Below are 144,179 nucleotides of genomic sequence, written 5' to 3'. Positions count from 1 at the left end.
TGAATCTTCTAATTTCAAACCTTGAAATTATGCTAATAGGTATTGGCATGATCAGGTATCTGATGGGTTTGAGCGATAAGAACTTTCCTATGTGCACAAGTTAACCCTAATGCTTGGATCTAGGTTTCTCTAATTGAACATGAAATGTATCCAAGACTTCTATTGATAGATCTAGTGTAAACATTCGATACATTACATATGAAACCAGATCTAAAGGAATACCTTGAGTTGCTTGCTTGATTCGTCTTGTCTTTGGAGCTTAGAGTCACAATTGTCACTCCTCTAATGGCTTACAAACACTAACTATCAAGAGGATGATAATAGAGAGAGAGAGGGAAGAGTGAGAAATCGGCCTAGGATTTCTTGGGATACAAGAGTGTCGATTTCCTCCACCCAAAGGGTCTATATATACTATTGGCTACTAGGGTTACACCTTAAACCCTAATTGAATAACTTAGGCCCTAAGCAATCCAATAATCCCTATAGACAAGGCCTTGGATGATTTCTCGGATTCTCCAAAACCTAAAATCGTCCACCCTTTTATCCATAAAGATTCATGGCCCAAAATACAACTATCACACATTTGACAGTTTATGCCCCTTTATTCAATTAACCTCTTTAAGTCACCAAATTAATTCCTAATTAATTTATAACTTATATTAATCAAATAACAATATTATTATTCCTTATATTATTCTCATAATATATTAATAATATTTCTTCTCTCATTACAAATCATCCTGTCAAGTTCTTATAGTGAAGGCAACCCAAAAGGACCATGCTCAACCGGGTCAAGTACTTACCAAATATATTTATAGCCTTAGACACTAATCCAACAGTCTCCCACTTGGATAAGTCTAGTAACTCTATATGCAAATATGAACCTATTCGCAATCGTAGCTCTCAAAGATGTTGTCAACTCTGATCTTATCAGTTCTGTCCTTTAGATAAGGGATAGTACAGTCCTCTGTTTAGATATCATGCAAACATAATCATAGTCTAGCGTTTAGTTTCTCGATCTCAAATTTATTCGACGTAGAACTTAATCGAACACATCAATTCAGTTCTGACCGGGCCCGACACATAAGTCAAATCAAATCATCGAGCGGCCGAGATATCGCTTTTACCCTCTTAGGATAAAAGTAACAGATAAACTTTGACTTATATGCATTTACTTGTTCGCTGATTAATTATACATAACAATACGTTTTATAACATCAATTTACTGATGCAGTTTCGCATCATCAATGTACAACTAATTAACAAATAACAAACCATATATCTAGGTTTTTAAGACCATATGATATTATCATCTTGCGATCACTTACATTATATCTTAAAGTGATTCCAGCAAACGCGGATTTGTTCAAATGCTCAAAACTAGTTCATAAGCACTCATGAACGTCGTAGCAAACCTTTGCTATGTCTAACACCATTTAGACAATCTACATACCAATTCATGACAATCTTCTTTCATATCTACTTCCAACATATGAACGATTGTGGATCATTTGAATAATTCAATTATTCTTAATAACTCAATTATTCAGGAAGTCAAAACATGCAAAGTGAAACAATATTTAAACAACTAACATAAGACAGTAACTTTACTTATAAATGGTACTCCTTTATTTAATCATCAAATGTCAATTATATTTATCTATTACAAGTTTCTAAAACTATCTAATCTAAACTAATATCGTCCTTCAGCCCATTACTCCTAGCATGCTGCAAATGCTTAACCATACTCAGTCCCTTCATAACCGGATCTGCTGGGTTATCTTCAGACAATATCCTCTTAACCACAAGGTGTCCATCCTCAACTCGATGTCTAATAAAGTGATATTTTCTATCGATATGTCAAGATCTACCATGATCCCTCGGTTTCTTGGTTAAGGCAACTGCTCCTTCATTATCACAGAAAATTTCCATAGGCTCCTTTATGGCAGGTACAACTCCAAGATCACCAGTGAAGTTCTTCAACCATATTGCCTCCTTCGACGCTTCGCTCGCTGCAATGTACTCTGATTCGCACGTTGAATCAGCTACAGTTTCCTGCTTGGAACTTTTCCAAGTTACTGCTCCTCCATTAAGGGTAAAGACCCAGCCCGACTGCGAACGGTAGTTGTCCCTATCGGTCTGGAAACTGGCATCACTATACCCTCGCACCTTTAAGTCATCACTCCCCCCGAGTACTAAAAACCATTCCTTGGTCCTCCGAAGGTACTTAAGGATATTCTTGACCGTAATCCAATGGGCTCTGCCAGGGTTCCCTTGATACCTACTGACCATGCTCAAAGCAAAGGCTACATTAGGGCGAGTACAAGTCATAGCATACATGATTGAGCCAACTACGGAAGCGTAAGGTAGTCGGCTCATCTCTGCTATCTTGGCTTCGGTACTCGGACTTTGAGTCTTACTCAACTTGGCATTACTTTGTATCGGTAATTCTCCCTTCTTCGAATTTTCCATACTAAAACATTTTAGTAATTTATCTAAGTAAGTGTTCTGACTAAGTCCTATTTGTGTCTTACTTCTTTCTCTCACTATCCTTATTCCTAACATATAGGAAGCCTCTCCGAGGTCCTTCATAGTGAAGCACTTCCCGAGCCAGGACTTAACCTCCTGTAGTGTCGGGACGTCATTTCCTATGAGTAGTATGTCATCGACATACAAAATGAGGAAGCTAACTATACTCCCACTGGCTTTGACATATACACATGATTCATCTTCGCTTCGTACAAATCCAAACTCTTTGACTTTCTCATCGAAGCAAAGATTCCATCTGCGAGACGCTTGTTTAAGCCTATAAATGGACTTCTCAAGCTCGCACACTCTATTTGGATGCTTCGTATCAACAAAACCCTCTGGCTGAGCCATGTAAACATCCTCAGCCAGCTTCCCGTTAAGGAAAGCGGTCTTGACATCCATCTTCCATATCTCATAATCATGAAATGCAGCAATGGCTAGCATCACCCTAATAGACTTTATTTTCGCAACTGGTGAGAAGGTCTCATCATAGTCAACTCCGGGAGTTTGAGTAAAGCCCTTCGCAACCAATCGTGTCTTATATGTGTGCACATTCCTATCCATATCGGTCTTCTTTTTGAAGATCCATTTGCACCCAACGGTCTTACATCCGGGCACATTATCAACCAAATTCCATACTTGGTTGTCATACATGGATTGAATGTCACTGTCCATTGCCTCTTTCCATTCTGCAGACTCCAGGCCTGCCATGGCTTCCATATAGCTATTACGTTCATCTAGATTTATTAGTGTACCATCACTAATATACGTGTCCCATTAGGTAGTAATATGAAAACCATAAAACTGGGGTTGAACTCTAACTCTTTCGGAACGTCTTAGAGGTAAGGACTCGTCAATTGGTTCAACCGGAGTTTCCTCCTCGGGTTGAGCGCCAACGGTAGAGGTTCCTTCATCACTTGATTCTTGAATCTCTTCAAGTTCAATCTACCTCCTACTGTCTCCTTGGTTTATGAGTTCTCGCTCTTGGAAAACCCCTCTCCTTGCAATGAAAACAGCATTGTCATTCGGTCTATAGAAGAGGTATCCAAAGGATTTCTACGGGAAACCGATGAAAATACATCGCTCACTTCGAGGTTCAAGCTTGTCGTGAGTATCTCGTCTTACGAAAGCCTTGCAGTCCCAAACCTTGATATGTGCCAACGAGGGAGCTTTCCCTGTCCACATCTCGTGAGGTGTTTTGGTAACCTTCTTTGTAGGGACTCAGTTAAGGATATGGGCAACAGTCTCTAAGGCATACCCCCAGAATGAGATAGGTAGTGAAGCACGACTCATCATAGAACGAACCATGTCTAACAATGTTCAATTACGCCTTTCTGCCACACCATTCAACTGCGGTGTCCTATGTGGTTTCAATTGCAAAACTATTCCGCATTCTTTGAAATAGTCGTGGAATTCAAGACTTAGGTACTCTCCTCCTCGATTGGATCGAAGCATCTTGATTTTCCTGCCCAATTGATTCTCCACTTCATGTTTGAATTCTTTGAACTTTTCAAACATTTCTGACTTGTGCTTGATTAAGTAAATATACCCATATCTACTATAATCATCGGTGAAAGTCACATAGAAGCGGTTTGCATCCTTTGTGGTGGATCTAAAGGGTCCACATACATCGGTATGTATGAGATCCAACAGTCCCTCACCACTCTCACAAGTACCAATGAAGGGTGACTTGGTTATCTTTCCAAGCAAACAAGACTCACACATTTCTTCTTCCCTAAGGTCGAATGACTCCAACACTCCATCGTTTTGAAGTTGGGCTATGCGCTTCTTGTTAACATGTCCAAGACGACAATGCCACAAACATGCTTTATCCATACTATTGGAAGAATCCATGCATAAAACATCATTTCCTAAGTTATCTACAATCATAACAGTCTCATAAATTCCATTACAAGGCATTGCTTCAAAATATAAAACACCATTTAGATAAACATAAATCGAACCATTCTCATTATTAAACGAATATCTAAATCCTTGTCTAAACAAACCATGAAATGAAATGATGTTTCTTGCCATATCTGGCAAATAGCAACAACTATTCAAATCTAAACTTAATCCATCACTAAGAACTAAAGAATACACTCCAATCTTGGTGACAGGCGATGGTCTTCTGTTTCCCATGATTAGATTTATTCTTCCATGCTCCACATCCCTATTTCTTCATAGTCCCTACAATTCAGAACAAATGTGGTAACCACACCTGGTATCAAGAACCTAAGAAATAGCATGAGATGAAACATTAGATTTAATTGTGTAAATACTTGCGAAAGATGGCTTGATCTTTCCATCCTTGATGGCTTGCAGATATTCCGGGCAGTTTCTCTTCCAATGCCCTATTTTGTGGCAATGGTGGCACTCTGCCTCCTTCGGGTTAGGGTTGGGTTTAGCAGGATCAACCTTGGTCCCACTAGAAGAGGAACCATCTTGGGACTTTCCCTTGCGGTGGCTCTTTGACGGGGTCTTCCTCTTCTTACCCCTTCCCTGCCCTATAGCCAAAACAGGAGCAGCGGGTGGATTGGGAGTCGGTGCAACAGACTTATCCTTAAGGTTACTCTCAGCAACCCTTAGGAGCCCTTAGTGCTTGCTTAGGGTGACCTCTTCCTTGTTCATGTGGTAGGTCATCCTGAATTGGTTGTAACACAGAGGCAAGGAGTGAAGGACCATGTCGATAGCCAAGTCATCCCCAAAGTCGACATTCAACTTGCAAAGACGATCGACATACCTTTGCATCTTTTGCAAGTGCACGGTTAGAGATTCTCCATTTCCCATTTTAGTAGTGATCATGTGAGTGAAGATCACGTAACGTTCCTGCCTTGCGTTTTGATGGTATCTCTCCAATAAGTCCTGATGCATTTCGTACGGATACATGTCCTCATAGGACTTTCGGAATTTGAGGTTCATTGTGGCTATCATGATGCAATGAACTTTCATTGCATCACACTCATGAGTCTCAAAGACAGTCATTTCAGCCGGAGTAGCGATTTCTGGATTGACTTTTTCAAGCTTCTCGTCAAGGACATACTCCTTATCCTCGTAGCTAGCAATCGTGCGAATGTATCTTATCCATTTGCTAAAGTTCGTGCCATCGAAAGTTACTTTTTGGCAAAGGCTCATTAACGTGAATGAGCTAGCAGCAGCGTTGTTAGCGTTTGCCATCTACAAATAGAAAAAGGACAAATTTTGATTAGAATTGAATCCCTAATTATCACCCAAATATAAAAATTAAGGCTAGGATCCAACAACACTATTTACACATTACAAAAGGGATGTCGTAATCCAACATGCAAACAATTTGAAGGTAAGTGAATGAAGATTCACTAATTCTCCACCATGAAAACATAACCCTTAAGTTTTAAACGCACTGAGAATTCCTAGGTTTCGATGAGATTCATTGAACTTTTCAATGGCATGTTTAAATCTCGATATGCGCCTCTCATTTGTGACTGGGATGCCGAGGATCACAAAGTGCGTGTAAATGACCATGGAAATCTACACGGTGCCTTCATTGTTACAATCACCTATTCGATGTGCTGTTAACCACACACGCTCCACCGAACTATGATTAACAATGAATCACCCTTTGCCACAATTGCTTAGAACCAATTAGTGTGCCGGTAATCCATACACGCTCCACTAACTTCTTAGCAAGGGTGCAAAGTGTAATTTTATGGGATTGCATCAATTCTCTTTTCCTAAAGTAACTAGGATTGGGAATTTGAAAAACATGTATTTACTTTGTATTTTAACATTATACTCTTAATGAGAAGATATAGTTGCCCTATCCTACCCGATCGGATAACAACCCTCCACCGATCAAGCAGGCGGTGGGTGTGACTGTACACCCATTAATCGTCATTTTATAGGCAGCAACCTTATACCCACCTTATAGACCGGCTTCGTGAATGAGACCTATTAACGGTAAGACTAGCATTTTAATTATAAGTATATATATATATATATATATATATATATATATATATATATATATTAGTCTTGTAATATTATATTAGCATAGGGTTGAATTTTAAACTTGTAAAATTCTAGGGTTTGAACTTTAAATTGTCCAAATTAAACTTTTAATCACAAAACAAAATTTCAAAACTTGAGGAGTAGTTTTAACTTTTCAAAACACAAGGATCAAATAACAAATAATTTAAATTAACCATTTAATATCATAATTATCCATATTTGATTTATTTAAATGTTTCTTGCAAAACAAATCACCAATTCAATTAAAACAATCAATTAATATCATATAAGAAAATTATTATTCAACAAATTGGTAAATATCTTTTGTTAGGTCAAGAATATACTCACATATATGTTAAAATTTGGATTTTATTGACCCATAAAGATTAAGGCAAGTTTCCATAAGAAAAATAGCAAGAAATCCCGAAACTAGCTCCATCTGACGCTCGAACTCGCCGAGTACCACAATGGACTCGCCGAGTTGAGGCCTACTCGCCGAGTCCACTATGGAACTCACCGAGTTCATCAAGCAGATGGACAAAAAATGAATTTTTCAATCAACAAATGCATCAATTCAATAGAAACCAATCAAGGCTTTGATACCACTGATGGGTTTGAGCCATAAGAACTTTCCTATGTGCACATGCTAACCCTAATGCTTGGATCTAGGTTTCTCTAATTGAACATGCAATGTATCCAAGACTTCTATTGATAGATCTAGTGTAACCATTCAATACATTACATATGAAATCAGATCTAAAGGAATATCTGGAGTTGCTTGCTTGATTCTTCTTGTCTTTGGATCTTAGAGTCACAATTGTCACTCCTCTAATGGATTACAAACACCAACTAGCATGAGGATGATAATGGAGAGAGAGGGAAGGGTGAGAAATCGGCCTAGGGTTTCTTGGGATACAAGAGTGTCGATTTCCTCCACCCAAAGGGTCTATATATACTATTGGCTACTAGGGTTACACCTTAAACCCTAATTGAATAACTTAGGCCCTAAGCAATCCAATAATCCCTATAGACAAGGCCTTGGACAATTTCTAGGATTCTCCAAAACACTAAAATCATCCATTCTCTTATCCATAAAGATTCATAGCCCAAAATACAACTATCACACATTTGACAGTTTATGCCCCTTTGTTCAATTAACCTCTTTAAGTCACCAAATTAATTCCTAATTAATTGATGAATTATATTAATCAAATAACAATATTATTATTCCTTATATTATTCTCATAATATATTAATAATATTTCTTCTCTCATTACAAATCATCCTGTCAAGTTGCTATGGTGAAGGCAACCCAAAAGGACCATGCTCAACCGGGTCAAGTACTTACCAAATATAGTTATAGCCTTAGACACTAATCCAACAGTATCATGACACATGTGTTGAACCCATTGACTTCTTCAAAATGAATGGTCCTATTACCGAAATATCTAAATCCTGCAAAAAATTTACTTGAAGTTAGTTGTGAGGACTTGTTACCTAGTATAGTGAAGGCGGATCAATCCAAATATGTACTCTTTGATGGTTGTAGTCGTAAACTTGCATTAGCTTTGAGAAAGATGAAAAACATGGGAGATAATGTGGAGAGTGATGACTCAAGATAACGAGAAGACATACCTTCCAAATCGAGCAGCCCAGTGAAGGGCAGTCCAATCATTAATGTCACAAAAGTTGACCACCTTTTGTGAGAATTAATTAAGAAGCTAGCCTTTTGGCCTTGATTTGTCCCTGGAAAACAATTAATTAGTTCACATCAAAGACTCGAGCTCTCATCCAAGAAAACCAATCTTGATTTCTACTTTTATTTATCTAAATATTTAAGATACCATTTTTTGAACTTCCCCGGTGGCATTAAGACAAGGATCTTTTGATGCAGCTGCTTCAAATCCACTGAAGGCCCTTTCGTAATTTTACATATATTAATTCACAGTAGCAAAATTGAAATATAAGTCTAGGTTTCACTTCATGCTTTCATCTTTCTCTTGTTACATCATGAAAGGAAGAATATCATATAAAAGTTGACTTTTTCAAGTCAAATTTACAAAGTAGATTTCCAACATACAATATTTTGGTATGCTTCTAAAGACTGATGTAATTTTTTGTGATCCCATGCCCCCGTGACAAAGAAACATGCAAACAAGCATTCCCCACGTTGCTTGTTGGAATAACAGAAAGGGTAAAATAGAAAATACACATAAATTCTTATGTCTTGATGATAAATTATGCAATAACCTTACACCATGAATTCCCATCCTTGACATCTAAAGCAATAGCTTCCTTTGCGTGTTTTATGCTTTCAGCAATAATTTCCTCTTGATTATCAGCACCTAAATATTTAAAAAAAAAAAATTAGATTCAAAAAACTATATATATATATATATATATATATATATATATATATATATATATATATATATATATATATATATATATATAAAATAAACAACAACCACATTCAAAAAACAAGAAATGTTTATTGCCTTTAGTCATTCGTCTTTGAAGCATTGATAATTGGCTAAGTATCCTTTTGTTTGGTGTAACAACCCGAAGTTTTCCATCGTCGAAAAACCCGTTCTACCCATAAAAATTTGTCGTTAATCAATTCGTTCCGTTTTCGTTTTGGGTTAAATTATTTAAATGTATATGTTTATTATAATCCAATGAGTTTCCAAACCCTTTAGGAACTCATGAAATTAGCCCAAAAATGTTTATTTCAAAAAGTTAGAAACGTCCCCGTCGGGTTACGGAAACTTAATCGGGTGCGACCTAAAGCCCCGTTTAATGCCGGTATCCGGTAGAATTCCATCATGTCCAAGTTTTAGGACCTATATAAACATGTTTAAACATTCATCTGAAGCTTTTGCTTCCTCTCTCTACTCTCTCTCTAACCTCTCTTCTAAATCCAACTTTAAGGGTCCAAATCATCAATTTAAGGCTCCAAATCTTTGAGGTACCTTCCCTAACTTGTTATGCAACCTCTCTAGCCTTTAAATTCGAGTTTAAACCATGGATTAGGACCATTATCATGAGTTTACGGCCCGAGAACAGTCCTAGGCCATAAACTCATCTAAATGGGGTTTTTGGAGCAACAAAACCCTTCCAAACCACAATTGGACCTTAGATGTGGCTAGATGACTTTATGGAATGTACCTAGAATGCCTCAAACCATAATTTAGAGCCTTGTTCATGTGTTTATGGCCCTAGAACATTGCTAGGCCGTAAACACATATAAATGGGGTTTTTATGCCCTTAAACACTTCCAAAACACCAACAAGGCTTAGATACGACTTGTAGAATTATGGATTTGGCCTTGGAACACCTTGAACATAATTTTTGAGGAGTAAAAGGGACTTTACGGCCAAGGCACATGCTTGGGCCATAAACTCATTGTTCATGGAGAGTAAACTCCTCTAAAAGTGTTAAAATGCCACTTTAACACACCTAAAGCCTTGGGATAAATTCTAGAAGTGTTTACAAACAAGTATTGGACTTTAAAACACATTAATTTCCCCATCTAAGGAGTTCACAGCCATGAGGGGTTCATGGGCTGTAAACTCCTAAATCTATGCCAAAAGCCCCCTATGTATGGGGGAGTTTACGGCCGTAAAATCCATGTTTACAGCCGTAAACTCCAATAAATGGTCCCTATGTGTGTTATAATCCATTCCAAAGTCAAAAACCCAAGTCTAGCAATTATCCCTAAGTGTTTGAAGCCATTTTGCACCATAAACCACCCCACCATGATTTTACGGTCGTAAACTCATGGGGAATGGGTGTTATGGCCCGAAAACTCTTGTATGAGTTTACGCTTAGGGAGTAAACTCAAATTCCAAGTCCCTAGTGCCATTACACGTCCATAGATGTCACCCGAGTCCTTCCAAACACTTGCAATGGGGTGTTTCTGCGACTAAAAGTGTTTGTCCCTAACAATTAAGTAATCTAAGTCCTAATTAGATACAAATGTGTATCTTTTCATTATACATAGGAATCTCGTACGTTTGCATGCCCCGATCCAACGTTTAGCATCCGAAATCGTCACATTTCTCGTCCGGTGAGTTCATACCCCTACCCTTTTCAATGGTTTTTCAATGTTTTCAGGGGGGAATACAAGCAAACTATAAATGTTTTCAATACATAACATTGATGTATTTCAAATAATATCTGGCAAACTTATAAATACCATTACCCCTTATGTATTATGTTGAGCATAAGGAATGATTTATCAAGTACAACTATATGAATTCCAGCTAAGGAAATACCCAAACTAATCAAATTATTATGGGAATAATTTGGGGTTCTTGAGTTCTTGTTTCATCACGTACTGATATGTATACAAAGTTATTAGATAAACTATGTCCAGTTCAGTTTATCTCCGTTTCATTTTGAATGAATTGCTAGATGATTTCATTGTATATAGTTGTATTCATTGTATTATGTTTCATAATCTTTTGTATGTTTGATATCATATGAGAACCCCGTGAATAGTTTAGTACTACCTTGTGAGTTCGTCACTACCCTTTATGGATGATCAGTAAAATCCTCCGCGGAAGTGTAACCAGAGTCTCCTGGAGGGAGAGCGAGGAATTTGTGAATAGATCTGTTCGGGACTGACAATCCCACACCTTAACTGCTAGCTACAGTTAGGCGGGCATGCTTGGGGTGACAAATTTTTGGATATCGTTCGACACCTGACAAACGTAAAGGAGGTTTCATTGTCGTATCAGCATGGTTACCCGACTCACAATACGTATTAATATAAGTTTATTCACAGTATCGCTTTGGGTTCGGTTTGACTATGTTTCGATTTCATATCTACCTTCTATCTATAGTTTCCATATCTAGTACGGGATAATGGTCCCATGGTTTTCAGTCTAGTGGTCTTATATCTAATGCGGGATGGTAGTCCCATGGTCTTTAACTTATATCTAGTACGGGATAAAAATCCCATGATTTCAACCTATATCTTGTACGGGATGGTAGTCCAATGGTTTTGAAGCTATATCTAATACGAGATGATAATATCATGGTTTTGAACCTATATCTAATTCGGGATGGTAGTCCCATGGTTTCCAATCTATGTTTCCATGAATATCAAACTATATTATATCTAGTACGGGATGGTAGTCCCATGGGTTTCAATCCATGTTTTCATGTATATTAAACTGTTTTGTACTTAGTATGGGATGTGAGTCCCATGGTTTTTAAACTACATTCCATCTATAGATCGCATATTTCAAACTAATTCATATCTAGTTTGAGACAGTAATCCCATGATTCTCATTATATAGTTTTATGCATTAAGCTATACTCCGTAATATACAACCGGTCTTACATTCAGGAAAGTATGGGACTTTCCTGGGGAAAACATTGAACATAATTATATTTTACAGATACATCTTTTACAGTAATAACCAACATTTAGGAAAGTATGGGACTTTCCTGGGGAAACGTTTACATAACTAGAACAGGGTAACAAACAGAATAACTTTACATCTTTCACAATTGGTAACAAACAATCAGGAAAGTATAGGACTTTCCTGGGAACTTCGTTGGTACATAACCAGAACAGTATGTCAAACCAGATAACCTAATTGTACATTTACACAAGAGAAAACATATTTTTAGTGTACAACTTTACTTTACATCTTGACAAACGATAACAAACCTTTTTAAGAAAATATGGGATTTTCTTGGATAACAAACATTTTTGGAAAACTAAAGGAAACTGGTACATTTTCAGAAAACAAACATCTTATGAACTCACCAGCTTTATGCTGATTTTCAAACCGCTTGTATTCTCAGGTCAGTGATAGACAGGTACCCAACAAACCTTTTGGAGAAGACGGAGCGTACTGAAGATCTCGTCTTTACTTTTGTTAATATGATGCATATGTATATCAATGTACAACTTTACTTTTGAAACAAATGTAAATTTCTATATGTAATGTAATGGTTGTTTACTTTACTTACTATGTGCATTGGATTTGATACTCAACGTGGAGTCCGCCCCGGAAATGTTTCCGCCTTCGGTTTTCGGGGTGTGATATTTGGACCCTGTATTACCATTAAAATGAAAAATGTTGGATGTTTATTAACTGAATACTAGTAAAAATTTATAAAAATATATATACAAGTGAAGTGATAATCAACCTTGCTTAGAGCAAGGGTAAAACAATTTCTTGTGGAAGGTAAATCTCCTTTTTTCCAAATGCAACTTCCTAAACACAGCCAAGCATCTCTAAGAGATGGATTCCGTTTAACCTATAAAGTCAAATAGTTGATAAAATCAGAGATTTTATTGAACTTATGTCTTTTTATATGATTAAAAGATATGATCAGTTGACTTACAACTTTAGAGAGATGATCTTCTATTGTTTTTTAGTATTTAGGGAGCACATCCAATATTTTCCCTCTCAAGTATTCATACGTTTCACGTTGTGTAGGCAATTTCCTTTGTTCTGCACATCACAATCATAATATAACCTCAAATAGTTTCATCATCAATCCCCATAAGCACCATTAAAGTTACATCATATGATTCTATTCATACAGATTAATCTAATCTGGCATTCTAATGCGCTTTTTCTACCACTCTAATCGATAGTTAACACTTAACCTGGCTTGTATTCGATTAACCCTCTACTACGAGAAATCATATCATGCCATTCAAATAAAATAAGCGACCATACACTAAAAGCACACACATATAGAGAGATGATTACAATCATGAAAGCTGAAAATCGTTGGGTTTCAAGGGAAGCATACCAGGAGGAACAAAATCGAGGAGATTGATAGTGATTTGAGATTGATTTTTCAATTTGGAAATTGTTTCATTAGGGTCTGAAGGGAAGTAAGTGTCTTGTATCGTGTTCAGTCACTTGCTGCTTCTATTGCTTTCTCCATTAAATATGATCCATCTTTTCCTTCTTTGCTGAATCGATTTTCCCCGCTCATCATACCAGTCATCTGTTTACTGAATTACACCGACGAATTTAAATCAGAAGGCCCATCCAAAGCCCTCTATCAAATCAATCTGAATTTTGATAGAAAGAGACTTACTAAAAGAGCGAGGAAGAAAACGAGATTGAAGGAGAACTTGTGGAGTTCTTTAAAACACACATATCAAAGCACTATGAATCCAAAACCTAACAGTGATAGAGTAGTCCTCGTGATGTTCTTGAAAAAAAAAATTGGGGTTTCAAACCTTCTATCTGCTTTCAAATAATTGGGGTTCTCAGTCAGATACACGTGTAGACATGAAGGTTTCAACAACCCTATCGATGTTCCCGATACCATAACTCTCGAATTTAAAAACCTTTTATCTACTTTATACTAGCTCGTATGATTGGAAGAATGTTGGTGGATGAAGCGTTCGTCGATAGGGCCAGTGCGTCGTTGATGTGTGAGGCCAAAAGAGACAGTGAGTGTTGGAGGCGGTGGTGGTGGGTTAGGGTAGAGATGAAGGATGTGAGATATGAGAGAATGATAGTCCTCATGACGTTCTTGAAAAAAACCCTAGTTTTAGTCCCCATTTTGTAACAGGAACGTGCGTTTAAAAAATATAAAGCGACATGGTGCACAGGAAACGCGTTTATGATGGGTGTCTTCCGTGTTTTTTTTTCTGACACAAATTTTAAGGCATGCTAAAATGCGCGTCCTAGATCCTTCGAAATTTTGAAGAGGTGACATTATTTTTACGTCACATACTTTTGTGTATCGTAAATACATGCGTGTCATTAAAGGCTTTTTTCTAGTAGTGGTTCTTAGTGAATGGGGTCACAGCTCGAGCTACTTTTTTCTTAGAATTCTCATTGAATCTGGAATAATGTTTTGATCTAATTTCATTTTTAAGGGCATTTTTGGCTTCTATCTTTGGATCGACCACATCTTTTCTATTTAATGAAGGTTTCTTCATGGAGTCAAATGATAACTTGGAAGTTTGGCTTGCAGATGGATTGTTAAACTTAGGATTGATTGGCACTAAGGTGGTTTTTGAAATCACTTGAGAATCAGAAACACAAGAATCAGACGAGTATTCTACTACAATTTCTCCTTCAACGTCACTATAAAAAGATACCCAAACAAAATCCGGTTTATCTAAGTTAGGTCTAGTTGTCTCCGTAATTATTTCCTCAATGACACAATTGTTAGGAGGACTGTGGTTTAGAACTTGAACTATAGTATGGGTGATGTTAGGGAAGGATTCCAAGGTCTGATTCAGGTCCAGGGGTACCAGAGGCGGAAGAGGCGTGGAATCAGGACACTTAACAACTATTGGTTGAAACTCAGGAATTTGGGATGAAAATCGATCCAAGGTGTCAGGAAGGGGTGACAACGGTGAGACAGGGGTATCTGTATATGTGTGGTTCGGAATGTCTCCCATAAAAGTTAAATATCATAACTCCTTCAAGGGATGAGCAACTTGTTTCATAAACTCGCTTCCGAGACTAAGTGATTAGGAACAAGGATGACAAAAATTATGAGCCATCCGTTCAATGGCTTCAAGAATATCTATATCATGATGTAAAGCATCGATTTTTTCATTTAGATGTTCATTATAAGAAGTTAAAACATTTCTTTCAGAATAAGTGATTTCACATTTTTCTTTAAGAATTATACTTTCATCTTGTGACATTACAAGTTCACGTTCTAATCACTCTATCTTAAGCTTCCTATCCTCGAAACGTAATTTAAGATGACTCAATTCACTTTCCATCTTCTCACTGACTTCTATGGTAGACTCATATTCTTTATAGATGATGTTCATATATGACTGGATCTAAGTTAGATATGGTTTACAAAGAGGTAAGTCAAAATTATTATCAGTAATCATGGATTTTACCTGTTGCACGATGCTTCAACCTGGTGGATCATTGGTAGCCATGTAGCAGTAATTTGGTTCAACGTATTCATCTTCTCCTTCTAATCCGGATGACCAGTAGCCTTCATCACATTGAATTGTTTGTCTAGTCATAAGACACATGTTTCTACCAGTACTCACATCATCTTCATCTCCAGATGATCAATATCCTTCCACATCTCTCGACACAGTGGTAACGAATGCTTTCTCACTAGCAGCCATCTCTTGGGCTTGACGTGCATAGTATTCAGAGTCCTTGATCATGGGTTATTGTGGCACTTCAGCCAAGTAGTATTTGGCTTAGTGATTTCCATGACCATACTTGTGACAAACGATCTTTGGTTTGTCTGACTTCAGATTCCTATGGGATTCCGAGGGATGGTTTGGTGTAGAGATGTTCGGTTTACAAGCAGGTGGATTTTCTGGAAGTTTAGGAAATGGTTGGGGATTACTTTGATGAGGAGCTTGGAAACGGTTGTGATGTGGTTTGTGAGAGGGATTGAAAGGATGCTTATATTTCATGGAATGTAAAGCAAACTCTTGTTGAAAGCGAAGTTCTGAGCTCATTGCTTCAGGGTCGAGGTCTCCATCAAACTGATAGTTTGAACTAGCAGGAGCAGGTAAATTAGGTGGAGAGGGTTGAGCAGGAGGGATAGGTGGTATAATGGCTTTGAAAGGGTCCAAAATAGAAGGGTTCGAGACGTGAGTAGTAAAATAACTAACAAGAGCAAGTGGACCTCCTGAGAGTTCTCTCAATGTTTGAGCAACATTTGATTCATGTCCTTGAAGTTCATCAAACAATTGGTAAAGCTCTAGATTCTTCAGAGATCCATTACTCTGAAGACACGATTTCATATTTCCCCATCCTTTAATAAGACTATTGATGAATTTGAGATTGTATTCCAGAGGAGTTCCAATAATTCCATGAGTTGTCATGTTGTTGACGATGATTCGATATCTGTTGGAGGCCAAGGCAACCGACTCACTGGGAGTTGTAGTGAATGTATCGAACTCCTTTATGACCGAGGTCAACCGCTTATCCTTCATATTTTCTTATCCCTCAAACAAGTCTTGGAGAGTGTCCCAAATCTCTTTAGTAGATTTGCACAACTTAATATGCTCAAAAAGAGGAGGAACACCAAAAACCATCTCTGAAAATGTAAATTGGTGTGCATGCAGTTTCTCTAAGCCGGCAGCAGTGAGAAGTGCCTAATGTTGTTAATCTTGGCCCAAGAGAGTTGCAGCAACATATCTTATGGCTTGTCTAACCAGAACATGTGGACCTTCTTTCAAATATCTCCAAATTTCTTCACATTTTTCCTTACCAAGTAAAAAACCTTCCATTCTGACTTTCCAGTGATCTTACTCTTCAACAACTAGCAATGGGGCACGAGAGAAGAAAACCACGCTATTTGATATTTAAATTGAATATATTTGTTGAGAATTAGGAGCATCCATTGAAGTTAAGATATTAAAGCATTATATAGAAGAACTTTTATCCTAAACATAGAAATTACTAAAATACAAAGGTAAATTCAACTCAACGATAATCTGCTCTTATGGATTCAAAGGACAACTACTCAAGCTTTGATACCAATTGTGAGAACAAGTAATCAATGTGCAAGGACAAGGTTTGAAAACTCAAACCTTGAGTTAATCTTTATGATCAATGTCTGCTCTTAATTAATGGTTCTAGTCGAATCTGGTAAAACTAGTTAGGACCTGCAGAGAAGATTCAACAAAGTACTCAATATTAAATGAAGTAAACTAGGAGTATAATCAATGTAAATACATTTAATGAACAAGAAGAATGTTTGTGAAAAATATTGATTTGAGAGAAAAGTGAAAGTAAACCAAAGAGAATTTTTGCTATCTTTGGAGTAACAATGCTTGGTATTCTTGTCATTCAAATTACTCCTTAAATAGGCTAAGGAGGATCATCATACATACTGGAAAATATTCCTAGGACTGGAGAATAATCATTCACTAACAATCCGATTATCTACAAGATACATAAAGTAAAGTACTATCAAACGTTACATCAATAATAACACAAGAAATATTAAATGCTAGTATAGACTTTGGATTTTAGAACTGCATTCCATCTTGGAATGATCTTAATCTCGTCCTCCATCTCTATCACATACTTCATTAACCTCGGGCTTAGCTGACTTCGGGTGTTCATTACTTGTGATTGCTAGAGGTTCAATTTTTAGGTTCCAATAATTGGCTTCGTGGTTCCTCCCACGACGTGGGTTTTTACACTCAGCAACATAATGACCAAACTCTTGACAATTATGTAAACTTTAGATTTATTACGAGGCTAATACGAGTAATCCTTAGCTTTTTTATGTTGAATACCACCACCTCGGCCTTTATTTGAATTTTCGTAACCAATTCTTCCTTGTCCTCGTCCTTTTCCACCTCGATTATTGTTATAATTGTTTTGAATGATATTCATTAATTTTTCTTATTTTCCCGTTTCGACTACTCTTTATGTGTTAACAAGAGTTTCTTCTCCTCGGGTTCTTTATGAATCCTAATACGAAGAGCTTTTAATCTTTCGATCACGTCTTCAAAAGTCGTCTCGTCGAGATCTCCAAATTGGTCAATTGTTGATGCAAGTTAAACAAATTTGGAAGGTACGACTCGTAACTTATTTTTTACTATCTAGGATTCTTTCACGGTTTCACCAAGAGCGTGAATATTGCTCACAATTCCTCTAATTTTTGTAGAAAAATCGTCCACAATCTCGTAATCACTCATGTTCGTCATCTTGAATTTGGCTTTGAGAGTTTGAACTTCGGCTGTTTTGACTTGATATGCTCCCAAGTATATCGTCTTGAGTGTTTCTCGAGCTTCCTTTTTCGTTTTCTTCTTTGCAATCGTCAATAGAAACTCCTCTAGAACTGCTTGGTAGATGGCAGCCATTGCCATCTTGTCTTTATTCACACACACCAGATTTTGTGGGCTTTTCGGCTTGATAGCTTCCCACACCTCTTGGGCTTGCATATAAATCTTCATCTTTGTAATGCCTGGATTCCAAGGTATATTATTTTAATTATTTATTTTTGAGGTTCATTAATCTACTCGACAAGTTGGTGCTATAACTCGCCGAGTAGATGCGCATGTGACCACGTGGGTTTAATGATCTACTCAACAAGTCTGAGATTAGACTCGTCGAGTAGGCGCTGTGAGTGGAAACGCAAAATCCCCAGGTTTGGGGCCTATTTAAAGGCATTTATAGCCTCATTTGCGGCCACACCTCACTGAGAAGAAACCCTTATCGCCCCTTGAGCTTTAGAGAGAGAATTTTCAGCCATTACTTGAGATCTTTGGTGCCTTTTTGTTAGAGGAAAGGAGGATTCCAAGTAAGGTTTGTGAAGAGGCTGTTAGATCTGCGGCTTAAACATCCAAGATATTTTGTTTAAGGTATAAAGTTCAGACGCTTCTCTTTTGTATGGATAGATCACATGATTTTAGGTTTAGGGCTTCATTTTCCATTTTCTTGTGGGAACCTTGAAGGTTTTGAGCACCTTCTTAGAGATGGACATCAGCTTTGGACCTTGTCAGGTCCCTAATGTCGAAAGTCCCCTGCTTTATTCAGCCATGTTAACCTTTTTAATGAGAAACTTCTTCTCAACCTTGTTCTTGGCATTTCTAGCCCTTTAGTGTCATGCATGAACGTAAAGCTCGAGGCTTTACGTAATATTCAAGCCTGGAGAGCTTAGTGTGAGAGAGTTTTCTACCTTGAAATCATCTGAATACAGATTGAGTCTGAATGGACTCACCGAGTTGATGAGTCGACTCGAAAAGTCGATTAGGGTTTGTCCAGATGAGCTGGATCAAGCGATAGCTCCGCGAGTTAGGGGTTAACTCGATGAGTTGGACCTTCATGAGATTACTGAGAAATGATGGGACTCGACGAGTCGCACGACTGCACTCGGTGAGTCTCGTCGAATTGGGCTGTTTACTAGAGTTGACTTCTGTTGACTTTAAGGTTGGTCAAAATGAGTTATGGAGGTCAGGAAGGGGTAAAATGGTCTTTTACACATTCCTAAGGCTAGAGTGTAAGAGAGGTCAGCGTTTGGTGTATTTGAGTGTGAGGAGAGTATTAATTAGAGATATTATCCTTGTGATAGGCGGAGGCTAGATCAAGGATTATGAGTATGAGACTTTTACTTACTAGCTTACGAGGTGAGTCTTCTCACTATACTTTACCTAGAGTGGTATTTATGTATGACCTGAGGGACATATGTGCTTACTTGAGTTATGCATTTGTCTGTGTGATATATATGCTATTTTCTGTGCAACTAGACCGGACCAGAGGGTCCAACGAGCTATGGCATTGAAGGGTCCCAACAGATCGAACCAAAGGGTCCAAAAAACTGTGGGACTAGGGGGTCCCACTGAGACACACAAACCAGAGGTTCTTATAGAGTTATAACCTCGAGTGGCTAATGTGTTGTATGTGGTATTTTGGAGAACTCGCTAAGCTTCATGCTTATTGTGTTATTGTGTTATGTGTTTCAGGTACTTCCGAGGATCGCGGGAAGGCACCGGCATGATTGTACACACCTGTTCGAGACCTTATTGAGGATTCTAGGATTTGACTTTTAATTGTGGATTTATGTTGACACTTGAGACATTTGTGATTTTATGAAATATAATATATGAGTTTTATGTGTTTTATAAATGAAAATTTTTGTTTGAAACTTTACATTGTTATAAGTTGGTATCAGAGCCTTGGTTTGATGTATTTGGATGCACCTTCGGGTATGTCTAGACTCAAACTGAGGATTTGAGAAAAAAATTCAAGAGAATTTTTCTAAGACGAGTTAGATTTTCTAATAGAAAAACAAGAAGGAGCAGTGTGTGAAATCAACCAGCACCCGAACGGTGATTTTCCCAAAATACCCTTACTTTCCGTGTTATGAGATATTTACGATATTTATGAGATATTATGATATATGTTATGCATTCTAAAGAGTAGGCTAGGTACTTCATATGTTAAAACTAGAGTGGCCTAATTTATGATGCCTTAGTCTAGGAGTTACTGCTACTGTGGTTTGCTTTGAGTGAGAGTAGGTAGCATGGAGGAGCGTATGAGAGGTCTACTAAGAGAGTAGTATGTATCTGATAAGATATAGAGTACTTGCGATATGGGATACTAGGAGGAGAACTTGGGATGAATACATATGCGATGTAGAAGGTAGTATTGGGCCCGTATTACTAGAAGCACCAAATCGGTGAGCAGTCCAAGTAAGAATCCTTAGGATGCTAAGAAAAAAGTAGGGGTGAGCGATCGAGTGTGAGTATACTCGAGCAAGTCCTTGATTATTTTGTGGTGTGTTTCAGAGACATCATGGTGGGTACGTGCCACAACCTTGAGAGCAGCAGGGTTAGCGATGATGAGATTCGTAGGATGATCCACGAGGAGGTGGTCGCAGCTATCCGAGAGGGCATCCCAGAGATGTTTGGGTCTATTAAGACCACCTTGATTGAGACATTTGATGATCGGTGTGCTGTTGGTACCGAGGCGGCTGCTGCTATAGCTGTCACTGCTGCTAGACCACAGGGGGTGACTCGTAGTTGTACTGGGAGTTCAACAACACGAAGCCACCAGAGTTTGATGGGACTCAGGATTCGATTGCCGCGATGAGATGGATCTCTGATATCGAGGGGTGTTTGTACACTTGTTCCTGTCTGGAACATTTGAGGGTACGGTTCGCGCTAAACCAGCTTGTCTTGGGGGCAATGGACTGGTGGAAGTTTGTGACAGCCAGTTTCACTCCTGCAGAGCATACTGCAGTATCATGGGAGTGGTTTACCATGATGTTCCGAGACGAGTATGTTCCCCCAGTGGAGAAGGAATGGTTAGCCTAGGAGGATCTGTCCCTCAACCAGAGGAAAAAGTCAGTGACAGTGATTACAAGGATGTTCCATGATAGGGTGATGTTCTGCCCTGAGCACGTGTCTACCGAGCAGGCACGTATGAGCTGGTATTTGGGTGAACTCGACTTGTCGGTCATTTGTTGAGCTTCAGGAAAATGCCCGAAAGAGGGAGATTGACCTGGAGACTCAGGCCAGGGAGGAGGCAGAGTCTCAGGGGAAGGATCAGCGATCGGTATAGCCTCAGCCAGCAGCAAAGCGGGAAGAGCCCACTGATTCGAGAGCTGGAGGCCAAGAGTACCTCACTTGTGGGAAGTGCGGAAAGAGTCATGAAGGGGTGTCGAGCGGGTGTTTGCTATAAGTGTGGAAAAGAGGGGAATATCACAAGGGATTTCCCTAAGAGGTTTGTAGTCTGTTTCCACTGCAACCAGACCAGCCATCAGAATGCTGAGTGCCCACAACTGCTTCAGGGATCAGCACAGGGATCTGTCCCTGCTACTATACGAGCTACAGAGAGTCGGCCAGTGAAGACCGAGGTACCAAGGGTTCGTGGGAGAGCCTTTCATCTGATAGTGGAGGAGGTCCATGCAACACCTGATGTTGTGGTTGTTATGTGTTCTTTTAATCATTCCATTACAAGCTATATTGTGCTTATCTTATGATTTGTGTAGGTACTTTTCTTGTGAGTTATGTACCTGCTTTGGTGTTATTTGACTCGGGTGCAAGTTGATCCTTCGTATCATTAGCATTTAGTCGTCACATCAGTATCTGACGATACGCGTTGAGTCGACATCTGAGCGTCTCCATAGTTGATGATCATGCGGTGATTGCGACTGATGTGATCCAGGGATGTGTGCATAAGATTTTTAGTGTTGAGTTTCCGATAGACCTGGTACTGGTCGCGTTGGGTGATGTATGTGTCATTGTGGGAATAGACTGGTTGAGTCGATTCAGAGCTATAATCGACTAAGAGCGTCATTTGGTGACCATACGATACCCTAGTGGGGGAGTGCTTACAGTTTATGGAGAGGGTACCCGATCTGGGTCAGCATTCTTCTCGGCTAACAGGGCGAGGCAGAGTCTACAGTAGGGTTGCAAGGTTTTTGTAGTGTATGTGATGGATACGCGGGTTGCTGTTGAGAGACCAAGTTCTATCGTTGAGGTTCCGATAGTGATGGAGTTTTCGGATGTTTTTCCTCAGGGGTTACTGAGTGTGACTCCTGAGAGGTAGGTGTAGTTCCGGATTGATTTGGTTCCAGGAGTGATGCATATTGCCTAGGCACCTTATCATCTTGCGCCGCCTGAAATGCAGGAGTTATCCTCACAACTCCAGGAGCTATTAGGGAAGGGCTTTATCCAACCGAGTAGCTCGCCGTGAGGAGCACCGACTGTTTTGTCGAGAAAAAGGATGGTTCATACCAGATGTGCATTAATTACTGGGAGTTAAACAAGTAGACGGTTAAGAACCGTTATACACTCCCGAGGATCGACGATCTGTTCAATCAGTTGTAGGGTGCGTCTTGGTTGTCCAAGATCGATTTGAGGTCTGGATATCATCAGATGAGAGTCCATGAGGAGGATGTTCAGAAGACGGCCTTTAGGAATCGTTATGGGAATTACGAGTTCGTGTCGATGCCTTTTGGACTCACCAACACACCGACAACGTTCATGGATCTCATGAACCGTGTGTGTAGGCCTATGTTGGATCAATCGGGGATCGTGTTCATCGATGATATCTTGGTATATGTTGGATTAGTGTCTAAGCCCATAACCATATTTCGTAAATACTTGACCCGGTTGTGCATGGTCCTTTTGGGTTACCTTCACTAAAGCAACTTGACTGGAGAAATAATAGAGAAATAGGTTATTATGGTTTATTAATATATTATAAGAATAATATATTAAAAGAGAAATTATATTTTCTTAATTAACATTGGTCAATAATTAATTAAGAATTAATTTTGTGATCAAAAGAAGTTAATTAAACTAGGGGACTGAACTGTAATTATGTGATAGTTGCAAAGTAGGGCAAAGGATGCCCTATATGATAGGGTGGACGAATTTAAGAGGATAATGCCTTAGAATTCGTCCATGATAAGGTTTCTAGGGTTATCCTTTGGGCTGCTTGGTGGATAAGCAACCAGATAAGGATAAGGACTGGAACCCTAATTCGTACACCAATAAAAAGACCACCTGGCATAAGAAATCCGGCCACTTGATACCTAGGGTTCCTAGAGCCGAATTTCATACCTCTCTTCTCTCTCTCTTGTCTCTCCATTTGCTCTTGGTGTTTGTGAGCCATTAGAGGTACTGCACTTGTGGTACTTCCTTTCAAAGACAAGAAGATTCAAGATACAAGTTGTTATTACAACGTAACAACAAGAGGTATGTATTCCATTCTTACTCATGATTTTTGAAATTACCTAGGAGCATGTGAAGTTTCCTTTGTGTACGTAATGTTGTATGACTAATAGTGAAAGCATAGATCTATATCTAGGGTTGCATGCACACATAGGATTGTTTGTATAAAACCCATTAGTGGTATCAGAGCTTTTTGGTTTTGTTTTCAATTAGATTTTATACATAAGTATGAATTTGACATATTAGGGTTTATAGCAAATAAACCCTAAGGGCTTGATTTTCGAAATTAGGGTTCCTAAACCCTAGATTTCGAAATTTTGATAGGGTTTCCCAAACCCTTTCCTTAGCCTCCAAGATTTCGAATTTTAGGGTTATCTAACCCTAGGGTTTTCAAAATTGCCTCCTCCCCAAGATAATATTCCTAAATTTTAGGGATTTGGATAATGCCACATCTTGTAATTATCCCTTTAATTGTTTAATATGGAAATTAAACATTTTGAATTATCTCATCCCAATTTTCGAATTTTAGGAGATTTAAGGGATTCTGTTAAATTAATTGTTAATTTAATAGATAATCCTTCAAGATTTAATAATTCAAATTAATTGTTTAATTTTGGGATAATTATTAAATCAAAGTTTTAATATTTAAAATTTCAAATTAAAAGATTTTAATTTTCAGAAATTTTAAATTTGATTAAAATCCTAATGATTTGAAATGTTTCAAAACTTACCCTCAAGTTTTGAAATTTAAATTTTAATTAAAAGTTCAATTTTAAAATGTTAAATTCTAAAACCCTAATTTTTGAAAAGTTTAAATTGCACCCTTATGGTTTTATTAAATTAATTAAGTGTATAATTAAAAAATAGTTAAAAAATCCATAGTGATATGGTTAGGTTTAATTAAATTCAAAAGGGTAATTTATTAAATTAGACCACATAGTATTTTAAAAGTGTAAAATACACCATTATACTATATATAAAATTAAAAAGTCTAATATTATATATGTATAACTTAAATGCTAGTCTTACCGTTAGTAGGCCTCATTCAGGAAACCGATCTATGAAGGGGGTATAAGGTTATGGCCTATAAAATGGCCGTTTAATGGGTGTCCACTCTCATCCACCGCTTCCGTGGTTGGTGGAGGGTCGTTATTCGAACGGGTAGGATAGTGTAAACCCTTTCCATTAAAAGTATAATGAATTATAAACTAACTAAATGTTTTATAAAATTCCTAAATCTTAGTTACTTTAGGAAAAAGTGAATTTGATGCAATTTTATGAAATTACACTTTTTACCCATGCTAAGACGTTACTGGAGCGTGTGTGGTTAACCGGCACACTAAATGAGTTCTAATAAAAGGTAGCGAAGGTTGACTCAATGTTTGTCATAGTTCGGTGGAGTGTGTGTGGTTAACCGACACATCGAATAAGTGACTGTAACATTGGGGGCACCATGTATATTTGCATGATTATTCACACCCTGTTTTGTGATCCTCGGCATCCCAATCACAAATCGAGAGGCATATCGAGATTTAAACATGTCATTGAAAAGTTCAATGAATCTCAAAGGATCTTGGAGTTTTCAATACATTTAAAACTTAATCACTTTTTCGTTTTTCATTGTGGAAAATTAGTGAATCGTCATTCACTTACCTTCAAATGTTCTGCAGTTTGGGTTACGACATTCCTATCCCAAGTTGTAGAGTATTGTGTTGGGTCCTAGCCTTAATATCTCATTTGGGTGTTTTATTAAGGACTCAATAAATCAACTACTTGAATTTTATTCCGTTTTGTAGATGTCAAAGTATGACAATTATGGTCTTCCCAAATCCCTTGGAACAAGCTTTCCACATGAAGATGATATTCCATGATTCGATCGAGGAACAAGAGATCATGCTTCACTTCCTCCACATCCTCCTATTGTTCTCCCTAACCCACAAGTTCAAAGGCTTGAAAAGTTCAAGCTCACTCAAGCCTTGTTGGCGATGAAACATGAAGATGGAAAACCCGTGTGTAATCACGTCCTAGGGATGAAATCACGCATCGATAGGTTGATAATGTTGGGTGCAACTTCCCCAAAGAAGTTGGATGTAGACTGGGTTCTTCAGTCACTCCATGAATCATATAAGAAGTTCATAAGAGAGTATTATATGATGGATCTTGACGCAACCCTCATTGAACTAACTTACATGCTTATTGTTGCTGAATCAGAAATGATTTGGCAAAGTAATGGAGCATATGTGTCTGGTAATTCAACCAACCATGCTTCTGTGGTCGCTCCAAAAGAAGCCACCCACCTGTTTCTGCTACCAAAAGAAGGGGCGTTGTATAAAAAGCTACCCCGATCACCTAAGGAATCTAAGAGATGAGAGAGTCAAGGAGTATGGCTCTACTTCAGGTAAAATCCACTATCTAAATCCATTAAGTTCCTATTCATTGATTCTTAATACATGATGTGATAAGATCACATTTAGATGTTTTTGCAGGCTTAGAGAAAAGAGAGGAAGCTTGATGAAAGAGCGAGATGAGTATGATCACGAAGAAAGGGATTACGATCACATGTATTTGAAGATCATACTTTGAGCTTAGGAAGTTTTGATAGATTTGTTAGGAATATTTGATTACATAGTTTTTCAGTTTATTTTGCATTGTAAGGACATGTTTTCCGTTGCTTTTATGAATAAAATAAATTTTTTGGTTTGTCTTATTTATATGTATCCTTGCAATGAAATCATTGTGAAAAAATGATGTTTGTGTATTTTTAGAAATGGATGTGACTCTTAGTTATGTTATTTATGGAAGTGTCGAATTTCTCTAAGTAAGAAAAGATTCCCATCGCCCAAATTTCATTTGGATAGAACCTTGGAATCATATGATTTAAGTCATGTGATGTATGGACATCTTAGTACATTGAAAACTTAAGACCATTTCCTTGACAAAGAGTCAAGTGAAGGACTAGAAGATTGGGTTCACAATGTTGTGAACTAGTTGAGTCCATCATAAATATCAACAAGATTATTCATCATATTTACTAAAATATTAGTGAATATGATCATGGTTATAGGATTAAGCATGGTTCTAAATCATTGAAAAATGTTAATGAATGACAGAACAAATAAGAATAATCAATGAAGGTAGAAAGATAAAGGTATCTCCAATCTAAGAAAAAGGGAGAGTACTTTTGTATCATGTTTATGATCATCTTAATGATTAAGAACCATATCACAATTCATCCTCTAAGGACACCTTAGTGTATTAGTTTGGCTAAGAAGAGGAATTGAGAATTGTTGTAGTGGTTAAGTCAATAAGATGTATCGTACTTCATTTCAAAATCAAGTCTTAGAGTCATACTCCAAGATTGTGACTTGAGTGACATAATCTTAAGTAGGAATGCTCTTAAACTTGCACATTTTGGTAAGTTGTGATGTCTTGAATAAGACAAAGACCAACTAGTACCAAATTGCATGTAGGTTTTGTCTTGATATAGACACACACTAACTCTTGGATATTTGTTTTGTCAAGAAATGTTTCTTGATAAGATAATCTAATATGTCAAGAGGTCAGTGCGAGTCTAAAGATCTTGAAAAGTTTCAAGAACAAATCAAGAAGTAAACCTATTAACACTAGCACACGACTTGAGGTTTATAACCTATCGTGTTGATAAAATTTTATTTCTATACCATTCCAGTAAAGTTACTTATGCATATGAGTTCTTCAAATTCTCAATTGACTGCATAAGGGAAAACACCTTGTTCAATGAAAGTACATTGACTAGCATAGGTGAGCTGCTAAATAACTTGGAAGCAATGGTGGGACCCTTGATGGCAAGAAATTAAGAATGAACAAGTTCTGTCCATAATAATTTGAATTTATCACAAACATTATCTTATGATTATGCTTATGACAAATTTGCATGGATAGGAACACATGCACCATAAAATCTAAGTGTCATAAGGTTCTCTCCTTCATGAAAAATGATTGTGAGGAAACGCTTTCACTAGATAGATTTTAATGAGATAGTGATTATGTAAGCTGCCTTCTCAAATTCGATTATGATTACGACATCCCTCTTCATAGTTAGAATTGTGATATTTGGCAATTAGTCTGAACATTTGGGACTTAGGGATTATGAATTAGTTTAGACATACATGTGAGCTGTCTAAGGAAAGTTGTGTGAGTTTGAGAAGCTTAGATAAAAGGCTTATCGAAGCACATCGTATTGGAAATATGAACTTTGGAAGTCAATAAGTATTGTCTTCTAGAAGTCCAATTATTTTCTGAGTATGTGTCAAACCTAGTGGGAGTATAAATGTTATGTTGGAATGGATATAATCATCATGTTAGTGGGAGCATGATTATTATTATTTTAAGTATTGCAAGTTGGAAATATTAATTAAAGAAAAACAAAAGTTTCACTTTGTAAAGTTGTAGGGGTTGAAAAGTTGTTTTTGCTATAATTAAGGGAGGGAGAGAATGTTGTACTTTGTTTCCAATCTAAAATCTTAGATCGAGAAATTTTAATTGAATTTTGTCAATGATATATTTATTATTTGCATTCTCAAAGTTCAATTATGATTACAACATTTTTCTTCATAGTTCGAACTTTGAGAACACGATAAGTAGGAACATTATGAAAATATTATAGCAGGAAGCTGATAAAGTATCACGTTTTTCATTATGAATTGTATCTTATATGCTTCGAGGATAGGATCGATTGCATATGTTGTAATATTCGACCGTTCTAAAAAATTTCCAAATGCCTAGGGTTTTATAAGGGAAAAAGGGAATAGAACCGTATTTGACTAAAATAATTAAAGAACTATCAAGGAAAATCTAAGGATTGGTCGCTTGCGGACAATTAGAAGTATAGTCATAGATAGAAAATATTGGCATTACTATGAATAGATAAGATTCTATTTAGAATAAGTTGTCATATGGGAAATATAGAAATGTTTCCTTATTGGGAGTTGGACGTTAAGAATCTATGTCTAGATTAGAAACTTCTATGCAAGAAGGATGTTCAAAGGAATGTAATTTGAATGTGAGGCTTGATGACTATGGAATTGTCTTGTAACAATCTCCAATAGAGGACTTTGTAATTTCATTAGCAAAGTCTTGGTGACTTTGGCACTGTGATATTACAAAAGGACTGTTGCATAAAATGTTAGAATCTAACGTATTCTAGTAGTGGCAAGAATTTGTATTCTTACACTAATTGATTAGGATTAGGAACTTTGAAATGAGCATAATTGGAAATGTGTTCATTTGATCTATTTTACAAAGTTAGGACCATAGGAAAACATAGTGTGGATGCTAAGAGCATGGGACAACTGTTGTTGTGATTCAAGTAAGAAGTTGATTAACAGAAACAACAAATAATGAGTAATCAATATGGTGATTAAATAAAAGGTGTTTTATTTATACTCAAAAGTTTGGGGCCATATAGGATTAGTATTATTCTTGTGTTTCACTTTGCATGTTTTGACTTCCCGAATAATAAGATTATTTAAACCCTCCACAATCGCTCATACTTTGGAAGTAAGTATGAAAGAAAATTGTCATGAATCCATCTGTAGATTGACTAAAGCGTTTGGACATAACACACGTTTGTTGCAGAGTTCATGAGTACTGCTATAAGATTAGAGTATTGGATTAAACCCACGCTCACTTGGATCGCTTCATGGATTTTATCATGAGTGATTGGTGAGACGCTAATATCTTATATTCTTGAAACCGAGACGTGTGAGTTGTATCTTGCGAGTCGGTTACACATTCATAATATGTAAACACACCAGTAACTTGGTGTTATAAAACGTATTGTTGTGTGAGTGAGTACAAGAGAGCATTGAGTCGAAATTTATCTCCTTTTACCCAAATTAGGATAGAAGCGATATATGTCGGCCTCTCGATGATTTAGTGATGACACCCTAAGCGCTTGGCCAAGCTGGGACTAAGTTGATGTGTTCAACTATAGTCTGTTGTCAGTCGTCATAAATTGGAAATCAGGAAACAGCAAGTGAACAGAGAGTATGATTAAAATCCATGTCTCGGTTCATACAATATCTACAATGGAGGAATATATGATCCCTTATCTAAAGGACAGGTTACTGATATGATCAGAGTTCGACAATGTCTTCGAGAGCTACGATTGCTAATCGGGTTGTACTTGCATTTATGGTTACTAGACTTATCCAAGTGGGATACTATTGGATTAGTGTCTAAGCCCGTAACCATATTTGGTAAATACTTGACCCGGTTGTGCATAGTCCTTTTAGGTTGCCTTCACCAAAGCAACTTGACTGGAGAAATAATAGAGAAAGAGGTTATTATGGTTTATTAATATACTATAAGGATAATATATTAAAAGAGAAATCATATTCATTTAATTAACATTGGTCAAGAATTAATTTTGTGATCAAAAGAAGTTAATTAAACTAGGGGACTGAACTGTAATTATGTGATAGTTGCAAAGTAGGGCAAAGGATGACCTATATGATAGGGTGGAAGAATTCAAGGGGATAAGGCCTTACAATTCATCCATTATAAGGTTTCTAGGATTATCCTTTGGGCTGCTTGGTGGCTAAGTAACCAGATAAGTATAAGGACTAGAACCCTAATTCCTACACCTATAAAAAGACCCCTTGGCATAAGAAATTCGGCCACTTGATACCTACGGTTCCTAGAGTCGAATTTGATACCTCCCTTCTCTCTCTCTCTCTTGTCTCTCCATTTGCTCTTAGTGTTTGTGAGCCATTAGAGGTACTACACTTGTGGTACTTGCTTTCAAAGACAAGAAGATTCAAGATACAAGTTGTTATTACAACATAACAACAAGAAGTATGTATTCCATTCTTCCTCATGATTTTCGAAATTACCTAGGAGCATGTTAAGTTTCCTTTGTGTACATAATGTTGTATGACTAATAGTGAAAACATAGATCCGTATCTAAGGTTGCATGCACCAATAGGATTGTTTGTATAAAACCCATCAGTATATTCAAGATCCAAAGAGCAGCATGAGGAGCATTTGAGATAGATTCTTTGGGTATTTAGATCGTAGACGCTTTATGCCAAATTCTTCAAGTGCAATTTCTAGTTACGAGAGGTCTAGTTTTTAGGACACCTCGTTAATCAGAATGGGATTTTGGTCGATCCGGCCAAGATTAAGGTGATTATGAGATGGGAGGTGTCGAGATCCCGTACCGAGATCAGGAGTTTTCTAGGATTGGCCGGCTACTATCGGAGATTTATCAAAGATTTCTCCAAGATTGTTGTCCCCCTCACCAGGTTGACTTGGAAGGGTGTTACTTTTACTTGGGGTCCCGAGCAGCAGACCTTATTTAAGACTCTTCGTCAGAGGTTGTGCGAAGCCCCGGTGTTAGCTATTCCCGAGGGAATGGAGGACTTTGTGGATTACTATGATGCATCTATATTCGGGTTGGGTACGGTGCTAATGCAGAGAGGGCACGTGATAGCATACGCATTGAGGCAGTTGAAGCCTCATGAGACGAGATATCCCACCCATGATCTAAAGCTGGGGGCGGTGGTGTTCTCCCTTAAGATTTGGCGCCACTATTTGTATGGGGTTCGGTGTACCAAATACACGGACCACAAGAGCCTGAAGTATCTCATGGATCAGGACAACCTGAATATGCGACAAAGGATATGGTTGGGTGTGGTGAAAGATTATGACTGTGAGATCCTATATCATCCGAGCAAGGCTAACGTGGTAGCTGACGCCCTGATCCGCAGAACAGAGAGTGCCCCGATTCGCGATGTATGTATGAGGATGACATTGATGACTCCAGTCTTGGATACCATTCGAGAGGCCTAGGCGGAGCCCATGAAATTGGAGAACCGCAAGAGGGAGCGGGTGATTGGTCAGGTGTCCGAGTTTGTGACAGATAGCCGAGGAGTTATGACTTTTCGAGGACAAATTTGGGCGCCCTATACGGGTGGATCTCGGCATATAATGATGGAGGAGGCGCATAGATCGATGTTCTCAATCCATCCCAAGGCCACTAAGATGTATTTAGACCTGAAGAGAGATTATTGGTGGCCATGTATGAAGAGGGATGTTGCTTGGGTAGTTGAGAGGTGCTTGACCTGCCGCCGCATCAAGGCAGAGCACTAGCATCCACATGGTCCATTGCATCCTCTAGAGATTCCCCAGTGGAAGTGGGAACAGATCTCGATGGACTTTATCACCAAGTTATCGAGGATTACGCGAGGAGTTGATGTGATTTGGGTAATTGTGGACCAACTGAAGATGAGTGCTCACTTCCTTGTTATTAGTGAGAGCTCTTCTGTGGAGAGATTGGCCAAGATCTACGTGAGAGAAGTGGTAGAGCAACATGGGGTGTCGGTCTCGATAGTGTCGGATCGAGACATGCATTTTACTTCTAGGTTTTGGAAGAAGTTTCATGAGGAGTTGGGCACGCGCTTGCATTTCAGCACTTTGTATCACCCACAAACATACGGGCAGAGTGAGTGGACGATTCAGACGCTTAAGGAGATGTTTCGTGCATGTGTCATGTACTTCGGAGGAAGTTAGGGCACCTACATACCACTAGTTGAGTTTTCCTACAACAACCATCATTCAAGTATTGGTATACCTCCCTTTGAGCTTCTGCATGGGAGGAGGTGTCAGACTCCCGTTGGCTGGGGAGAAGTGGGACAGAGAGTGATGGGTGGCATGGAGATATTGCTGAAAAGGACCGAGCAGATTTAGCAAGTTATGCAGAGGTTACTGACAGCTCATAGTCACCAGAATAGTTATGTGGACAGACGATGATCCGAGATAGAATTTCAGGTCGGAGATTTTGTGCTCCTGAAGGTATCCCCATGGAAAGGGGTGATCTAATTTAGGAAACGGGGTAAGTTGGGGCCCTGCTACATCGGTCATTTCAGAATGACCGCCAGAGTAGGTAGAGTAGTGTACCAGTTGGAGCTACCTGTGGAGTTGAGTCAGATTCATAACACCTTCCACGTGTCCCGGTTGAGGAAGTGTGTAGCCGATGATATGACAGTGGTACCACTGGAGGATGTTCAGGTGGATGCGAGCCAGAATTATATCGAGAGGCCGATCGCGATTTTGGATCGAAAGGTGAAGGTTCTTAGGAACAAGGAAGTGCCTCTGGTCCAGGTTCAGTGGCAACATCAGAGAGGGTCCGATTTGACTTGGGAGCCGGAGTCAGAGATGCGGGAGCAACATCCAACATTATTTGCGGAGCATGACTTCGAGGGCGAAGTGTGATTCTAGTGGGGAAGAATTGTAACACCTGGATTCCCAGGTATATTATTTTAATTATTTATTTTTTATGTTCATTGATCTACTCGATGAGTTGGTGCAATAACTCGCTGAGTAGAGGCGGGTGTGACCATGTGTGTTTAATGATCTACTCGACGAGTCCAAGAGTAGACTCGCCGAGTAGGCGCTGTGAGTGGAAACCCTAAATCCGTGGGTTTGGGGCCTATTTAAAGGCACTTATAGCCTCATTTGCGGCCACACCTCACTGAGAAGAATCTCTTATCGCCCCTTGAGCTTTAGAGAGAGAGTTTTGAGCCATTACTTGAGATCTTTGGTGCCTTTTTGTTAGAAGAAATGAGGATTCCAAGTAAGGTTTGTGAAGAGGCTGTTAGATCTGCTGCTTAAACATCCATGAGATTTTGTTTAAGGTATAAAGTTCAGACCTTTAACTTTTGTATGGATAGATCACATGATTTTAGGGTTAGGGCTTCATTTTCCATTTTCTTGTGGGGACCTTGAAGGTTTTGAGCACCTTCTTAGAGATGGACATCAGATTTGGACCTTGTCAGGTCCCTAGAGTCGAAAGTCCCCTACTTTATTCAGCCATGTTAGCCTTTTTAATGAGAAACTTCTTCTCAAGCTTGTTCTTGGCATTACTAGCCCTTTAGTACCATGCATGAACGTAAAGCTCGAGGATTTACGTGATATTCAAGCCTGGAAATCTTAGATCTAGAGAGTGAGAGAGTTTTCTACAGTGAAATCGTCTGAATACAAATTGAGTCTGAATGGACTCGCCGAGTTGATGAGCCGACTCGACGAGTCGATTAAGGTTTTCCTCGAGGAGCTGGACCTTCATGAGATTACTGAGAAACGATGGGACTCAACGAGTCGCATGAGTGCACTCGGAAAGTCTGTTCGAATTGGGTTGTTGACTAGAGTTGACTTATATTAACTTTAAGGTTGGTCAAAATGAGTAATGGAGGTCAGGGAGGGGTAAAATGGTCTTTTACCCATTCCTAAGGCTAGAGTGTAAGAGAGGTCAACGTTTGGTGTATTTGAGTGTGAGGAGAGTATTAATTAGAGATATTATCCTTATAATAGGCGGAGGCTAGATCGAGGATTCTGAGTACGAGACTTTTACTTACTAGCTTACGAGGTAAGTCTTCTCACTAAAATTTACCTAGAGTGGTATTTATGTGTGACCTGCCAGTCGTATGTGCTTACTTGAGTTATACATTTTTCTGTATGATATATATGCTATTTTTTGTGCAACCAGACTAGACTAGAGGGTCCAACGAGCTATGGGACTGGAGAGTCCTAACCAGACCGGACCAGAGGGTCCAACGAGTCGTAGGACTGGAGGGTCCCACTAATACACATAGACCGGAGGGTCTTACAAAGTTATAGCCTCGAGTGGCTAATGTATTGTATGTGGTATTTTGGGGAACTCACTAAGCTTCGTGCTAACCGTGTTATTGTGTTATGTGTTTCAGGTACTTCCGAGGATTGTGGGAAGGCACCTTCATGATTATACACACCTGTTCGAGACCTTATTGAGGATTTTGGGATTTGACTATTAATTGTGGATTTATGTTGACACTTGAGACACTTGTGGTTTTATGAAATATAATATGTGAGTTTTATGTGTTTTATAAATGAAAATTTTTGTTTGAAAATTTACGTTGTTACAATCTTAATAGACCATGTTGCGTAATTCTTCTTAGACAGTATTGGGTATTGAAAAGTAACCGATCCTTCTTTGATCGACATCGCACCAGATTCGTAGTGATACCAAATGTAGGTTAAGTCTTCTTAAACATTGAAAATTTGTTTACTTTAACCTGGTTTAATAAATTAGGAAGAAAGCAAAATATAACAGGAAGGAAAAGTAACAATAGGAAAACATGAAGGAAGAAATTTGAAGGGTAAATTATACCAATCATCCCTCGTGCATTGGCCAAAATGCACATTTAGTCCCTATTCTAAAAAAATAACTCAAACCATCCCTCGTTTGTTTTAACCTTGCACACTTTATCCTAAAGACATAAAAAGGCTATTTTACCCTTTACAATTTGTTTTTTAATTTTTTTTATTTGTTTTATCATTTTTCAGTTAATAAAAAAAGAAAAAAATATATACACCTACCCACCCCTCCCCTTTTTTCTTTCCCTACATTTCTTTCTTCTCCCTAACTATCTGTAAAGATCAAACATCACCACCATCATATTCTCAGTTTCAATATTTGTCATTTTCATCTCTGATGACCCCAAAAACGTCTTCGATGATTTTGGACAGAAAAGAAAGAACTCCATTTTTTTCTCTAAGAACTTCACCATTCTCTTTCTCTTGTAGCCCTTTCTCTTTAAGAAAAACATTTCATGGACCGAAAAGAAAGAACATGTCAACCGACCCTGTCAGAAATGGTCAGAGAAGAAGAAGAGACAGGCGAACGCAAACCTTAAATCACCGTCTCCATCTGTAGTGTCATAACACAAACCCTAAATCGATGCCTCCATTTTTTTCTCTAAGAACTTCACCATTCTCTTTCTCTTGTAGCCCTTTCTCTTTAAGAACAACATTTGATGGACCGAAAAGAAAGAACATGTCGACCGACCCTGTCAGAAATGGTCAGAGAAAAAGAAGAGACAGGCGAACGCAAACCTTAAATCACCGTCTCCATCTGTAGTGTCATAATACAAACCCTAGATCGATGTCATATCCCTTTGTCTTTTTGGATATGCATCTGAAGGTGGCGATTGGAGGTTTGGAAGATTCGCACAGGTAGTGATGGCGACTTTGCAAGGTAACCTTTATCCGGCGATGCAGTGACATCAGATGTCGCTGGAAGTGGCTTCAACATTGATGATGGTAGTCAGCGAGGTTACCATCTCCAAAGGTGGAGATGATGACGGTGGCCGTCGATTTAACCAACAATTTTGGGTGGGTATTATCGTTGGAAGTGGCTTCACCATGTTTGTGAGTTTGTTTTCGATTAGAAACAATTTAAAGGTGGGAAAAATGTAGGGCCTCTATTTAAAAAAAAATGATAAATAAAATAATAAAAACATTAAATTAATTGAAAATTAAAAACATAAGGATATTATCATCATTTCAATATGGACTAAGTTTGCAATAAAGTCGTCTTGAGGAATGAAGCATGCAAACTTAAACCAAATGAGGGACTGCCAAGTTAATTTTTGAAAAAATAGAGACTAAACACGCTATCTTGCATGTGTACGAGGAACGATTGGTGTAATCAACTCTAATAAATGAAAATTTTTTAGCTACATATCACATTCTCATTCAACTTGTCAAATGTAATTTTATTGTTATTTTGAATTAATTTTTTTTCCACATGTCATTTTATGAGTTTTCTTATTTTATTAAATTCTACATAATATTTTAATATAATAAATACAATAAATATATATCAATTTTATTAATGGACTTACCGTTTAATTTCAATATTCTCAAATTAAAGTTTATTAGTTTTTTTTTATTTATTTAATTTGTTTGTTTAAATTTAAAAGATAAAAAAAAAAAAAAAAAAAAAAAAACATTTTAATTTTGATAATTTATTAGTTTTTATTTTCTTATAAATTCATAATTCTCAAATCTTTAGACCTTCATATTTAACTTTTTTTTTTTAAATTAATTTATGTAATAATAGGACTAAGAGCTGGTTTACCCATATAATACGAAGAAATAAGGAGAAGACTCCTTATTCTCTTATTATTAAAATTCTCTCTTATTATTAAAACCGAAAAGAACTACAATTGCTTACAGGTAAACAAAAAAATAACATTCCTAGACTTATTGACCAATTAAAAAATTCCTAGTTGAACTAAACTACTAATTTTTCTTATAGACTTAACTTTCCATAATTAAATTAAAGTATCCTAGAATCCTTCTAAGCTTCCGGATTATTCCTAACAACGACTATACCAAAATCAGTATGTATTCATAATGCGAACTTTCAACCGTTTGAACTAATGTTACTGCCTCAATTTGATTACAATGCTTATATTACTAATCCAAATCATGCACCAGAAAATTTGAAAAATAAAGAACCAATCCGGTGATGACGATGGAGAAGACTTGGATGGAGATAAATAATTATAGTTTATGATGGAATTTGAATAATTAAACTTTGTATTGATTTAATATTTTACAATTATTTATGAATTGTGAAGTTTTTATTGTTTTATAAAAACTAAGCGTGAAATCCATGTATTACACGAGTTTAATTAAAATATATATATATATATATATATATATATATATATATATGAAATTTTAATAGTTTGAATAATTTGAATTTATAAGAAAAAATAATAAAATTTTTGAATTATTAAAATTAATGAGATTTTAATGTATTTAATACATTACATATATAAACCATTTCTAATAAATACTTTAATACATTACATATATAAACCATTTCTAATAAATACTTTACATATATATTACCTTACATATTAAATATTAAATTTTAATTTAATAAAATGAAAAATACAATAAAATGACAAGTGGAAAATAGAAAATTTAAAAATTTTCGAAAATATCATGTATCCAAATGAGTAAAAAGAGAATATGTGGTAAAAAACTTTCATTTATTATAATAGATATGTAGAATTTTTATCTGTTTATTTTATGAAACATTTGAGAAATATTGCAAAACTATCGTTAAATCTATGCTAAGTTTTCAGCGAAGACAATTGTTCTTGCTAAATATGTTTAACTTATGATATTATTAAATCTATGCTAAGTTTTCAGCGAAGACAATTGTCCTTGCTAAATATGTTTAACTTATGATATTATTGATATTATTGATAACTTTAGCCGCATGCTAAAGGTAATCATTTTCTTAAATATTACTTTTCACCATTATATGTTATCATGCACCAAATTATCGATTAATTTATTTCATAAATCAGTAGTACTGCATTTGTTTGTAACAACTAGGAACATAAAGTAATTACACATAGCCCATAATTAGCGTATTTATTCCAGCAAATAAAAATTGATCTACAATCTATACAATGCCTATGGAAGAATATTCATTTGCTTCAACCTCTCAACCCATACCACGATGCTAGCAAGTGTATTTTCAAACCCAAGAAACCCAAATTCTCTACTCTTGTTCATGCTACAAACATGTTGAAACTCGAACTTTAAAATTGCATTAGATGCATCGACGCAAGTTATCTCCTTCAGCTTTGTCTTGTACAATCCATTTTCTTCAACAATTCTGTCCCAAACTTCTTCTTTATCCTTCATGTAATCAACAAAATCAAACTTCTCGTTCTCATCAAATGGCACAAACTCAACATCAAACGCATCACAAAGCACTCTCCATAGCTGTTTCCATGTAAACACATCACCATTAGTGCAGTTAAAAGCTTGATTCTTAGCTTTGTCAGTCACCGCAGCCCATATTTGCTGCTCGGCTAGCACTCTAGCATCACTCCCATCCCAAAAGTGTTCCCAGCAGTACTTATTGCCAAAATACCTACAACATACATACAAACAAAAACATATAAGTTAATTTAAGATTATGATTCAAAGGAAGATCTAGATGATAATTTACATATTAGTGCATAGACTGAAAGCGTGAGAAGTTCATTAAAGAAACTTCTTGATGATGCACCGATGATTATGGATGATCGATGTATGGAGTAGGTAAAGGATTTTGGGTAGGAAGCTACAATGTCTTCCAAAGCATAGTAGAAGTTTGGAAATGGTATTCTAGGGTAATCTTCTCTAAATGGTGGATCATGAGGAACTAGTTTAGCTGAAAGGGATGGGTCAAAAACAGGACCCATATATTGTTTTGTTCCTGTTTGCAATGTCACATGCCTGAGTTTTGAGTCTTGAGAGGAAGTTAACGTGTTAAGGACATTGGAAAGCATAGTAGAGTTAAGGGAAATGTTAACTTCTTCACTTTCATTAACGCTTATAGCAACCCAAAAGAGATGAGTGACTTTGGAGGAAAGTGGAGAAAGGAGTTTTTGTGTTTCTTCTTGGTTTAGGGTGTCCAGAATGAGGTAATTGTTAAGAAGAGAGGATGGGAACCACGGTGGTAATGACCGCCGTGATACACCATAGACTGTCCACGGACCACCTAATGCCGTTGGCTTGTTTAAGGCTTCTGTTAAGGCAATACCCACCATGCCGGTGACCCCAACAATAAGAGCAACCGGCGAAGCAGGGTTTCCTTCCTCCATTAATGTTTGCGTATGCATGTGAGAGAAATAGATATAGATAATAGATGCATAAACTTTGGTTAGAGAGATCACTTATATAAGAGTAAGACCCTCTCCAAATATCACTTCATTTTTTCATAACCCCAATATTTTATTTCTTTCACTAGGTTATAACCGGTACAGTTGATAGTAAAAGAAAACTTATAGAATAAAAAAATAATTTATTTAATCATATAACTACAAACAAAATTTTATAAATAATAATTGATGTATGTCTAAATAATATTTCAATTAATTTAAATTAATGACGATAAACAATCCTTATTAACCAACCGCAATATATATATATATATATATATATATATATATATATATATATATATATATATATATATATATATATATATATATATATATATATATATATATATATATATATTAATTTTCTAAGTTATTTTGTTTATGAGGTTTCTTCAAAAACTTTCTTATTCCGATATATTTTTATTTACCGAGTTATCTTTTTTTTTTTTCAAACCGGCAAATAGAAGGTAATCCGATACAATGAATCATGAATGTATGATGAGTCACCAAGAGGGGCACCACTGACCACCAAGGAAACAAAGAATCAAGCCCATGCCAATCCAAGAAAAATCCTCCAAATGTGCTCAACCAGGATGCATCACAACCAGCTACGCTGGTAATCACTTGCATTTACTGTAACACCGTAAATTTCAAAACAAATTTTTCAAATTTTATAAAACATAATTCACTTAATATTCATAAAACAACCATTTTGAACATTCAATCCAATTAATACAAAAATCCCAAGATCTCAAAAATCATAAATCCCATGTGTGTGTACGGATCAAGCCGGCGCCTTCCCGCGATCGTCACTAGTACCTAAAACAATAATGTCAAACACTGTAAGCACAAAGCTTAGTGAGTTCCCCAAAATACCACATATAACACATATTAGCCACTCGAGGCTATAACTATGTGGGTCCGTGCACCCAAACTCTGTGAACCCTCAGGTTCTAACTCTGTAAACATGCACAACATAAATCACAAAAAATAATGCAGCGCAACACATAACATATAAATATAGCATACAAGCACTGTATCACATAACTCTATTTACCTACTCAAGGTAAAGTATAGTGAGAAGACTCACCTCGCGTGTCTCGGTAATTCGTAAATCCCTGAAATCACTAGTGCTCGATCTCCCGAGCTATAGTCCTCCTATAACACAATACATCTCTAATTAACACTTTCCCAACTAAGGTTGACTATCCCTAAACAAGTCAACATAGGTCAACACTTGTCAACGGTCAATGGTCAACTTTGACCGGACTCGGCGAGTGCACTATAACGACTCAGCGAGTCTAAGCGCATACACTGATTTCCCTGGAATCCTCACTTGACACGTCGAGTATTCTCCTAACTCGATAAGTTGCACCTGGCATGAGTTGTGGGGCCTCCACGACTCAACTCGCCGAGTCTTAAGAACAACTCGGCGAGTCCCAGCTTGACTCAGCCCACCTGTCAACCCACTCTGACTCTCCCTGACTCACTGAGTCAATCCTTCAACTCGGCAAGACCACTCGTTGAGTGGTGCTGGGCAATCTTCATGCTACTCACCGAGTCTGTTCTTCGGACCGGCGAGTCCAAGCCATGCAACGACTCAAACTCACTCCTAAGGTCAGATTAGTTCCACTAACTCATAGATCCAGTTCTTCCAAGCTTATTTATCACGTAAAGTCGTTATCTTGATGTGCATACAACCTCTATATGACCATATATGATGATTTAGCCACAAATACCACAACTCAAGGTCATAACCTCCATTGTTCTTCATAAAGCTTAATGAATGAGGCTCTCTGGACCTCTATGGATCCAGATCCAAAGCCTCATCACTAGCAAGGGACTATTTGGGCATCAAATCAACCCAACAAAGGCCACAAGAAACCCTAAATCCAATTATACTTCATAAAACAGAAGATGAGTTGAAATAATACCTCAAGTTCGATGATCTAAGCTTCAAATCCACAGTATAGCAACCTCCTTTGCTTCCTCTTGGTTAGGACCTCCTTCTTCTTTGCTAAACAACACCACAAAGGTCGAGAATGGCTTCCTTTCTCTCTCAAAACGTTCAAGCACTCTAGTGTTGCTCTTTATGGACTGGTGAGCACAAATGACGGCCATAAGGCCCTTTAAATAGGTCTCAAACCCTGGGAATTAGGGTTTCATTACACAGCGTGGACTCGCCGAGTCCAGACGCGAACCCGCGCCCAAAATCGCGATCCTACTCGGCGAGTTCAAGCTCCAACTCGCCGAGTCCACTCACAATTCTCAAAAATGCACCAATAATAAATACCTGGAAATTCCGGGCTGTTACAATTCTCCCCCACTAGAACTAGACTTCGTCCTCGAAGTCTCGCTCTGCAAATAACTCTGGATGCTGCTCGCGCATCTCACGCTCCGGTTCCCAAGTCATCTCGGACCCCTTCCGATGCTACCACTGAACCAAAACCAAAGGTACCTCCTTGTTCCTCAGAACTTTGATTTTCCGATCTCTGATTGCCACTGGTCTTTCAGCATAATTCAAGCTCGCATCCACCTGAATGTCCTCTAATGGAACCACTGTCGAATCATCGGCTATACATTTCCGCAATTGCGACACATGGAAAGTGTCGTGAATCTGCCCCAACTCTGCTGGCAAATCCAAACGATAGGCTACCCTGCCTACCCTCGCGACTACCCGAAATGGTCTGATATATCAGGGCCCCAACTTGCCCCTCTTCCTGAATCGAATAACTCCTTTCCAAGGAGAGACCTTTAGGAGCACAAAATCAACGACCTAGAACTCAAGCTCAGACCGGCGTCTGTCCGCATAACTCTTCTGTCGACTCTGTGCAGTCAGTTGCCTCTGTCTGACTTGTTGGATCTGCTCTGTCGTCTGAAGTACGATCTCAGTGTTTCCCATAACACGCTGTCCGACTTCTCCCTAGCAAATGGGGGTCCGACACCTCCTCCCGTACAACAGCTCAAAGGGTGGCATATCGATGCTCGAATGATGGTTGTTGTTATAAGAAAACTCAGCCAGAGGCAAATACGAATCCCAACTTCCCCTGAAATCCAATACACATGCTCGGAGCATGTCCTCGAGCGTCTGAATCGTCCGCTCACTCTGTCCGTCTGTCTGGGAGTGATATGCGGTACTAAAATGCAGCCTAGTACCCAGCTCCTCATGAAACTTCTTCCAGAATCAAGAAGTGAAACGTACATCCCGGTCTGAGACAATCGAGACCAGCACCCCATGCTGCAATCCTACTTCCCTCACATATATCTCTGCTAACTTCTCTGCGGAAGAACTCTCGCTGATAGCAAGGAAGTGAGCGCTCTTCGTCAACCTGTCCACAATCACCCAAATTGCATCAACTCCCTGAACACTCCTTGGAAATTTGGTGATGAAATCCATGGTGATCTGTTCCCACTTCCATTCAGGAACCTCCAATGGCTGCAACTTACCATGCGATCTCTGGTGTTCGGCCTTAACCATACGGCAGGTTAAGCACCTCTCAACAAACCACACAACATCCCTCTTCATACAAGGCCACCAATACTCCCTCCTCAAATCCAAATACATCTTAGTGGCCCTAGGATGGATCGAGAATTTCGACCGATGAGCCTCTTCCATCAAAATGGTACGCGTTCCTCCCACAAACGGTACCCAAATACGCCCCTGAAAAGTCATAAGCCCTCGTCCATCGGTAACGAACTCTGATACCAACCCAACAACTCGCTCCCTCTTCTGGTTTTCTGACCTCACTGCCTCAGCCTATGCTCCTCGAATGGTGCCCAACATCGGAGTCATCACGGTCAACCGCAAACATACATCTCGCAACGGGGAGCTCTCCGCCCTGCGACTCAGGGCGTCGACCACCACATTAGCCTTGCCCGGATGGTACAAGATCTCACAATCGTAATCCTTAACCACATCCAAACACCTCCTCTGCCGCATATTTAGGTTGGGCTGATCGATTAAATACTTTAGACTCTTATGGTCAGTGTATATCGTACACCGAACCCCATACAAATAGTGGCGCCAAATCTTGAGGGCGAACACCACTGCCCCCAACTCTAGGTCATGGGTGGGATACCTCATCTCATAAGGCTTCAATTGCCTCGATGCATATGCTATCACATTCCTTCTCTGCATCAACACCGCTCCCAACCCCAAGATCGATGCATCACAGTATACTACACAGTCTTCCATTCCCTCCGGGAGGGCTAACATCGGGGCCTCGCATAACCTTTGGCGAAGCGTCTCAAAGGAGGCCTGCTGCTCGGGGCCTCATGCAAAAGCGACACCCTTCCGGGTCAACCTAGTGAGTGGCACTGCGATCTTAGAGAAATCCCTGATAAAACTCAGGTAATAACCGGCCAACCCTAGAAAACTCCTGATCTCGGAGGGTGACCTCGGCACCTCCCAACTCATCACCACCTCAACTTTGGTCAGGTCGACCAATATCCCTTCCTGGTTAACAAGATGTCCTAGGAACTGAACCTCTCGCAACCAGAAATCGCACTTGGAGAATTTGGCATAAAGCCTCTCCGACCTCAGAACTCCGAGGATCTCCCTCAAATGCTCCTCATGCTGCTCTCTAGATCTCGAATATACCAAAATATCATCAATGAATACAATCACCGACCGATCCAACATCGGTCTGCACACCCGGTTCATGAGATCCATGAACACTGTCGGGGCATTGGTGAGTCCGAAAGGCATCACCACAAACTCATAGTGTCCATAACGCGTCCTAAACACTGTCTTCTGGACATCCTCATCTCGCACCCTCACCTGATGGTATCCAGACCTCAAATTGATCTTGGAGAACCAAGATGCTCCCTGCAACTAGTCGAACAATTCGTCGATCCTTGGTAACGGGTAACGGTTCTTGACCGTCAGCTTGTTCAACTCCCGATAATCAATGCACATCCGGTGTGAACCATCCTCCAAACAGAATAGGCGCTCCCCACGGCGAGCTGCTCAGTCGAATAAACCCTTTCCCCAGCAGCTCCTGAAGCTACGAGGATAACTCTTGCATCTCTGGAGGTGCAAGACGATAAGGCACCTTAGCGATAGGTGCGGCCCCCGGGACCAAATCGATACTGAACTCTACTTGCCTCACGGCAGGCACACCCGGCAACTCCTCTGGAAAGACATCCGTGAACTCACACACTATAGGAACCTCCTCCACCGACCTCGGCCTCTTGGACTCAACCCGCGTATCTGACACGTACACCACAAAACCCTTACAGCCCTGCTGTAGACACTGCCTCACCCTAGCGGCCGAACAAAATGCTGATCCAGAACGGGTACCCTCGCCGTACACTGTAAGACTCCCCCACTAGGGTCTCGTATGGTCACTAGCTGTCGCTCGCAGTCGATAACCGCACCGAATCTGCTCAACCAATCCATGCCCACAATGATGCAGACATCCCCCATGGCAATAGGAACCAAATCAATCGGGAACTCAACACCGAAAATCTCGAGTATGCACCCACGGATCACCTCCGTGGCATATATCACCTTCTCGTCAGCTATGGAAACTCTCAGAGGCCGACTCAGCGCCTCGCGACTAACACTGATATGCTGACTAAAAGCCAAAGATATAAAAGACCGACTCGCACCCGAGTCAAATAATACCAAGGCATGTACAGAATTCACAAGAAAAGTACCTACGCATAACATAATATAAGCATAATATCTTAACATTACAATAAATACACGAAAGAATACATACCAGCCACGACATCGGGCGCTGCGCGGACCTCCTCCGCGGTCAACTGAAACGCTCTCCCACGTGCCCTCGGCGCCTCGGCCTTCACTGGCCGACTCTCGGTAGCTCTGATGGCGGTAGGGGCAGATCCCTGAAGTCCTCCCTGAGCTGATCCTCGCAACTGCGGACACTCCACCTTCCGGTGTCCGGTCTGGTTGCAGTGGAAACACACTACAAATCCCTTGGGGCTGTCCTTGGCCATATGCCCCTCCTTGCCACATTTGTAGCATGATCCAGCTCTACATACTCCATCATGACCCTTGCCGCACTTTCCACAAGTGCGGTCCTTCTGGATCCCTGATTTGGGATCAGCAGGCTTGGCCCGCTTGGCTGCCGGCTGGAATTGTGCCGGTCGCCTATCCCTCCCCTGAGACTCAGCCTCCTCCCTAGCCTGAGTCTCCAGCTCGATCTCCCTCTTCCGGGAATTTGCCTGAAGCTCAGAAAATGTCCGGTATGAGGAGTTCGCCACGAACTCCCGAATGTCTCACCTCAAGATACTCAAATACCGGCTCATACGTGCCTGCTCAGTGGACACGTGCTCAGGGCAGAACATCGCCCTCTTGTGAAACATCCTGGTAATCACCGTAACAGACTCAGTGCCCTACTTGAGGGTCAGAAACTCTTGGGCCAAACACTCCATCTCCACCTGGGGAATGTACTCATCTCAGAACATGGCAGTGAACCTCTCCCAGGTCACTGCCGCAAGCTCAGCAGGCGAAAAGTGTGCTGTGACAAACTTCCACCAGTCCTTCACTCCCAAGCAAAGCTGGTTCAGCGCGAACCGTACTCTCAAATGCTCAGGAGATGAGCAAGTGAAGAAACACCCCTCTATGTCAGAAATCCATCTCATAGCCGCCACCGGGTCCTGGGTCCCATCAAACTCTGGTGGTTTCGTGTTGTTGAACTCCCGGAACAGCAATGCATCACCACCCTGCGGCCTCGCAGCAGCAACAACTGCGGTGGCCGCCGCAACAGCAGCCTCAGAAAGAGCAGCATAATGCTCATCGAAACTCTTAATCAGTGCGGTCTTAATAGACCCGAACATCTCTGGTATCTCTGCTCTGATGACCACAGCCAGCTCCTCATGAATGATCTGACGGATCTCCTCATCACTAGCCTCGACGCCCTCCGGCATATGACGTGTCCTCACCATGATCAACCTCTGAAATACAACATATGATAAATTAAAATCCGCTCGAGCATACTCACACTCGACAACTCATCCCTCCTTGATCCTTGGCATTCCGAAGATTCTTACTTGGACCGTATACCGCCCCGGTGCTTTCAGTAGTACGGGCCCAATACTACTGTCCACACCGTTTCAGTATACACCCCAAATCTTCCTCTTCGGATCCCAATTTCCAAGTACTCTATTACCCTCTAATAGATCTCTCATAAGTTCCTCGCTGCTACCTATTCACTCTCAAGCAACTCATAGCAGCTCACCTCTCCCTAGGCTAAGGCATCACAAATCAGGGCACTCTAGTCCTAATAGGAATACCTAGCCTGCTCTAGCAAGAGAATACATCATATCAATTTTCATAAACATATAACATAAGGGTATTTTGGGAAATCACCGTTCGGGCGTTGACTGATCGTACACATATTTCTTCTCTGAATTTCTCTAAAAATCTTTTACTTTTAGAAAAAATTTTGGTTCTCTTTTGAAAATATTTTCAAAATCCTCAGTTTGAGTTCAAATACTCCCGAAGGTGTACCCGAATGCCTCAAACCATGCCTCTGATACCAACTTGTAACACCGTAAATTTCAGAACAAATTTTTCAAATTTTATAAAACATAATTCACTTAATATTCATAAAACAACCATTTTGAACATTCAATCCAATTAATACAAAAATACCAAGATCTCAAAAATCATAAATCCCATGCGTGTGTACGGATCAAGTCGACGCCTTCGCGCGGTCATCACTAGTACCTGAAACAATAACACCAAACACTGTAAGCACAAAGCTTAGTGAGTTCCCCAAAATACCACATATAACACATATTAGCCACTCGAGGCTATAACTCTGTGGGTCCGTGCACCCAAACTCTGTGAACCCTCAGGTTCTAACTCTGTAAACATGCACAACATAAATCACAAAGAATAATGCAGTGCAACACATAACATATAAATATAGCATACAAGCACTGTATCACATAACTCAATTTACCCACTCAAGGTAAAGTATAGTGAGAAGACTCACCTCGCGTGTCTCGGTAATTTGTAAATCCCTGAAATCACTAGTGCTCGATCTCCCGAGCTATAGTCCTCCTATAACACAATACATCTCTAATTAACACTTTCCCAACTAAGGTTGACTATCCCTAAACAAGTCAACATAGGTCAACACTGGTCAACGGTCAATGGTCAACTTTGACCGGACTCGGTGAGTTCATTATAACGACTCTGCGAGTCTAAGCGCATACACTGATTTCCCTGGAATCCTCACTTGATACGTTGAGTATTCTCCTAACTCGACGAGTTCCATCTGGCATGAGTTATGGGGCCTCCACGACTCAACTCGCCGAGTCTCAAGAACAACTCGGCGAGTCCCAGCTTGACTCAGTCCACCTGTCAACCCACTCTGACTCTCCCTGACTCACTGAGTCAATCCCTCAACTCGGCAAGACCGCTCGCTGAGTGGTGGTTGGCAATCTTCATGCTACTCGCCGAGTCTGTTCTTCGGACTCGGTGAGTCCATGCCATGCAACGACTCAAACTCACTCCTATGGTCAGATATGTTCCACTAACTCATAGATCCACTCCTTCCAAGCTTATTTATCACGTAAAGTCGCTATCTTGATGTGCATACAACCTCTATATGACCATATATGATGATTTAGCCACAAATACCACAACTCAAGGTCATAACCTCCATTGTTCTTCATAAAGCTTAATGAATGAGGCTCTCTGGACCTCTATGGATCCAGATCCAAAGCCTCATCACTAGCAAGGGACTATTTGGGCATCAAATCAACCCAACAAAGGCCACAAGAAACCCTAAATCCAATTATACTTCATAAAACAGAAGATAAGCTGAAATAATACCTCAAGTTCGATGATCTAAGCTTCAAATCCATAGTATAGCAACCTCATTTGCTTCCTCTTGGTTAGGACCTCCTTCTTCTTTGCTAAACAACACCACAAAGGTCAAGAATGGCTTCCTTTTTCTCTCAAAATGTTCAAGCACTCTAGGGTTTCTCTCTATGGACTGGTGAGCACAAATGACGGCCATAAGGCCCTTTAAATAGGTCTCAAACCCTGGGAATTAGGGTTTCATTACACAGCGTGGACTCGCCGAGTCCAAACGTGAACCCGCGTCTAAAATCGCGATCCTACTCCGCGAGTTCGGGCTCCAACTCGCCGAGTCCACTCACAATTCTAAAAAATGTACCAATAATAAATACATGGAAATTCCGGGCTGTTACATTTACCGAGTTATCAAAAGTGAAGATCCGTATGCTTAGCATATTCTTAATCAAATATAATTGAACTAATTAATAATTATGGTGTGATAAAAGGATTTAATAATAAAAAAAAAAAAAAAAAAAAAAAAAAAAAAAAAAAAAAAAAAAACTAATAATCATCAATAAAACAAATATAAAAAGTTTAATTTTTTTGAAACGGCAAATCTAACCTACTCATAAACTACACCTTAAATCCACCTATGTTTGATTCTCTTTTTTTTTTTTTTTTTTTTTTTTGTAAACCAAGAACGTTAAGATAATTTTTTGACGTCTGATATTATTGATGATTATGATTGATTGATATCCCTATGTGTATACAATCACAAATACGTAAAAATATAAAATCAAAATAGATTTATATGATTGAAAACTTTTACCGTAGAACATAATCAAATGATTTTATCATTTTGTCTTAAAAATATATCTTTCACCTTAAACCCTTAACCATATAATACGATATTATAAGTTGAAGATTTAAATAATTTTAATAGCTAAAATAAAAAATAATTTCAAAAATATTGGTAAAGAAGTTTATTGATATCTTTTTTCTTTAAAACCAATTCCTACTACATACAAGATAATTTTGTTTTATAAACTTAGGGTCATTAATCAACATAATCAAATCAATTTTATATATATATATATATATACTAGCCGTCTACCCGCGCAAAGCGGCGGGGCACGTGAGTTCTTTCGGTGATATGTTTCCATTACAAAATTGTTATGTTAAAAAAAAGTACATGTTGAAGACAATATAATCAAACTATGGTGTTATTTGTTACATCATGCATCAAATAACCAATAAAAAGCAACCAGTCAAGACGACACAAAATATTAATCGTGCAATACTTCTTTATACACCACATTTGCTGTATAAACCCCATCACCTTTTGAATTTTCGTTAGGCTTTACTAATACTTTTGTATTGCAACGTGAAACCCCTCTGGACAATGCAACATAAAGTTGTCCATGCGAGAATACTGGTTCTGGAAGATAGATACCTACATATGGAATTGTTTGTCCCTGAGCTTTATTGATTGTCATTGCAAAGCACAATCGAATAGGAAACTGTTTCCTCATTAGAGGATCGATGGTTGCTACTAATTGCTTGTAACTGGTATTGGTTTCATATCGATGGATGTGGATTCGCATATGAAATCAATTGTGTTCGCATCTATGAAATCAGTTCGCACATGACATCAATTGAGTTCGCATTTGGTTTTGTGGGTCAAAACAGTTCGCATAAGAAGTTCACGATTTGTTTGAGGTTAATTGATTTTGATTTCGCAAGCTTGGAGTCGGAGATCTGGATTGTGTTCGCATCTATAGAATGCTTGGAGAATTTAATGGTGATATTCAGTTCGCATTTGGTGACACAAGTACGTGGTTGATGATTTTTGGTTGGTTCGCATTTGAAATTAGTGGGTTTCGCATTTGGCTTCGTATCTGGGTTTCTCAAACAACTGAAATGCGAATATGAGACAATTGATTAATTTCTCAGTTAATGCGATGAAATGCGAATGAACTCAAAGACGGATGGATGCAAGATGCGAAGAATTTGAATGAAAATGCGAAGTTTTTAATGTATAAATGCGAATTGGGGAAGAAAGCTTAGAGTTTCGCATTTGGCACCTGATCTTTTCAAGAAATAATATAAGTGGTCCAACTTCGCAAAATGGGGTCATTTAATCAGAAAATCGATCATTCTTCAAATATGACATTTAATCAGAAAATCGATCTAAAAATGAGACATTTGGTGTTTATCGATTTTTCAGGGTCGACGGGTTGTATGAAAAGCGAAGGCTGAGTAATTGAAAATTAGAGGATCGATGGTTGTTGCTACTAATTGCTTGTAACTGGTATTGGTTTCATATCGATGGATGTGGATTCGCATATGAAATCAATTGTGTTCGCATCTATGAAATCAGTTCGCATATGACATCAATTGAGTTCGCATTTGGTTTTGTGGGTCAAAACAGTTCGCATAAGAAGTTCTCGATTTGTTTGAGGTTAATTGATTTTGATTTCGCAAGCTTGGAGTCGGAGATCTGGATTGTGTTCGCATCTATGGAATGCGAGGAGAATTTAATGGTGATATTCAGTTCGCATTTGGTGACACAAGTACGTGGTTGATGATTTTTGGTTGGTTCGCATTTGAAATCAGTGGGTTTCGCATTTGGGTTCGTATCTGGGTTTCTCAAACAACTGAAATGCGAATATGAGACAACTGATTAATTTCTCAGTTAATGCGATGAAATGCGAATGAACTCAAAGACGGATGGATGCAAGATGCGAAGAATTTGAATGAAAATGCGAAGTTTTTAATGTATAAATGCGAATTGGGGAAGAAAGCTTAGAGTTTCGCATTTGGCACCTGATCTTTTCAAGAAATAATATAAGTGGTCCAACTTCGCAAAATGGGGTCATAAAAAGACAAAAGTGCAGAATTTTCATTTCGCATCCCTGTAGTCTTCGCAAAATGGAAAATTTTACCCAGTTTCGCATTTGGGGTAAATTTTTTTGAGAAATTGGAATATTTTCAAACTTTTTTTCTTAAAAAAAACACATTGTCTTCGTCTAAGAGAGGGAGAAAAACGATTAGGGTTTATAAGGGAAATACTTCATGGCAGTGGGATTTATAGCAGGGTTTATAAGGTGGAGAGAACAAACACACGTCTGCTATGAGATATTTTAATCAGCTGCAAATGCAACATTTAAAGGATATTTGTTGAAGCGTATTAGGATGAAAAGGTTTTAAATTTTGAATGACCATGAAATTAGGATTTTGCTGAGAAATATAAGGAATCAAAACAAATTTAAAATTTAATATTATTTTATTAATGGTTGTTTGTAATATTAGCTTAATCGTTTGTACGTCTTAAAAAAATAATATTATTATATTCAATCTATTTATAGAAATAGTTAGATTTCTTTTATAAGTAGTAAAGATATATATATATATATATATATATATATATATATATATATATATATATATATATATTATTTCTAATATTATACATGTTGATGTTTGGTATTTTTCCCGGTTTTGAGGCATGAGCACATATATCTTATTGTTATGAATTTGAAGAAACCTGCTTTTGAGGTTATTGAAAATGGTGCAGATGATGCTGATTTCGATGATAAGTATGATGCAATTTTTTAGCCTCTTGTAAGTTTCAAATGGTATTTATTCTTTAAATTTGAAATCATATATGATATATTTTATAATTATTATACTTATATTTTCCTGACTTGAAATTATATATGATTTTCAAAAAAAGTCTTTTTTGAAGTATCTAAAAGAGATTGGTCATGTTAAAGCAAATGAAATGGCTGATAAAAGTATTACTCGTTAAGATTGACAATGCCATGGAGTACAATTTATAACAAAGTGGATTGTGGAGTTTTTGCTATGAGACATATGGAGAGTTATTTTGGAGAAAAAGGTTCTAAATGGAAATGTGGTCTTCCAAAAGAAGGTGGTTCTCAAGAAAAAATTCTGGAAAAGTTGAGAATGAAATATGCAGCAGCAATCTTAACTTCTGAGATTAATACAAAGCATGATGATGTGTTGAAAGTTGCATATGAGTATCAAAAAGTTGATCAAAAGATTCGTGGTAAGCATGCATATGATGCTCAATGGAATATAGAAAGAAGGTTGTCAAAAAAAATTTGATTGAATATTTTCTTATTGATGATGTTATAAGAACAAGGTTGTTTATGTTGTGTATGTTATGGATATTGTGAAGAATGTTTGTTTTTATGATGATGGAAAACATGATGATGGAAAACAAGTTAATATGTATTTTGGTAGATTTTATTATTTAAGTTTGTTTGTGTGAATTATGCTATTGAATGTTAATCATAAGTGATTATGTTATATTTTTATATGTAACTTATGTTTTTACTATTGATTATATGTTGCTTATATGTAATCATTAGTGATTGTATCGATTATTTTTTTTATTTTTTTTTATCATAAATGATTATATTTGTTGTACAACACATTATAATTTATTATATCTTTTTCTTGATAAGTGAGCTTATCTTTACTGCATGGAATACATCACCATGCAGAATCTTATCTTTGTAAGATTTTATTTTTGTTTTCTAGTGTTTGTATTGAACAATCTTTTCTTTATAAATGAAAATTAAAGTTGGTAGCCTCATGCTATGCCTTATATTTCTTCAAAGATGAGTCCTTATATTTCCAAATGGTTAGTTTTGTTTATTAATTTCTTCAATTTTTATATATCACCATTATTTATTTATGATCTAAACAACTTCCATTTTGTTTAAGGTAAAATATGGATTCTATAAGTCTAAAAGAACTAATTTTGCTGTATCTAATAACATGTTCCCCATTTTTTCAAGATTCTTGTTCTTTTATTTGTAGCTAGATTTTCATACGGATTGTAGCTGACTCCAAGAACGCCTCTTCCACCATTGCTTAAAAAGTTTATCTTCATTGAACATATCAAATCTTTACTAGATGTTTTTGAAGTATAGGAATGTTGTTCATTTAAAGAATATTTCTTTTTAATGAACAACATTTCTCTACATCAAATATGTAGTAAAGATTTGTTAGGTTCAATGGAGATAATCCTTCTAAGTAATGGTGGAAGACTTCTTGGATTTAGCTACAATGTGTATTAAAATTTAGCTAGGAATATGAAGAACAATAATCTTTGAAAATGAGGAACTTGATATTTGAGACTTGTGAAATTGTTTGTTATTGAATATTTTATCATGTTTGATGTTATTCTATTATGATCAATATTGTTATCTTTAGATTTTTTTATTAGCAGTGTTGTATATTTGTTAGAAACAATGTTATTATATATGGTTATATGTAATTGTTAGATGTTTTTTTATGTGTAATCATATTTTTAATCACTTATGATTAAACAAAACATATGAAGTAGTATTACATAATATTTTATAATTTTATAGATGAATATTGTATATGGTTATGTGTAATGATTACATGTATTGAATAATAGTTATATATAATCTTAAATGCTTGTAGTAACATTTACTAAAAGTTTAATCATGAATGAATATATTATCAAATCAAAGAAAGAACTATCAAAGTAGATTAAATCCATAAGACAAAATCATAGTAAATTCTGTTTTATAAAAAGAGTAAAGTGTACTAAACAAAAAATATATTATTTTGAAAAAAATTATGACTTATTCATTACTGATTAAAGCAGTAAATATCTATGTAGCTTTTGATGATTGTTCTGCTGCAAGTTTGATTGGGCATGTCTGCAAGTTATGAGGAGCCCTTTCTCCACATCCTGAGCATCTTTTTGTTTGCTTGTTTGAATTTTTATACGCTATTTCTGCTTCACTTTGAATTCTACTTTTCTTTCCACATCCTTTATTGCTTTGAACATTTGGAACATTGATCTCAATGTCTTTTAAGCTTTCCTACCTCTTCAACATCTGTCCTATTTTTTTGCAATTCATTTGTAGGATCGTTTTCATATTCCTTCAGCATGCTTTCTGTTTTCTTAACAAACAAATCCATTGTTTCTTTATTTTTTCTTACGTATTCCAAACATGCTTCAAAGTTGTAGTATGCTTGATTGACAGATATGTTAATTTCACTGTCTCCTGTATCATATACATGTCTACCAAAATTATAATGCCTTGATATCACATCCTTTCTCCAACGATTCTCAATGTACTGTTCAGGTATCTCCTTAAATTCCATGTTTCATGAGTATGTTGAATGCATGTTTGCACAAAGTCCCAAAGTGGTTGAAGTGTTCACATGTAAATTTTACATCATTTGTTGGAAGTTTTATTTCTACCTGTTCAAAATAGAATTAAAGCGTTAAGTGTTTTATAATCATAAATGAATATTTTTTTATATTATGTGCTGTTTCAACAAAAATTAAAATAAGAATATATTACCTCAAATTCTGTTTTTAGATCACTGTTTTTGTTCAGTTGTTCCACTTTATATAACTCCCATTCATTTTTTGTTGCAAGATGTTCGTATTGGCAGTACCAGGAACCTTTATAGATTTCTTTATGTACTTCATAAAACAATGTACTTGTATAACCTTTTGCAGCATGTTTTTCTATTGATCGTGGTGAAATAAATTTATATACTGCCTTCTTTGTTTGATGATCAAGCTCTTGTTGTGTATTTCTCTGTTTTTGAATTGTTGTGTCATAGTTCATCATGAAATGTAAAAGTAAATTTCCAGAATGAGAGTAAGTGTTGAAGAAGGAATTCATGCTTTCCGATCTTGAAGTGGTTTTCATCAATCCAGACATTCTTGTGTCACTGAAGTATGCAGCTATCCATTTGTCACATAATTCAAACATATCATTGAACCATCTTTTATCTTCCAGATTGAATTCATTAATAATCAAATCCCACTTCTTTTCAAATTCATCAGGTTTGATATGCATGTTCCAAACAAGCTTGTTAAATCTTTTCTTGAAGTCTTTGTTTTTAAATAAATCGCCAGTAATGTGTGAAAGAACAATGTTGCTTATATAAGTATAAATTATATACCTATTTCGATATATCATATATGATTAATCATATATGATTAAGCATATATGATTATTGTAATATAGGATATACCATCTATGATTAATCATATATCATATATGATTATTTAATCATATATGATTAATCCTATATCATATATATACTATAATCATATATGTTTAATCCTATATGATTATATAATCATATATGATTAATCATTTGTCATATTTGAGTAATCATATATGATTAATCATATATGATTACTGTAATGTAGGATATATTATCTATGATTAATCATATATCATATATGTACTGTAAAAATATATGTTTTATCATATATGATTATTTAATCATATATGTACTGTAATCATATATGTTTAATCATATATGATTATTTAATCATATATGATTACTGTAATGTAGGATATATCATGTATGATTAATCATATATCATATATGTACTCTAATCATATATGTTTAATCATATATGATTAATCATATATCATATATATATATATATATATATATATATATATATATATATATATATATATATATATATATATATATATATACTGTAATCATATATGTTTAATAATATATGTTTAATCATATATGATTAATGTAATTTAGGATATATCATCTATGATTCATCATATATCATATATGTACTCTAATCATATATGTTTAATCATATATGATTAATCATATATCATATATATACTGTAATCATATATGTTTAATCATATATGATTAACGTAATTTAGGATATATCATCTATGATTCATCATATATCATATATGTACTGTAATCATATATGTTTAATAATATATGTTTAATCATATATGATTGATGTAATGTAGGATATATCATGTATGATTAATCATATATCATATATGTGTTGTAATCATATATGATTAATCATATATTATTAATCATATATGATTATATTGTATCATCATAACCATAGTATGATATATGATAACTTATATTTTTATAATCATAGATGGTTAATCATATATAATCATATATGATTATATAATCATATTATTAACATACTTAATTATATATCATTATATCAATCATATATGATTAAGTATTTTAATAATATGATTATATAACCATATATGATTATATACTGTATTATCATATTACATACTATGTAATCATATATGTTTATATAGTATGGTATCTGATAATTCATATTATTAGAATAGTTAATCATATATGATTAATTATATATGGTTATATAGTATGATATCTGATAAGTCATATATGAATCATCTATCATAATACTATATAATCATATATGATTATATAATGTATTTTTATTATACCTTTGCTTGCAGTTTTTTCATTATGTGCCACATGCATAGTCTGTGTCTTGAATTTGGTAAGATAGATTCCACTACTTGTTTTATTGCTGCATCTTTATCAGTTAGAACAATTTTTGGTGCTTTCCTTCATGAGCTCTAAGAAAAGCTTTAAGCAGCCATTTATACGACTCAATTGTCTCTCTACTTAGCAACCCAGCACCAACAGTAACTGGTTTCTTGTGGTGGTCAACTGTTGTGAATGGAACAAATACCATTTTATACCTGTATAAAGAAATGTGTTTAGTACAATCATATTTGATTAATAGTATTATGAATTTATATACATTAACTTACTCGTTTGTTCTAAAAGTTGCATCAAAAGATATAACTTCTCCAAACTCTGCATAAAAAGCCTTTTCTGTTTCATCTACCCAAAACATAGTAGCCAACAGATCTCCATCACGTAGGAACTCAAATGAATAATTTGGGTAATGATCTCTATGATCATTCATTTTGTTTATCATTATTTGAGCATCCTTGTAATATAAGATTCTATTTACTCCTCTCCTTAAGTTTTTGTAGTCTGTTACCTTCGCCCCTACATATTCATATCCTCCTTTCAAAACTGCTCGTATTTTGTGAATCATTGTCGGACTAATTTTAGCTTTTGATGCACGTACTACAAACTCTTTCTCAGAATATGACATCTTTCTTGCGTTTTTCGTATAAGGTCTTTCCTTAATACTTTCCAGTGGGTGGTTGTGCATTTCAAAGAATTTCTTAACTTTGTAATCTGTTGTTCCATAAACATTTTCAAATATAATCGTTGCTGTACACCTAGTAATTATCTTGTTTGAATTTGGTTTCCTCTTGACAGAACTTGTAGCCAACCTATCACAAGGTTTTGGTTTATTCTTGCCAACCCCTATTGCATATAACATATTTTTTCTTTTATTACTTGGCTATTGTATTTTGATTGGCTACTCAGTCTTGTATGAAAACCTGCTATTTCTGCATAATCTGTATATATTTTTACTGCCAAATTTAGTGATTTGAAAACACTGTTTACAACTGGTACAAATTTTGTAGGGACATCTGGTTTATATTCAGATTCTTCAATTATGTTACTGCAATATGATTCATTTGTTGAATTGGAACATTCACCTGATAAAAGAAGGGAATGACAAATATGTTATTATATAATTTTATGTTGTAATAATCATATGTGATTAACGATATGTATTTATATTTTAGTATAAAAAATCATATATGATTTTAGATATTAATATATTATTAGATGTTAAATCATATTTATTTGTAAATTGTATTATATGATTGATCATATAATATACTATGTAATCATAAATGATTATATGTATCAATTTATAAATAATCATACTTGATATTGTTTAATCATGTATGATTAATCATATGTATTTGTAGTTTGTAATATATAATTAATCCTATTTTATGATGTATAATCATATATGATTATTCATCCAAATGTAATATTAATATAGATTTCAATTTGAAAACATATATGATAAATCATAATTACAAACTATAAATACATATGATTAATCATAGATATGAACAGTAATATATGATTATTCATTCTTATATGATTAAATCACATATTATATTGTATAATCATATATGATTATTCATAATTTATATTATATAATAAAAGAATCATAATGAAATGTAGAAATTGTCATGTAATATGTAGTATTAAAATGAATTAGTTGTACCTTCAATACGAATCGTAGTTTGAAGTTTTTCAGAAGTGAAAGAAATTGAATCGATTTGTTCGTCGTTAGGAGATGCCACTATATCATGTTTTTATGGCATATCATATATGCCACTATAAAAATTAAAAGCTTTAGTGACATTTAACAATTTGTGTCACTAATATCCATATCTATTAGTGGCACAATGATAGAAAACTGACATTAAAAACATATATATTGTGTTAAGTAATTTATTAAATACCATAAAAAATTTTATGGTAATATATAAGTTTATATATATATATATATATATATATATATATATATATATATATATATATATATATATTCCACCACAAAAAATATTGAGCCACCTTTAGTGGCATTTAAAGGTATTATATGTATTTGCCTCTAGTCTATATATGCAATCTGTAACGACCATAAATTTTCAACAAATTTTAACTTTTCAAAAAAACAACCCATTTTCATAATGTTATTACAAAAAGGTTTTCAATACAATTATTATCAGAGTCTTCCCAGAACCATAACAAAAAACATAAACACGAGGAGCGGTACGATCACGCCTTTGCCTTGCCACGGTCTCCTGAAGAACCTGAAAAACATTAAACCACAACTGTAAGCCTGAAAGCTTAGTGAGATACCCCCAAGATACCAACCACTTATACAATACACACATAACATGTTATATCATAACAAATCACAGAACAACCATGCATATCGGGTCTACTATGTGACTAGTCCACCATATCGGGCCTTCAGTCCACCGGGTCCACCCTCCGAGTCTAGTCATGTCCCTAGAGTCTACAGTGTGGTTGGTCCGCCTGCACCGGGCCTTCAACCCACCTGGTCCACTCTCTGAGTCTACAGTATGACTGGTCCACCCACATCGGGCCTTCAGTCGGCCTGGTCCACTCTCCTAGCCTCGGCATGTCTAGTCTGCCCTCATGGGGCCTACAGCCTATCCGGACCTCTTGCTGGGCCTTCAGAATAACCGGTCCGCCTTGGGTATGTTGACCTACAACACAAAGCAGGTCCCGCCTCAACCCAACCCCAGTCAAACTACCATGTGCACATAAACATACAATCATATAACACTTCACATTCAATCAAACCGATCTAGCAGATCACGTAACACAACATACTCTAAGCAGGATACCGACCTAACCGGTCACTAGCATAGCATCACCCTATATCCCAGGATACCGACCTTTACCAGGTCTCTAACATATATCATCCTAACTACCAGGATGCAAACATAGTAAAACAACAACATAACATCAATACCCAGATTACAATCCACTAAAGGGTCGGCCTTGGTGCCTTAGACCCTGTTAATATAGTGAGGATAACTCACCTTGCGACTGCCGAAACTCTGAACTGAAGAAGTAGATTCTCGAATCACCGACTCACCGAAAATCCCGAACTAGCCAACATAGCAAAAATAGTCATTAGGCTAAGCACAATACCCTTCTAAGGGTAAATTGATCAATTTACCCTTAACTCAATCCGGCCCAACACTAGGTAAGCTCTCAAGCCCACTAATGGCCCAAAGTCCAAAAGTCCGAAGCAAAGCCCACTATTGGCCCAATTTACTAAATTGGGCCTACCTGTAATACCCCAAAATACGAGCCAAAAATTTCATTTTTGAAAACATATTTTTAGCAAAACATTCGAATTAAAACATTTACTGATCATAGTATTTGAATAAGATATCGCATGTCTGGAAAACATTTCAATAAACATAATAATGTCAGAGTACAAATCCCAAGGAAGTTCTCATGATGCGGAATACGAAGCATGTGTGTGATGGGCCGCTACTGTGTCAGCTCCTCCCCTTCGAAGAAGAGGTACCTGAAACCAAAAGTGAAAAATGTAAGCACGAAGCTTAGTGAGTTCCCCCAACCTACAACATACCGTACAATCACATAACATGCATATATCGTCAGGCATATCTAGGTGCCCGACCTACCCCTTCTGTCCTCTCGACCGGATACTATCTAGCATAACTGGGAGCCTGCCTCCCTTCAGTCCTCTCGACCGGATACTGACTAGCATATATGGGTGTTGGTCTCCCCCTTCGGTCCTCTCGACCGGATACTGGGGACTATTTCACCCCTACTACTACCATATAACACATATATCTCGTAATCTATCTAGCATGGTTGGGCATGACCGCCCCTTCGGCCCTATCGACCGGTACTCTGGGGACTATCTCCCCCTACTTTCACTAGCACATAGCAGCATATCATACTAGCACATAAACATATCACAGGTAGTAGCAACCTTAGATGAATATCACAGAGACAATCATCCATCATACAACTCCTACTGGTGGGCCGGTATTGTGGCCGTAGACCCACCGCTACTGGAAGGTAACTCACCTCGTAGTAGCTGCTGATCTGTGTGGGAATAGTCTGTATGTTGCTGCTGATGCTCCGGAAATCCTCCAGCTGTAATTCTCATCAAACACTTAGTCAAATACTGCTAACCGCCCTCAGGGTAAATTGCCCATTTACCCTTAACAAGTCATGAGTCAAGTCACAATCAACTGCCAGTTGACCAGACTCGCCGAGTTAGCTTGCCGACTCGTCGAGTCCCTTTCTCTATACCAAAGTCTAATAGTCCTTCATCCTACTCGCCGAGTTGTATGAACAACTCGCCGAGTTCGCCTTCATCCGAAGAACACTCTAAGCTGTGACTCGCCGAGTTGTATGAACAACTCGTCGAGTTGTTCTTGAGACAAGAAGATTGCCATGAACTCGCCGAGTCATGGCATTGACTCACCGAGTTACTTCATGAGTGAGTCTGGCTTCCAACTCACTGAGTCATACCCTATAACTCACTACTCCAAGTCACAGACACAAAAAGGAACAACCCTGGGACTCGCGACCCGACTCACCGAGTCAGATGAACGACTCGCCGAGTCGGCCACATGCAAAAACCATACACGCGATTTTGCTTGGATCCAGCTCATGCTATTCATAGATTTGGGTTCCTAGGGCCTGGTTTACACGTAAAATTTCCAACTTTACGTGTAGAAATGCATAGAATGGGGATTAGGGGAGAAATAATGACTAAGAAGGTAGATCTAGGACATTCCAACAATTTACTCCCATAAAGGTTATAGATCTGAGCTTCTGGAGCTCAAACATGATTAGTTCTAGCAGATACTCAACCTATTATGAATTCTACTTCATGCACAAGCTTGGAAAAGGTTCAAGGAGAGCTCAAAAGGTGCTCTAATGGGGTTTTAAGCATGCAAACAGATTAGAGTAGAGATATACCTCAGAGAACTCTGAAATAGCACCAAGATATTTGGTCTCCTTCTCCTCTTCTTGCTCCACTCTCTTTCTTCTCCCAAAAACTTCAAGGAATCACTCTAATCACTTCAATTTCACAAGAAACAAGTTAGGGTTTGATGTAGGGTGCTCTGAGGGTGAAAGGGGGCCAGCTTGGGTCGCACAAGCTAGCTTAAATAGGGGGCAAACCCTTGGAATTAGGGTTTCATCAAATAGCGATGACTCGCCGAGTCCAGGATATGGACTCGCCGAGTCGCCAACTTAAGCATGCCCCCGGACCGTATCCCTACTCGGCGAGTCGGACCTACAACTCACCGAGTCCATTACTAAAATGACAATTACTTGGATAAATTTTTTACATACCAGGAACCAGCTGCTACACTACCACACCAAATGGACTAGACCCATGGTCCATAACAACTAATGTGTCCACAATACTCCTTTCATAATGTCCAGTCACGGCCCAAATCCAGCAGCCCAATAACAGCCCAATCCCTAAGGCCCAAAATGAAAAATGCAACAAAGAGAGTACGCTGGGCGTACCCTCCTTGGTACGCGGGGCGTACATGTTGATTCGTAGTTGGGGATTGGGGCACTGACCCGTTACGCGGGGTGTACTCCTCTGTTACGCGGGGTGTAACTTCGCTGCTCATAAAGTCCACATAACTTCTTAATGGCTTAAGCTCTTAAGCCCTTCAGATCCTTAGGCCAAATATGCCTAAGATTCATAAAGTCTCAAACTTTATCACTTGGGACGTCCATAAAGCTCTTAATCCAAGGTCTTAATCCATTAAGACCTACTTATCTCACACATGGAACAACCACAACCCTTGGGACCTCATTTTTCTCACTCAAGACCTCTCCTAAGGTCTGAAACGATACATCAAGATGAGGACTTTTGGGACAAGAATGATGTCAAAACTTCACAACACTTAGATCTATGCAATATAAATGTCAAGCAAGAAGCTTTATACCTCAGATAGGCTCCAAAGGATGATATCTTTCCATATCTACAAGCTCCAGCCACTCAGCTCCTTCTTTGACAACTTCCTCTTTCTTCTTCTAGCCTCTCTTTTGCCAAAACAAGCTTTCCAAGGCCAAAGACACCCAACAAAGGAGGTGGAACTGCTATCTAAGGTTTCTGAGGTTAAGAGAGTGCTTATGGAGGCTAGGGTATAAACCAACATGCTCCTTATATAGTGGATGACCCTAATTTTAGGGTTTTAGAACTCTGAGAGTACGTTGGGCGTACTCAACCCTGCACCCGCGTCCATTTATACACTTACGTTGGGCGTACTCGGCGTGTCCCAACTTTCATATTTGGCCATCTTTTCCACTTTTCCCACAAAAGGACCAAAATACCCTTCCTCTTAAATCCCGGGGACTCACAAATAAGCACTTCTAAGGGCGGGGCGTTACAATTCTCCCCCACTTAAATTAGGCTTCGTCCTCGAAGCCTGTGGCAACTCGACTCCAGAACTTCTCTCGCAACGCACGACCTGGCATTAACCAGAACAGGTTCCTCAAGACACAACCATTGAAACCCGAAACTCACTTTCTCCTTTCTAGCGGTGTCCTGACCACCGCTTCAAGCCGGCCACCAGCCTCATCCCCTGATAATCACACTTATCAACCGAGTACCACTCCATGATACTTCACTCGCTCCAACACAAGAATCACTTGGCTCATACGAGCTAGAAATACCCTGAATCATCGGAATCCCGATTTGAGTCCAACTTTTTCCACCCCATGCTGACAGGATGACACATCCCTCAGTCTCAGAGCAACTCCCATGAGTTCTCCTCCGCAATTTCATACCCACGCTGGACTGGCTCTAGCATCCTCGGGTTAGGAAAACCCGATAGACTGACGATGCCTCCAAACATCCCCCGGGATGAATTTTCACTAATGCATAATTCCTTGACCAAAATCAAACTGGAATCCAAGATTCCATCCCTGCATTCCTTCCGAGCCTCAGCAACCATCCAACCCAGATGTTATTCTAATCATAACTTTGCACTACTTCTTTCACTTCCGTGAACTTACACTCCCTCTTGAAGCTACATTCCCCTCCTTTCCCTTACTAAGGAAACCCACTTGGCTGCCTTGACACTTCCACAAGTGTCACGGTGCTCACTCAAAACTACACCATTCTATTATAGCATAACCGTTATCCTATGCACCACACATACTCTGAATCCGCTCACGAAGAATCTCAAGTCCATGCTCGACCTCCCAACATGATCAATACCCGGGGCCAGACCTTCTAACGCTAACATATCGCGACATACTCAATCCATTTCCTCGCACCGATCTAACGACACATGCAGAGTCTTCAGCATGACTGGACCGCCTTACCAGGCCTTCAACCAATCTGGACCACTCTCAGAACCTTCAGTAGATCTGGACCACTCTCAGAACCTTCAGCAGATCTGGACTGCCCTCCAGGGCCTTCAGTCTGGCTGGACCGTTGTCCGAGCCTTCGGCCTGACTGGTACGCCTACCGGCCTTCACTCTATCCGGACCGCTCAACTAAAAATCAACATTCCAAGTTGCTCCTTCGGGAAACTCCTCCCATGCATATTGTTCTAGCCCTCTAGGGGTTCCGAACTCTACCTCCATCCTACATACTCAGTCCCGACCCGATCCCAGGCCTACCACAATCAATCACCCTTAGTCTGTATCCCGCCCCGCATGCCTGCCACTTACTCATACCAGACTACGCTTTTGGCTAACCGAAACACTGTTGAGTCCCATGCGGCTAATCGACCTCTTATACTCATCGATCTTCTGTAGAATTCTCCAATTCTCCCCCACTTAGAGCACTGACTATCAACCACCGGTCGCCATTACCGACCTCCCTCAACAACCCTTCACGAATGATAGCCAACGAAATTCCCAACACTTAACCCATAACCATGCCATAACCCTCTAAAATCAATGAATACAATACCAAAAACCACACAACGAGACTAGCAGATAAACAATACTCCTTAATAATCATATAATACAAGATATCAAGAAAGAAACATACCCGTAGCTGCATCCAACACTGCCCTGACCTCCTCTGCTGTAAGCTAGAAAGCACGACCCTGAGCCCTCGGGGGCTCTGCTCCATCCTGACCTCCACCCGTGATCCTCAATGTGGCCGGTGCTAGAGCCTGCACCCGTCCCGCAACAAGCTGTGGACAGTTGACCCTCAAGTGCCTAACCTGATGACAATGATAACAGATCCTCAAATCCCGACACGGGGCTACCTGCCGACAATCCCTCGCATAGTGCCCCTCCTTTCCGCACTTGCGTCATGCACCATCGGACCTACAACCTCCAGTGTGACCCTTCCAACACTTCCCACAAGTGTGGCTACTCTGATCTCCCAATCTAGAATTGACGGTCTTAGACCGTTTCGGTGCCGGTTTCGACTGCACCAGAGCCTGCCTCTGCTCTCACAACTGTAACTCAATCTCCAACTCACGCCGCCTGGCGGCCTCCTACAACTCTAACAAGGTCTTGCACCTCCGCGTAGACACAAATTGTATGATATCCCTCTTGAGCATACTCAGATATCGGGACATCTGAGCCTGATCCGAAGCAAACTCAGGGCAAAACATCGTTCTCTTAGTGAACATCCTGGTGATCTCCGTCACCGACTCCGAATCCTGCTTTAGCTCAAGGAACTCTTGAGCTAATCTCTCCCTCTCAACCCATGGAACATATCGAGTGCTGAACATCTCTCTGAACTGATCCCATGAAACCGCAGCCGTCTGCGCATCCGAATATGACCCCGTGGTCAATCTCCACCAATCCTTCACCCCGAGCCTCAGCTGGTTCAGAGCACACCTCACCCTCTGATCAGCAGGGGATGAACACGTGAAGAAACACCCCTCCATGTTTGACAAACATCTAATAGAAACAATCGGGTCCTAAACTCCATCAAAAATAGGGGGCTTCGTATTATCGAAGTCCTGATACCGGAAACCTCTACCAGCTCCCCCCCCTGCCGCTGCTACAGCCGTTGTAGCTGCCGCGGCAGCCGTCTCTGTGAGAGCTGCATAACGCTCATCAAAATACTCAACCATGGCGGTCTTGATCGACCCAAACAGTTCCGGCAGCTCGGTCCGGAATAATGCAGCAACCTCATCATGCAGGATCTCACGAATCCTAGCATCCAACTCTCCTGTGCTTATCTGACCAACAACCTCGGGCGGTACTGACCCGCCCTAACCTCCCTCTCCTGCTCCTGATCCCGACCCCGATCCCCTCCCAGCATGCCTCGTGACCACCATACTGAAAAACACCACAAAATCTCAGTTACTTCCCACTAACCTGGGAACCAACTCCCAACTCAACCCTAGAGGTCACGGTTTCCCTGATACGCGTATGGGTCTTGTGCTTTCAGTAGTACGGGCCCATACTACCTTCCACACCTACCCAAATTTGTATGAAGTACTACCACAACACCCTAGTGACAAATATACATAACAAGCACTCAATCCTCACTCCTAAAGGAACACTGGAAATCTCACACCGAAGAAAACCTTAGGCTAGCAGGCATCATAAAACAGGCAACATTATCATGAAATCCTGAAGATCCCTAGCCTAGTACTAGCATGTTGTTCTACCCAAGTTCGAAAACAAATATCATGTATGGTATTTTGGGGTTACTTACTAGCTCCGGCTGATCGTACCTCTGCGTCCTCCTTTTACTTATTTTGAAAACCATTTTAAATTCTCTTTTAAAAACTCTCCCTGATTTGAGACTGGATTCACACGAATGTTCCTCCAATTCACTCAAACCAAGGCTCTGATACCAACTTGTAACGACCATAAATTTTCAACAAATTTTAACTTTTCAAAAACAACCCATTTTCATAATGTTATTACAAAAAGGTTTTCAATACAATTATTATCAGAGTCTTCCAAGAACCATAACATAAAACATAAACATGAGGAGCGGTACGATCACACCTTTGCCTTGCCACGGTCTCCTGAAGAACCTGAAAAACATTAAACCACAATTGTAAGCCTGAAAGCTTAGTGAGATACCCCCAAGATACCAACCACTTATACCATACACACATAACATGTTATATCATAACAAATCACTGAACAGCCATGCATATCGGGTCTACTGTGTGACCGGTCCACTGTATCGGGCCTTCAGTCCACCGGGTCCACCCTCCGAGTCTAGTCATGTCCCTAGAGTCTACAGTGTCGTTGGTCCGCCCGCATCGGGCCTTCAACCCACCTGGTCCACTCTCTGAGTCTACAATATGACTGGTCCGCCCGCATCGGGCCTTCAGTAGGCCTGGTCCACTTTTCGAGCCTCGGCACGTCTGGTCCGCCCTCGTGGGGCATACAACCTATCCGGACCGCTCGTTGGGCCTTCGAAATAATCGTTCCGCCCTGGGTATGTTGGCCTACAGCACAAAGTAGGTCCCGCCTCAACCCAACCCCAGTCAAACAACCATGTGCACATAAACATACAATCATATAACAATTCACATTCAATCAAACCGATCTAGCAGATCACGTAACACAACATACTCTAAGTAAGATACCGACCTTACTGGTCACTAGCATAGCATCACCCTATATCCCAGGATACCGAACTTAACCAGGTCTCTAACATATACCATCCTAACTACCAGAATGCAAACATAGTAAAACAACAACATAACAACAATACCCGAATTACAATCCGATAAAGGGTCGGCCTTGTTGCCTTAGACCCTGTTGATATAGTGAGGATAACTCACCTTGCGACTACCGAAACTCTAAACTGAAGAAGTAGATTCTCGAATCACCGTCTCACCGAAAATCCCAAACTAGCCAACATAGCAAAAATAATCATTAGGCTAAGCACAATACCCTTCCAAGGGTAAATTGACTAATTTACCCTTAACTCAATCCAGCCCAACACTAGGTAAGCTCTTAAGCCCACTAATGGCCCAAAGTCAAAAAGTCCGAAGCAAGGCCCACTATTGGCCCAATTTACTAAATTGGGCCTACCAAACCAAATGGACTAGACCCATGGTCCATAACAACTAATGGGTCCACAATACTCCTTTCATAATGTCCAGTCACGGCCCAAATCCAGCAGCCCAATAACAGCCCAATCCTTAAGGCCCAAAATGAAAACCCAACAGAGAGAGTACGTTGGGCGTACCCTCCTTGGTACGCGGGGCGTACATGCTGATTCGATGTTGGGGATCGGGGCACTGACCAGTTATGCGGGGCGTACTCCTCTATTACGCAGGGCGTAACTTCGTTACTCATAAAGTCCACATAAATTCTTAATGGCTTAAGCTCTTAAGCCCAAACTTCAAATCCTTAGGCCAAATATGCCTAAGATTCATAAAGTCTCAAACTTTTTCACTTGGGACGTCCATAAAGCTCTTAATCCAAGGTCTTAATCCATTAAGACCTACTTATCTCACACATGGAACAACCACAACCCTTGGGACCTCATTTTTCTCACTCAAGACCTCTCCTAAAGTCTGAAAGGACAAATAATCTCGACCTACTCAAAACATGCATCAAGATGAGGACTTTTGGGACAAGAATGATGTCAAAACTTCACAACACTTAGATCTATGCAATATAAATGTCAAGCAAGAAGCTTTATACCTCAGATAGGCTCCAAAGGATGATATCTTTCTAGATCTACAAGCTCCAGCCACTCAACTCCTTCTTTGACAACTTCCTCTTTCTTCTTCTTGCCTCTCTTTTGCCAAAACAAGCTTTCCAAGGCCAAAAACACCCAACAATGGAGGTGGAACGGCTATCTAGGGTTTCTAAGGTTAAGAGAGTGCTTATGGAGGCTAGAGTATAAACCAACATGTTCCTTATATAGTGGCTGACCCTGATTTTAGGGTTTTAGAACTCTGAGAGTACGCTGGGTGTACCTCTAGTACGTTGGGCGTAACCCAGCCTACGCTGGGCATACTCGGCGTGTCCCAACTTTCATATTTGGCCATCTTTTCCACTTTTCCCACAAAAGGACCAAAATACCCTTCCCCTTAAATCCCGGGGACTCACAAATAAGTACTTCTAAGGGCGGGGCGTTACACAATCCCTACTTGTCTTCACATTTAATAATATTTGTGGATTATGGTTGTGTTTTGTGCCACTAAAAGACCCAAAAGTAATTGAAGACAGAAACACATTATTTGAAATCTCGTTTCCCCTTTCACGCGCTTTTCGATCCCTCCATACCTAATTTTTTTGCCCTTCACAAGCTCTTTATATTCAAAAGCCCCACCCCACCATCGTTGGACTCCAACATCAAGTTGCAGAACTTCTGTATTCCGAACTCCATTGTTGAAATTCGATTATGATTTTGTTTCTGATTGCGATAATTTGATCGTCATTCACAAGTTCCTCAGACTCGAGAGCCTCATGGCCATAGGACTCGAGCTACAAGTTCCTGAATATCACATATTAAAATTAGGTTTCAAACATCACATATTCTAAATTTTGAAACTCCATTGTCAAAATTCCAAGTTCTCGTTCAACTATTACCTATTTTAATGCGATTATAATTTTGTATCGGAATTTGAACCTATGGCTTCCTCATAACTTGAGGCTAAATACTTATTTTATGTTATGTGATTTAACATTCTCAAAGATAACAATAATATGTTAGTCATTGTTTCTTTACAATTATATGTTGCACACACTACTATAAGAAGGCTTTGACTTACCATTTTGCTATTTTAGATATAGAGGGAGAAAAAACGCGTAATATCAATTCCTGGATGTATACTATTCAATTGTTTAACACTTGAACCAGAGTCTATTTACAAAATCATACAACAACTTTAAGCTTACTGCCACTACCACTACCATTACCTTATAGCAACTCCTTCTTCCTTGTAAAGCTTATTTCCTTTGTGCTCTTTATGGATACAAATCTTAATTAAGGAGATCTCTGATACTCATGCAAATTTTGAATTGTTGTAATGAATTTTCTTTCTAATATTTTCTAGGGTTAATTTTCTTTTGCATATTATTCTAATTGTGTTCATTACATCATTTATATTCTTCTTTACTAATTACAGGTCCAAGTATCTTATATCAAGTTTGACTTTTGAGTCAAACAAACTTTCAGTTGCGAAATAATAATCTTCCGTTTTTGTGTATAAGAATTGAAGTATGAGAGATTATTTCATTGCATTTACTTAGATGTGGCGTCCCACATTGTGCAATAATTGTTAGATCCATTTCAATGAAGTGCTAATTAATTGGTTTAGTGGACACTTAATTGAATTTTAACAGAGGCGAATGAAAATACTTTCATATGTGTAAAATTCAACATTTGATGCATTAATCGAGGAAGCTCTCAATCTCATATATTGAAATTTTAGTATGAAAAGCAATATATTGAATGTTCTTTTTTATGTATGTCGTTAGAGAGTATCATAAATATGATGATTCTTAATTTTATTTCGATTATAAAAGCTTTATGTAATAGTGTGTTTATAAGTATGATGCACATGTGGATAGAGTATGCTTGAAGTCTCTTGATAACTAAATGTCAAGATGAAGTGGTGCACTTACCTAAACATCCTACTAATATGGAACAAGTATGACAATTCTGCCCCTATTATCTTTTGAGGGTTAGCTACAACATAAATCCCTTAGATTTTTCTCTTTTTCTTTTTCAATTTAGATACTAGTAAAGAAAAGGAGATACTTTTTTTTGTCTTTTTGTATTTTCTTATATGGGGTGAAGCAGGGGAAACAACATAAAAGAGAGGGAAAAAAATATTGCCGCCAAAGGTAACATTACTAATAAAAGTGTTTGTGAATAAATTAAATATAACATATGATCCTTTATTTATACTAAGACTAAAAGACTTTATATCAAACACAAAACCTAGGAAGCAAATTTAATTAAAAGCAACTTTTCCAAAAATACCCTACAGAGTAAATTCTAAACTTACCAATAGTTTATTCTATAAAATTGCATGAGAATCCAAGCTTGGTGAAGGAAAATCCAAAAATCAAATTTGTGATTGTTTTTACTTGTGGAAATGCTTTTCATACAATTAAAATGAATCAGGATAATTAATGATGAGTAAACTTAAAAGATGAGGAATCTTCAACAAGAATTCCATGCATATCATATGGTACCATTATTGGTGTCAGGGAGCATGATTTTACAGAAAGGTATAAATACTAAAAAAAAATAATAATGTACAATCATGAAACTAGTTTTGAACCATTTATGTAGTGTTTCTTCTTTGGCATCCTTATTGTCCAATCATGAAACTAGTTTTGTAACTCTTGGACAACGTGCTCTTTCAAGTCCTCTAAAGTAAGTTCAAAATTATTTAAACCTTTTTTTGTTCTTTCTCCTAGGGTTAATTTTGGTATTTTGGTAATTTTTTGAAATATTTTCAAGGTTCGCATGCATGATGGGTATCCCGATGCATTTGATAGAGTGGTCCATAAAACTCAAGGTGATATTAGTAAAGATATTTATGCAGTTATGTATAAAAATAATAATATATTCAGTCTTTATTTCTTATTTTCTTGTTTTTCTTAATATATCTGATATCACCTTTAAAATTGATGTTTTAGTTCAACTTTACATCTAGGAAATATCACACATTGAGAATACATCCATGTATTTATTATTTTTGTTAAATAAAAACAACTGTTTTTACTATTTTTTGATTTTAAGATGTAGTGAAGGATGCAAAGGGACGAGATGTTGGGCTGAATCAGATTGATGTGTTTGGGAGCAGGTTCTTAGTATGGATATATACAAACTTAGTCAACTCTTTGACTTATTCCGGATCAATTCCTTTTACTTTACAACAGTTGGATTTTAATTATGCACCATGGTAGTATGGTACACTACACACTTTTTTTTATTAACTTATACTACTTTTTTAAAAACTTTCCTAACAATTTTTTTTTTTGTTTTGATATGCAATTACCAATAATCACAATGTACATATTTTTTTATTGAAAAACGTATTTGGTAAGTTTTTTTTTTATGTAAAGCTTCTCACTAGTGTTTTATATAATTTTCATATATTATTAAGCATTCAATCTAGAGCTGATTGCCACATTTCTTAACAACACTGCTCTAAATACAGCCTTGAATACACAGTTTTTGTTCTAGATTGGTGTATTTATTGTTTTACCCATGGTTTTGGGTTTCATCTTACAGTGACATGCTTAAGGTTGTGTTCGTCTATTTGCATGTAGATTGTTGTTTACATAAATATACTTCATTTTAAACATTTAAAAATTTTTTGTCAGTTTTTATCTCTATTGAGTTTCAGCTTTGTATTGTTTACACGTTGTCTATATTTCCATATTGACTAAAAACTAATTTGTTTTTTCTTAATGCTTTCAGATTAGGTCTTTGAGTTTTGCCACAAAAACTTTGAGAGGTTCCCTGAAGCATTCATGGATAATCTCTACATTCCTCTTTCTAATAGGTTTTTACGATCTCTTTCTGTAAAATAATTTATTGAATTCTATTTTCTATTATATTAATATTTAATTTTACTTTGCAAGAATTCTCTTAAGGTAATTAATCAGTTTCTTGTAAAAGAGAAGTTTGATGCTGCTAGATATTAACCCTTCTAAATTTAGATTGTAAAGAACCTTAGAAAAGAAGTTTATGTTAATAATTTGTGAGTTATTTTTACTTCTATTACATGACTCTTATTAGGTGAAATATTACAATTTTACCATCATATTTTGATGTATTTTGTTATTTTCTACGTATTAACGATTTAATTATCCATTTTATTTTATATTAAAGATAAAATTATATAGACATAAGTAGCTTAAATTATAGATTCTCATATTTAACGACACAAAATGTGACACAAAATATATTTTAAATATTTTTTTGTACGGTAACAAATAGAAACATGTCATTAAAATCATAAAATATGTAACCAAAATTTGAAAAAAAATTATTGAATCACATGAGCTTTTAGTGGCACAAAATATGTGCCACAAAAAACGTTTTTTCTATTGTGACAAATAAATAAGTGTCACATATTATATTTTTATTGTGGCAAATAAAAGTGTCATTAAAATCTTAAAATGTGTAACTAAAATTAGCATGAATTCTTCAATAATACAAGCATTTAATGGCATAAAATATGTGCCACAAAAAACTTTTCTTATATTACGACAAATAAAAAAGTGCCACTAAAATCCTAAAAAACTGCAGCGGCAAAAACAAAAAGTGTCATTAAAGGGTTTTAGTGGGAGCGTTTCTAGTGGCACTTATTATATGTGTCGCAGATTCTTTAAGACGCCTTTAATGACATTTTTTTGGTTTTTAATGACACTTCTTGTGTGCCAGTAAATGACATATTTTTTGTAGTGTGTGGCCATAGGGTCTTATGTGCTTGCCTGAGATATGCATTTTATGTGTGATATGTGATGTGTGCTATATTATGTGATATTTAGACTGGACCGGAGGGTCCAACGAACTGTGTTATTTTATGACCGGACCGGATGGTCCAACGAACTATGAGAACGGAGGGTCCTCACTTAGACCGGACCGGAGGGTACAACGAGTAGTGAGACCGGAGGGTTCTCACCCAGACCGAACCAGAGGGTCCAACGAGCCATGGGACTGGAGTGTCCCACTAAGACACATTGGACCGAAGGGTCCTACAGAGTTATAGCCTTGAGTGACTAATATGCGTATGTGGTATTTTGGGAAACCCACTAAGCTTTGTTCTTACCGTGTTATGTGTTATGTGTTTCAGGTTCTTATCAGGATCGCGGGAGGGCGGAGGCTTGATTGTACTCACAAGAGAAAAGAGTCATGAATGAGGATCAAGGATTTGATAATTACTTTTGAAAAATATTTTGAAATATGTTATGACATCGACACTTGAGAATTTGAGAATTTTTATATGGGATGTTGGTAATTTAAAATTGAAAATTTTGTTTCAAAATTTACGGTGTTACAGGATCGACAATCCTGCACCTAAACTGTTTTCTACAGTTTGACCGGCAGGTCTGGGGTGACAAACGTCATATCATTCCAATGCCTAAAGAACGTTGTGATAGGCAGTATAGGTCAATAGTATGGTTATAAAACTCACATGAAGTATTAAAATATTTGAATTACGGGGCTAACAAACGCCTTAGTGATTATATATACATATATAAATCTACTTACACTATTTTAGGTATGGAAAATACTTATGCATTTCGATTTTAGGAACTTTTAAAACTACTATTCATTTATGAAAAATATTGGATTTTCTAGATACAAACTCAGTTACTTTATGCAAAAAGGCATATAATTCTTATACAAAAACGCTTATGAACTCATCAACTTAATTGTTCACACTTTTTCAAAACTACTTGTATTTCTGAGGGATTCAGTAATATAGGTAAACAACAACTTTTTGGGGAAGGGACACTAAGGTGTCAATTTCAAAGTTGTTATATCATCATAATGTAATTTGTTTTGAAACAGGTAATACAATCAACAATGTAACTTTTTAAATTATATTTATGATGGTTGTGTTTACTTTCTTTACTATTTACTCAACTGTTATGATACTACATGAAGTCATCCACTCTTGAACGATTCCGTCATTCTGATTTGGGGGTGTGACAAAAAATTAAACCAAAAAAAGTTTTTTTATAATCTGGTGCATGTGCATCCATTGTAAAAGTTTACAGCCGTTTCTTTTTCCGTTGATCACTTCAAATTCCAACGCTTTAGATTGGTTCATTGGTTCCATTATTAATAATGGTTCTCTATTGAACTTTTCTATATATATATATATATATATATATATATATATATATATATATATATATATATATATATATATATATATATATATATATATATATATATATATATATAGAGAGAGAGAGAGAGATCAAATACTTTCCATGTAATGCTTGTCTCGACCATCAACCTCCTTTGATTTGAGATTCGGCGTAGGGAATGGGGTAAGAAGAAGATGAATCCAAAAAATGAGTTGTGGATGGATATGTGTCGATGGTAGTAATAGAATTTCATGCTTTTATTTAATAAATATAGGATCTTATTTTTGAAATTTAAATAATAACCTAGTTTGGATTATTTAATTAATTTGGCTAATTAATTAATTAAGAAAGATTATTATAATGCTCACTATCATTTGATTAGTCCATAAATAGCCATACATTCACACACAATATATATATATATATATATATATATATATATATATATATATATATATATATATATATATATATATATATATATATATATATATATATATATATATATATATATATATATGTGTGTGTGTGTGAGAGTAAATAATCAAATAAGAACCATTAAAAATTAGGATCCCTAAGAACCATTTTTTTGCCTTATAATTATAAAATATATTTGTCATTTATTTCATTGATAAAAGAAGAATGATGTAATTGTAAATACAGTCCATTTTTATAAACATGGAGTTAAATACTAAAACTAGATCTGATTAATATTTCTTATCCTCTCGTCATTCTCCAAAAAGACAAATTCCCATTTTCCCTCCCTCCTTTTACCACCGACAGCGTCCTAATGCCGGACTACCTTTGTCATCGTTAATGTTCGTTTTACTATCATTACTTACTGTCTTCGTTGGTTGTCACCTCCCTCCACCGTCCACTGCTCTGATATTGCCTCACACCACCGGAAAACTCACTAATTGCCTTCAACCTCACAAATCTTAAGTTTTCTGATGATGTTTATAGATCCGGAAGCTGCTACCATTGACGATGTCGATGTCCGCTCCACCGTTGCTACAAACTATTGTTCTCACCTCCCTTAACCGTCCAATGAACTGTTACCACTTCAAACTGCCACAAAACTTGTCAACTACATACTTTTAAAATCTAAAAATTTTCGATGAAGTTTATAAATCTGAAACTTGCAAAAGTAATAGATCTGAAGTTAGGTGAGTGAAGGAAGGCTAATTGATGTACATTTTTCATGAAAGAGGTTCTTATGTAAACATAGATTTATACGAGTTTGCGTTCATATTTTCAATTATATTATTAGCAAATACATAATGGTTGAGATTTGATTAAAACACTGTTAAACCACTACATTCATCAAGATCATCACCAACAAACCTTTGATATCAGTGTTGTCATCGTCCATTTACCGCCTCTAGATCTAGCATTACTGTCAAACCTCACCTCATCGTCTACTACTAGACAATGATATACCACTGTGTCAGACCGTTTTTTCCTCCACCGTTGCTACATATCACCGTTGTCTCAGGTGAGTTGAAAATGTTGGATTAATGTCTAAGTCCATAACTATAATTGGTAAGACTTGACCCGACCCGGCATGGTCCATTTGGGTTGCATGGCATCATGCACTTGGATAGACTATAATGAGAGAAATAAGACACTTACGGTTATTAATATATTATAAGTTCTAGTATATTAATAATAAGAATAATGAGATTATTTAATTAGTATTGATCAAGAATTAATCTAGAATTAATTAAGTGATCAAAAGAAGACTAATTAAATATATGGGTTGATTGTGTAAATCATCCATACTTGTATAGTAGGCTAATGCTCCATGGATTATCTAGTTGGGCCAAAACCCATATGATGCTCCATGAATGCTCCATGGTGTATTTGAACCCATGGACCCAAGGAAATGGAAAGTCATGACAATTAGGGTTTACCCTAATTGTATAACTATATAAGCATCTTATTCTTGAGGAAAATCGGTCACTAGATTATTCTAGAGAGGGCTAGCCGATTTTATGAAGTGTAGAATTCTCTCAAGTTATTCCAAGTGTATTTGGTGTTGTGTGAACCATTTGAGGTGTCACACTTGGGGCACTAGGCACTCAAGCTTCATGAAGACATTCTACATCAAAGAGGTATGTATTCTATCTTGTTATATTGATAGTTTTGTATGCTAGATTAGGATAATACCTTGGATGTTCATATTTGCATGTATAATAGAGAAAACATAGATCCAAGGTATTTAGGGTTGCATGTACACTTAGGAGTGTTAGAATGCTCATAACCCAATAGTGGTATCAGAGCCTAGGCTTGTTTTCTTGTTATACCTGCAATAGAAGCTGAAAAATCGAAATTGGTGCTGTCAGCCCAGCAGACTCGTCGAGTCCATGAAGGGACTCGACGAGTCCAAGGCAAAATGCATCCAACTCGCCGAGTTGTGTTCATGCACTCGACGAGTTGGACCCCAGACAGCATATTTTCGAGTTTTTTTGGCTAGAAATGGACTAGGAACATTACCCTAAGTTGTTTTTGAACTTATAAACTTGTTTTTGTTGTGGTAATGTTCATGCTAATCCAATTTCAAAGATACTTGTCAATAGATTCATGTTTTGTATTAGTTTAAAGGTTAGACTAATTACATGAAAAAGTTTGATTTGAATTATCTTGTTCTTATGAGTTTCTTAGATTAATAGAAAAGTTGAATGAAATAGTTGTTTTCAATCCATTTTAATCTAAGAGTTGAGTATAAAATGTGTTTGTGTAACTTGTCCTCAAGTTACATGAAGAGTCACATTAAAGACTCATAAAACTCATAAAATTGGCAAAGGTTACAAAAAAATGAAGAGTCTAGTTCTAATTAATTGGAGTTATGACTCCATAATTTGTCCTCAAGTTATGGAGGACCAAGAGTCTCTTCATTAAATAAATATAAAAAAAATAAAAAAAAATAATGTAACCTTAATTAATTCCATAAGTTATAAAATAAAGGAAAAGTTAATTCTTTATTAGTTTAAAGTCTTCCATAATTTGTCCTCAAGTTATGGAACTTGAAGAGTTTTTGGATTAAAACTACTTTAAATACATAAGTTATGGAATTAATTAGTTTTGAATAGTTACAAAACTTGCCCTCAAGTTTTGGAATTTGTAAAGTTTTCTCTTATGAATACTTTAATTCCAAGTTAGCCCTTAGAATTTTAAAAGTTAAAATTCAACCCTTATACTTTATAATATTATAAGTTAATAATATATATATGTATAAGAGTAAAGTCAGTCTTACCGCTAGTACGCCTCATTCACGAAGCCGGTCTATAAGGTGGGTATAAGGTTGTTGCCTATAAAATGGCAACTTAATGGGTGTCCACTCTCACCCACCACTTGCTTGACTGGTGGAGGGTCGTTAGCCGAACGGGTTTGACAAGACTATAATTCTCCCTTCATTAAAAGTATTAATGATAAATACTAAGTAACTAAAATCTTAATAATTCCCAATCTTAGTTACTTAGGAAAATGTGAATAAGGTGCTAATCCATGAAATTACACTTTACACTTTGTCTAAGTCGTTAGTGGAGCGTGTGTGGTTAACCGGCACAGTAACTTGGACTTAACAAGGTAGGTAAAGGGTGACTTAATGTTTATCATAGTATCGATGGAGCGTGTGTGGTTAACCGGCACATCGATTGAGGGGTAAACACTTAAGGGTACCAAGTAATTTGCATGGTTACTTCACACCTTGTTTTGTGATCCTCGGCATCCCAGTCACAAAACCTGAAGGGCACACTTGAGATTGAAACATGTCATTGAACAGTTCAATGAATCTCAAAAGATCTAGGAGTTTCAAAACCAATTAAAACCTAATAATACATTTCGTTTATCTTGGTGGAAATTGGTGAATCGTCATTCACCTACCTTCAAATTGTTTTATAGCTTGGATTACGGCATACCTCTTCTAAGTTATAAAATAGTTTGTTGGGTCCTAGCCTTAATATTTCATATTGGGTGTCATATTAAGGACTTTAAATCAACTATCTTGAATATCTCCCAAAACATGTCTGGTTTAGACATTTATGATCTTCCCAAATCTCTTGAAACAAGCTTTCCTAAATGAAGATGATGTCCCATGGAAATCATACTTCTTTCACCTCCTCCAATTATTCTCCCTACCCCACAAGTTCTTGAAAAGTTTAAGGTCACTCAAGCCCTATTGGCAAGGCAAGGTCTAGGTGTGGTCACATCTTGGAGATGTAGTCACATATTGACAAGCCGGGAGAGTTGGGTGTCAAAGTCTTGAGAAAGTTGGTAGTTCAATCACTTTCTATGTCACATAGTGAGTTCCTTTGGGACACCTATGAAACAGACTATGACAAGACCCTTAATGATCTTATCTACCTGCTAAGATCAACTTCCTTAAAACTTAATGGACATTGACAATAGTGACACAGGAAATCCAGAAAAGCATTCTCTTCCCAATGGAAAGGGATCGGCCATAGTCAACTCGGTTGAACAAATGGTAAAGAGAAAAAGGCTAAGTCTGTAATAGTCATGTGTACCATTATCAAAGGGTCCATATGTTTATATTGCCAAAGTAAGGGTTATTAGTTGCGAAGCTGCCAAATTTACCTAAGGATGTTAAAGTCAATAAGATTGACTCTACTTCAGGTAAAGTCCACTAATCTAACTCTGTTAAGTTTCTATTCTGAGATTCCTGATACATGATGTGACTGGGTCACATGGTAATGTTTTAAGAATCAAAGAAAAATAAAGGAACTTAAAGAAAGAATATGTTGAATCTGATCGCATAGATGGATTTCTATCGTGTAGTTTGAAAATCGGATTCTTGAGCTACTTCTTAGGAGTTATGAGATATTGCTAAGGAATAGATAACAACAAGTTTTCATATGGATTGTAAGGATAAGTTTTTCCGCATAGTTTTAAAATAAAAGAAAATTTTTGATTTTATTTATTTTAAAATATCCTTACAATGGCATTTGAGGAAAAATTGTTGCTTATATGATTCCATTAATAGCAAGAGTGGAAATATGAAATTGATTCCTTCATTTGTGGTAATGTCTAAATTTACCAAATAAGGAAAGATTCTCATCATCCAAAGTCTCAATTGGACCGGGACTTGGAATCATGCAAGTCCTATAGCATGATCAATGAGAACCTTCAAGTATTGGTAAAATTAAGACTAATTACTTGTTCACATGGATGTGTGAGTAAAGTAATGGACTAAGGGATCGAGTACATAGTCATGTGCACTGATTAAGTCTACCACAAAAGATATAAGGCTATTTGTCATAGTTTACTAAATCTCAGTAAATATGATTATACTTACAAGCTTAAGTGTAACTCTGAGAAATTGGAAAAGGTTCCAATGTAAGGCAGAGCGAATAAGAAGAATCAACTTAGGCAGAAAGATAAAAGTTTCTCAAATCTGAAAAGATGGGAGAGTACTTTAGTATCAGTTTTGTGATCATCTTAATGATTAAGAAACTATATCAAAATTTGTTCTCTAAGGAAGTCTTAGTGCATTCTTATGACTAAGAAGAAGGGATCTTGAATTGTTGAAATGGTTAAATCAAGAAGATGAGTCATACTTCGTTCCAATACAAGTCTTAGAGTCATACTCCAAGATTGTAATTTGAGTGACATGTCTTTAAGAAGGTTTAAAAACACGTGTCAAATGTAAGAGTAAAAGTTTTCTACTCTTGTACATTTGAAATTGGTAAGTTGTGATGTTTTGGATAAAACAAAGACCAACTTAGGGCAATTGTGTGAAGTGTTTGTCTTGGTTAGAATCCACACTATCTCTTGGATGTTTGACAAGGGAGTCTTATAGGTCAAGAGGACAGTGGGAGTCTTAAAGGTCTTGAAAGTCTCAAGAACTAATCAAGAATAAAACCTAAAGTTCTTCACTAGCACACGACATGAGGTTTATAACCTATCGTGTTGACATAGTCTGTGCCCATTCCAGTTAAAGTTGAGTTCTTAGAGTTCTCAATTTGTTGCACAACAACTTGGAAGCAATGGTAGGCCCTTGAGCTGCCCGGTGGCAAGAAATTAAGATTGAGTTCAGTCCATATGAGTTTGGATTTGTCATTATCCTTGTCTTGTGACTATGGTTTTGACAATTCACATGGATAAGAACACATACACCATATAAATCTAAGTGTCATAAGGTTTCTCTCCGATTCATGAAAATGATGGTGAGGAAACACTTTCACTAAGTAGATTTTAGATAGATAGCAATTGTGATATTTGCATTCTCAAAGTCGTTAGTGGAGCGTGTGTGGTTTACCGGCACACTAACTTGGACTTGTGAGAAATGGCAAAGGTCAAAACGATCAAGACTATGATTACGGCATCCCTTTTCATAGTTCTTAAAATTGTTTTGACACACCCATGAGCTATCTAAGGGAAGGTGTATGTTTTTGATAAAGTCTTATCAAAACAATCTAGTATCAGAAATCTGAACTTTGGTAAGAAAGTCAATAAAGTATTGATTTCTAGAAGTCGAACTTTCTGAGTACATGTCAAATCTAGTGGGAGCATAAGTGTTATGCTAATAATCATCATGTTAGTGGGAGCATGATAATTATGATAAGTATTGCAAGCTAGCAATGTTAATTATATAAAACAAAATGTTTCAATTGGGAAAAAGTTGTTTTGCTATAATTAAGGGAGAGAAAATTATACTTCATCTCAAATCTATAAGCTTAGATCGTGAGGTTTTAATCATTTAGTCAAGGATATATATGAATTTCATGTTGGAATGGCTCCACATAAGGAAATTCTGTATATGGGTCCATTATTTGCGTTCTAAAATTCGATTATGATTACGACATCCCTTTTCATAATCTGAATTATGAGAACTTGGCAAATAGAAATGGAAATGTTATAGCAAAAGACTGGTTTAGTCTTTATGTGAGACATCATGAATCGTGTCCCATATGCTTCGGATATAGGATCGATTACATGTGCTATATTCATCCTTTCTAAAATTTTCCAAATGCCTGGGGCATTAAGAAGGGAAAAGGTTTAGAACTGGATATGACTAAAAAGATTAAACAATTGTCAAGGACAATCTAAGGTTTACCAAAGGTTGGTTGCTCAAGGACAATTGGAAGTATAGTGATAATTCTGGAAGGACCATATTGACATAATCTGTAAGGAGGCAACTCTTGTTCAGAAGTGATAGTCAAAATGGAATCTGGAAATGTTTCAAAGTTAGATTTTTCAATCTGTTTAAGATTAGGAAACTTAATGCAAGAAGGATGTTTCCAAGGAGTTGATCTCCTTTGGAATACTCCGTAAATGATTGTTGCCAAGTCCTTGTGAATTTGTGCATAATCATTACAAGAGGATCAATGCATATAAGTTTAGAATCTAACAGATTTCAGTAAATGGCATGAATTTGGAATTCTTGCATTTGCAGTAAGGATTTGGGAGTGTGAAAAGAGAATCATTGAAGATTATGTTCAATTGATCTAGTTCACAAAGTAAAGATCATAGACAAACATAGTATGCATACTTGGTGTATGGCATGACTAGTGTTTAGAAAAACATAGTGTACATGCTTGGAGCATGGGACAACTATTGTTTTAAATTCAAGAATAATGTTGATAGCTGAAACAGTATACAATAAATATTTTGTAATCATATGGTGATAAATAAAAGGTGTTTTATTTATGTTCATAGGTTTTGATACCATATTGGATTCAATTATTATTGTGTTTCACTTTGCATGTTTTGACTTCCAGAATAAACTAGGTTATTCTTCCGGAATGACTAAGTTATTCAAACCATCCATAGTCGGTCATATGTTGGAAGTAGATATGAATTAAGACTGTCATGGGTTGGGTTGTAGAGGTCTAAGGTATTGGACAAATGGCTACAACACTCATGAGTGCTCATAAGTTTTGAGTATTGGATTCAACCCGCACTCATTGGAATCACTTCATGGATTTTATCACGAGTGATCATGAGATGATAATATCTTATATTCTTCAAACCTAGAGATATGAGTTGTTACTATGAGTTGGTTGTACATTGATTGCACGAAACTGCATTTGGTAACTCGGTGCTATAAAACGTGTCTTTGTGTATGATTCAACAAGTAGTAGAACAAGCCATATGAGTCGAAGTTTATCCATTCCTTTTACCTTCGGGATAAAAGCGATATCTGTGGGCCCCTCGATGATTTGATGATGACAAATGGAAGTGCTCGGCCGGGCCAGGACTGATTTGATTTGTTCAATTAGTCAGTCGTCATAAATCCGAAATCGGGAAACAACTAATGGACAGAGAGAATGATTATAATCCATGTCTCAGTCCATATGATATCTAGAATGGAGGAATATATGATCCCTTATCTAATGGACAATTCATTAACAAAGGTCAGAGTTCATCTACAAGGTCAGAGTTCGACAGAAGCTTTTGAGAGCTACGATTGCCAGTTGGTTCCTGAAGTCATACGCAATAATAGTTTTAGACTTATCCAAGTGGGAGACTGTTGGATTAATGTCTAAGTCCATAACTATAATTGGTAAGACTTGACCCGACCCGGCATGGTCCATTTGGGTTGCATGGCATCATGCACTTGGATAGACTATAATGAGAGAAATAAGACACTTACGGTTATTAATATATTATAAGTTCTAGTATATTAATAATAAGAATAATGAGATTATTTAATTAGTATTGATCAAGAATTAATCTAGGATTAATTAAGTGATCAAAAGAAGACTAATTAAATATATGGGTTGATTGTGTAAATCATCCATACTTGTATAGTGGGCTAATGCTCCATGGATTATCTAGTTGGGCCAAAACCCATATGATGCTCCATGAATGCTCCATGGTGTATTTGAACCCATGGACCCAAGGAAATGGAAAGTCATGACAATTAGGGTTTACCCTAATTGTATAACTATATAAGCATCTTATTCTTGAGGAAAATCGGTCACTAGATTATTCTAGAGAGGGCTAGCCGATTTTATGAAGTGTAGAATTCTCTCAAGTTATTCCAAGTGTATTTGGTGTTGTGTGAACCATTTGAGGTGTCACACTTGGGGCACTAGGCACTCAAGCATCATGAAGACATTCTACATCAAAGAGGTATGTATTCTATCTTGTTATATTGATAGTTTTGTATGCTAGATTAGGATAATACCTTGGATGTTCATATTTGCATGTATAATAGAGAAAACATAGATCCAAGGTATTTAGGGTTGCATGTACACTTAGTAGTGTTAGAATGCTCATAACCCAACAGAAAACATTGGTGAAAAGGTGAGATGATGTTATCGTTGGATTAGTGTCTAAGTCCGTAACCATATTTGGTAAGTACTTGACCCGGTTGTGCATGGTCCTTTTGGGTTGCCTTCACCAAAGCAACTTGACTAGAGAAATAATAGAGAAAGAGGTTATTGTGATTTATAAATATATTATAAGAATAATATATTAAAGGAGAAATAATATTTGTTTAATTAATATTGGTCAATAATTAATTAAGAATTAATTTTGTGATCAAATGTAATTAATTAAACTAGAGGGGTTGAATTGTAATTATGTGATAGTTGCAAATTAGGGAATTGGTTGCCCCAAGGAAGGGGTGGACGAATTCAAGGTGATAAGGCCTTAGAATTCGTCCATGATAAGGATTCAAGGCTTATCTTATGGGCTGCTTGGTGGGCAAGTAACCTTATAAGGATAAGGACTAAAACCCTAATCTCTACCCTATATAAAGATCCCTTAGGCCTTAAAAAATCGGCCACTTGATCACTAGAAGAACTAGAGCCGAGTTTTGCCTCTTACTCTCTCTCTCTCTCTCACTCTCTTTCTCTCTCTTGCCTCTCCATTTGCTCGTGGTGTTTGTGAGCCATTAGAGGTACTACACTTGTGGTACTTGCTTTCCAAGACAAAGAGATTGAAGATTTGTGTTGTTATTACTGATGGGTTTTGTTCATAAGAACATCCTATGTGCTCATATAAACCCTAATGCTTGGATCTAGGTTTCTCTATTGTACATGCAAGTTATCCAAGACTATAAACCCTAATTCTAGCATTCAAGTAATCATATTATCATGAGAATAGGTTTAAGATCATACCTTGATTGTTATGGAGCAATAACAATCTCAATTCCTCCTTGTATTGACTTTAGAAAGCTTAGAGTCACAAATGTCACTCCTCTAATGGTTCACAAACACCATAAGCAAGAGGATGAAGAGGAGAGAGGATGGAGGCTGCCCAAAACGTGTTCTAACCCTAGAAGAAGTTTTCCCCACGTTTTTGGGTCATAAGGGGTATTTATATAGTGAGGCTGTTAGGGTTATCTAACAAGGAAACCCTATTTTGGATGCTTAACCCCTAAGCAACCCATAGACTCCTTTAATTAAGGTGTTGGATGATTTCCTTATGGGCTTCCCCATAGAATTCGTCCACTCCTTAATTTAAGACAATCTATAGCCCAAATTGCAATTATCTTATAATTACAATTCCAATCCCTTAAGTTTAATTCATCTCTTTTAGTCACAAAACTAATTACTAATTAATTCTTGATTAACAGTATGACTTCTCCTTTAATATATTATTCTCATAATATATTAATAAATCATATTTAATCTTTTCTCTCCATAATTCATCTTATCAAGTTGCTTTGGTGAAGGCAACCCAAAAGGACCATGCACCATCGGGTCAAGTACATATCAAAATAGTTATGGACTTAGACACTAATCCAACAGTTTTCACTTGGATAAGTCTAATAACTATTATGCGTATGACTTCAGATCCTGATATGCAATCGTAGCTTTCCAAAGCCGCTGTCAACTCTGATCCTATCAGATACGCGTGTCCTTAAGATAAGGGATCAGATATTCCTCCATTCTAGATATCGTATGAGATATGATTTCAAATCATTCTCTCTGTACTATTTCTGGATCTCCGATTTATAACGACTGAGTAATTGAACAAATTAAATTAGCCCTATCTCGGCCGAGCATTTACGTTTGTCGTCACTAAATCATCGAGGGGCCCAAATATATCGCTTTTATCCTTCTTTGGATAAAAGGGATGGATAAACTTTGATACAATGCTTTCTTGCACTCACTCACCGAATTACACACAACAATATGTTTTATAACACCTAGTTACTAGTGCGTTTTCATATTATCAATGTGCAACCGCTTAGCAAGATACAACTCACACATTTCGGTTTCAAGAATATAAGATGTTATCGTCTCACCAATCACTCGTGATACAATTCATGGAGTGATCCAAGTGAGCGTGGGTTTAATCCAATGCTCAAATTCATATTCATAAGCACTCATGAACGTTGCAGAAAACATTTGCTTATGTCTAATACTCTTTTAGACAATCCACACACCAATTCACGACAGTCTTCATTCGTACCTACTTCCAACATATGAACGACTGTGGCTCGTTCGAATACTTTGACTGTTCTTAACCAATTAAATTATTCAGGAAGTCAAAACATGCAAAGTGAAACACAATAATAATACTAATCCCATATGGCCTCAAACCTTTGAGTATAAATAAAACTCCTTTTATTTATCACCATATCGATTACTCATTATTTGTCGTTTCGAGTAATCAACTTCTTACTTGAATTATTACACTTGTCCCATGCTCCTAGCATGCACACAATGTTTACCTATGGTTCTTACTTTGTGAAATAGATCAAATTGAACACATTTCCAATCATTCTCATTTCACAACTCCAAATCCTTTTTCATAAGTGAAAGAATATAAAAGTCTTGCTACTTATAGAATATGCTAGATTCTAACATTCTATGCAATGATTCTTTCGTAATGTCACTGCACCAAAGTCACAAAGACTATTGCTAATGATATTACAAAATCTTCTATCGGAGATTGTTACAAGACAATTCCTTAGATATGATGTCTCTCACTCAAAGTAAATTCCTTTGAACATCCTTTTGCATAAAAGTTTCTAATCTAGACATAGATTTTCAATATTCAATTACCAACATGGACACGCTTTCATATTTTCCATATGACAACTCATTCTTAATACAATCTTATCTATTCGTAATAATATCGATATGGTCCATCCAATATGGAAACATTTCCATAATTTCCATATGACAACTTATTCTTAATAGAATCTTTTCTATTCATAATAATGTCGATATGGTCCATTCAATACCATGCTTCCAACTACTCATAAGCAACCAATCCTCGTTGAACTTTGGATTGTCCTTTGATAGTTGTTTAATTATTTTAGTCAAACCGATTCTAGTCCCTTTTCCCTCTAAATGCGCTATATATTTTGAAAATTTTAGAATGGTCAAACATTAAAGCATTTGCAATCGATCCTATACCCGAAGCGTATGGGACATGACGCATAATGTTTTATTTGCTATGTTCTCAAAATTCGAATTGTGAAAAGGAATGCCGTAATCATAATCGAAATTTTAAGAACACATTATGTTTCTTTGACTAAAATATTAACATTCCACAACCTAAGCCTTTAGATTTGAAATGGAGCATAATATTATCTCCCTTAATTATAGCAAAACAACTTTACAACCCTTACCACTTTGCAAGGTATAACTCTTGTTTTCTATAATTAATATTACCAACTTGCAATACATGCCTTAATAATCATACAATCATAACATTTATGCTCCCACTATCATGATTATTATTATAAAACATAACACTTATGCTCCCACTAGCTTTGACATGTATTCAGAAACAACTTAACTTTTAGAAAAAAAATACCTATTGAATTTCTTAAGTCCATGTTTCTAATACTTAATGCTTTGATAATCTTTTATCAAGGCCTATTAAACTTATACACCTTTGCCTTAGATAGCTTATATGTGTGTCTAAACAATTAAGACTAATTGCCAAAACCTCACAATTCAAATCATGGAAAGGGATACCGTAACCATAATCGAATTCGAGAATACAATTTCACAATCACTATCCTTTTAAAATCTTTCTTAGTGAATGCATTTCCTCACAATCATTTTCATGAGGGAGGAAATCTTATGACACTTAGATATAAATAGTGTATGTGTTCCTATCCATGTGAATTTGTTAAAACCAAAGTTTACGACAAATTCAAACTCATATGGACCGAACTTTCTTAATCTTGCTTTCATGCCTTATGGTAGCACAGCTGCCCACCATGTCTTTCAAGTAGTTAAGCAGCTCACCCTTTCCTATCAATGTACCTTTCATTGATTAAGGTGCCTTGCCTTTTATGTGTTCAAAATGAGAACTCATAGGACTCACATGCATAATTAACTCAATTGGAACAGCACAGAAACAAAATAATGTCAACACGGTAGGTTGTAAACCTCAACTCGTGTGCTAGTGATGATCGATAAGGTTTATTTGATTTGTTCTTGAAAATTTTCAAGACCATTAAGACTCCCACTGACTCCTTGACATATAAGATTCTCTTGTCAATAAACATTTCTTGACAAACAAATATTAAAGAGTTAGTGTAGTTTTTATCAAAACACTTCATAAATTGGTCCTAGTTGGTCTTTGTCTTATCCAAGACATCACAACTTTCCACATTTAATGAACTTCATAAACCTTCTTAATACTTGTCACTTATTGCCACAATCTTAACTTTAAGACTTGTTATTGGAACGAAGTATGATTGACCTTTTGAATTAACCATTTCTTCAATTCTTGATTCCTCTTTTTAAACATACAATTGTACTAAGACTCAGTTAGAGGATCAATTGAGATATGGTTCTTAATCATTAAGACCTATCATAAAGCATAAACGATACTCTCCCTTCTTCTTAGAATGGAGAACCTTTTATCTTTCTGCCTACTTGATTCTTCTTATTCGTTCTGCCATTGATTTAAACTTTTTCAATTAATTTAGAGTTACACTTAATCTTATAAGTATAATCATATTTACTAAACCTTTAGTAAATCATGACGAATATCTTTGTTACTCTTATGGTGATCTTGATCAACACACAACTTTGTGTGCTCGATCTCCTAGTCCTTCACTTGACACTTTGTCAATGAATTAGTCTAATTTCCAAATATGAAATTTCTCATTCATCATGCAACCAAGTTGCGTGATTCCAAATTTCTGTCCAATTGAAATTTGGGCGATGAGAAACTCTCCTTATTTGGTAAATTCTCGACATTTCCATAAATAAGAATCATATCCATTTGTTGTAGAAATATTCAAACATCAATTTTCATAACGATTTCATTGCAAGGAAGTAAACAAACAAATAAATAAGTCAAACCAAAATTTATTTTATTTATAAAAGCAGCGGAAAACATTTGTCCTTGCAATGCAAAATCCATTGAAAACTATGTATTTCAAAAAGAAAATTTCTAACAACTCTATCATAACTATCTAAGCTCAAAATCTAATCTTCAAGTCCATGCGATCAAGATCCATTTCTTGTGATCAGATTCATCTTGCTCTTTCACCAAGCTTCCTTTCTTTTCACCGATCCTATAAAAGCATTCAAATGCAATCTTATCACATCATGTATTTTGAATCAATGAATAGGAACTTAACGAAGTTAGATAGTGGATTTTACCTGAAGCGCAGTCATACTCTTTGACTCTCCCATCTTTGGAATTTTCAGGCTCTTGGGGCAAACTTCTATCGAACGCCCTTTCTCTTGGCAGCAAACGCAATTCACTTCTCTTAGAATGTCCTCGGAAGCATGGTCGGTTGACTTTCCCAACAAATAGGCTCCATTGCTTCGCCAAATTATTTCTGATTCAGCAGCAATGAGCATGTAAGTTAGGTCAATGAGGTTGTCGTCATGGTCCATCATATAATACTTTCTTTTAAACTCATTATATGATTCAGGAAGTGACAACAAAACCCAATTTACAGCCAACTCATTCGAGAATGACACACCCAACATTATCAACCTATCAATGTGTGATTTCATTCCTAGAACGTGGGCACACACGGGTTTACCATCCTCATGTTTCATTTCCAGTAGGGATTTAGTGATGTTAAACCTTTCAATTCTTCGATCTTGTGGGTTAGGGAGAACAATTGGAGGAGGTGGAGGAAGTGAAGCATGATATCTTGTTCCTAGATCGAATCGTGGAATACCATATTCATATGGAATGCTTGTTCCACGGGATTTAGGAAGACCATAGTTGTCGAACTTTGACATCTACAAAACGGGAGAAAACGAATTCAAGTTAGTTAATCGATTGAGTCCTTAGTAAATCACCCAAATGAGATACTAAGGCTAGGACCCAACACAATACGCTACAACCTAGAAAAGGGATGCCGTAATCTAGTTGCAGAATATTTGAAGGTAAGTGAATGACGATTCACTAAATTCCACCACAAAAAAAACGAAAAAGAAATTTAAGTTTTAAATCTATGAAAACTCCTAGATCCTTTCAGATTCATTGAACATGTCGATGGCATGTTTAAATCTCGATATGCCCCTTTTGTTTGTGACTGGGATGCCGAGGATCACCAAGCGGGTGTGAATAACCATGCAAACTTACATGGTGCGCTCACATGTTACAGTCACCTATTCGATGTGTTGGTAAACCACACACGCTCCACCGAACTATGACAAACATTGAGTCACCCTTTGCAACCTTTGCTTAGAACCATTTAGTGTGCCGGTAAACCACACACGTTCCACTAACATCTTCGCAAGGGCACAAAGTGTAATTTCATGGAATTGCATCAATTCACTTTTGCCTAAGTAACTAAGATTGGGAATTTGAAAAACATTTAGTTACTTTGTATTTCATTATACTTATAATGGAAGGTTTCTTCTTATCCTACCCGTTCGGCTAACGACCCTCCACTAGTCAAGAGTGTGGTGGCTAAGAGTGGATACCCATTCAATCGCCATTTTATAGGCAATTTCCTTAAACACCCCTTATAGACCAGCTTCGTGAATGAGGCCTACTAACGGTATGACTGACTTTTACTCATATATATATATATATATATATATATATATATATATATATATATATAATTTTAGACTTTTAATGTTATATATATAGTATAAGTGTATTATACACTTTTAAAATACTAGGTGGTCAAATTTAACAATTATACTTTTAATTCAATTAAATTGTAAACCTAAATTTTTATGGATTTAATAAACCTCTTTTAATTATACACCTTAATTAATTAATAAAACCATAAGGGTGTGAATTGAACCTTTCAAAACATTACTAGAGTTTTAGAATTTAACATTCCTAATTACACTTTTAATCAACTTTTAAATTCCAAAATTTGAGGGCAAGTTTTGAAACATTTCAAAAACATTAGGGTTTAGAATTTAAATATACATCAAAATTAAACTTTTAATCAAAATTTAAATTCCAAAACTTGAGGGCAAGTTTTGAAATATTTCAAAACATTAGGGTTTCAACTATTTAAATTTCAAAACAACAAAACTTTTGGGTTCAAATTTAAACTATAAACCTAAAGGGGAAAATATGAAACTTTTCATAAAAACAAGGATCAAATAACAAATAATCTAAATTAACATTTAATCACATAATTATCCATATTTGATTTATTTAATGATTTCTTGCAAAACAATTTACCAATTTAATCAAAATAATTAATCAATTATCACATAAGGAAATAAATATTTTATTAATTGATAAATATCTTCAATTAGATCAAGAATATACTCATATATATCATAAAATTGGATTTATATTGATCTAATATGATAAAGGCAAGTATCTCAAAGATAAACAGCAAGAAATCCCGAAAATAGCTCCATCTGACGCTCGAACTCGCCGAGTACCCCCATGGACTCGCCAAGTAGGGGGCAACTCGCCGAGTCCACAGTGGGACTCGCCAAGTCCATCATGCAGAACCACAAAAATCGAATTTTTTTCAACATACAAGGCATCAATACAATAGAAACCAATCTAGGCTTTGATACAACTGATGGGTTTTGGTCATAAGAACATCCTATGTGCTCATACAAACCCTAATGCTTGGATCTAGGTTTCTCTATTGTACATGCAAGTTATCCAAGACTATAAACCCTAATTCTAGCATTCAAGTAATTATATTATCATGAGACTAGGTTTAAGATCACACCTTGATTGTTATGTAGCAATAACAATCTCAATTCCTCCTTGTATTGACTTTAGAAAGCTTAGAGTCACAAACACTTTAAGCAAGAGGATGAAGAGGAGAGAGGATGGAGGCTGCCCAAAACGTGTTCTAACCCTAGAAGAAGTCTTCCCCACGATTTTGGGTCATAAGGGGTCTTTATATAGTGAGGCTATTAGGGTTATCTAACAAGGAAACCCTAATTTGGATGCTTAACCCCTAAGCAACCCATAGACTCCTTTAATTAAGGCCTTGAACGATTTCCTTATGGGCTTCCCCATAGAATTCGTCCAGTCCTTAATTTAAGACAATCCATAGCCCTAATTGCAATTATCTTATAATTACAATTCCAGTCCCTTAACTTTAATTAATCTCTTTTAGTCACAAAACTAATTACTAATTAATTCTTGACTAACAATATGATTTCTCCTTTAATATATTATTCTCATAATATATTAATAAATGATATTTAATCCTTTCTCTCCATAATTCATCATATCAAGTTGCTTTGGTGAAGGCAACCCAAAAGGACCATGCACCATCGGGTCAAGTACATACCAAAATAGTTATGGACATAGACACTAATCCAACAATTACAATATAACAAAAAGAGGTATGTAATCCCTTCTACTACATAGATTTCAAAATACCTAAGTGCATGCTAGGTTTCTTCTTGTGTTAATAAAGCTGTGTATCTAATAGAGAAAACATAGATCCAAATCTAGGGTTGCATGCACACATAGGATTGTTTGTATAAAACCCATCAGTGGTATCAGAGCTTATGGTTAAATTCTTTTCAGTTAGAATTATACAATTGTATGAATTTGACACTTTAGGGTTTATGGCCAATAAACCCTAGGAGGCAAGATTTCGAAATTAAGGTTCTTGAAACCCTGTTTTCGAAAATTGACAGGGTTTTTTGAAACCCTTTCCTTAGTGCCCAAGATTTCGAAATCTAGGGTTTGCAAACCCTAGGATTTTTGAAATATGCCTCCTCCATAAGATAATATCCTAAATTTTAGGGATTTGGATAATCCTATATCTTGTAATTATCTTTTAATGGTTAAATATGCTAATTAAAGATTTTGAATTATCCCATCCCATGATTTTCGAAATCTAGAGGGATTTAAGGGATTAGGATAAATTAATTGTTCAATTTAAGATAATCCTTTATGATTTAGTAATTCAAATTAACTGTTTAATTTAGATAATTATTAAATCAAGAGTTTTAATATTTAAAATTTTAATTTAAAGGTTATAAATTTTGAAAATTTTAAATTGAAATTAAAACCCCTGTATTTTAAAATATTTAAAATACACCCTATACTATTATATTATTACAAGATTAATAAATATATATATATATATATATATATATATATATATATATATATATATATATATATATATGTGTGTGTGTGTATAACTAAAATACTATTCTTACTGTTAGTATGCCTCATTCACGAAGCCAATCTATAAGGGGGTATAAGGTTATGGCCTATAAAATGGTCGTTTAATGAGTATCCACTCTTACCCACCACTTCCTTGATTGGTGGAGGGTCGTTAGCCGAACGGGTAGGATAGGGAAATCATCTCTTCATTAATAAGTATAATGAATCTATATAAAGTAACTAAACGTTTTTACAAAATTCCGAATTCTAGTTACTTTAGGAAAAAGTGAATTGATGCAATCCCATGAAACTACGCTTTGCACTCTTGCTAAGAAGTTAGTGGAGCGTGTGTGGTTAACCGACACACTAATTGGTTCTAAGCAAAGGTTGCAAAGGGTGACTCAATGTTTGTCATAGTTTGATGGGTTCGTGTGTGGTTAACAGGCACATCGAATATGTGACTGTAACAATGAGGGCATATCGATATTTAAACATCCCATTGAAAAGTTCAATGAATCTCAAAAAGAATCTAGGAATTCTAAATACATTTAAAACCTAAGCCTTTTATGTTTTTCATGGTGAAGAATTAGTGAATCGTCATTCACTTACCTCCAAATTATTTGCATGTTGGATTGGGGCATCCCTTTTCTAATGTGTAAATAATGTTGTTGGATCCTAGCCCTAATTTCTCATTTTGGGTGTTTAATTAGGGATTCAATTCTAATCAAACTTTGTTCCTTTCTATTTGCAGATGTCTAACGCAAACACCAACAACGCTGCTGCTGGTTCATTCTCGCTAATGAGCCTATGTCAAAAGGTGACATTTGACGGATCGAATTTCAATGAATGGATAAGACACATTCGCATGATTGCTCGCTACGAGGATAAAGAATATGTCCTCTACAAGAGGCTTGAAAAGATCAATCTGGAAATCGCTACTCCCGAAGAAATGGTCGTCTTTGAGGCCCATGAGCGTGATGCAACGCAAGTCCATTGCATTATGCTGGCCACTATGAATCTTGAACTCCAAAAGTCCTATGAGGACATGTATCCCTATGAAATGCACCAAGATTTGCTGGAGAGGTACCACCAAAGTGCAAGGCAAGAGCGCTATGAGATCATCACCAACATGATCACCGCTAAGATGGGGAGTGGAGAGTCCCTAACCTCGCATTTGCAAAAGATGCAGAGGTATGTTGATCATCTTCACAAGTTAAATGTTAACTTTGGGGAAGATTTGGCTATCGACATCATTCTCCACTCCTTGCCCTCGTGCTACAACTAATTTAGGATGACCTACCACATGAACAAAGAAGAGGTCACCTTAAGCAAACTCCAAGGGCTCCTAAGGACTGTTGAGAGCAACCTCAAGGACAAGTTTGCTGCATTAACTCGCACTCCACCTGCTGCTCCTGTTTTGGCCATTGGGCAAGGGAAGGGCAAGAAGAGGAAGGATCCTTCAAAGAGCCACCACAAGGGAAAGCCCCAAGATGGTACCTCTTCTAGTGGAACCAAAGTTGGTTCTGCTAAGCCCAACTTAAACCCTAAGGAGGCAGAGTGCCACCACTACCACAGCATAGGGCAGTGGAAGAGAAGTTGCCCGGAATATCTGCAAGCCATCAAGGATGGGAAGATCAAGCCGTCTTTCGTAGGTATTTACGCAATTAAATCTAATGATTCATCACATTCTATTTCTTGGGTTCTTGATACAGGATGTGGTTTTCACATATGTTCTGATTTGTAGGGACTAAGAAGAGATAGGGATGTGGAGCGTGGAAGAATAAATCTAGTCATGGGGAACATAAGATCGTCGCCTGTCACCAAGATTGGAGTGTATTCTTTAGCACTTAGTAATGGATTAGGTTTAGATTTAAATAATTTTTGCTATTCGCAGATATGGAGAGAAACATCATTTCATTTCATGGTTTGTTTAGACAAGGATTTAGATATTCGTTTGATAATGAGAAAGGTTCGATTTATGCTTATCTAAATGGTTTTTTATATTTTGAAGCATTACCTTGTAATGGAATTTATGGAACTGTTATGGTTGTCGATTGTTGGATTAATGTTTATGTCCATAACTATAATTGGTAAGACTTGACCCGACCCGACATGGTCCATTTGGGTTGCATACCATCATGCACTTGGATAAACTATAATGAGAGAAATAAGACACTTATGGTTATTAATATATTATAAGTTCTAGTATATTAATAATAATAATAATAAGATTATTTAATTAGTACTGATCAAGAATTAATCTAGGATTAATTAAGTGATCAAAAGAAGACTAATTAAATATATGGGTTGATTGAGTAAATCATCCATACTTATATAGTGGGCTAATGCTCCATGGATAATCAAGTTGGGCTAAAACCCATAGGATGGTCCATGGATGCTCCATGGTGTATTTGAACCCATGGATCCAAGGAAATGGAAAGCCATGACAATTAAGGATTTACCCTAATTGTAACACTATATAAAGATATTATTCTTGACAAAAATCAGCCACTAGTGAGAGTAACAAAGGGCTAGCTGATTTCATGATGTGTAGAACTCTCTCAAGTTATTCTAAGTGTTTTGATGATTGTGATTCCATTTGAGGCTTCCACACTATTGGGGCTAGGCACTCAAGCTTCATGAAGACTTTCTACATCAAAGAGGTATGTATTCTATCTTGTTACACTCATTGTTTTGTATGCTAGATTAGGATAATACCTTGGATGTTCTTATTTTCATGTATAATAGAGAAAACATAGATCCAAGGTATTTAGGGTTGCATGTACACTTAGGAGTGTTAGAATGCTCAAAACCCAACAGTGGTATCAGAGCCTAGGCTTGTTTTCTTGTTATACCTGCAAAACTTCTTAAAAAATAGAAAGTGTTGCTGTTTGATCATCAGACTCGGTGAGTCCATCAAGGGACTCGGCGAGTCCATGCCTAATAATTGATCAAAACGATCCAACTCGCCGATTCGGTTCATGCACTCGACGAGTTGGACCCCCAGACAGCATATTTTCGAGGTTTTTGGCTAGAAATGGACTAGGAACATTACCCTAAGTTGTTTTTGAACTTATAAACTTGTTTTTTAATGTGGTAATGTTCATGCTAATCTATTTTCGAAGATAATTGTCAATAGATTCATTTTTGTATTAGTTTAAGGTTTAGACTAATTACATGAAGAAGCTTGATATGAATTATCTTGTTCTTATGAGTTGCTTAGATTAATAGAAAAGTTAATTGAAATAGTTGTTTTCAATCCATTTTAATCTAAGAGTTGAGTATAAAATGTGTTTGTGTAACTTGTCCTCAAGTTACATGAAGAGTTACATTAAAGACTCATAAAACTCATAAAAGTTGGTAATGGTTACAAAATGAAGAGTCTTGTGTCATTGAAAAAAAAATTTATGACTCCATAACTTGTCCTCAAGTTATGGAAGTTCAAGAGTCACTTCATTAAAGAGTAAAAGTGTAACCTTAATTAATTCCATAAGTTATAAAAAAATAAAGAAAAGTTAATTCTCTTATTAGTTTAAAGTCTTCCATAAGTTATGGAACTTGAAGAGTTTTTTGGATTAAAACTACTTTAAACACATAAGTTATGGAATTAATTAGTTTTGAATAGTTTCAAAACTTGCCCTCAAGTTTTGGAATTTGAAAAGTTTTCACTTATGAATACTTTAATTCCAAGTTAGCCCTTAGAATTCTAAAGAGTTAAAATTCAACACTTACACTATTTATAACATTAATGGTTAATTATTATATATATGTATAAGAACAAGTCGTTTTACCATTAGTAGGCCTCATTCACGAAGCCGGTCTATAAGGTGGGTATAAGGTTGTTGCCTATAAAATGGCGACTTAATGGGTGTCCACTGTCACCCACCGCTTGCTTGACTGGTGGAGGGTCGTTAGCCGAATGGGTAGGACAATGACTTTAAATTCTCCCTTCATTAAAAGTATTAATGATAAATACTAAGTAACTAAACTCTTAATAATTCCCAATCTTAGTTACTTTAGGAAAAATGTGAATTTGGTGCTAGCCCATGGAATTCACACTTTGTACCTTACCAAGTCGTTGGTAGAGCGTGTGTGGTTAACCGGCACACTAACTTGGACTAGTAAGGACCACGAAGGGTGACTTAATGTTTGTCATAGATCAATGGAGCGTGTGTGGTTAACCGGCACATTGATTAGGTGATAATATTAAGAGTACCAAGTGAATTGGTATGGTTATTCACACCTTGTTTTGTGATCCTCGGCATCCCAGTCACAAAATTTGAGAGGGCACACTCGAGATTGAAACATGCCATTAAAAAGTTCAATGAATCTCAAAAGATCTAGGAATTTCAAATCCAATTAAAACCTAATAAATTATTTCGTTTTTCATGGTGGAAATTGGTGAATCGTCATTCGCCTACCTTCAAATATTTTATAGCTTGGATTATGGCATACCTCTTCTAAGTTATAAAATAGTTTGTTGGGTCCTAGCCTTAATATTTCATATTGGGTGTCATATTAAGGACTTTAAATCAACTATCTTGAATATCTCCCAAAACATGTCTAGTTTAGACATTTATGATCTTCCCAAATCTCTTGAAGATGATGTTCCTCAACATCATGCTTCACTTCCTCTATCTCCTCCAATTATTCTCCCTCACCCACAAGTTCTTGAAAATTTTAAAGTCACTCGAGCCCTATTGGCAAGTAAAGGTCTTGGTGTGGTTACATCTTGGAGATGTAGTCACATATTGACAAGCCGGGAGAGTTAGGTGTCAAAGTCTTGAGAAAGTTGGTGGTTCAATCACTTTCTAAGTCACATAGTGAGTTCTTTTGGAACACCTATGAAAAAGACTATGACAAGACCCTTAATGATTTTATCTATTTGTTAAGATCAACTTCCTCAAAACTTGATGGACATTGACAATAGTGACACAGGAAATCCAGAAAAGCATTCTCTTCCCAATGGAAAGGGACCGGCCATAGTCAACTCGGTTGACCAAATGGTAAAGAGAAAAACTAAGTCTGTGATAGTCTCGTGTACCATTATCAAAGGGTCCATATGTTTATATTGCCAAAGAGAGGGGCATTGGTTGCAAAGCTGCCATAATTTACCTAAGGATGTTAAAGTCGATAAGTTTGACTCTACTTCAGGTAAAGTCCACTATCTAACTCTGCTAAGTTTCTATTCTGAGATTCTTGATACATGATGTGACTGGGTCGCATGGTGATGTTTTAAGAATCAAAGAAAAGGTAAAGAAACTTAAAGAAAGAATATGCTGAATCTGATCGCGTAGATGGATTTCTATCGCGTAGTTTGAAGATCGGATTCTTGAGCTACTTCTTAGGAATTATAATATATTGCTTGTGAATAGATAACAACAAGGTTTTCATGTGGATTGTAAGGATAAGTTTTTCCGCAAAGTTTTAAAATAAATGAAAAAAAGGGTTTTTATTTTATTTGTTTTAAAAAATATCCTTACAATGGCATCTGTGGAAAATTGTTGCTTATATGTTTCCAGTAATAGCAATATTGGAAAGTGGATTTGATTCTTTCATTTGTGGTAGTGTTTGAATTTACCAAATGAAGTAAGTTTTTCATCACCCAAGTTTCAATTGGACAGAAACTTGGAATCATACAAGTTGTATTGTATGATGAATGAGAATTTTCATATTTGAAAAATTAAGACTAATTCTTTGATCACATGTATATGTGAGTCAATTGAAGGACTAAGGAATTAGGTACACTGCGTGTGCACTGGTCAAGGTCCACCATAAAGATTGATTTGTCATGATTTACTAAAGATTAGTAAATATGATTATACTTATAAGGTTAAGTATAATTCTGTAACATTGGAAAGGTTCCAATGTATGGCAGAGCGAACAAGAAGAATCAAATTAGGCAGAAGGATAAAAGTTTCTCAAATCTGAAAAGATGGGAGAGTACTTTAGTATCAGTTTTAAGATCATCTTAATGATTTAGAAACTGTATCACAAATTCATACTCTAAGGACGTCTTAGTGCATTGTTATGGCTAAGAAGAGAGGTCATGAATTGTTGGATTGGTTAAGATCAAGGAGATGAGTCATACTTCGTTCCAAAACAATTCTTAGAGTCATACTCCAAGATTGTAACATTGAGTGACATAAAGTAAGGTTTAAAACACTTATCAAATGTAGTGTGAAATGTTTCTACTCTTGTACATTTGAGATTGGTAAGTTGTGATGTCTTGGATGAGACAAAGACCAACTAAGACCAATTGTGTTAAGTGTTAGTCTTGATAAGAATCCGCACTATCCTTTGAATATTTGTTTTGTCAAGGAATGGTTCTTGACTGGGGAAACTTATATGTCAAGGGGACAGTGGGAGCCTTAAAGATCCTGAAAGAGTTTCATGATTTAATCAAGAGTAAAACCTGTAATTTATCACTAGCACACGACTTAAGGTTTGCAACCTATCGTGTTGACATAATTCTTATTTCTGTACCTACTTTAAATAAGTTGAATTTGCATGTGAGTTATCAGAGTTCAACTTGGAAGCATTGGTCGGCCTTGTGCTACCAAGGTGACAAGAAAGTAAGATTGAATAAGTTTAATCCATGTAAGGCTGAATTTGTCACTAACCTTATATTGTGATTATGGTTTTGACAAATTCGTATGGATAGGAACTCATACACTATAAAATCTAAGTGTCATAAGGTTTCTCTCCGATTCATGAAAATGATGGTGAGGAAACGCTTTCACTAAGTAGATTTTACGTAGATAGCAATTTGCATTTTCAAAAGTCGTTAGTGGAGCGCATGTGGTTAACCGGCACGCTAACATGGACTTGTGAGAAATGGCAAATGCCTAAGCAATTGAGACTATGATTACGACATCCCTTTTCATAGTTCTGAAAATTGTTTAGACACACATGTGAGCTATCTAAGAAAGGATGTATGAATCTAAATTTCAGAAGTCCAGCAGATTTCTGAAAATATGTCAGAGCTAGTGGGAGCATAAGTGTTATGCTGATAATTATCATGTTAGTGGGAGCATGATTATTATGATTAGTGTTGCAAGCTAGCAATGTTAATTATAGAAAACAAAGTTTCAATTCGTGAAGTTGGAGGGGTTGAAAAGTTGTTTTGCTATAATTAAGGGAGAGGAAATTATACTCCATGTCAATTCTAAAGCTTAGATTGAGATTTTAATCATCTTTAGTCAAGAATATATATGAATTTTGTGTTGGAATGGTTCAACTTGAAGAAATTCTATATATATTGCATTTTCAAAATTCGATTATGATTACGGCATCCCTCTTCATAGTTAAATTTTGAAAACATGGCAAATAAAAAATATTGTAGCAAAAGACTGGTCTAGTATCATGTCTTTATGTCAAACATCATGAATCGTGTCCCATATGCTTCGGATATAGGATCGATTTCATGTGCTACAATATTCATCCTTTCTAAATTTTCCAAATGCTCAGGGCATTTAGAAGGGAAAAGTCTAGAACTGGATATGACTAAAGTGATTAAGCAATTGTCGAGGACAATCTGAGGTTTGCCAAAGATTGGTTGCTCAGGGACATTTGGAAGTCTAGTGTTAATTTTGGTAGGACCATATTGACATTTTCTGAAAAGTGGTAACTCTTGTTCGGAAGTGATAGTCAAATGGGACTATGGAAATGTCTCCATAGGTGGAAGTTATTCAATCTATGTAAGATTAGGAAACTAAATGCAAGAAGGATGTTCCCAAGGAGCTGATCTCCTTTGGAATGCTCTGTAATGGTTGTTGTCAAGTCTTTCTGACTTCGTTCATAATCATTACAAGAGGATCAGTGCATATAACTTTAGAATCTAACAGATTTCAGTAAATGACATGAATTTGGAATTCTTGCATTTATAATAAGGATTTGGGATTGTGAAATGAGTATCATTGGAATCATGTTCAATTGAACTACATCACAATGTAAGGATCATAGACAAACATAGTGTGCATACTTGAGGTATGGCATCACTATTGTTTAGAAAAACAAAGTGTACATGCTAGGATCATGGGACGACTGTTGTTTTTATTCAAGTCTTAAGTTGATTATTTGAAACATTGAATAATGTGTAATCAATATGGTGATAAATAAAAGGTGGTTTTATTTATATTCAAAAGGGTTCTAAGACCATATTAGATTCGATTATTATTGTGTTTCACTTTGCATGTTTTGACTTCCAAAATAGCTAGGTTATTCTTTCTGAATGACTAAGTTATTTAAACACTCCACAGTCGTTCATATGTTGGAAGTAGGTATGAATCAAGACTGTCATGAATCGGGTTTGTAGATGGCTAAATGGGTTTAGTCATGGCAATGGTTGCTACAACATTCATGAGTGCTCATAAGTTATGAGTATTGGAATAAACCCACGCTCACTTGTATCACTTCATGGAATTTATCTCGAGTAATCGTGAGACGGTAATATCATATAAATCTTCAAACCTAGAGATATGAGTTGTTACCTATGAGTTGGTTGTGCATTGATTGCACGTAAACGCATCAGTAACTTGATGTTATAAAACGTGCCTTTGTGTACAATTCAACAAGTAGTAGACAAGCATATGTGTCGAAGTTTATCTGTTCCTTCTAGAAATAGAAGCGATATCTGGGCCCCTCGATGATTTTGTTGTGACCTATGTACCGGCTGGTCAGAACTGAATTGATGTGTTCGATTAAGTTCTTTGTCAAACAAATCGAAAATCGGGAAACAAACTGTTGGACAATAAGTACGACATTGTTCCATGTTTTGTCCAGCAGATATCATGAGAACAGAGGATTATATGATCCCTTATCTAATGAACAAGTCATTGACAAGGTCAGAGTTCATCTACAAGGTCAGAGTTCGACAGAAGCTTTTGAGAGCTACGATTGCCAGTTGGTTCCTGAAGTCATACGCAATAATAGCTTTAAACTTATCCAAGTGGGAGACTGTTGGATTAATGTCTAAGTCCATAACTATAATTGGTAAGACTTGACCCGACCCGACATGGTCCATTTGGGTTGCATACCATCATGCACTTGGATAAACTATAATGAGAGAAATAAGACACTTATGGTTATTAATATATTATAAGTTATAGTATATTAATAATAATAATAATAATAATAAGATTATTTAATTAGTATTGATCAAGAATTAATCTAGGATTAATTAAGTGATCAAAAGAAGACTAATTAAATATATGGGTTGATTGAGTAAATCATCCATACTTATATAGTGGGCTAATGATCCATGGATAATCAAGTTGGGCTAAAACCCATAGGATGGTCCATGGATGCTCCATGGTGTATTTGAACCCATGGATCCAAGGAAATGGAAAGCCATGACAATTAAGGATTTACCCTAATTGTAACACTATATAAAGATATTATTCTTGACAAAAATCGGCCACTAGTGAGAGTAACAAAGGGCTAGCCGATTTCATGATGTGTAGAACTCTCTCAAGTTATTCTAAGTGTTTTGATGATTGTGATTCCATTTGAGGCTTCCACACTATTGGGGCTAGGCACTCAAGCTTCATGAAGACTTTCTACATCAAAGAGGTATGTATTCTATCTTGTTACACTCATTGTTTTGTATGCTAGATTAGGATAATACCTTGGATGTTCTTATTTGCATGTATAATAGAGAAAACATAGATCCAAGGTATTTAGGGTTGCATGTACACTTAGGAGTGTTAGAATGCTCAAAACCCAACAAATAACATAGGAAATGATGTATTGTGTGTGGATTCTTCCAATAGTATGGACAAAGCATGCTTGTGGCATTGTCGTCTGGCCATGTTAGCAAGAAACGCATAGCCCAACTCTAAAACGATGGAGTGTTGGAGTCGTTCGACCTTAGGGAAGATGACGTGTGCGAGTCTTGTTTACTTAGAAAGATGACCAAGTCACCCTTCACTGGCACTTGTGAAAGGGGTGAGGTTTTATTGGATCTCATACACACCGATGTGTGTGGGCCCTTTAGATCCACTACAAGGATGCGAACCGCCTCTATGTGACTTTCACCGATGATTATAGTAGATATGGGTATATTTACTTAATCAAGCACTAGTCAAAACCTTTGAAAAGTTCAAAGAGTTTAAACAAGAAGTGGAGAATCAATTGGGCAGGAAAATCAAGATGCTTCGATCCAATCGAGGAGGAGAGTACCTAAGTCTTGATTTCCATGACTATCTCAAGGAATGCGGAATAGTTTCGCAGTTGACGCCGCCTAGGACACCGCAGATGAATGGTGTGGCTGAGAGGTGTAATCAAACCCTGTTGGACATGGTTTGTTCCATGATGAGTCATGCTTCACTACCTATCTCATTCTGGGTGTATTCCTTACAGACTGCCGCCCATATCCTTAACTTGGTCCCTACAAAGAAGGTTACCAAAACACCTCACGAGATGTGGACAGGGAAAGCTCCTTCGTTGGCACATATCAAGGTTTGGGGTTGCGAGGCTTTCGTAAGATGAGAGACTCATGACAAGCTCGAACCTCGTAGTGAGCAATTTATTTTCATCGGTTGCCCGCATAGATCCTTTGGATAGCTCTTCTATAGACCGAGTGACAATGTTATCTTCGTTGCGAGGAGATGGGTTTTCCGAGAGCGAGAACTTATAAGCCAAGGGGACAGTGGGAGGCAAATTGATCTTGAAGAGATTCAAGAGTCGATCGATGAAGGAACATCTAACGCTGGTGCTTAACCCGAGGAGGAAACTACACTGGAACCGATTTACGAATCCTTACCTCTTAGACGTTCCGAAAGAGTTAGAATTCAACCCCAGCTTTATGGTTTTCATATTACTATCGAAGGGGACACGTATATTAGTGATAGTACACTAGTAAATCTAAATGAACCTAACAGCTATAAGGAAGCCATGGCAGACACGGAGTCTGTGAAATGGAAAGAGGCGATGGACAGCGAGATTCAGTCCATTTATGAGAACCAAGTTTGGAATTTGATTGACCATGTGCCCGGACATAAGACGGTTGGGTGCAAGTGGATCTTCAAGAAGAAGATAGACATGGATGGGAATGTGCACACGTATAAGGTGAGATTGGTTACGAAGGGCTTTACTTAAACTCCCGAAGTTAACTATGATGAGACCTTCTTACCAGTTGCTAAAATAAAGTCTATTAGGGTGATGTTAGCCATTTCTGCATTTCATGATTATGAAATATGGCAAATGGATGTAAAAACCACTTTCCTTCATGGGAAGTTGACTGAGGATGTTTACATGGCTCAGCCAAAGGGTTTTTTCGATACGAAGCATCCCAATAGAGTGTGCAAGCTTGAAAAGTCCATTTATGGACTTAAACAAGCATCTCGCAAATGGAATCTTTGTTTCGATGAGAAAGTCAAAGAGTTTAGAATTGTACGAAGCAAAGATGAATCATGTGTCTATGTCAAAGCCAGTGGGAGTATAGTTAGCTTCCTCGTATTGTATGTCGATGGCATACTACTCATAGGAAATGACATCCCGACACCGCAGGAAGTTAAGTCCTGGCTCGGGAAGTGCTTCGCTATGAAGGACCTTGGAGAGGCTTCCTATATTTTGGGAATAAGGATAGTGAGAGACCGAAGTAAGAGACTAATAGGACTTAGTCAGAATACTTACTTGGACAAGGTGCTAAAACGTTTTAGTATGGAAAACTCAAAGAAGGGAGAATTATCGATCCAATGTAATGCCAAGTTGAGTAAGACTCAAAGTTCGAGTACCGAAGCTGAGATAGCAGAGATGAGCTGAGTACCTTACGCTTCCGCAGTTGGCTCAATCATGTATGCTATGACTTGTACTCGCCCTGATGTGGCCTTCGCTTTGAGCATGGTCAGTAGATATTAAGGGAACCCTGGTAGAGGACATTGGACCGCAGTCAAGAATATCCTAAAGTACCTTTGGAGGACCAAGGAATGGTTTCTAGTTCTCGGAGGGAGTGATGACTTAAAGGTGCGAGGGTATAGTGACACCAGTTTCTAGACCAACAGGGACAACTACCATTCACAGTCGGGTTGGGTCTTTACACTTAATGGAGGAGCAGTGACTTGGAAAAGTTCCAAGCAAGAAATCGTAGCTGATTCAACGTGTGAATCAGAGTATATTGCATCGAGTGAATCGTCAAAGGAGGAAATATGGTTGAAGAACTTCATTGGAGACCTTGGAGTTGTACTTGCCATAAAGGAGCTTATGGAAATTTTCTGTGATAATGAAGGAGCGGTTTCCTTGACCAAGGAACCGAGGGATCATGGTAGATCTTGACGTATCGATAGAAAAATAATACTTTATTAGACATCGGGTAGAAGAAGGGCTCCTCGTAATTAAGAGGATATCGTGAGAGGATAACCCATCATATCTTCTTACGAAGGAACTGAGTAAGGTTAAGCACTTGCAGCACGCTAGGAGCATTGGGCTGAAGGACGATGTTAGTTTGGATTAGATAGTTTAGAAACGTGTAATAGATAATTGTAATTGACATTTTATGATTAAATAAAGGAGTATTATTTATTAAGTACAACTACTGTCTTATGTTGATTGGTTAACTATTATTTTGCTTTACATATTTTGACTTCCTGAATAATTGAGTTAATTGAGAATAATCGAATTATTCAAACGGTCCATAGTCATTCATATGTTGGAAGTAGGTATGAATGAAGACTGTCATGAATTGGTGTGTAGATTTTCTGAATGGTATTAGACATAACAAAGGTTTGTTACAACGTTCATGAGTGCTTATGAATAAGTTTTGAGCATTGGAATAAAACCGCGCTTGCTGGAATCACTTCATGGAATTTATCACGAGTGATCATAAGACGATAATATCATATGGTCTTAAAACCAAGATATATGGTTTATTGTTTGCTAATTGATTGTACATTGATAATGCGAAACCGCATCAGTAAATTGATGTCATAAAACGCATTGTTGTGTATAATTGATTAGTGAATAGTAAATGCATATAAGTCGAAGTTTATCTGTTTCTTTTATCCTAAAAGAGTAAAAGTGATATCAGGGCCCCTCGATGATTTGATTTGACTTATGTGTCGGGCCGGTTCACGACTGAATTGATGTGTTCAATTAAGTTCTATGTCAAATGAATATGAGATCGAGAAACAAGATGCTGGACAATAAGTATGGCTATGTTCCATGATATTGTCCACACGATATCTTAAACAGAGGACTGTACGATCCCTTATCTAAAGGACAGGTTGCTGATAAGATCAGAGTTCGACAACGTCTTTGAAAGCTACGATTGCTAATCAAGTTATACTTACATTTGTGGTTACTAGACTTATCCAAGTGAGAGACTGTTGGATTAGTGTCTAAGTTCGTAACCATATTTGGTAAGTACTTGACCCGGTTGTGCATGGTCCTTTTCGGTTGCCTTCACCAAAGCAACTTGACTAGAGAAATAATAGAGAAAGAGGTTATTGTGATTTATTAATATATTATAAGAATAATATATTAAAGGAGAAATCATATTTGTTTAATTAATATTGGTCAATAATTAATTAAGAATTAATTATGTGATCAAATGTAATTAATTAAACTAGAGCGACTGAATTGTAATTATGTTATAGTTACAAATTAGGGCATTGGTTTCCCCAAGGAAGGGGTGGACGAATTCAAGGTGATAAGGCCTTAGAATTCGTCCATTATAAGGATTTAAGGCTTATCTTATGGGCTGCTTGGTGGGCAAGTAACCAGATAAGGATAAGGACCGAAACCCTAATCTCTACCCTATATAAAGACCCCTTAGGCCTTAGAAAATCAGCCACTTGATCCCTAGAAGAACTAGAGCCAATTTTTGCCTCTTCCCCCCCCCCCCCCCTCTCTCTCTCTCTCTCTTGCCTCTCCATTTGCTTGTGGTGTTTGTGAGCCATTAGAGGTACTACACTTGTGGTACTTGTTTTCCAAGACAAAGAGATTGAAGATTTGTGTTGTTATTACAATATAACAACAAGAGGTATGTAATCCCTTCTACTACATAAATTTTGAAATACCTAAGTGCATGCTAGGGTTCTTCTTGTGTTCATAAAGTTGTGTATCTAATAGAGAAAACATAGATCCAAATCTAGGGTTGCATGCACACATAGGATTGTTTGTATAAAACTCATCAGTTATAACCACAAAGGAAGATGAAGGTCATATAGAGAAGGAGAAGCATATCTAGACGTAAAATTGTTGATATAGATCTCTATTGATGATGGAGTAGTGAAACTACATTCGGTGGTGGTGTTTCCGATAGAGTAATAAAGTTCTGACTGTGAGTTTCACATCCACAAAGTTCCGACAAAAGTTTCTCCTATTTTGTTATTGAGATGCTCGGCCAAATGCAAGGTACATATGTTGTATCTAAAGTTACCAAAAAAAATTTCATTTGCTTATCATTGTTTTGTCATTTGATTGGATGGAGATGGTCCACACTTACCTAATTGCTAGCTGTCACATAATTGCTAGCTATCATATAGTCTTTTTTACTTTTTACATTGAGTTGTCTAATTACTAGTTCACATGTAGCTCCTTTTTATATTTATCTATTCTAACATATTTTGTTAATTATTAGATGGAAAAATATTGATATACTAATAAAAGAGTAGTATTAAGCATCCTAATAAATGTTATGTCACTTGTCAACATATTGATTCTCTATTTCAAAGCATATCTAGAGAAGGAGAAGCATATCCAAACCTAAAATTTTTGATATAGATCTCTATTGATGATGGAGTAGTGAAACTACATCCGATGGTGGTGTTTCCGATAGAGTAATAAAGTTCTGACTGTGAGTTTTACATCCACAAAGTTTCGACAAAAGTTTCTCCTATTTTGATATTGAGATGCTCGGCCAAATGCAAGGTATATATGTTGTATCTAAATTTACCAAATTTTTTTTCATTTGCTTATCATTGTTTTGTCATTTGATTGGATGGAGATGGTCCACACTTACCTAATTGCTAGCTATCACATAATTGCTAGTTATCATATAGTCTTTTTACTTTTTACGTTGAGTTGTCTAATTACTAGTTCACATGTAGCTCCTTTTATATTTATCTATTATAACATATTTTGTTAATTATTAGATGGAAAAATATTCATATACTAATAAAAGAGTAGTATTAAGCATCCTAATTAATGTTATGTCACTTGTCAACATATTGATTCTCTATTTCAAATTTCAAAATTTAAATTTTTTATTCTAATTACATTAAATTAATAACATTATAATAAAACAATTAAATGAAATTAATACAAATTATAAGGTAGATAATTCTACGAATTTATTTGAATAAATGATTATAATTTTATGTAAATAAAAATATCTCTTAATTAATAATTTATTTAAAATAACTAATTATTAATTTTGAGTTTTTATTATGAAAGTTCAATTAATTTTGTAATCGTTGTTTCATGGGTTATCAACTAGTTATTAATAATCAGCCAGTAGCGATTGTTCTAAGTTTTTTTTATAAACTATTACATATATTTTACTAGTACAGAAAACATTTAATGATGTGATCTTTTTCCTTTGGTGCGGCCTAGTCCAAAACCGCATTATTAAAGCATTTATTGGTGAGTTTTCCTTATAATCGCAGTAAAAGTCATTAAAAACATATTTATTCTTGTGTTAGTTGAAAACCGCACCATTAAACACTATAAAAACTCACCATTAAATAACCAAGAACCGCACCATTTAATTTTTCGCTTCCCCTTAAAAATTTGGTTATAATTTTTCATTTCCTTCCAAATTTCAAATTATATACTTGTGATAGGAAGCATTATTGTTGTTTGTTTGTTCGGTGTTCTACTCATCCAAGAAACATTTATACTTCTATATTTGTGATTCTCCCATCCTTCTAGACGGCAACGTGGTAAGTTCTTCCCTCTTGTTTTTTAATCTTTCCAATGTTACCACCTCTTTTCTTCTTCCTTTTTTTCTGATTCACATTGGTGGTGATGGGTTTAAGGTGAAAATGGCAACGGTTTTTTGATGGTTAACGAATGTGGCAATGGTTTTTTCGTGGCTGTAACAAATGGATGTTCCTCCATCTTTTTTTTAAATCTTATCTACAAAGTGTTCGACAATTTTACTCCTTTAGTTCATACATTTCCATAATGTTACCACTTCTTTTCTTCTTCCTTTTTGTTTTCTGATTAAAAGTAGTGGTGATGCTTTTCAGGTGAAGATTGCAAGCGGTGTAGACTGTCATCATGGAGGCTGTCTATATCTTATCTACTTGGTTGTATTAGCAGGTGGGTATATATGTTTGTACTTTGTCTTGCAACTTTGTGTATTGTATGTATTTAGTTTCATCTTGAATCAAGAAACTAGCAAAAAAGTTAATCTCATTGCATTGTGTTGGAAGATTGTGAATGGACTCGGCGAGTTGGAGCTCAAACTCGCCGAGTAGGGTCGCAATTTTGGGCGCGGGTTCGCATCTGGACTCGGCGAGTCCACACTGTGTAATGAAACCCTACTTCCCAGGGTTTGAGACCTATTTAAAGGGGCTTATGGCCGTCATTTGTGGCCACCAACCCCTAGAGAGAAACCCTAAAGAGATTTGAGCGTTTTGGGAGAGAAAAGAGGCCATTATTGACCTTTGAAGTTTGGTTTGGCAAGGCACAGGAGATTCTAGCTAAGAGAAGGCAAGGGAAGTGGACATTCTTCGATTTTGGAGCTCAGAGCATCATCTTGGACATATATCTTGGCGTCCTTTCTCGGTTTTTATGATGAACATGGGGGTTTAGGGTTTCTTGACCCCTTTGTTGGTTAGATTTGATGTCCATTTCGTCCCTAATCATGATAAGGCTGGATATGAGATCCATAGAGGTCCAGAAGAGCTGTATTCCTTAAGCTTTATGAGTGTTCATGAGAGTATTGGCCTAAAGTTATGAGATATGGGGATAAAACATCATTTATGAGCAAATAGTTGTTGTTTGAGCCCCAAGGTTTGGACTTTACGTGATTATCATGCTTGGGGAGGCCAGATCTATGAATGTATGGAACAGATCTGACCTCAGGAGTGAGTTTGAGTTGATGCATGGCACGGACTCGCCGAGTCTGAAGAACAGACTCGCCGAGTAGCATGAAGACTACCTAGCACCACTCAGCGAGTGGTCTTGCCAAGTTAAGGGATTGACTTAGCGAGTCAGGGAGAGTCAGAGTGGGTTGACATGTGGATTGAGTCAAGCTGGAACTCGCCAAGTTGTTCTTGAGACTCGGCGAGTTGAGTTGTGGAGGCCCCACAACGCATGCCAGGTGGAACTCGTCGAGTTAGGAGAATACTCGTCGTGTCAAGTGAGGATCCCAGGGAAATCAGTGTATGCGCATAGACTCGCCGAGTCGCTATAGTGCACTCGCCGAGTCCGGTCAAAGTTGACCGTTGACCATTGACCAATGTTGACCTATGTTGACTTGTTAAGGGATAGTCAAACTTAGTTGTGAAGTGTTATTTAGAGATGTATTGTGTTATAGGAGGACTATAGATCGGGAGATCGAGCACAAGTGATTTTAGGGACTTGCGAGTTACCAAGATACGCGAGGTGAGTCTTCTCACTATACTTACCTTGAGTAGGTAACTAGAATTATGTGATACAGTGATTGTATGCTATATTTGTGTTATGTGTTGTGCTGCATTATTCTTTGTGATTTATGTTGTGCATGTTTACAGAGTTAGAACCTGAGGGTTCACAGAGTTTGGGTGCACGGACCCACAGAGTTATAGCCTCGAGTGGCTAATATGTGTTATATGTGGTATTTTGGGGAACTCGCTAAGCTTTGTGCTTACAGTGTTTGGTGTTATTGTTTCAGGTACTAATGACGACCGTGGGAAGGCGCCGGCTTGATCAGTACACACGCATGGGATTTATGATTTTGAGATCTTGGGATTTTTGTATTACTTGGATTGAATTTCAAACATGGTTGTTTTATGAATATTAAGTGAATTATGTTTTTATAAAAATTGAAAATTTTGTTTTGAAATTTACGGTGTTACAAGTTGGTATCAGAGCCTTGGTTAGAGGGATTCGGGTACCTTCGGGAGTATTTGAACTCAAACTGAGGATTTGGAAACTATTTTCAAAAGAGAACCAAATTTTCTAAAAGTAAAAGATTTCTAGAGAAATTCAGAGAAGAAACGTGTGTACGATCTGTCAGCGCCCAAACGGTGATTTCCCAAAATACCCTTATATTATATGTTTATGAGATTGTTATGATGTATTCTCTTGCTAAAGTAGGCTAGGTACTCCTATTAGGACTAGAGTGCCCTGATTTGTGATACCTTAGCCTAGGGAGGGGTGAGCTGCTATGTCACAACTAGAAATTTTGTGCCTTGTAACTTTAACACTTAAGTAAGAATTATGAATCTAAGACATGAAAGCATGCATGATACTTACTCTATAACAACAAATTATCCATCAAACACTTTATACAAGCACTACAAATAGTCATCAAGCAATTGGAAACCCTAGAAGTTCTTGTTTAGGTCCATTTTGGACTAGGACTTCCTTATTGGGCCCAATGGACCAATAAACTTCCAATTTGACTATCTTGGGCTTAGAACCCTTAAATGGGCTCTAATTGGAACCACTTCCAATTATTTCACTATTTTTGGCCATATTGGGCCTAGAGTGAAGTAAATCAAATATTATGAACTATTTTGGACCATAATTAACCTAATTTAGCCCTAATAGGTCATAAAAATTATACTTTGATTTAATTGAGTCAAACATCATCTAACCTAAGTATAATATGGGCCTTGGAGCAAAAATCCCAAAAATCCCCTCTCTCCCCTCTCCATTCTCGGCCCAAGGCAAACCCAAGAAGAAGGGTTGACTTATGCTAGCCACCTCATTGTTATATTGTGGGTAACTAGGCTATTATTCATCATACATCCAAGCTTTACTCATATTTCCATGCACTCTCCCTTCTCTTTTTGATTCTCAGCCGAGAGCTCCCAAGCACACACACTTCATCCAATTTTTATTAAGCAAGCTCTCTCAAAGAACACCCTCACCATTCTTCATCAAATTTTCGAGAATCAAGAGCTTTTCAAGGAGGTTTTTCCTAAAAACACATCATCTAAGGTAAGTTGATGACTAATCCATGATCTAGCTACTTCATTTCATCAAACTCTCTTCTAAATCTATTCCAACTTGTGATCATGCACCTTAGAAGTCACTAAACTCGAGATCTACCAAGAAGACTTGCTAGGATCGAAATTTTCTTCTTTTCTCTCTTCAAAACCGAAACTACAACTCAAGGTAAGCTTCATACCTCCTATTTTTCGGTTTTATAAGTTTTGTGGGGGGGGGGGGGGAATACAAGCAAATGTGTAGATCTATGAGTATATGTATGTTTTGTGTGATTTCTATGTGTATGTATATGTTCTTATGTGATTGTGGTGTTGGATCTAGTCAAAAAGGCCTTAAGACTGAGAATTTCATTAAGTTGCATGAAACTAGTATAAAATATATTATTACATACAAATCATTTCTAGAAAAATAACCAAGTTGGTTAAAGTGAACATCTTTGGGCTAAAAACCCATTTTTAGACTCAAAATGTTAAAATTATAAAACTAAAGGGCCCAAATGACAATTTACGAATTTTGATGGTTGGAATGAGTCAAAACAGTTTCAACAATTTATTTTCTGAAAATATACTCTTTTAAGGGATTAAAAGGTGAAATTTTAAGCATAATGGGCCAAAATGAACATTTCGGCCCAATAAAGCCCAATTTGCGAGATTTTCAAAATAGAGGGGCTGAAACTATACTTTTCTGTAAAACAGGGGACTACTAGTGTTCCAAGTCCATTTCAAGGGTTAAAAATGTTTTTCACATAAAAAAGGACCAAAGATGCAAAAAATTTCTATTGTGGGCCAAAAGTGTAAAAATTGCGAAAATTTGAGGTTTCACCCGAGAAAACTTCATTTTGAGGGACTAAAACTGTTTTTCAATATAAATTTGAGCTGAAAAATACCTTTTCTACAAGTTTTGCTACTATAGTGTCAAGAAAAATGGTTTAAGGACTAAAATGGAAATTCTATTATACAAAGGGCCAAAATTGTAATTTATCCAAAAGAAAGGGGTTGCAAAAAGAAAAATTCTAGTGTTTTTAAATAATAAATCTATTATGATAAAATACTAATACCACAACTACCGGCGAAATATAATACACCTTCAACACCAAAATCGTTACCAAACGAATTGATTCAGTCTCGAATCCACAACGAATCCGATAATAATACTACGACGATACTTCAATACACACGCGGAAATTTCGGGAAGTCAATACACACGTGGGAATACACCAGACGTCGATACACCATCTTTGGGCCCGAAAGTTTCAAATCATGCTTGTTGGGCCTAGCTAGCCCAATGACATGATCTTTAGGCCCAAAGGAAACTCGCTTACATGTTGTTGGGTCTTATATGACCTAATTCCGTGTAAAAGGACTTTCAATGGCTTTTGTGCTGTTGGGCCCCAAGGGTCCTTTGGTATCGCTAGTAAAGTCGAGAATTCACAAATGCGGGTCGGGCCAAGGGCCCTTCGCATTCACGATAGCCTTGAACGACTTATGGAAATACCGGGGGCTTTGTACCCTCTTTTCTCCTCGGTTGTGGGGCTATGCGAAGTCGGGGTGGTTGGATTAAGTGAATAATATGGACGACGCCTAAGGGATTGTTTTTATAATTGTAAACTAATCGTTTCATTAATGCGTGTTTATAACAATTCACAATCCATAATTAATCCAATGTCACATGGATTCATCAAATACACACGTCGCAACGGTACAACAAAATATAAAACGCATAATTCAAAGTGTTAGGAAAACATCGGGTTTTCCTAGGGTTTTCAATTCATACACCTACGAGATGCATACCAAGTATAACAATTCTTTTTACATTTATAGAAACAAACAAGCATACTTACGGATCTTCACACTTTTTATACAATACTCTTTTCAGGAAATATCGGATTTTCTGGTGGTTTTCAAAACAATACCAAACATTATATTTCAAACATTACTTATGAACTCACCAACATTTCATATGTTGACATTTTTCAAAATGCTTGTATTCTCAGGTAACAGGTAAATCGAAGAGAAAAATGTACTCAGTGATATTTTGTTGTTAGTTTAAAAAGAATCGAACAATCTACTTTTGGGAATGTAATGTTTTGAAACAATGTACTAAATGTAAACACTACCAGTTGTACTATTCCAATGCATGGTAATGAATGATGTTATGTTTCACGTATATTCACTGTGATGGTATTCAATTAAGTCACAACAGCCCTCGGATGTTTCCGCCTTCTGGTTCGGGGTGTGACATGCTATGAGATGATTGAGAGTGAATAGGTAACAACGGGGAGCTTATGAGAGATCTGTTAGAATGTGATAGAGTACTTGGAAATTGGGATTCGAAGAGGAGAATTTGGGGTGTATACTGAAACGGTGTGGACAGTAGTATTGGGCCCGTACTATTGAAAGCATCGGGGCGGTGTACGGTCCGAGTAAGAATCTTCGGAATGCCAAGGATCAAGGAGGGATGAGTTGTCGAGTGTGAGTATACTCGAATGGATTCTAATTTATCGTATGTTGTATTTGAGAGGTTGATCATGGTGAGGATACGTCATATGCCGGAGGGCGTTGGGGCTAGTGATGAGGAGATTCGTCAGATCATCCACGAGGAGGTGGCTGCGGCCATCAGGGCAGAGATACCAGAGATGTTCGGGTCTATTAAGACCACGCTGATTGAGACTTTCGATGAGCGTTATGCTGCTCTTTCTGAGGCTGTTGTTGCGGCGGCCACCACAGCTGTTGCTGCTGCGAGGCCGCAGGGTGGTGATGCGTTGCTGTTCCGGGAGTTCAGCAACACGAAACCACCAGAGTTTGATGGGACACAGGACCCGGTGGCGGCTATGAGATGGATTTATGACATGGAGGGGTGTTTCTTCACTTGCTCATCTCCTGAGCATTTTAGAGTACGGTTCGCGCTGAACCAGCTTCGCTTGGGAGCGAAGGACTGGTGGAAGTTTGTGACAGCGCACTTTTCGCCTGCTGAGCTTGCGGCGGTGACCTGGGAGAGGTTCACTGCCATGTTCCGAGATGAGTACGTTCCTCAGGTGGAGAGGGAGCGTTTGGCCCAGGAGTTTCTGACCCTCAAGCAGGGCACTGAGTCTGTTACGGTGATTACCAGGATGTTCCACGAGAGGGTGATGTTCTACCCTGAGCACGTGTCCACTGAGCAGGCACGTATGAGCCGGTATTTGAGTATCTTGAGGCGAGACATTCGGGAGTTCGTGGCGAACTCCTCGTACCGGACATTTGCTGAGCTTCAGGCAAATGCTCGGAAGAGGGAGATCGAGCTGGAGACTCAAGCTAGAGAGGAGGCTGAGTCTCAGGGGAGGGATCGGCGACCGGCACAATTCCAGCCGGCAGCCAAGCAGGCCAAGCCCGCGAATCCCAAAGTAGGGAGCCAGAAGGGCCGCACTTGTGGAAAGTGCGAAAAGGGTCATGACGTAGTATGTAGAGCTGGATCTTGCTACAAATGTGGCAAGGAGGGGCATATGGCCAAGGACTGCCCCAAGGGGTTTGCAGTATGTTTTCACTACAACCAGACCGGACACCGGAAGGCAGAATGTCCGCAGTTGCAGGGATCAACGCAGGGAGCACCTCAGGGATCTGCCCCTGCCGCCATCAGAGCTACCGAGAGTCGGCCAGTGAAGGCCGAGGCGCCGAGGGCACGCGGGAGAGCCTTTCAGTTGACCGCGGAGGAGATCCGCGCAGTGCCCGATGTCGTGGCTGGTATGTATTCTTTCGTGTATTTATTGTAATGTTGAGATATTATGCTTATATTATGTTATGCGTAGGTACTTTTCTTGTGAATTCTGTACCTGCCTTGGTATTATTTGACTTGGGTGTGAGTCGGTCTTTTGTATCTTTGTCTTTTAGTCAGCACATCAGTGTTAGTCGCGAGGCGCTGAGTCGGCCTCTAAGAGTTTCCATAGCTGACGAGAAGGTGATATATGCCATGGAGGTGATCCGTGGGTGTGTACTCGAGATTTTCGGTGTCGAGTTCCCAATTGATTTGGTTCCTATTGCCATGGGGGATGTTTGTGTCATTGTGGGCATGGACTGGTTAAGCAGGTTCGGTGCGGTTATCGACTGCGAGCGACAGCTAGTGACCATACGAGACCCTAGTGGGGGTGTTCTTACAGTGTACGATGAAGGTACCCGTTCAGGATCAACGTTTTGTTCGGCCGCTAGGGTGAGGCAGTGTCTACAGCAGGGTTGTAAGGGTTTTGTGGCGTACGTGTCGGATACGCGGGTTGATTCCAAGAGGCCGAGGTCGGTGGAGGAGGTTCCTATAGTGCGTGAGTTCCCGGATGTCTTTCCATAGGAGTTGTCAGGTGTGCCTCCCGTGAGGAAAGTAGAGTTCGGTATCGATTTGGTCCTGGGGGCCGCGCCTATCGCTAAGGTGTCTTATCATCTTGCACCTCCAGAGATGCAAGAGTTATCCTTGCAGCTTCAGGAGCTGCTGGGGAAAGGGTTTATTCGGCCAAGCAGTTCGCCGTGGGGAGCGCCTATTCTGTTTGTCAAGAAGAAGGATGGTTTACACCGGATGTGCATTGATTACCGGGAGTTGAACAAGTTGACGGTCAAGAACCGTTACTCATTGTCGAGGATCGACGATTTGTTCGACCAGTTGCAGGGAGCATCTTGGTTCTCCAAGATCGATTTGAGGTCTAGCTACCATCAGGTGAGGGTGCGAGATGAGGACGTCTAGAAGACAGCGTTTAGGACACGTTATGGGCATTATGAGTTTGTGGTGATGCCTTTCGGACTCACCAATGCCACGGCAGTGTTCATGGATCTCATGAACTGGGTGTGCAGGCCGATGTTGGATCGGTCGTTGATTGTATTCATTGATGACATTTTGGTATATTCGAGATCTAGAGAGCAGCATGAGGAACATTTGAGGGATATCCTCGGAGTTCTGAGATCGGAGAGGCTTTATGCCAAATTCTCCAAGTGTGATTTCTGGTTGCGAGAGGCCCAGTTCCTAGGACATCTTGTTAACCAGGAAGGGATATTGGTCGACCCGGCCAAAGTTGAGGCGGTGATGAGTTGGGAGGTGCTGAGGTCACCCTCCGAGATCAGGAGTTTTCTAGGGTTGGCCGGTTATTATCGGAGATTTATCAGGGATTTCTCTAAGATCGCAGTGCCACTCACTAGGTTGACCCGGAAGGGTGTCGCTTTTTCATGGGGCCCCGAGCAGCAGGCCTCCTTTGAGACGCTTCGCCAAAAGTTATGCGAGGCCCCGGTGTTAGCCCTCCCGGAGGGAATGGAGGACTTTGTTGTATACTGTGATGCATCGATCTTGGGGTTGGGAGTAGTGCTGATGCAGAGAGGGCACGTGATAGCATATGCATCGAGGCAGTTGAAGCCTCATGAGACGAGGTATCCCACCCATGACCTAGAGTTGGGGGCAGTGGTGTTCCCCCTCAAGATTTGGAGCCACTATATGTATGGGGTTCGGTGTACGATATACACGGACCATAAGAGTCTGAAGTATTTAATGGATCAACCCAACCTAAATATGCGGCAAAGGAGGTGGTTGGATGTGGTTAAGGATTATGATTGTGAGATCCTGTACCATCCGGGCAAGGCTAATGTGGTAGCCGACGCCATGAGTCGCAGGGTGGAGAGCGCCCTGTTGCGAGATGTATGTTTGTGATTGATCGTGATGGCTCCGGTGTTGGACACCATTCGGGGAGCACAAGCTGAGGAAGTGAGGTCGGAGAACCAGAAGAGAGAGCGAGTTGTTGGGTTGGTATCGTAGTTCGTCACCGATGGTCGGGGGCTTATGACATTTTAGGGGCGTATTTGGGTACCGTTTGTGGGGGGACGCGTACCATTTTGATGGAAGAGGCTCATCGGTCGAAATTCTCGATCCATCCTGGGCCACTAAGATGTATCTGGATTTGAGGAGGGAGTATTGGTGGCCCTGTATGAAAAGGGATGTTGCGTGGTTTGTTGAGAGGTGCTTAACTTGCCGTAGGGTTAAGGCCGAACACCAGAGACCGCATGGTAAGTTGCAGCCGTTGGAGGTTCCTGAATGGAAGTGGGAATAGATCACCATGGATTTCATCACCAAATTGCCAAGGACTACTAGGGGAGTAGATGTAATTTGGGTGATTGTAGACAGGTTGACGAAGAGCGCTCACTTCCTTGCTATCAGCGAGAGTTCATTTGCAGAAAAGTTAGCAGAAATGTACGTGAGGGAAGTGGTATCTCGGTATGGGGTGCCGATCTCAATTGTCTCAGACCGGGATGTACGTTTCACTTCTAGATTCTGGAAGAAGTTTCATGAGGAGTTGGGTACTAGGCTGCATTTTAGTACCGCATATCACCCCCAGACAGACAGACAGAGTGAGCGGATGATTCAGACGCTCGAGGATATGCTCCGAGCATGTGTATTGGATTTCGGGGGAAGTTGGGATACGTATTTTCCCTTGGCCGAGTTTTCTTACAACAACAGCCATCATTTGAGCATTGGTATGCCACCCTTTGAGATGTTGTATGGGAGGAGGTGTCGGACCCCCATTTGCTGGGGAGAATTCAGACAGCGCGTTATGGGCAACACTGAGATCGTACTTCAGACGACAGAGCAGATCCAACAGGTCAGACAGAGGTTACTGACTGCTCAGAGTCGACAGAAGAGTTATGCGGATAGAAGCCCGTCTGAACTTGAGTTCCAGGTCGGCGAATTTGTGCTCCTGAAGGTCTCTCCTTGGAAAGGAGTGATTCGATTCAGGAAGAGGGGCAAGTTGGGGCCCCGATATATTGGACCATTTCGGGTAGTCGCCAGGGTAGGCAGGGTAGCCTATCGTTTGGATTTTCCAGCAGAGTTGGGGCAGATTCACGACACTTTCCATGTGTCGCAATTGCGGAAGTGTATAGCTGATGAATCGTCAGTGGTTCCATTAGAGGATATTCAGGTGGATACGAGCCTGAATTATGCTGAGAGACCAGTGGCACTCAGAGATCGGAAAATCAACGTTTTGAGGAACAAGGAGGTACCTTTGGTTTTGGTCTAGTGGCAGCATCGGAAGGGGCCTGAGATGACCTGGGAACTAGAGCGTGAGATGCGCGAGCAGCATCTGGAGTTATTTGCAGAGCGAGACTTCGAGGGCGAAGTCTAGTTCTAGTGGGGAGAATTGTAACAACCCGGAATTTCCAGGTATTTATTATTAGTGCATTTTTGGAAGATTGTGAGTGGACTCGGCGAGTTGGAGCTCAAACTCGCCGAGTAGGGTCGCGATTTTGGACGTTGGTTCACGTCTGGACTCGGCGAGTCCACGCTGTGTAATGAAACCCTAATTCCCAGTGTTTTGAGACCTATTTAAAGGGGCTTATGGTCGTCATTTGCGGCCACCAACCCCTAGAGAGAAACCCTAAATAGATTTGAGCGTTTTGGGAGAGAAAAAAGGCCATTATTGACCTTTGAAGTTTGGTTTGGCAAGGCAAAGGAGATTCTAGCTAAGAGAAGGCAAGGGAAGTGGACATTCTTCGATTTTGGAGCTCAGAGCATCATCTTGGACGTATATCTTGGCTTCCTTTCTCGGTTTTTATGATGAACATGGGGGTTTAGGGTTTCTTGACCCCTTTGTTGGTTAGATTTGATGTCCATTTCGTCCCTAATCATGATAAGGCTTGAGATGAGATCCATAGAGGTCCAGAAGAGTTATATTCCTTAAGCTTTATGAGTGTTCATGAGAGTATTGGCCTAGAGTTATGAGATATGGGGCTAAAACATCATTTATAAGCAAATAGTTGTTGTTTGAGCCCCAAGGTTTGGACTTTATGTGATTATCATGCTTGGGGAGGCCAGATCTATGAATGTATGGAACAGATCTGACCTTAGGAGTGAGTTTGAGTTGATGCATGGCATGGACTCGCCGAGTCTGAAGAACAGACTCGCCGAGTAGCATGAAGACTGCCCAGCACCACTCAACGAGTGGTCTTGCCGAGTTAAGGGATTGACTCAGTGAGTCAGGGAGAGTCAGAGTGGGTTGACATGTGGACTGAGTCAAGCTGGAACTCGTCGAGTTGTTCTTGAGACTTGTCGAGTTGAGTCATGGAGGCCCCACAACTCATGCCAGGTGGAACTCGTCGAGTTAGGAGAATACTCGTCGTGTCAAGTGAGGATCCCAGGGAAATCAGTGTATGCGCATAGACTCGCCGAGTCGCTATAGTGCACTCGCCGAGTCCGGTCAAAGTTGACCGTTGACCATTGACCAGTGTTGACCTATGTTGACTTGTTAAGGGATAGTCAACCTTAGTTGTGAAGTGTTATTTAGAGATGTATTGTGTTATAGGAGGACTATAGATCGGGAGATCGAGCACGAGTGATTTCAGGGACTTGCAAGTTACCGAGATACACGAGGTGGGTCTTCTCACTATACTTACCTTGAGTAGGTAACTAAAGTTATGTGATACAGTGTTTGTATGCTATATTTGTGTTATGTGTTGCGCTGCATTATTCTTTGTGATTTATGTTGTGCATGTTTACAGAGTTAGAACCTGAGGGTTCACAGAGTTTGGGTGCCTGGACCCACAGAGTTATAGCCTTGAGTGGCTAATATGTGTTATATGTGGTATTTTGGGGAACTCACTAAGCTTTGTGCTTACAATGTTTGGTGTTATTGTTTCAGGTACTAGTGACGACCGTGGGAAGGCGCCGGCTTGATCAGTACACATGCATGGGATTTATGGTTTTGAGAGCTTGGGATTTTTGTATTACTTGGATTGAATTTCAAACATGGTTGTTTTATGAATATTAAGTGAATTATGTTTTTATAAAAATTGAAAACTTTGTTTTGAAATTTACGGTGTTACACGTTGAATAAGGAATCTATCTTAACTCATTATGTGGCTGTAACAAGTGGATGTTCCGGTGGTATGGATGACTGAAAAAGGATGGTTACACAAGCTTAAACTAAATGGCATTTTTAAAGATTTAGTTAATACCTAAATACTTCATTCTTTTTACAGGAAGAATTGGTTCGAAACCTCCTGAAGTTGTAGTTAATGAGAGATGGTTTTCTGATCCAGAGTTCTGTAATATAATGATGCTTAATGGTGCGGTTCTTATTTAATGGTGCGGTTTTGGCTATTTTTCAGGAATCTTTTTTGGGACGGTTTTGACTATTTTTTGGGGGCGGTTTTGAAACCACATCATCAAATAGAGGTGTTTTTTGATGCTATATTTTTTATGCGATTCAATACCCGCACCAAATAATCAATTTACCTGCATTGTTAAATGCTTTTTGTACTAGTGGAAAAAGCTTGAAATATTAGTATTCTAAACAAATATGATCGATTCACTTTTAGATAATGCAAACTTTGATTTAAGGATAAATTTCATATTAGTATATTTATTAAATAAACTTTTGACTTATTTTGATGAACTTAACAATAAAATTAAAATATAATATACTCTTAAAATTTGGTACACAAGGTGCTTAATAAAATATATTAGTAGACTAGCATAAGTTTTAAAAATTGTAAATAAATGACTAAATTGATGTATTAAACTGTGAATGAATCCCTGAAATGTTTTATTAAATTGTTAATTTATTACATTAAGTTGTGAATTTCATGTATTACACTGTGAATTGAGTGTATTACGTTGTGAATTTTTTATGATTTTTTTTTCTTATAAAATATAAGATGAAAGAAGCATTATACATTTATACACATTATGATTTTATCTAATTTTAAATAGAATATGTAAAATTTAATGTGTGAATATTTGTATATAAAAACTTTGATAGAAACACTAATGTATAAATTTGAAGAAATAAACGTAATTTTCAGTTGTGAATGTATAATTTTTGTGTATTAAACAGTGAAATTGTCATATTAAGTAGTAAATTTTGCGTATTAAATTGTGACTTGATTGTATTAAGCTATAAACTGATTGTATTAAGTTGTAAGTTTTTAATGAATTTTTTGTTAATATATAAATAATTTATGTGTGAATGTTTGCATTTATTTCCTTATGAATATATGTATTTTGGTTTTGTATAAATATGTAATAATGTATTTACTTTTATAATTATTTTGAATTAATCTTTTAATAAATGAATTAATTTATTAAATTGTGAATATAGTATTCAAACTCTCAGTCAATGATTTTGTATACAATTTTTCTTTAATGAAAAACATAAGTTTTAAGCTATTAATAAATGATTTATTATGATTTTATATAATTTTGAATAAAATATGTAAAAATTAATCTGTGAATATTTGTGTAAAAAAATTGAAATAAACACTAGCTTATAGATCTGAATGTGTAAACATAAGTTTTAAGATGAAAATATAGCTTTGAATATATAATTTTCTATATTAAACTATGAAATTAATTGATTGTATTAAATTGTGAATTGACAATATCAAGTTATGAATTTTCAAAGAATTATATATTAAAATATGAATGGTTTATGTATGATTTTTTGTACTGATTTTTCTTTTATATATATATATATATATATATATATATATATATATATATATATATATATATATATATTGTGTTGCATAAATATGTTTGCATTAAACCCTGAATAAATGAGTTGATTAGTTTATTAACTTGTGAACTTGATATTAAGCTATCAATAAATGATTTTATATACAAATCTGATTTCGAAAGAATGATAATTGCAACAATGATTGTTCATGGCGTATGGTAGTTTGTTGTGGTGTGGTAGGAGAGTTTGATATTGTCTTCTTTAAATATATGAATTAATGTATAATTGATTGAATTAGGTTTTGTTGTGAACTTTATATATTAAACTAAAAATAGATTGTATTAAGTTGTATATTTCATAAAAAAAATTGAATTTTTCAAGATGTAATTTTTTTTTCCTAAAATTCTGTATATTTTTACTGGAAAAGTAAAAAAGAATTGTCATGGAAATGAGAGCTATAATGTTTGTTTTATTAAGTTGTGAATACGACGAGAAAAATGTTATTGAATTTAATGTTATTCCGCTAATGATCCGGTGATGATCCGGCAACAAGTGGCAAGTAGTTTGTTAGTTTGTAAACTACTTAATAAAAAAAGATTATTTAATACATGTCCAAAATATCTCTAATGAAACCATTTAAAAAATGGTTCATACGATTCTTAACTTTTTGAAATGAGGTTTAACTTTTTGAAAAAAGTTGTTGATAACTAAAAGAATATTTTGTGAGCATTTTACGAACTGGCTGATCTCGAAGCTATCCCAATTTCATAGATTTTTTTTATTCTTACACCCTACTTTCATATGTTACTATTACAATATTGTAATTTGAGAATTCTACCAAACTAAACCTTAAAAACTACTCTGCCTTATTACTTTAAAATGTAAGTTTGAAATCTCAAACTATTTTCATTTATTTTATTTCTTCAAATTTGTGAAAGATAATAATTTGTTATAACATAACCCAGAACATTGCCAAAAAAAAAAAAAAAAAAAAAAAAAAAAAAAAAAAAACAAACCGAATACACCATCTGTAAGTGTAAAAGTTAAGCAAGAATAAAAAATATAAATTCATAAACAAAAGCATATGTCAATAGGTTTTGCATTCTCAACACATCCAAATTAAAAAGGAAGAATGAACTTATCGTGTATGGCTTTGAAAAGTAGGAAAGGAAAGCATCTTCTAACTATTTTGATGCCACAGTCAACTTTTGATGAGGATTCATCCTTCAACGCAAGTCCACATTCCATAACCTGCATCACAAACAACCAACCATGTATGATTAAAATTACCATTGCAAGTTTTTCCCTCTAATAAATCAACTTATAAATTAACATGAAAACATAAGAGCAATATTAAAATTCAAACACATTATCTACAAAAGCCATAAAAGGAACAAGTTAAGGATTAACAATGAGTCATGCTAGGATTGTCCATTAGTCAAGGATTAACAGGGAGTCACGCATGACATGTCCATTAGTCTACCATGCATTGAGCAAGATTAATCCAAACAAAAGTTGCAAAAATGACTTAAAACGATGTCTTTTGAAAAAGTCAAGACCTCAAAATTGAAAACCAAACAATTTTGTTATTTAGAAGTGAATAATTAGAAATGAATAATCATTTGAGGATCTCATATATGTAATAGAGGGCTAAAATTTATTAATATTTTAGTTTTACAGTTAATCAAAAATTGAAAGAAAAAATAATGATTAATATTACAGTTTTAAGGTTGTAAGGTGTTAAAATCATGGAGCTAAATGGTTAAATGAAAATAAAATATTGTAGTTTTTAAGGTTTAGCTAACAAAACAAAAAAGGATAAGTAAATCTTTTATAAAGCAACAACAAAACTTGTACATAAATACTCAAAAGTCACATAATCACAACCAATTATCAATTACTTGTTGGACTTGGTCATGTTCGAATTATAGAATGGACATACCACACACAACAGTGAAAGGCATAATGATAAAACTGCAAAAATAAATAAATAAATAAATAAATGGACCCAGTTAAAAAAATCTAGATGTTGACATTACCAATATTCATTGTTAATATGCATTCTTTCTCACTATTATCTTCATGGATCTTTCTTATTCAAGAAAAAAAAACAAATTATTTTAAAGAATACATACCAATTTAGAACATTCAGAAAGTTCAAGAGTATCGCCTTCAAGTTTACTCTTGGCTGTACTCTTTCAAAAAAAAAGTTTACTCTTGACTGTAAAGGATATTTTCCATGAAGGAGATAGTTTTAAAGAGAATAGCTAGGGTTGTTCAGTGTTTGGATAAAACCGAATTGGACAATTGGACAATTTGGATTGGACTATTTGGTTCGGATATTCGGATTTTTGGATTGGTTTTCAACTAAACCGAATTATTATTTTGGATTTCGGATTGGTTCTGGTTTATAAAATAAGAACCGAATAGTCCAAAAAAACCGAATAAATGTTTATTATTTATTTATTTATAATATATATCTATAGTTATCTATTAATTTTGTAATTTATTTTTTCAAATAGGTTCAAAATGTTTCACTTAATAAAAAAACATCAATATGTATTATCTCTCAAAAGTTTTTTATCTATAAAATATTTAACTATCATATATCTTTTTAGTAGTTGTTTATAAATTTAAAATCACAACTAAATAATTTGTTTTCACTTCTTGTGTAAAATTGGGTAATATTATAATTACATGTTGTTTTAAAATATTTCGGTTTTTGAAAACCGAATTATAAAAACCGATCCAACCGAATTGTAATTGGATCGGATCGGATCGGATTTGAATTTAGTTTGGATTATTCGGATCCATGTTTTGAAAACCGAAATCAATTTGGATTCACTTGATTGGATCGGATCAAACCGATCCATCCAAACGAACACCCCTAAGAATAGCTCCTAAAGATATTTTCAACCATCGATCATTTTTTTGATTATCTACCAGTATAGATAAAGTACTTGTTTCTTATGAAATGGGTACCTGAGACTTCCCTCATCTCCATCTTTAAACTCCCATGATTTTATCGTCTTGTAAATTAGTGTCAAATGTAACAGAAGAAAATATAAAATTGAACAACCCATAAATGAAGCAATTTCATTACTTCTTTTTCAGTGATTGTTGTGTCTTCTTAGATCGTGGGTCATTGGTTTTCGGAGAGATCAACATCAATAGTATCTATCATCTATGGTTTTTTCTCGATGGGATAGTTTTAAGATAAAGATAGTGAGGAGAGGGTGGGGGACTGATAAGACCTGTTTGAAAGGGTCAATCTCCAAGAAGAATAAAGCAAGAAGAACAGAGAGAGCTGGACCAATTTTCGATATTTTCTTCCCAAAAATACAAATTACAACTTATAGACTAATGGTTGTCATGTGACTCCTCAATTCTAGGAACTGAAACAATCATGCATAGACTTAGTCAAGGAAACACTAGTTAAACTAAAAACATGCAACTTAAGAAAATATCAACTTCATGTGTGCAACTAACTAATGGTCAACAAACTTGGTCATCAAGATTCCTTTAGTCTTCATAATGGTTGGGTCTCTTGATGGTCTTTTTAGGTCGGGTATAGGTTGTACCCATATCAACACCCCCCTCCATTAGCAATGACCTTGTCCTCAAGGTCAGGTAAGAGCTTGGATAGATCAAAATCATCATTTTTTTCCTAGGTTGCTTCCGAGATGTCACGTCCTTTCTAATGGAGAAGAACTTGTTCTAGTGGTCCATGGGGGTGTGGAGAATACGTTGATCCAAATGGCTTCAGGCTCCAGAACTGGTAATTCCTCAATGCAATTTTCTAGAAGCGGTAGTTGCGAGGGGTGGAGTTTCCTGGACATGCTCGTAACAAAGATATGTGAAAGAAGGGGTGGATACGAGAGCCTGGTGGGAGCTCGATGCGATATGCTACTTTCCCGATGCGTCCAAAATTTTGAAAGGACTAAAAAAGCGTTTGCAAGGTTTGTTAGATGTTCTTTTTGTGACTGATAACTGTCGATACATCCGTAGCTTGAAGTGAACTAATTTACCCACTTTGAACTCCTTGTCTTGACGATGTTTATTTTCCTAATTAGTCCTTCTTTGTCTTATGTGTTGTAGCGTGATCTTGAGGTGGTTAATAAGCCTTTGATGCTCTGTTAAGGTTGTATAAATGGAAGCTACTTTGGATGAACATGCAATGTAATGAGGAAAAGCTGGTGGAAGGCGACCATAAAGGGCATGGAAAGGCGTCATGTCGATGGCGCTGTGATAGCTGGTATTGTACAAAATTCTGCCAAATAGAGATACTTGTTTCAGTGCTTTGGTTCATCACTTGTGAAGCAACGTAAGTAGGATTCTAAACACCGTTTGACCGTCATTTTGTGGGTGGTATGAACTGGAGTATTACAATTTGCTTCCGAGTTTGGTGAAAAATTCCTTCCAGAAGTGACTAAGGAATAGTGGGTCGCAGTCTGAGACTATGGTTTTTGGTACCCCATGGAGCCAGTAATTGTGATGAAGGAAAAGTGTCACTAGCACTACTACAATATACTGAGGTGGAAGGGCTATGAAATGTGAGAAATTGGATAGCCTATCAACATTACCCATACTCAAGTTTTTACATTGGATGGAGGGAGGTGAGTGATAAAGTCCATGGATATATCTTCACATAGTTGATTTGGAATTGGTAGAGCTTAAAGAAGACCGTAGGGATGTTGAGTTGAGTATTTGGTCTGTTGACATACCAAATACTCTTTGATAAACTCTATGACCTCCCTTTTGAGATGTGGCCAAAATAAGGAAGCGTTGATCTGGTGCATTGTTGATCTGATCCCCGAATGGCCACCCAAGGTACAGGAATGAAATTCTTGTAAGAGTGTGAGTCGGAGAGAATCAATGGGTGGGATAAACAACCGCTCTCTGAAGTAGAGTAATCCATCACGAAGGTGGTATCTAGGGTTAGTTGAGATCTTCTTGATCCAAGTTTTTCCTTCGTTAGTTATGGTGTAATACTCACGTAGTTGTTGTAACCATAGGAATATGGGAAAGGAGATGGCTAGAATCAGTGAGTCTTCTTTCCTGCTTAGGGCATCCATAACCCTATTTTCTTTCCCTGGTTTGTTAAAAACCTCAAAGTCGTATCCCAAGAGTTTGGCTGTCCATTTATGTTGTTCTGGAGTATGAATGACTTGTTTGAGAAGGTGTTTGAAGCTTCTTTGATCTGTAAAAACCCTAAATCATCGACCGAGGAAATATTGGCACCACTTTTTACTACTTTCGTGATGGGATAAAGTTCTTGGATGTATGTTGAAGCAGTTTGCATGCGAGGGAAAAGCTTCTTGCTAAAGAAAGCAATTGGTTTATCCACTTATGATATAACAACTCCTATGCTTGTACCCGATGCATCTGTGGTGACATAAAAAACGTTAGTGAAATCAGATAGGGCAAGAACTGGAAGACATATCATGGTAGCCTTTAGGTTAGCGAAGGCTTCTTGGCATCTTCAGTTCACAAAAGCGTTGGGCTGCGAAGTAGGTTTATGAGTGGTGATGCCATGTTTGAGTAGTTCTTTACAAAACGAAGGTAGTAGCCCATTAGACCTAGAAATCCCCAAATTCCTATTAGAATCTTGGGTTTAGGCCAGTCACTAATGGCTTTTAATTTTTCTAGATCTGTGGATATGCAATTTTTCGAGATCACGTGTCCTAGGTATTGAATCTCATATACCCCAAAGATGCATTTGGATAATTTGGGGTAATATTGGTGTTGAGCCAACGTTTGAAACAAAAAATGGAGATGTTGGTGGGTTTTGAGCATAACAACCAATCATATGTGTGCATGAAACCTTAATTACTTTGATATATGTTTTCTCTAATTGAACATACAAGTATTGAACATCAAAAGGAAAAACCCTAAAAGGTATATAATATTTTTGAAAATTAAAACATAAGATAGTAAACATACCTTTGATTGCTATGTAGTAATAAAAATGAGAATCCAAGAGTTCTTGAAGCTTGAGAACAAGTGTCACAACTCTAATGAATTACACCCAAACCAAGCTAAAGGATGAAAGAGGAGAGGGGATGAGGAGCTTCTTAGAAATTTGGTTATCCTTCTGGATTCAGAGTGGCTAAAAATCATAAGCCATGTGGGTCTATTTATAGTGCAGATAGAATACACGGGATAACCCTAATTTGAATAAAATATTATTAATTCAAATTGATAATTATCCACCACCTTAATTATCTACCTAGGATAATATAAAAACTCTAATTATCCTTAGTAAAACCGTCCACCACCTTCTAGGAAGGTTTTAGAACCTCCTACTCAACTATTGAACAATTACACTTTAGTCCATGCACTTTCAATTAATTCTTTTAATCCTGAAATTAATTCCAATTAATTTCTAATTAAATATTAATTATATAATATGATTTCTAAATCTAATAACCTAAAACTGAAACTAGGGTTTAGATCTTACCTTTGATTGTTATATAGCAATAACAATCAATCCTTGGCTTCATAAAGCTTAGTGCCTCAAGTGTTGCACCTCTAATGGAGTCACAAACACCGCTAAGCAATTGGATGAAGGAGAGAAGAGAGGGGAGGCACCAAAAAAAGGCTGTAAACCCTAAAGGAACTTTTCACCCTGTTTTTTATACATAGGGGTCCTTTATATACATGTAGGTTATTAGGGTTTGCAACTAGGAAACCCTAATCTGACTACTTAGGCCCTAAGCAGTCCATGGACTCCTTTAACATATCCCTTGGATGAATTCCTTATGGGCTTCCCATAGAATTCGTCCAACGTATATATTATTAGGTGGTCTATAGTCCAATTGTAATTATCTTATAAATACAACTCCAGTCCCCCAAGTTTAATTAATCTCTTTTAGTCACAAATTAATTTTTAATTAATTCTTTACTAATATTAATTAAACATTTGATTTCTCCTTTAATATATTATTCTTATAATATATTAATAAATCATAATTAAACCTTTCTCTCCTTAATTCATCCTACAAATTGCTATAGTGAAGGCAACCCAAAAGGACCATGCTCATAATCGGGTCAAGTACATACCAAAATAGTTATGGACTTAGACACTAATCCTACAATAAGCACCCAATATAGCTTTATACCGTTGGAAGAATTAAAATAGTCTATACTATTACTTTTGTATTTAAGTTTTAGTATGTATAAAATATACAATATCTTGGGTAGTTTTGTAATAAACTTAAACTTAGTCGATTTGTATCCAGTCGTTTGTAAATAAATTATCAATGTAAAATATTAGTTGTGAATATGCATGTAGCATGTTTTGGAGTAACAAATTGGTTAAGTATTATGAAAGGGAGGGTCTTTCGCTTTCAAATCTATTGTTGAACTCTGACATAGTAGTTGCGTGTCCTAAGATAAGTGATCATATAATCCTTCGTTCTACAAGACATCATGTGGACAAACGACATGGAATGGAATCAATCTCTTTGTACAATACTTTATTTCTTGATTTTCGATTTGTAATGACAAAGAACTACTAATCAAACACATCCATTTAGTCCTGGTCGGGCCCAACACTATAAGTCAACACCAAATCATCGAGGGGACTAAGATATCACTTTTCATGTTAGGGAAAAAGGAACAGATAAACTTTGACTTATATCTTTGCACTATTTACTCATCAAATTAAGCACAACAATATGTTTTATAACATCAAGTTACTGATACGTTTACGCATTATCAATGCACAACCAACTTGTAAACAATAACACATATATATGTTTAAAGATTATAAGATATTATCGTCTCAGAATTACTCGTGATAAATTCCATGGAATAATTCTCTGAGCATGGGTTAATCTAATACTTAAATTCTCTATTTCAAAAGCACTCATGAATGTTGCAGCAAACCACTGCTATGTCTAAACTCTTAGAGAATATATAGCCAAATTCATGATAGTATTGATTCACTACTTACTTCCAAAAGTATGATCGAATTTAGATGTTTGAATAATCCAATTATTTGGGAAGTAAAATATGCTAAATAAAACACAATAATAAACAATCGACAAAGGATAGTAAACAATACTCATAAATAATTTTCTATTATTTAATCATCAAAAGTCAATTACATTTACTCTGTTACAAGTTTCCCAATACCTATTTAACTACTAAAACTAATATCATCCTTCAGACCAATGCGCCTTGCATGCTGAATGTGCTTAACCCTACTCAAACCCTTTGTGAGGGGATCTGCAGGATTCTTTTCTGATGATACCATCTTCTCAACGAGGTTTCCTCCTTCTACTCTATGTCTAATAAAGTGGTATTTTTGGTTGATATGTTTATATCTGACAGGATCTCTTGGTTCCTTTGTCAACGCAACCGCTCCTTCATTATCATAGAAAATCCCCATTGACTCCTTTATGGTTGGCATAACTCCAGGGTCTCCGATGAAGTTCTTCAACCATATAGCCTCCTTCAATGCTTCACTAACAGCTATATATTATGATTCACAGGTAGAATCATCCACGATCTTCTATTTGGAACTTTTCCAAGTTACTACTCCTCCATTAAGGGTAAATACACAAGCAAATTGAGAACAAAAGTTGTCTTTGTCTATCTGAAAGATGGCATCACTATACCCAGTTACTCTCAAGTCATTGCTGCCACCAAGCACAAGGACCCAATCCTTAGTTATTCGCAGATACTTATAAGAATATTCTTGACTGCTATATAATGAGCGTTACCTGGATTTCCATGATATCGACTAACCATGCTCAAATAAAAAGACACGTAAGGGGAAGTACATGTCATAGCATACATGATTGATACAACAATAAAAGCATATAGAACTCGACTCATTTCTACTATCTCTTTATCAATACTCGGACTCTGAGTTTTACTCATTTTTGTTTTACTCTAGTTAGGCAACTCTCCTTTCATGGAATTCTCCATGCTAAAACACTTTAACACTTTATCCAAATATGTACTTTGACTAATTCTAATTAGTCTTTTGCTCTTATTTCTCAAAATCTGTATCCTAGGATATAGGCAACCTCTCCCAGATCCTTCATAGCGAAACACTCTCCAAGCCAAGACTTAACTTCTTGCAATGTTGGAATGTCGTTTCCTATAAGAAGTATGCCATCAACATACAATACCAGGAAGGTCACTATAGTCCCACTAGATTTGACATATACCCAAGATTCATCTTCACTTCTAGAGAAGCCAAACTCTGTAACTTTTTCGTTAAAGAAAAGATTACATTTGAGAGAAGCTTGTTTCAATCCATAGATTGATTTCTCAAGATTACACACTCTATTGGGGTACTTAGCATCCACAAAACCATCTGGATGGCTCATGTAAACATAATCAACCAACTTCCCATTAAGGAAAGCGGTTTTGACATCCGTCTGCCAAATTTCACAGTCATGAAATGCAGCTATGGCTAGCAATACCCTAATAGATTTAATCTTAGCTACTGGTGAAAACACCCGTTTTTTGTTAAAGTGCCTATGCCAATAGATTTATAAACTGAATATGGTAAAACATTAATTGAAGCTCATAAATCTAACATAGCACGGGGACATAAAGGTTTCCCAATTTGCAAGGAACGGTGAAAACACCCGGATCCTTGCACTTTGGGGACATCCTTTTCTTCAAAACTACAGAAGCATTTTCACTTACTTTCACTGTCTCATTACCTCACAACTTCTTTTTAGATGTGCAAAGTTCCTTAATGAACTTAGCATATCTAGGTACTTGTTTGATCGTATCTAAGAGAGGGATGTTGACTTCAATTTTCTAGAACATTGCCATGATTTCACTATCTTCTCTTTCTTTTTTTGTTGTTGTTCAATCTTGATGGAAAAGGTGGTGGTGTGATCTTTGATTTTTTTCTCTTCCGGCTTCTTTTTCTTCACCATTTCTTCTTTCTTTTCATATTTATTTGGTGGTTCTTCTATCACCAAATCTTATTCTTCTTCTTCTTCGGACATCTTTGGGCAATCATATTTCTTTCCACTCCTCAAGCTAATTGCACAAGCATTGTGTTTTGGGTTCTTTTAGGTTTGAGGAGGCAGTTTTCCTTGATTCTCCATTTAGCTCACCAATTGAGTAAGTTGTTCCATTTGATGCTCAAGATTCTTGATGCTTGCCTTGGTTTCTTGCTGAAAACTTTGAGTGCTAGTGGCAAGGCTTTTGACTATGTCTTCTAAGGACATGCTTGAAAGACCCGACATGTTGAGGAGGGGGTTGTGGTTCCCTCGGTTGGTAATTTTGTTGTGGAAATGGTGGCCTTGCTTGGTAATGGGGTGGTTGTCTTTGTTGATAGCTCATGTTTTGGTTGTTTTTCCACCCTTGATTGCCTCAGGGATTATCATAAGTTCTTTGATTGTGCCCGGAATAGCCTCCCATAACATTTTCTTCTTCATATTCTTCTTTCTGCAATTGAGGACACATATCAGTCAGGTGTCCCACTTTAGTGCAAATACCACAAGGATGGGGTGTGGATTGCACACCTTTGTCCTTAGTAAGCATCATTACTACCTTAGTCAACTCGGACACTTAAGCTTCAATTTGAGGAGTGGGCACTTCTTTTACACCTCGGGGTGCATCCGTGTACCAATCTTCATCTTGACTAGTATCCTTTGAATCTTCCGCCATGTTTCTCGAATCTCAGTTGGGGTGTTATCGGTCAAAGATCCTCCACTTGAAGCATTAAGAAGTCTTCTTTCCCAAGGAGTCATGCCTTCAATGAAGTGTTGGAGGATTTGATACCCACTAATACCATGTTGTAGGCAACATGCACAAAAGCTTTTTCAACCTCTCCTAATATGTATGAAATGCTTATCTCTTGTGTTGTTTGATCCCAATTATCTCTCTATTTAAGGTTGGGGCTTTCATTTATGGGAAATATTTATCTAAGAAGAAGCGTTCAAGGTCTACCTATGTGTTGACCGTCCCCGGTGGAAGGTTATAAAGTCAATCTTTTGTTGAGTCTTGCACTGCAAAGGGGAATGCCCTAAACTTGATTTGGTCCTCCATGACATTGTGTGGTTTCATGCCAACACACACAACATGGAGCTCTGTGAGGAATTTGTGGGGATCTTCATTTTCTAGGCCTCTAAAGGTTGGGAGGAGGTGGATAAGACCGGATTTTAGTTCAAGGTTTGTGGCTGCCGGATAGGTGATGCAAAGAGGTTGTTGAGTAACCTCTTGCCTCGCCTATTGGCGAAGGGCTTGTTCGGGTGGAGGATTTGGAGGTGAATTCTCTCCATGTTTATCTCCCATGGTATGAGTAGGAATTGAGGATTTTACTGGTGTGGAGTTTTGGGATGTTATGAGTAGATGAAGAGGGTGTAGTGGTATTTCTAGATGAGGATGGTTGAGGTGAGAGTGAGAGGGTTTTTGTTTCATTTCTAAAACACTTGAGAAGGCTATGTCCGCCCAAATGTTGATGACCGGAGGGGTAGATGATGAAGAAGTTCTAGAATCCGGTTGCCTCTTACGAAGCTTGGCTTGCTTCCGTATCCTTTTTGCAGTATTCTCTATCTCCGAGTCAATTGGAAGTGGTGTACCTGTACAAAAAGATCTAGGCATAAACAATTAGTAACACTGTATCCCCGACAACGACGCCAATTTGTTAGGCGTGTCAAACCCAACAAATAATATAGGTACAATAGACTCCAAATACACTACTTTAATGCACTAAAGAGTAGTACAAGGCAAGCAGGGTCGAACCACATAGACACGGGGTAAAAGTATATACCTCTTTGCCCAAGGTACTTTGGTCACAAAGCTGTTTTTGTTTGCAAAAGTAAAATAATAAAATTACAATCTACTTTAAAAACATGCACAAAATGAAATAAACTTGTAAACAGTTTGATCAAATGGTTCTAGTTCTAGTTCTCAATGTTGTTGTTCAACTTGATTATGACCTGATGTAATTCATGATTGCTATTCTAAGTTGGTACTAGAAGATATTAACACGCTCTAATTCCTCTCGCTTATCAAACTATCTAACCAAAACACGCTCTTTGACTAGACCTAGCTTTACTAATTCAACCTAAACACGCTCTTAAATTGTATTGAAAATTTGCATTCAGTTTTGTACAAGCTTCCTAATAATGTTCACTTCTTCTTATACCCTTGGGAGTGTGAAAACATGTGATATATGTTTTACAATAAGAACACTTGTTGTTTGTTACCAATAATTAACTTTATAAAACGATTAGGTGCCCTAAAAGTTAATTAACTGCACAAAAATTCAATTCATGAAAGTGGTCAATCAAACACAAATCAAATTCAAGGATTCTAGTTTAAGCAAAAACATAATCACTAGAATAGAATCACAAATCAAACATCAAGTCATATGCTTCAAGTCAAGCAATCAACATGTTGTGAACAAGAACTAGAAACTAGGGTTTCTTAGCCATACATGGCTAAGAACAAATCAAACAAGAATAAAGATGGAATTGAAATGTTTAATGCTTACTAAAATGAAATCAAAAGTGTTTGCAATGATTTGGTCTTCTCAAAAGCTCCAAGAATTCTCCCAAGATCGCCCAAAAGTTGCTCTAGAAACTGTCTCCCCCCAAATGGAGACGTCTCCACTTGTTTTATTAATGCTCGCGTGCTTGCCATAAGGCCATGCATTTTTAGCATGGCCATGCCTTTTCCCCATGTGTTTTTTGCATGCCTATGTGTTTTTGGCATGACCCATGCTTTTTGCTAAAAGCCACGAGTCATGTTGCTCAAATATAAGATGATAAAGGACAATCACGACCTGTGTCGGTGTGACATGAACCGTGTTTTAAACGTAGTCATTTGCTATGATAATAATGCACAATGACTCTGTAACACCCTGATTATTTATTAGATAAATAAATAAATTAATGAACGAATGAACGGTAGCCTAAAATAAATAATTATATATCAAAAGATGGTCCGGAGGAGTTAATTGACACAATTTAGAAGTTGGGAGTCAAAGGTGTAAGTTTCGGGATTTACTTTGTAAATATTTTTAAAGACAGGGGGTGTTTGGCATAATTTAGGCCTATTATGAAAAGATTTTATGAATTCAGGGGCTAAAGAGTAAATTCTGGACTTAAATTGTAAAGGGTTTTAGGAGGGAGGGTTTAAATGGTAAGTTATGAGCTTTATTTGTAAGGAAATAAACATGAGGGGCTTATAATGTAAATATGAGAAAGTTATTCGCCGACTATATATCCTTCCCATCGTTTAAACCCTAACCCTAAACATATTCATCGACCGTCATCTCTCCCAACAACCGCCACCTATTCCTTTTTAGTCACCAACCGCCATCACCAGCCACCCAGACACCCTCCGACCACCTAACAACTATTGAGTAATGTTGAAGACCGAATGGGAGGGGAACGAAGTTGCACCACTGGAGATCAGAGGAGTGGGGTTGTGATGGCCATCATTCATGACTCTCGAGCCACTGCCACCATCGATGTCGAGCAAGAAAGACCACTGGGATAAGTTGTCGTCGCCATTCCTACCGTGGTCGAGGCCAGGGACCAGTCCAGGGCGCCGTTTTAGTCAGAACACTGATGCCACCCTTGTTCCGCAACTACGTCTCTGCCGCTTCCTTTCTACTGTTACATTTCTGCTGCTACTTCACCACCCAGACGCCACAGCCGCTGCCTGTGACATCGTGGGCGGCCGAGGAAGGAAACAGTCGAAGACCGGAGATGGGTTTTACGCCGCTACTGCGCTAGGGTGTTGCTAACGTCGCCAACAGCCACTAGGAGGGTGGCTGGACTCGTTGCAAGAAGGATAGCATGTGGTGTTCGTTATTTCATGAAAATGGTGTCGGTTTGGCCGGAATCCACGAGATCAGCCACCACCACCACCGTGAGGTGGTGGCTGCCACCATCAACAGTCGCTTGCCGCCACTAGATGGCTATGTTGGTGTGTATGTGTGTAGCGTAGCGTGTGTGTGTATGTGCGGTTTGGTTATTTCGTTGTAATATTTGTATTAATCGGAATAGTGAAGAAAATCTGTCACCACCACCGTTAGGTGGTGGCTGTCGTCTCCTGCCGCCACCAACCGCCGTGTCGGGTGGTGGTGTTCTTTGCCTCACTGTGTTGATTCGTTTGGGCTTAGTGAAACCCTAATGGGCCTTGTAATCCCTAATGGACCCAATGGAGCTTAATGGACCTAAAAGCCCAAACATGTGGCTAATAGGCCCAATAAAGCCCTGATTGACCTAAAAGCCCAACAAACTGATAAATAGGCTAGTATTTGGGTTAGAAACCCTATTAGGGTTTGGAAAACCCTGATGCCAATAAAACCCTAATTTTGAGAATTTATCGGGACATACACGAGAATTATTTAATAACTTGAAATATTAAATAATAATCATTGGCATAAATTAATCTAAGTAATATTGGACTTAATGGATTAAGTCCTTAGTGGATTAAGTCCTTAGTAGGTTAAGTCCTTAGTAGGTTAAGTCCTTAATAGGTTAAGTGAGAAACACTTAACCCTAATCGTCATTTTATGTGAAACCCTAATTTCACTTGGACCTTGAGTTGGGCCTTTCCATTGGCCTTTGGTAATTGGATTATTAATGGGCCATCCAAGAATAACCTAATGGACTAGAATATGTTGATGGGCTTAGGGTAAGACCCATATGAGGGTTTGGGCCCAATTTGGAAAATTGGGCCATAGTTTGGGCCTTTGTGATTATGAGATATTAGGCCATTAAAAATACCAAATGATGGACTGGATTTTTGGTTGGGCCTTAGAATGAGACCATGCAAAGGTTTGGGCCTAATTATTAATTTGGGTATTGTTTGATGTTGGTAGTTCGGGAATTTGTCAACCAACAGTTGGAAGTTCATCGGCGAGACTTCAACAGTGTGAGGTGAGTCTTCTCACCATACCAATGGGTCTAAGGCACCAAGCCCGACCCATTTTATGTTATGTGGTACACTAGCTGTAGTAGAAATATGTGGTATGATAGTTAGCTTTTATGCCAAGTGGTATGCTAGTGATTATATGATATGTGTTATGCTAGTTGTCTTTGTGATACTTGCATGGAAGACCTTCGGGGAAGGGGGGGGGGGGGGAGCCCGTGGCATTGAATGTAATACCATGTGGGGTAGCCCATGGCAGTCCTAGGTAAAGACCATGTGGGGTGGCCCATGACATTGGATGTAAGACCATATGGGGTACCCCATAATAGTCCTAGGTAAAGAGCATGTGGGGTAGCCCATGACATTCTTACAGGTTTTTGTATGCATGGCTTATGTGTTATATGTAGCTTTTATAGCTCACATGATATGTGATATATGGATTGTGTGTATGATATGCTTTGGGAAACTCACTAAGCTTCGTGCTTACATGTTTTGTTTATGGTTTCAGGTACTTCATTTTCAAAGGAAAGGAGCCGGCTCGATCACAATGCATTACACCATGTTTTTCACACATGAGATCTTTGGGATTACACTCTGATATTATTTTATGATAACATGGTTAATTATTGATACACTGGTTTAACATGAGATATTATTATGACTGTTTTATACTGATGGTTTTATGTAATAACTTAAATAAAACGAAATTTTTGATCTTGAAATTTAGGATGTTACAGACTAGGGTTATGCCTTCATGTTCTCTTCCATGGCATGACTGATACATCTTTTCATGCTCCAAAGCTCCAAGCATCCAAGTTCCATGCTCCAAAATGTCTACAAAATATATCAAAAAATAGTGAAGTACCAGACATTCTTAAAGAAATATGCAGTTGCCCAAATAATTAACTAAATGCAATAACTATGAAGTAGAATGCTATGAAATGACTAAATTAAACATACAAAATAGGTGCATAAAATGCACCTATCAGGAGATTAAGAGAATTTTGTTGTTTACCTTATCATAGGTAAAAGCCATGAAACATAGGAGCCAATGAGTCCTATTTATAGTTGATAAATCACAAAGATAAACCTTGATTTAAATAATTACATAATAGATTTAATATATTTAAATTTCTATCCCTTTCACCTACAAGCAGGTTTCTAGAAACCCTACAAGACTTCCTTAAAACCGTCCATAACATGGTAGATTATAGAATTGTCTTCCTTTGCTCCTTTATTGAATAATTACAATTAATGTCTTTCGCCTTTAATTAATTCCAATTAATCCTAAATTAATTATAGATTAATTCTGATTAATAATTAATTAACTTCAACTATTTCTAGTTAATTATTAATCATATAATAAATTAACAAATCATTTTATCTCTTCCCCTTAAGTAATTTCTAGTTATTTCTAGTTATTAAGGGCAACCTAAAAAGGAATTTACTATTATTCCATAAAGTTATATCAATTTAGTATTTACTTTGATCAATTTAGTTATAACCTTGGATACATATTCAAAAAGGAAAATGAAAATAACTTTGCTCTGGTGGTTTTTCAATACGGGAAGGCTTCCCCAAATTCCGTCGACACCCCCCCCCCCCTCTCCCTTCTGATGTTGTAAACCCGTTTGGCACCTTATCACCACCATCCCCGACCACTCATTATCAACAACTCCCCATCTACGTCTTCCATATTTCTCCGTCGAAACCCCTAAAGCCAACCACCGACCATGTCACAACCTCTAATGAATAACCACTACCATCATTGTTTACGTTAATCCTAAGAGCGTTCATATTAGATACGAACAAAAAAGCAACATTATCACTATCAACAACTGCAAGAACCGACCAATCTCTTAACGAGTTACACATGTAATGAATAGAGACAAAAGACAATTTAAGAACAAAGGCGGTGAGAACCGGGTGGAAGAGTTGGATTGGAGGCAAATGACAGTATCTTTACATTTGCAAAAGCAATCGAGGAAGACCAAATATCAGACATACGAGAAACCCACCTAAGATCGGCTCCAACCCAACCAAAAGCCAAAACCATAAAATAAATACCAGAGTTATTGTTCGTATAAGTTACATGTTTATTAATATATTTATACATAATTAAAATTTGATGGTTAACAAAAAAAACATAATATAATATCATATTCCTAATCTGATTCCAAACACTATCTATGTCTCGTACTAAATCGTCTCATATATAATATAATTTTTTTTATGAAGGTAATTTGATAGTGTGAAAGTTGATCCCAACGAAACAACGAACAACCGATTCATTCACAAATTGCCCATCCCTTATATATTTTTTACGTTTCTTTTTTCATCACTGCCTTCTAGACGACGACGATCCCCGCCCCTGCTCCCTCCTAACGACTTATCATTCGTCCCTGTCGTCGGCGTGACGGCGTCGCCGTTCAATAAACCCTCCCGATTTCACTAAACTCTCCCAGCCTCCCTTCTCCGCATATCCATTTCAATAAACCCCATCCCACGAATACTTCATTGGCGAGGAGCCCCAATCAAAACAACGAAATCACCACCTTACTCTCTCCATTAAATTACCCTCTCATTCTCACTCCCCGAAGTATCCCCAGCTTTCCCACCATACAAAACCCTAGTTTTTTTCTACGTGCTAACTTTATATTCGAAGCCGAACTGCTGCGTATCTGGATCAACTTCTGTTTCGGAGCGAGGTAAGATACTGCACTGGTTTTTATCTGCAATTTAGATGTATGTCCATGTTCAAGCGATCGTGGTAAAATTGTTGAACTTGCGGAACTTGGACAATTAAATTAAACATCACCACTTTGCACGCCGTGCGATAACCTAGAAACCCTAAAACCCTTTATTTAAGATTCGAATTTCCTCCAGGAATTTTGAAGGTTTCGCCTAGGGCAAATTAATAATGGACAGTAGGAGGATGATTAAAAGAGAAGACTCTAAAAGAAGACAAACCCGTGATGATAATTCCCCCTCCATCTCGGATGACTCCGACAGCCATGATTCTTCTCCCCGACGACGCTCTTCTAGGAGAAGTAGAGAACGAAGCCGCAGTAGTAAGCACAACCGGCGTCGGGATTCAGATTCTGATTCCGATTCCGATGACCACAGGAGTAAGAAGAAAAAGAAGGGGACAGGGTCTTCGAAGAAGATTGGTGAAGATGAGATCGCTGAGTATCTAACCAAGAAAGCTCAGAAAAAGGTTCCAGTTCTTACACAAGTTAAATTTCTTTGACTAAATGTGACTTGTACCTTGTTTGGTGATTTGATTGTTTTACTTATGATTCTTTAGGCAACGAAAGTAGCAAAGAAGCTGAGAGCTCAGAATGTTTATGGTTATGCCAATGACTCCAATCCATTTGGTGATTCCAACCTCAATGAGAAGTAAGTTTCTAGTCCTTTGGTCTCTTTTATGTTGCCTTTTAGGCACATTCAGCTAATCACATAAGCCCATATGATTTCTTCTTTGATTTGAGGAAAAACATGATACAAAATTTCAGGTTTGTGTGGAGAAAGAAGATTGAGCGAGATGTTATTCAAGGAGCTCCTCTTGACATGTTCTCTGTTAAGGCCGAAAAGAAGAAACAGAAAGAAAGAATGGTATGTAACTTCCAAACCAATTATTTTCATTTTTTTTTCTCTTATGATTTCTGTTTACAATGTGATTCTTCATTCTTTTGTATTTTACTTTCTATCTATTCATATCTTTACATAATTCACAGGCCGAAATTGAAAAAGTTAAAAAGAGAAGGGAGGAAAGGGCCATTGAAAAAGCACAACATGAAGAGGAAATGGTAAAATTTGATATGTATTATGTATTATGTATAACTATCATTCTACTTTCTTTCTCATAATTATCAACCTTAATCTAATTTTGAAATCTTATTACTTTTTATTTTCTTATATTATTTTCTTATATAACTTGCAACCCATTATTTCTACAGGCCTTGCTAGCTAGAGAGCGTGCTCGAGCTGAATTCCAAGATTGGGAAAAGAAAGAAGAAGAGGTGGAATATTTTATTACTTTTCTTTTTCCACATTAAAAAAAATCTTATAATTTTTTTAAATATATCTTGTCATCTTGTGACTAACAACCTTGTACTATATCTGACATGTATTGGACTGGGACTGAGACTGAGAGTCTGAGACTGATGTCAATGGGACAAAAGTTGTAAATTTTTATTATGTGTGCAAATGACGTGAATGCCCTTGTCATGATTACAGTTTCATTTTGATCAAAGCAAAGTTCGATCTGGAATAAGGTTGCGTGAAGGGCGTATCAAGCCAATTGATGTACTGTCAAAGCATGTTAATCCTTCTGATGAATTTGATGTGGAATTAGAGGAGCCATACATGGTCTTTAAGGTAAAGATTGTTTCCTTTACTAATAGAGGTGGCAATCGTGTCGTGTCGTGTCGGGTTCGTGTCGTGTCGAAACACTAAACGGGTTGAAAGTGCTTGACCCTAACCCGACCCATTTAATTAACGTGTCGTGTCGTGTCAACCCGTTTATTTTCGTGTCGAGTTCGTGTCGGGTTTCGGGTTAGGGCTATACTTTGAAATATATCGTGTCATGTGAGGTTAAAAGATTGAGCATGTTAAAAGAGTAGGAGTTGGGTAGGCGGAAAGGAAAAACTAATAGTTTGGAGGTAGAATAGATGAAGTCATAGCATGTTTAGATGACAAAATTAAAAGAGTGGAAGTTGGGGAGGCGGATGAAAAGGTCGCAAGGATGTGAGAGTGGTGAAAGAGACTGGGTAGTTTGGAGAGAGAATGGAAAAACTGAAATTAAGTCTTGATCTAGACGGCTAAGTCATTTCAACATTACAAAACGACTCAATTCGAAGGTTTTCTTTTACTTATGGTTTTGGTTTTGTATCTTTCTAGTTTATTTAAATAATTAAAAAAAACTTGCATATAAATAAACGGGTCATTTTCGAGTCATATTCGAGTTGAAATTCTCAACCCTAACCTTACCCGTTTAATTTTCGTGTCGTGTCGTGTCAACCCATTTATTTAAACGGATTGAAATATCTTACCAACCCATTTATTTCGTGTCGGGTTCGTGTCGGGTTTCGTGTCGTGTCAATTTTTGCCACCTCTATTTACTAAGGGGCAGAATTGGAATTTACTTCCATTCCATTCTGGCATTTGGTTGCAAATAATGGAATTGAATTCTGTTGGAGTTTACAAGATTCTAATAGTGATACTTTCCCTTCTGTAAACTCATGGAATTCAATTTCATTTCGTTTCATTTCTCTCTCACTTGTTTAAATTACTGAAATGCCCTTTTAAGCCCTATTATTAGCGTTTTAGTATGTTAGTTTCTTATTCTTATTTTTCTTGATTTACACAGGGTTTGACAGTTAAGCAAATGGAAGAGCTTCATGAGGACATAAAAATGCATCTTGATTTGGACAGGGGAACACCAACTCATATACAATATTGGGAGGTAATCTCTCTCTCTCTCTCTCTCTCTCTCTATATATATATATATATATATATATATATATATATATATATATATATATATATATATATATATATATATATATATATTATCCATAAGTACTATTTTTTTTCCAGGAAAAATCCTTTTTTTTTAATGTCAATTATTAAAGGGTTAATCTCATAAAAGACCTTATATTTTGTGTTAACTTTATTTTTTTTCCTGAAAAAGACCTTGCATTTTTTCATTTTTTCCGATCCCGGCCCTTTTAGTTATCTTTTTTCCAAAAAAAGTTGTAAAAAATAATACAAAGTTGATGGTTTATTTGGAAGCATTTAGAAGGCCGAGGTTTTTTTTTTTTTTTTCCGGAAAATAATATAAAGGTGAGGGCTTTTTTGGAAAAGAATGAAAAAATACAAGGTCTTTTTCAAGAAAAAAATAATTTTGAGGTTTAATCTGAAAAAAAACCAAAATTTAAGGTGTTTTATGAAATCAACCTTTTTTTTTTTCCCAAAAAACTTGTAACTTGTAAAATGCGAGGGTTTTTTCGAGAAAAACTAAAAAAGTTGAGGGTTTATTTTGAAGCATTTAGAAGGTTGAAGTTTTTTTTGGAAAAAATACAATGTTGAGGGCTTTTTGGGAAAAAAAAATACAAGGTCTTTTTCAAACAAAAAATAAATGTGAGGCTTAATCCAAAAAAAACACAAAATATAAGGAGGTAAGGAAACTTATGTTAAATGACCAAAAATACCCTTATATTGATTCTGATGAACAAGATAAGAAGGTAAGGAAAATTATGTTAAATGACCAAAAATACCCTTATATTGATTATGAGTAACAAGATAAGGATGTAAGGAAATTGATGTTAAACGACCAAAAATACCCTTATATTGATTATGAGGAACGAGATAAGGTGGTAACGAAATTTATGTCAACTGACGAAAATACCCATCATGATTAAACAGGCACTATTGGTGGTATGTGAGTGGGAATTAGGCGAGGCACGTAAAAAAGATACATTGGATCGAGCTAGAGTCAGAGGCGAACAACCACCCGCTGAACTACTTGCAGAAGAAAGAGGTTTGCACTCAAGCATAGAAGCTGATGTCAAGAAGCTTCTAGATGGAAAGTCATTCCTTGCCCTCGAAGCTCTCCAATCACAAATCGAGTCACAAATGCGTTCAGGCACTGCTAAAGTTGTCGAGTATTGGGAAGCTGTTCTTAAACGCCTTCACATCTACAAGGCCAAGGTATCATCATCACCATCACCATCATCACCACCACCATCATCATCATCATCATCATCATCATCATCATGTAATTTGGTGTGTGTTTTGCAGGCTTGCTTAAAGGAAATTCACAATAAGATGCTGAGGAAGCATCTAGAACATCTTGAGAAACCATCTTACGGGGACATGGAACGAGACAAAACCGTTTCACCCAAAGTGGAGGAAGAATCCGATCATGATTCCAAGGGTATTTCCGTCAATTCACCCCCAGTCTCTCCTGAACCAACACATGACAAGACAATGGAGGAAGAAAAAGAAGAAGAAGAAGAAGAAGCTGGCTCCTTCTCACCGGAGCTGTTACATGGTGATGAAAATGAAGACGCGATTGATCCTGAAGAGGACAGGGCTATTTTGGTAAATTACATCACCCATTCCCCTTTCACTTTCACTTTCGCTTTGTGTAATTATTGTAATTTGTAAAAAAACAGG

The 144,179-nt window shown here is 37.1% G+C and overlaps 3 protein-coding genes, 1 long non-coding RNA gene and 1 pseudogene across 5 annotated transcripts in view; 2 read left to right on the top strand and 3 right to left on the bottom strand.

The window, feature by feature from the left end:
- Positions 1–8,354: 8,354 nt before the first annotated feature.
- On the bottom strand, positions 8,355–13,503 carry LOC145028845 (uncharacterized; annotated as a pseudogene).
- Positions 13,504–37,884: 24,381 nt separating this feature from the next.
- LOC145028844 ((S)-8-oxocitronellyl enol synthase CYC2-like) lies at positions 37,885–39,157 on the bottom strand. The gene is made up of 2 exons (XM_078977564.1): positions 38,471–39,157; positions 37,885–38,417 (listed from the first exon to the last, which is right to left on the bottom strand). The coding sequence occupies exons 1-2, from the start codon at positions 39,142–39,144 to the stop codon at positions 37,946–37,948; spliced, it is 1,146 nt and encodes a 381-aa protein (XP_078833690.1). The 5' UTR covers positions 39,145–39,157; the 3' UTR covers positions 37,885–37,945.
- Positions 39,158–52,600: 13,443 nt separating this feature from the next.
- Positions 52,601–54,572, top strand: LOC145028843 (uncharacterized). Of its 2 annotated transcripts, XR_013676211.1 has the most exons (3): positions 52,601–52,640; positions 53,655–54,126; positions 54,427–54,572. It is a non-coding gene; the product is annotated as an uncharacterized LOC145028843 (long non-coding RNA). The 2 variants fall into 2 exon arrangements; XR_013676210.1 differs by having other exon boundaries at positions 53,655–54,572.
- A 1,806-nt stretch (positions 54,573–56,378) lies between these two features.
- Positions 56,379–132,034, bottom strand: LOC145029662 (protein FAR1-RELATED SEQUENCE 5-like). Its single transcript, XM_078978155.1, has 5 exons — positions 131,920–132,034; positions 58,008–58,085; positions 57,259–57,420; positions 56,611–57,181; positions 56,379–56,538 (listed from the first exon to the last, which is right to left on the bottom strand). The coding sequence occupies exons 1-5, from the start codon at positions 132,032–132,034 to the stop codon at positions 56,379–56,381; spliced, it is 1,086 nt and encodes a 361-aa protein (XP_078834281.1).
- Positions 132,035–139,311: 7,277 nt separating this feature from the next.
- LOC145030888 (cactus-binding carboxy-terminal, cactin) overlaps positions 139,312–144,179 on the top strand; it is a 5,824-nt gene continuing 956 nt past the window's right edge. Inside the window, exons 1-11 of the mRNA XM_078979326.1 lie at positions 139,312–139,705; positions 139,884–140,214; positions 140,305–140,396; positions 140,513–140,612; positions 140,735–140,806; positions 140,957–141,019; positions 141,237–141,377; positions 142,369–142,464; positions 143,427–143,711; positions 143,802–144,104; position 144,179. The exon at position 144,179 is cut by the window's right edge and continues 182 nt beyond it. Coding sequence (XP_078835452.1) covers positions 139,918–140,214; positions 140,305–140,396; positions 140,513–140,612; positions 140,735–140,806; positions 140,957–141,019; positions 141,237–141,377; positions 142,369–142,464; positions 143,427–143,711; positions 143,802–144,104; position 144,179 — 1,450 coding nt within the window. The 5' untranslated portion in view covers positions 139,312–139,705; positions 139,884–139,917. The remainder of the gene's footprint in view (positions 139,706–139,883; positions 140,215–140,304; positions 140,397–140,512; positions 140,613–140,734; positions 140,807–140,956; positions 141,020–141,236; positions 141,378–142,368; positions 142,465–143,426; positions 143,712–143,801; positions 144,105–144,178) is intronic.

Source organism: Lactuca saligna, chromosome 2 (assembly GCF_052625555.1).
Source record: "Lactuca saligna cultivar CGN05327 chromosome 2, ASM5262555v1, whole genome shotgun sequence".
NCBI lineage: Eukaryota > Viridiplantae > Streptophyta > Magnoliopsida > Asterales > Asteraceae > Lactuca > Lactuca saligna.
Note: the sequence above shows the minus strand (reverse complement) of the source record. Positions and strands in the feature narration are given on the sequence as shown.

Coding starts and splice junctions, on each gene's coding strand:
- LOC145028844 (XM_078977564.1), bottom strand. CDS start 39,144: ATGCATACGCAAACATTAATGGAGGAAGGAAACCCTGCTTCGCCGGTT. Junction 38,418..38,470: donor TGTAAATTATCATCTAGATC/TTCCTTTGAATC, acceptor TTTGTATGTATG/TTGTAGGTATTTTGGCAATA.
- LOC145029662 (XM_078978155.1), bottom strand. CDS start 132,034: ATGGTGAAGAAAAAGAAGCCGGAAGAGAAAAAAATCAAAGATCACACC. Junction 58,086..131,919: donor GATAGTGAAATCATGGCAAT/GTTCTAGAAAAT, acceptor AACATGATATAG/TGGCATCTCCTAACGACGAA. Junction 57,182..57,258: donor AGATTATGCAGAAATAGCAG/GTTTTCATACAA, acceptor TATATGCAATAG/GGGTTGGCAAGAATAAACCA.